This window comes from Sminthopsis crassicaudata, chromosome 3 (assembly GCF_048593235.1).
Source record: "Sminthopsis crassicaudata isolate SCR6 chromosome 3, ASM4859323v1, whole genome shotgun sequence".
Lineage (NCBI taxonomy): Eukaryota > Metazoa > Chordata > Mammalia > Dasyuromorphia > Dasyuridae > Sminthopsis > Sminthopsis crassicaudata.
In genome coordinates this window covers 36,396,286-36,518,181 of record NC_133619.1, presented here as the reverse complement: position 1 = coordinate 36,518,181, position 121,896 = coordinate 36,396,286, and the positions used below count along the sequence as shown (strand labels likewise).

Genomic DNA, 121,896 nt, shown 5'->3' with positions numbered 1-121,896 from the left:
AGGTATTTTACTCATTTAGTTATAAGGTATAGCTAGATGAGACACAGGCAAAAGTCTGCCTCAGTTTTTTCATCTGTAAAATGAGCTGGAAAAGGAAATGACAAAGCACTCTGGAAAAGCCCCAAATGAGGGTCCAACTGAAAAGGATTGAACAACTACAAAGCATTATTCATACATTTTATGCTCCAAATTATTTTACTGTGCTTTTCCTCATAAAAATGTGAGCTCCTCTGAAGGTAAGGAGCATCTTTTTTGCTTTTGTTTGGTTTCTTGACGCATAAGAACAACACTGAACATTTTTATAGCATTTTAAGATTTGTAAAGTATTTTAATCATCTTAACTTATTTGACTACTGTCAGTTCTTAAGTTTTTGGTGATCCTGAGGCAGTCAGACCCAGAAGTGACTTCTCAACTATTTATTACCACAGAGTAATCTGGTGAGGGTGCCATGTCCCTTCCCCCTTAACCTTGAGCTGAAAATATTCTTCACCAAGTACAAAGTGGTCCCTTGTGGTCACCTAACTTTCCACAAGAGTTTAGGTTTCCATGGTGATGCATCAGGTTGCTGAAGCAGAGACACAGGTGATAGAGAAGCAGCTTTTAATTAGCGAATAATTGGCTACAAGCTTTATGTCTCCAGAAATGACCATTCTCTTTTGAACATCTTTAAAAATGTCCAATTGGGATGAAGCAAGGACCTGTGGCATCCCAAGGGCCAGGCAGGAAGTTCATAATTCTCAGGGAGACCAAGAAACCCCAAATAGTAGGAAACCAAAAGAACTGGGAGAGGCTGTAGGAGCTTGTGATGGCTGCTTCGGAGACTGCTTCTGATGGCTTCCTCAGGGACCGCACTTCCGTTCAGTCTTCAACTTCACCCTCCCTTGCTCCCTTGGAGGCCAAGTGAGAGGAGTCCATTTTGCCCAGCCCCCTGGCCTCATGCAGCCGTTCAACGTCCCTGTTCAGATCACACTTCAGGGCAGCCGGAGGCGCCAGGGAAGGTAAGTGACACGAGATTCTCTCCCGGTATGGAAGGGCATTTAACTGAACAAGATCTGAGAATGAGAGGAAGGACTCACTGTATTAACTTCAGTTTTTCTCATTCTTTCTTTCTTATGTGGGATAGAAGGGGAAAGAAAGGAGGAAAAGTTGTGGTGTTCCACCTAGGGGCTGGAGTTTCAGTACCTAGGATTTTAGAAATTATTTTGAATTTACTTTGGGTAATTTCTGTGATTCCTTTTCTATTTAGAAATTGTTTTTCCCACAGTAAAGATCCTTGAGGGCAGAAACTACTTCATCTTGCCTTTTATCCCTAGTCCTTGCATTATGTTTTGAACATAGTAGGTTTTTCGAATGTGTGTTGATCAATTTTTATATAATAATATGTGTTTGTAATTATTTATGTTTTTGTGTGATTTCCTCCTGAAGATTTAAGTCTCCTGAAGTCAGGGACTATTTTATTGTTGACTCTGCATTCCCAGCTCTTACCACCATATTTGCCCCCAATAGCATGGATACTTAAAATGTTTATTGAATTCAATTAAACCAAGACTTCTTTCATCTGCTGCTGAGAACCTTGAGACATAGTCTGTCCTGGCACTTTGTACTCTCTTGGCCAATAATGGGGCTCACTGGAAAGGAGAAGAAGAATTGGGAGGATGGAAACGGCAGATGTTGGGCAGGGGCATGAAATGGATACAAACTTTGGCTCCTGGGATGTAACATTCTAATACTCACTTCACCTAAAAATTTATAAGATTTGCTCATTGTATCAATGTGTCAAGACCAAAGATGGAACTAGGATGGAGTCCCATCACAACCTGGAAGAACATTGAATTTGAATACAGAACTTCTAGGTTCAAATCCCAGCTCTAGAATTTGCCAACCATATAACCCTAGGCAAGTTATAACTTTTCAGGGCCTTAAGATTTTAGGTATAAAATGAAAGGCTTAAAATAGGAAGTATCTCATAAATAATATTCCTTGGATAGATGCATTAAGATTGACAAACCATTTTACATAAATTCATTCGATTTTTATGACAATCCTGTGAGATATATAGTGAAGGTATTATTATTATTCTCTTTTTTTTACAGATGAGGAAACTGAGGCTCAGAAAAATTCAGTTATTTGCCCAGGCTAACACAGCTTGGAAGTGGTGGGGGCAAAAGGATGCTTCCCCTCTTGTGACCGGCAGAGAGGAAGTGATGAATAAGATTCTGAAGCTCTTAGCTACCTCCCCAGTGTCACTTCCTTTATCCTTTAAATACAGACATAGATATATAGGAGTCGGGGAAGATAAAACTAGAGTTCAGTCAAGGGGGAGGAGGATGCAAGGCAAAGGGAAATTGGGGAAAAGGATAAGTAGAGGAAGGAGGAACCAGAGGCAGGACAGGGGAAGGAGTAAAAACAAATTCTAGAAAATAAGTGATCCTTATTGCTAGATATCATGAACTCTATTACACTTGGACATTAGAAGTTTTTGTAAAAAACAACAGGGAAGGGAAACAAGCCTGTTATTTTGCTCCCAGTTCTGATGGATGCTCTCAATATAATTAGTTGTAAGCTTGCCCCCAAAGCAAATGCTCTCCCATTCTCACTCCCCAAATGACTAATTAATCCACAACCCAGTTTTCCCATTCAGTTTGATGAATTGTGCTGCACTTTCCGAAGTTTGTTTAATAATTTCTTTCTAAACTAAGAAAACAAATGTGCAGAAATGATGAGTTGAGAAAGTCTCCGATGCCTTATAAACAATTAAAAAGGAAATATTATTAATTCAGTAGAGCATTTGTTTAGAAGTTCCCCTCTCCCACAGGGAGCTCAATGAAGAAATGATCACATTTTGGAGAAGTTCCGGATCTTTGTAAGACAAGTGAATGAAGTTAGGTCAACCAATGTTTATTAAACACTTGTTCTGTGCCAGGACTGTACTAAGCACTGACATTATGAGCACAAAAAGAAAGACATTTCCTGCTTCAAGGAGCTTACATTCTAATGGGGAAAGAGAACATAAAAAAGCCAAAAGGGGCAGGGAGAAAGTATGGGAAAATTCTCTTGTGCAAGGAAGAGTAAATACAGGATGACCTGGGCAGTTTAAAAAAAAATAAAGGTCAGACTAACCTCAATCTATCAAAAGAAGGGGTCAGAGTGATGGAGTGAATTTTCAGGGAAATAAGGCTGTCGTGGCAAGTAGGGCAAGTTCAGACGGTCAGTCAGGAGCAGACCTCTGAGAGGGATTTGTTCTTATTCTGTCTAATAATATCAAGCTTCAGGGTCCTATGAGAAGTATATCTACATCTTGAAGGACCCGGTTAAGATAAATAAGTTAGACAACTCGATTAAAATTTGTATTCATTCCATTACTTGCCCTGTTATAATGGAGGTTCCTTTGGGGTACGGCTTAGACTAGATCACCACCGAAGTCATTTTCTATTCTCAGATTTTGTGTTTCTGTGAAATTGAAAGCCATCTGGTTAGTCCCAATAACCATCTGGGACTCTCAGGTCTGGAATGGAAAATACAATCTGATCTGCTTTTTTGTTATGGGATCCCTTCTCTGTAGGCTTCCTTATATTCCTGATAGATTCTCTTTGAGAGGCAGTGAGTGGGGTGTGGTGTAGAGAATGTTGGATTGGAGTCACAGGAGCTGAGTTCAAATCCCACTTCTGCCACTTACTGTCTGTGTGACTTTTGGCAAGTGACAACCTTCATTTCTTTTTTTTTCTTTTTTTCCCCTGAGACAATTGGGGTTAAATGACTTGCCCAGGGTCACCCAGCTAGGAAGAGTTAAGTCTTGTCTGAGACTACATTTGAACTCTGGATCTCCTGACTTCAGGGCTGGTGCTCTATCTATTGTACCACCTAGCGGCCCCCAAACCTTAGCTTTCTTTTCTCTAAACTGAGGTAGTTTGATTTGGTGGCCTTGAAAGTCTCTTCTAATTCTAGACTTAGGATCCTATGATGATAGAGATAGCAAGTTCCAATTCTTCAGGGAGGCAGAGATGTAACCCACTGGGTGATCAGAGCTTTGATCCAGGATGATGACTTGATGGTGGTGGTGATACAATCACCTTTACACTGTGAGGCTGATGGAGGACTATAGAACATGGAGGTCTGCTGTGACCTTCTCAGGTCAGGATTTGGGATAGGAAGTACTCCCTTCTTCTCATCTGGCCTGAGTATCACCTTCTCCCTCAGGTGTCCTGTTACTATACCACATCCTTCCCAATTTGGGTTAGATCAGTGGTGACAATGACATTGATCAGTCTTGAGGAGTGTCCCATCTTCCTCTTCTTTATTTGCCCTAGTTTCTGACAGAATTCCCAGTTACATATCTGTAAGTAAGAGTTGTCAAGCTCAGAGAAAATTAAAGACAACATATTCTTTAGAAGTTTTGTCTGTGGATTAATCAAAAAGCATTAAGTACCTATAATATGTTAGACATTGACGATGGAAAGATGAAAGAAAAATAGTTCCTGTTCTCCTGAAGTTTACAATCTCCCTACGGCAGACATGTCTACATATGGACAGACACAAATTAGATACAGAGTGATTGGGAAAGTACTAGCAACTGAGGGAAGGGATCTGTCAAAAGAACATAAAAATATTCTTCCTCAGTCATTCTGATCTATGACCACTGAATCCAGATGGCTCTGGAGGAGAAAGTGAGGCAGGTGACCTTGCCCAGTCTGCCCTCACTTAAATCACTCACTTGCAAGTCATGGCGTCACCCCCTGGATGCCATGGTCTTCTTTGAGAATGAAGACCAAACACCAATTCTTCCCCTGTCTCACTCCAGAGAGTAAGCTATCATCTTTATGTCATGGTCTCCCTGGAACTCTCCTATGACTTTACAGTTTGTTTTGTAGGTCTCCAATGAGAGGTGGTTCCAAATTTCAAGTGTTACTAGCTCTCCCCGAAGAGTTAAGGGGCTAGAGATCTGACTATTCCTCAAAAGGCCTTTAGTTTAACATTTTAGAAAGGGGAACGTGATATCATAATAACTTCCCAAATGAGGTTATAAATCCTGCTGGTACCAGCATATGCCCTGAAAAAATGCTAAGAATCCCAGCAGGACCTTATTAGGAGATAATTCCTCCCAGAATTCTTTTTGGATGCTGAAGAACAGCCCCTGGAAGGCCTTGGCTTAATTCTGGAGCTGTCCACAGTACCAGAAGTCACCTCTGAAGCACATAATATCTTGACAAAAGGTCTCCTACTTTCAAATCTGGGACTTAAATCCAGAACTTTAGACTGGCCTCCTCACAGTTACTTCCTTCTCAGATCTATTCAGAGAGCGTTAATATTGGAATTTTGTTTTCTTCTTCTCTCTCTGTCCATTCTGCCCAGGTGAGATTAAGGAGAAAAACAAGGGAACTTTCAGATCTCAAAATTAGCTCACTGGCATGTGAGAAATAGATTGCCATGGATCCTGCCGACTTCTGAATCAGGGTTTCTTAGGTGGCCCCTTGGGGCTTTGCTGGGGTTGCCTGTGTTCCCTCAGGTAGTCTTTAGAGCCAATGGGTCTTGCCAAGGGAAGAAAAGGGAGAACACTAGAGGGAATATAGTAGAGGAAAAAGTGAAAGTGAGGTTGTTGTGGGGGCACAATGGGGAGTAACCTGATGTTTATCCTCTGTAAATATTCTATCCCAAGAGTTTCTGTCTCAGGAGCAGGGGGAGCCTAAAGTATACGGAAAGTACACTCATATGGCATGTGATGTTGTGAAAGGATGTTTGGGAGTGAGCATTGGAGAGAGGGAGGATCTGGCTTCTTACCACTAACACTTGCCACCTGGATTATCTGGGGCAATTCAGCCCTTGTAAAAAGGAGTGGCTTGGTCCATGCAGCCTGTTAGGTCTGCACATTGAAGCTCTAACATCATGGTCCCTACAAACTTCAGAAGCAGAACCTTAGCCTCTCCATCTCCCTCTGTCTGCTGACACTTGGGTTGTAAACTCTAGATTTCCTTCCAAATTTGGGTTTCTCTTTTAAAAGTTATTTTCTTTTTAATTTATAGAATAAAACAAGCATTCCTATAACAGTATAATAAAAAAGATAATTGCATGTGAAATTGTAGATCTACTGTGTACAACTTGCTATTCCTTTTAAATATACAACAGTTATCATGTAAAATTTTTTTCTTTTGTTTTCCTGAGTCAATTGGGGTTAAGAGACTTTCCCAGGGTCACGCAGCCAGGAAGTATTGTGTCTGAGGCTAGATTTGAACTCAGGTCCTCCTGACTTTAGGGCTGGTGCTCTATCCACTACACCAACTAGCTGCCCCTATTCCTTCTTTTTCTAGATGCAGACATCATCTTTCTGCATATCTCATTTATACTTAATTTGGGCATTTATAATAACCAGAATAGCCCTATTCACTCAAAGCTGTTCTTAAAACAATATTGCTGTTACTTTACAGTGTTCTCTTGGTTCTGCTCATTTCACTCTATTGTTTTATACCAGTCTTTTTATGATTTTCTAAAATAAGCGAGCTTGGGGGCAGCTAGATAGTGCAGTAGATAGAATATTAGCTCTGGTATCAGGAAGAGCTGAGTTCAAATCTGACCTCAGATACTTAATACTTACTAGCTCTGTGACACTGAGAAAGTCAGTTAACTACTTAAAAAAATAAGATTATTGAGCACATCCTTTCTTATTGCACAGTAATATTCCATCACAAATATAAGTTGTTTAGCCATCTTTCAATAGAGGGACATCCCTGCAATTTTCAGTTCTTTGACACCACAAAGATAGTTCCTATAAACATTTTAGAGCATATAAATTCTTTTCCTTTTTCCCTAATCATCTTTGGAAATAGATCTAGAAGTGGCCTTGTTGGGTCAACAAGTAAAGGAGCAGATTGCTCTTGAAAATGGCTGATCCATTCACAAAACAAACAACAATGAATTAGTGCATTTTGAGAGAAGAATGTCCTTTTGAAAATGAGTTTATAAAAGGCGTATCATTTGTTAGTCATGTGCACTGATGTGGAATTAGTGTAGTCGTTGGGAGGAATTTTTGAATCTTGATTTTCCTTTTATCCATTTTTATAATGTAGTTCTCAGGACCATTCCTTCTGCAAGTTTTGGTTAACTAAAAGCTGTCTTCTCTAATATTAAGCCAACCAAAATATGACTTCTGGAATAATAAGGTTAAGGATAGAATGTTTGCCATTCTTTTGGTAAAAACCAAAGGGGAATTCGAGCTCCCCAAAGTGACTTAGTTATTTGTTAGCTTCCCTAGCTAATTGTGTAAGGAAGGATTTCCCTGACACCAGTTTTCTTGTTTGTCTTAGTGACATGTAAATCTTCCCCTCAATCAGCCAATTGTGTGTGAACCTTCTAAATGTAGTTTAATCTGCAACCTCTTAGTTTACCAATGGAGTCTATTAAAGTAGATTTATTTCCCTAGAGGATGTAGGAGATTATGAATTTGCTTAACTGAGTTTGTTCAATTTTTATGACATTGAAGAGAGCATGGAATTATGAATCTGTCTTTTAGCTAACCTTTAGGATCTAGAGTAATGTACAAGATTTCAATAGATTATACATGTTCATATATTAGTATGTACAAAGTCAATTAATCAACATGTATTTGTGAAGTACCTACTGTGCGCCAAGTACAATGATAGGTGGTAAAAATACAAATACAATCTGTAAGAAATGACCAGCAGGAGGAATACAGAGAGGCTTGGAGAGACTTACATCAACTGATGCTGAGTGAAATGAGCAGAACTAAGGGATCATTATACACTTCAACAATGATACTGTATGAGGATGTATGCTGATGGAAGTGGATATCTTCAACATAGAGAAAAGCTAATCCAATTCCAATTGATCAATGATGGACAGAATCAGCCATACCCAGAAAAGGAACACTGGGAAATGAGTATAAACTGTGAGCATTTTTTTTGTTTGTTTGTTTTTCTTCCCAGATTATTTTTACCTTCTGAATCCAATTCTTCCTTTGCAACAACAACAACAAAATTCGGTTCTGCACATATATATTGTACCTAGGATATACTATAAGATATTTAATATGTATGGGAATGCCTGCCATCTAGGGGAGGGGGTGGAGGGAAAGAGGGGAAAAATTTGGAACAGAAGGGAGTACAAGGGATAATGTTGTAAAAAAAAATTACCTATGCATAAGTACTGTCAAATAATGTTATAATTATAAAATTAATTTTAAAAATACAAATACAAAATAGACACAAAGAAAAATTTTCAAGGAAGCTAGACTGGACACTTACATCTGTAGATTCTTTCTTTCTTTCTTTCTTTCTTTCTTTCTTTCTTTCTTTCTTTCTTTCTTTCTTTCTTTCTTTCTTTCTTTCTTTCTTTCTTTCTTTCTTTCTTTCTTTCTTTCTTTCTTTCTTTCTTTCTTTCTTTCTTTCTTTCTTTCTTTCTTTCTTTCTTTCTTTCTTTCTTTCCTTCTTTCCTGAGGCAATTGGGTTAACTGACTTGCCCAGGGTCACACAGCTAGAAATGTTAAGTGTCTGAGGTCAGATTTGAATTCAAGTCCTCCTGACTTCAGGGCTGGTGTTCTATCCACTGCACCACCTAGTTGCCCCTCTGTAGATGTTTTCTTTTCCCTCTCAGTAATATTTTATTTTTTCCAATTATATGTAATTTCCATATAAGCATGTTGTTAAAGAAAAATCAGCACAAAAGGGAAAAACCATGAGAAAGAAAAAGCAAACTAACAAAAAAGGTGAAAATAGCATGCTTCCACCCTCATTCAAGCTCCATTGCTCTCTCTATCTGGATGTGGATAGCATTTTCCATCCCAATACTTTTGGAATTGCCTTGAATCACCTCATTATTGAAAAGAACCAAATCCATCACAACTGATCTTCACATGATCTTATTACTGGTTACAATGTTCTCTGGGTTCTGCTCACTTCACTTAGCATCAGTCCAGGCTTTTCTGAAATCATCCTGCTCATCGTTTCTTATAGAACAATAACATTCCATTACATTATGTAGCATTACTTATATATGTTAGTATTTTCAAAACACATGCAAAAATAGAAACAAGGTGATGGGTTCAGAGGAGGGAGGAGTGTGTTAGTAGCTGAGAATACAATGAAAAGCTTCCTGAAGAAAGTCCTGAAGAAAATTGGGATTCTGGGAGATGGATCCTTTGAAATCGTCTCGTCAAACTACTTCATTTTACACATTGAGATATAATTGTTAAATGACTTAAGTAATAAGATGAAAGATCTGGGATTTGAACTAGACTCTTTGACTTTATATGCAGTGCTCTTCCTCTGTGCCACATTTAACAATCAGATGAGTTTATTTTTTGAAAGGGACAAAAATGCATTCATTAAAAAATTTTTCTGATGAAAACTTTTGATTAATTTGGACCAGTTCCCCGCCCCCATTAGTCTGAATTAGTGTAGATTTACTTTATTTTCATTTATAATCTTATCTGGGAATGACACCAAATGGGAATTTTTTTCTTTTGGGGAGCTGGTGAATTTTTTTTTTTGTACTTTTTATACTTATACGGGACTATAGTGAGAATTTTGAAATAATATATTTGTAATGAATCTTGTCAAAGGTCAGCCTTCTCTACTTCTGATGGGAGGAAAAACAAAGACTGTGGTGATGGAAAATCAATCCAAGATGTGCCAAAAAAGCTCCCCTCCACTGCAGGAGAAGATCGAGCTATTCTCTTGGGCTTTGCAATGATGGGTTTCTCTGTCCTTATGTTTTTTCTGCTCGGAGTCACCATTCTAAAACCTTTCATGCTCAGGTAAGGAACAAATAGCCAAAAGAAATGCTAATTTTATGCAACACTGCTCATGGGCTAGACAAACTCAATAGGAGCCAAATATGAGTTATGGCAGATAATTTTGCTAATAGCAAAAAAGCTTCCAGGTTTTATGAAAAAAGGCCTAGTGTCCAATGAAGTGAAGTTATACTATACTCTGTTCAGTACTTGGATAACCCACATCTGGCATATGGTGTTTAGGAATCACATTTTATTTTATTTAAAATTTTTATACATAATTGAACTCTGGTGTCAATACTGTTTTAATTACATTAATGTTCATTACATAACCTGAAACCACATTCATTCTTTTTTTTTTTTTTTTTTCCTTTTTTGGTAAGGCAATCAGGGTTAAATGACTTGCCCAAAGTCACACACCTATTAAAAGTCAAATGAGTCTAGATTTGAACTCAGATCTTTCTGACTCCAGGGCCAGTGTTCTATCCACTGTACTACCTACCATCCTCCTCTCCCCACTCCACATGAATCCTGTCTTAGATCAGACATAGACAAGTGGAACATATACAAAAGACCATAAATAGAGGGATGATTCCTTATAATAATAGCTAGCATTTATATAGTGACTTAAAATTTGCAGAGTACTTTACAGATGCTATTTCAATGGATCTTTGCAATAACTGCATGAGAAAAGTGCTTTTCTTATCTGAGGAAACTGAGGCTGAGAGCAGTTATGTGATCTGCCCAGGGACAGTCAGTGAATATCTGAAGCAGGATTTGAATTCAGCTCTTCCTGACCCTAAGTACAGCATTATTCAGCCAGACTATGGAGACTATTTCCTTCTTCAGGGTGTTGTTAGTTTTGTGTCTGATTCTTTTTTTTTTTTCAGCAAAATAACTGTATGGACATGTATACATAAATTGTATTTAAAATATATTTTAACCTATTTAACATGTATTAATTAAACTGCCATCTGGGGAAGGGACGGGAAGAAGGAGGGGAAAAATTGGAACAAAAGGTTTGGCAATTGTCAATGCTGAAAAATTAACTCATGCATATATCTTGTAAATAAAAAGCTATAATAATAATAAAAAAGTTAGTTTTGTTATTTGAAAAATGGGGGAATTGGATTACCTGGCCTCTGAGGCCCCTTCCACATTAGATACGTGATCTTGTGATCATACTGGGTCAAAATCTGCCGATTGGCTAATCTGAGTTCGGAGAAAATAACAGACCCTCTAAACCATGCACATTTTCAGTGACCTATAGTCATAGAATGCTAGTTTTAGAAGGGTCTCTGACCTTATTTAGTACAACCCCAACATTTAATTAAATAATAGCCTTTTGTTTTCAAAATACATGCAAAGATAGTTTTTGACATTCACCCTTTCACAACCTTGTGTTCCTAATCCAATATAGATTAAACATGTGTAATTCTTCTATACATATTTCCACATTTATTATGCTACACGGGAAAAGTCAGATCAAAAAGGAAAAAAAATGAGAAAGAAAAAAAAATCAAGCAAGCAACAACAAAAAAGGTGAAAATACTATGTTGTGATCCATATTCAGTCCCCATGGTCCTCTCTCTCTGGATACAAATGGCTCTCTCCATCATAAGTCTCTTGGGATGGTTTTGAATCACTTCATTGTTGAAAAGAGCCAAGTCTGTCAGAATTGATAGTCATATAATCTTGTTATTGTGTACGGTGTTCTCTTGGTCCTACTTGCCTCACTTAAAATCAATTCATGTGAGTCCCTCCAGCCTCTCTGAAATCATCCTGTTGGTCATTTCTTACAGAACAATAATATTCCATAATATTCATATATCACAATTTATTTAGCAATCTCCAATTGATGCGTATCCATTCAGATCCCAGTTTCTGGCCACTACAAAAGGGGCTGCTACAAGCGTTTTTGCATGTAAAGGTCCCTTTCCCTTCTTTAAAATCTCTTTGGGATATAAGCCCAGTAGAGACACTGCTGGATCAAAGGGAATGGACAGTTTGAGAGCCCTTTAAGCATAGTGTTCTCCAGAATGACAACCCCAATATTTGATAGTTAAAGAAACAAATCCAGTGAGAGAAAGTCATCCCTCCAAGGTCACACAATGAGTTAGGCCTTCTGGAGACAACACCCTGTCCTGTTTGTGCCCAACCTATTGAATGTTAACAGGAACAATTTCTAAGTCATTGAAGGAGTCTGATATTGGTGGGAATTTCTGAGTGATTTGGTCCTTCTCAAATCAAATTTATTGTCCGAAATAATATAAGCAGGAAATCTCAAGTTTCTTTAAAGAGATTGCCTAACAGTTTAATGTTTTAAGAGATTTAATGAGCCAAGGAGGTATTTGCCACTGAACAAGGAGGGTAAACGTATTTCAGAGCCCAGATCTATAACATCATAGAGCAGCCTGTTCTTTTTAGTGATGGTGAAATAGTATTGCACCCCCTTTCTCCTGACTTAATTCTTTCCTTGATGCTGTGTTTCAATAATTCTGTCCCCTGAAATTTATCAGACTGAAATGGTGCATTATTCAAGAAGGAATCTGTAGTCACTTTGACATTTCACGAGACATTGTGGAGATAATGGATGCTAAAGATGTTCCCATTGGCACTGTGGAAATGAATTTGGTGATCATCCATTCTATCCACACTTACTGAATTATTATACCAATTACTGCTATTTTGCCCATGAATTCTATTTGATTACTTGAAATCAGAGTCCCATTTATAGGCCTCATAAGTTCACACATAATTAAATATGAAATTCAGATGATTAAAGTTTTAAGTAATCGAGTATTTTAAAGTCATTATAAAATTACAAAAACAAAGCCAGACGAATGGGAGCAAAATAAATATTTCTGCTCAGAGTATAGTGAGTAACTGGGTGATGACAGAGAATAGGACCACAGATTTAGAGCAGAAAGGCATTTAAGAGATTTTCTGGTCTAACTGTTCTTTTTTACATGGAGAAGTAGGCCTAGAGAGACAAAATGACTTTGATCCAGTTGACCTAGCAAAGTAGCAGAGCTGGGAGCTAAACACAGCTCTTATCACTACAAAATCAGTCTTCTTTCCAATGTCCAGCACTGTCATGCTTTGCTTATTTAAATATTTCTGGACTTTAGAATTAATTCTGTGGCCATACTCCATCTAATGAGTGCTGTTGCTCTTAGAATTTTAGGTACCATTTTGGACTGTCTTCCTGGTATATCACTGCTACATATCCATGGGTAATTTTCAACATTGACCCTTGTAAAACCTTCTGTCCCAAATTTTCCCCTTCTTCCCCCAAACTCTCCCCTGGATGGCAGGGAGTTTAATACATGTTAAATATGTTACAATATATGTTAAATCCAATATACGTATACATATTCATACAGTTATCTTGCTGCACAAGAAAAATCAGATCAAGAAGGAAAAAAAACTGAGAAAGAAAACAAAATGCAAGCGAACAACAACAGAAAGAGTGAAAATGCTATGTTGACACTTCTTGTTTTCAGCGCTCTTAGGCACAGGGCTCTGGGTTGCCTCCACCAGGGTTTGAGGGAGGTAGTAGTTGAGACTTGATGTAATTTGCTTTTCTTGGTACACACTTCTGGCTTCCTTTCAGAGTATAAAACTACTTTAGCTAGGCTGACATACCTGCTGCTGGTGGCAATTGGTCAGTGGTTAACGCTGGTGAGGACGGCAGGACCAGTCTCCATAGAGGTTGCTCTCTGGATGATGGTTGTCTCATCTAGAGCTTTTCTCCTTCATTCTCTTTCCTCTCTGCTTCTCCTTCTTTTTCTTCAACTCGATAGAATCTGATCTCAACAAATATTTAAGTACCAGACACCGGGGATACAAAGATAAAGTAAAAATTCATCCCTACCCTCAAGGACTTTCCATTCCACTAGAGAACCAGACATGGAAACAGGGAGCATGCTTGTGTGTATGCTCATTTGAGGAGAGACCTTCCCTTTGAAATTAGCTCATGAGCTGAGCATTGAAGGAAGTGAAAATTGAATGCTAGCTGTAGAGGACTTATTGGTGTAAATATATGGAGGTAGAAGATGGAATGGAAAGATTGGGAAGTGGGCTAATTTAGCTGATGTAGACTATATGAAAGATTTGGAAACATAATGGCAAGGAGCTTTTAGATGCATAGTGTAGAAGTTTGTATTTTGTCCCGAGGAAATAGGAAGGTACTGAATTTTCTTGAGCAGGAGGTCACCTCTTCTTTTGCTTTCTGCTGATGTTGTTTTGCCATCTTTCTCCTCACTGACCCAAAATCTTTTATCTGTCCTTGCTCTGGGGCACCTAATTGCTTAGAGTTTTCTATATCTATGCAGGCTCAAACCCTACCCAGCTGATCTATAGTCATCTCCCTGGCATGTTGCCAATAATACAAATTATTTATTGTATAACTAAATAGCTGACAAAGTCAGTCTCCAGCACCCGGCACACAGATGCTTAATTTTGTTCGCTTTTCACTTTTTGATCTGGAAACAGCGATCAAATGAACTCTTCCATTCTTGGAAGGTCTATCAGTCATTCAAATGATTTTCCAAACTAAAGCACGCCTCTCCCCCACTCCTCTATGTCTTTCTCTATTGAAATCTAAGTTCTCCCCTCTTCCTGCTCCCAGAACAAGGTGAGCTCCTTGAAGGCATGGAATGCCTTGCTTTTTTGTTTGGGTATTCTTAATACTTAGCATAGTGCTTGGCGCATGGTAAGTGCTTAATAAAGGCTTTTTCTTTCTTTTGTTCAAGTTACTTCTCCATCTCCTCATCCACCTTCCGGCACCTTAAAGTGTTCTTCAAAGTCCTGTATTTTGGTCCTCTAACTCTCTTCTTTGGCAACTAACCTTATGCAGATGACTCCCAAGTTTATCTCTAGTGTTGAAGTATCTTGGGAGCACCTCTAAATTCCCCAATATTCAACGGCCTATAAAAAAAATCATCATTTCTTGAATGAACCTAATTGTTTGCATGTAGCTTCCCGTTCTAGACCATGAATTCCTTTGAGAGCAGGGACCTGACAGGCAAGAGCCACGTCCATCAGAATTGATCATCATATAGTATGGTTGAAGTGTATAATGATCTCCTGCTCCTGCTCAGTTCACTCAGCATATTTCATGTAAGTTTCTCTGGGTCTTTCTGAAATCCTCCTGCTGATAATTTCTTACAGAACAATAATATTTCATAACTTTCATACACCATAATTTATTTAGCCATTCTCCAACTGATGGGCAGCCATTCAGTTTCATGGAGATTTCCTTCACTGATTCCCACTATTGGTTAACAATCTACCTTCTTAGAGTACAAAATACAGGGCACTTTTTTGACTCCTCTTATTTTGCGTGTTATTATATTGTATCACAATTATCTCTGCTTAGGTCTGATGCTCCTTCTAGAAGGTAAACTCCATGAGGATTGTGGCTCAGCAGAACTTTGTATCTGCCCCCAGTGCCTAAGAGTGGACATGTCATGTAGATGTTTGGTGAATGCTTCTTTGACTTGAAGTTGATTGTGGAAGTTTCTCATATAGCCACTACTTCAGGAAGATAATTGTGCTTCTTCACCAGGGACAAAAAGGCAGAACAATTTGCTGGTGTGTTACTAGCCCCAGAATTGTACGAGAAAGTGATGGATGTGGGGACAGAGAGAAAAGGGGCTCATTGTGGCCGTGGTGGTCCGTGATTCTTAAGAGACTTTTCTTGCAAGTTTATTTCTTGCTGATTTGACACCTATTTGGAGATGGTGACTAAAGTAATTGTCTCATACACATTTCTATCACCTGATGCCATGTGAAATTGTGCTTGCACTGACACTCGGAATCCCAAGAGACAATCAGTTGATGAGCAGAATGCTGCCAGGTATAAACTGTTGCTGTCACATCCATAATATCCTAAGAGCTCATTTGTCCTCCTCTGAGGGAATGCCCATGGCAGAGATCAAAGATTCGACTTTGTGGTGAATCAGAATTAATTTTAATGTTAAAATGCTATAAAGGAGTCTAGCATACTGCTACCCACAATTCCCTCAATGCCCCTATTTAACTCAGGCAGATGATACCAACGCTTGGTGTAGAATTCAGATGAATCCCACAAGACCTTTTCCAGCAGAAAGCCTTCTTGAACACTATTGAGCCATTCTGCGAGGGAGCTTGTGCCCTTCTGGTTCTGGTTCAAACTTTTATTGCAATAAACAGAGTTCTGTGCCAGCCCTTGAGTGCCAGTCACTCTTGTCTCTGATGATGGGTATGAATAGAACTCAGCTGAGTTTAAGAAATCAGTGGCTAGAAATCTTCTCGAGAATGTCAACATCATGTTTCCTAATCTCCAAAGGTTGACAGAATAAAGGAAATGACTAAAGATGACCTAAGCAGGCTACTTTGCCAAGTGGTAGCATGGAAAAAGTTCCAGGGTTGAAATCAAATACCCACTTTGACATTTCCTAGTCAAGTGACCAAGGTTAGGTTAATTGAAACTCTCTCACTTTGGTTTTTCCACCTTTAAATTGGGCACAGTTATTCTGCCTACTTTATGGAGCTGTACAGAAAGGGCCCCAAGGACTTTTCACTTATACTTCCTGTGGACTTAATAGTTAAACGCTATTCAAATATCATTTCTGACACTGACAGGCTGTGTGATCGTGGGCAAATCACTAAACCTGTGAGCCTCAGTTTTCTAATCTATAAAACAGGGATAATATTTCTGTAACACTGGTAGGTAGTGGATCTATTTTTACCCTGCTTGCTTTTGAGGGGGAGATTTAATTAGCTTCATCTTCTTACAAGAACTAATTTACTTGTAGCCCAGGGACAACATAATGGTCCTTATTTCTACATATCTCTGCTATTTTATGGAATTTATATGAGATGAAAAATTATTAACATAATGAGTTCAAAGCCCCTAATTTGGAAAATTTGTAACACTCAAGCAGTTTGGCTTTCTGTCCTCATTTAAAATTTTAGATAGTCAAGTCTTTATTAGTGAAATTAATGAATCCCCTGAAGTAGCCACATTATTCAAATTTGCACTAAACATTTCCATTCTGCTGGAACTTGTAAAATCATAACTTCAAATAGTGCAAATTCAAATACATGCAACTTCTTCAAAGGATTGTACTAATTAGGGCCTGGCTATGTTTTTAGCTAACTTATGCCCTCTTCATATTTGATACAAAGTCAAGACAGGTAAATTAGGTAAAATAAAGTGAGCAAAGTATATTATAGTATTTGTTACTGGACAGGCATAGAGGGAATAGATTTTTTTTTTTTTAATTGGGGAAGGACCTTCCCTCATTTCTTGAGGAAGTGATGACAACTGATGGCTTTAGTCTGTTTTGTTGTTTCAGGTTGCTTTCGGGCTCAATAGCCTACTTAGAGCTCTCCCTTCTCTGCAGTATCTCAGCTCTCATTTCAGTTTCTCATGATTAATTTCTCTTTTCAGTTGTCTCTGCTCTGGCAATTCTTTCCCTAAGTGAGCCAGCTTAGCTTCTAGGTCCTGTGTGAGCCTAGGGATTCTGTGTCTACCTTGCTGCTATTGCTTTCCAGCTCTCTCTTACCCAATCCTTCCTCTTGGTTTGTCTCTTGAGCTTGGTTTACAGTCCACTACAAACAACCTCACATCATTCAAGTCTGTCTTTCCATTTAGAGATCAGGGCCGAGTGAGAATGCTTGTCTCTAGACTCCAAATCCTAGGATATCAGTCAGTTTTCAAACCATAAAGGTCGAGATTATCTATAAAATGCTTCACAAACCTCCAAACATTATAAAAATGTCACTTATTGTCATTACTGGACTAAGTTATCTTGAAAGTCCCTTCCAGTCCTAACTTCGCATAATTATTGGTTGAAGACCCATCTCACCCCTTGGCTGCTTGTCGATACCCAATATATAGTATGGTTTGGTAAACTAAAATTACATGTTAAATAAGGGAGCAATGTCTTGCCTCTTCATTGCAAAGCCAAAGATAGAGTCTATCACATGGGTTGGAAGGAAGCTCTGGGGGCAGGGACGTTTTGATTTTACATTCCCAAATCCCAAATGGTGATGTGGTTTGGTGGATATGAACCCTAGAATTAGGAAGATATAGCATGTGTTCCTGACACATACTGATTGTGTGAACTTGGGCAAGTCACTTAACCTCCCGGTGTCCCAGGCAACTAGGATCGAAAGTTACAGAACAGTTGCTGATTTGCATCAACAGAAGGCATTTCTGAAGAGGGAGTTAGGTACAAACAGGAAATCAAAGCTCCCGACTCATTCCAAGCATTCAGCACAATGCTTTGCTCATATAGTAAATGGTTAATCAATTCTTGTTGAATCAAACTGGCCCATGACTTCTCAGACTTTTGGGAATGTAAACCTCTCACTGATTTGCTCAGGGTAGTCAGGTCTTAGGGGGCAAAGGCAGAAATCAGGGTTCACAGTTTCTGTGTCCTGACTCAGCTTTGCCAAGAACGGTGGTGAGCAGAAAGAGCCTGCCAAACTCATTTGATTGACTGCATGTCAGATGCTGTCTACCAGAAGTTTGCTTCAGAGGAGAGGTAAATCATGGATATTTTTGAATTCAAGCACCCAGCGAGAAGAGGCAAACTGCACCATTATGGACACACATGTGAAGGATGAATGGCTGGATTGTTCGTTCACCTGTGGGGTTGACTGTCGGGGCCAGGGAAAGTACCCTTGTCTCCAGGTGTCCGTAAACCTCTCCCATTCGGGCCAAAAAGCTTTCCTGCACTATAATGAAGAAGCTGTTCAGATAAACCCAGAGGTAATGTATGTCCTGATGATATATTTAATGTGGATTGGGGCAGAACCTCCCCTCCTGAGGTTGAGGTCCAGAGCTCACTCTTAGGGAGCCTTTGGGAAATTATATTGTTTCCTTCTCCATGAAATGGAGACGAAAACAGATTAGAATGATCAAATAACTATAAAAAGAAAAAAGTCAAAATATGAAAGTGAGGACGAATACGATTATAAAATTATAGACATATCGGAAAGGGATCTCAAATAATGTGGTCCTTAACTCCTTTGGTAATCTGGCTAAGCCTATGGACATCATCTCAGAATCATTTAAATTAAAAGAATATATACAACTATAATGAAAATAAATTATATTAAAATCTAGTTATCAAAATATATTTTTTTTAAAATTCACAGACTCCAAGGTAAGAGCCTCTGATCCAATCTGATCCTTTAATTTTACAAATGAGGAAATTGAGGGTCAGGGAGGTTAACTGATTTGCCCAGGACTATACAGATAAATCAGATTTGAACCTCAATCCTCTGATTCTACTGTAGGAAGAGGATCTTATTTATGTGAACTTCAGGTGCTTAAAAAAAACCAAAAAAAAACAAAAAAAAACCCATCAGCTGACAGAGCCATGCCCTTCTTACCCAAGATTGTCTTCTGGAGTTGCTGCTCAGTATCAGAAAGTCAACCCTCTCAATCCTCTCATTATCCAATGTGGTATGCTTGGGAGATATTTCTGACCCGTATTTTAGTTGCTGGATACAAGACGGGTAAGTTGAGAAGTTGATAATTTCAAATAGAAAAATGAGGCAATAGAAGGGAGAAATAGCTCCAGTGGGAGTGCTATTGTGAAAGGAAGGCATAGAGAAACAACTCAAGACACCAGGTGGTGCCCTCCAAAGCTTCTTAGGAGCTGCAATAATAAAAACTGTGGAGGAAGGGGACAGAAAAAAACAATTTTTAAAAAATGGCAGCCCTGTTTAAAAAAACTGTGCTTATTTTAAAGTTTTCTTTTGATTCCGCAAGACTGCCTAACCACTGCTTTATGCTCTGGACCCTTGTCTCCACCGTGCCATGGTCATGAGACCGAGACCACAGCTGGGTTAAAGGTGTTCCAGCATTTTTTAGCTGTTGTCTTATGCCATGACCATATCTTTGTTCTCCCTTCCCCTTCCTAGTGCTTTTACACACCAAAGTGCCATCGAGACAGGAACGATCTACTCAATAGCGCTCTGGACATCAAGGAATTCTTTGATCACAAAAATGGGACCCCTTTCTCTTGCTTCTACAGCCCAGACAGCAAACCAGAGGATGTGGTCCTGATAAAAAAGTATGACCAAACGGTTATCTTCCACTGCTTGTTTTGGCCATCATTGACTCTGTTGGGCGGCATATTGATTGTGGGCATGGTAAAATTAACCCAACACTTGTCGGTGTTGTGTGAGGAGTACAACCATGTGAGGAGGGAGGATGTTGGCAACATAGCTTGCCAGAGAGAACTGCAACAATATAAATTCTGGAAGAAGGGGAGAGAGAAAGAAAGAAGTCAAAGGTTTTTAAGCTGGCAGCCCAGTTAAAAAAAAACCAACCAAACAAAAAAACATGTCTACTATTCCCTTTACATGATTTATTTAGGGGCAGCTAGGTGGTGCAGTGGTTAGAGCACCAGCCTTGAAGTCAGGAGGACCTGAGTTCAAATCTGGCCTCAGACACTTAACACTTCCTAGCTGTGTGACTCTGGGCAAGTCACTTAACCCCAATTGCCTCAGCAAAAACACCAAAAAAAAAAAAACAAAACAAAAAAAAAAAAAAACAAACACACATACATGATTTATTTAGTCACTGATTAAGTCTGCTTGCAAACTAACTCTGCAGAAGGTTATTCTGACATTATTACATGGTATTTCTCATGTGAAAAACAAAAAGGACCATGCTATTTTGTTAAATTTCTTTTAAATATTAAAATGCTAAATTTCTTTTAGCAATAAAAAATGCACCAGTTCTTTTCCCATGTCTTCTTTCCATCCTAAAGGACTAGCACAAAATCTAGATGTTTTTGGATTCTGATTTAGGCTTTAATTTGAATCTATCTATGATGTGGGAGGGAAGTGCATCACTTGTTGCCCAGAATTGTACCATCAGCGAGTCCCTTTCTCTCCATCCCCCCCCCCCCCCCCCCCGGTTTAGGCAGAAATCTAAATGTCAATTCATTCATTATAGAAAATTGAAAAGACAGTTTTCTAAATCCTACTCAGAAAGGAAAACATATCCTATATTCCAATGTTTATGTGATTTTGATTCATGTTGGCCCTTGATTACTCGTGTTAAGATGGGAGAACCTGAAAAATGCAGTGGCTAATCTGACAGCTATTTATATTAGTTACTTAATAAGCATGCCTTTTTTCTGTGTAAGTTTCCCTATATTGTCCAGTTCTAAATGTGTGACCACTGGGTCACTAGGGTCCACTAGTCTAAATTAACCATCCTATGAACTTATTACCATCATAGATCCATGAATCTAGCATTGTAAAGAACTTTAAAGGCTTCCAAAGAGAATTGTCAACCAGGAAACCTGAGCCCAAAGTAGAGGACTTGTTCAGGGTCACACAACTAGAAAAGGTCTGAAAGGGAGGACCGGAAGCCAGATTATCTTCCTTGCTCCAAATCTAGTGCCCTCTATGCTGTCATACTACTCACGACAATAAAAAATGAGGACCTTCCAAATGTCAGCAAGTCACAGTTTCTTGCTCTCCTGTAAAACTGAAATAAGTAGATTGAAATGTTAGTGTAATAATTACTTTCTAGACCCATTAGTAGATCTGGAGATTCTAATTCAGTAGTGATAGAAATGAACTTCAAGATTATAGGGTCACAGTAACTAAGTAGAAGACAGCAATAATGGTATTTGGGTTAGGACACTTTTTTTCTTTCACAAAGTTTCCTTAGAGTGAAAAATTTGCCCAAGCTTTGCTCCCTTTAGACAGTCTTATTTTTGCCCTGGACTTCCCAAAGTTATAAGTAAGACTGGAAGAGAAGGGTTGAGCTCCTGGAAGGGGCAAAAGAACCTACTATACTATTGCCATGTCTAATCTCAGAGCTTCGGATTGTAGGAGCACCAGGCTTCTCCATTTTAAAGGATCAGTTAAAAACTGGAATTAGCTTGGAATAAAAGATTTAGAAGGAACATCATAGCTGTCTTCTAGTATTTAAGGGGTATCAAGTGGAGAAGGAGAGGGGATTTAGTTTGTCGTCCCCAAACCAGGAGAAAAAGACAGAATTTACAAAGAAGCAAATTTAGACCCGATATCAGAAAACACTTCTTAACAACAAGCACTGTCCAAAAATGGGACGGGCTGTTTTAGAGATTGTGGTGCCTTCTTGGGGTTTTCAGTTCCCCCGAATGGCCACTTTTGAGTATTATAGTAGGGATTCTTTTTGTGCATGAGTTAGGCTGGATGGTTAAGGAGTTCTCATCCACCTCTCCAATTTGGTAATTCTGGGAATCTCATGGCAAATTCATATAAGAAAAGAATCCCTTTGAAATGTAACATAGTCAGTAACTAGTTTTATCCATTGAGATAAAATCATTTTCCCCTAGTTTGGAGAATACTTACCATAAGACTAATTTTTCTAGGAAAATTATTCCAATCTATCTTGTAGGCAATCCTAATATATTATACTGGATTATTATGAAAAGTATTTAAAAACAAAGTTAATTCAGGAAAAGACTTGATCCTTCACACATATGGGGAAATTGTGTAAGAAATAAATTAAATTTCAATGACTAATCTCTCAAGAAGTAATAAGAAAACATGCTATTTTCTAGCCTCAAGAATTGAATTTAATGACACTGGTCTGCAATACAGTCTGTTTCTTGACCTTTACTTAACATTGAACTTACCAGTGTCCTACTTTACTGAAAAGACCAAATTATTTAAATTCTGTAACTAAACTCACTGTCTGATGGACCCAAATTCCTTATTTGCCTTTTGCTGCCTAGGAGGATTAAATTGTCAACCAAGGAACCATCCAGAAACAATTAATTCTTAAAACTATCACAATTTTGCTTGTAAATACACAGGAGAAAATGAATATTTATACTTTACTGTGTCTTCTTTTTTAAGTACAAAGAACACCAAGGAATGTTCAAACACATAAGTACATTATTTTTTTTCTTTTTCTTTTTCTTTTTTTTTTTTTTTAATAAATAGCATGATGTTACAGACTGCAAAATTAAAAGAAAAAGCAGAGCCAGTTTCTGCTGAATACAACTACACTAATAGTGCAGTCACTGGCCAAAATCTTCTTGTCAGGACTAACAAGGCTGAGAAAGATGAATTAATTGAATGAATACTGCAATAATCTACATTTGCAATACAACAAACACATGCATCTTGCTGTGTCTTAAATACTTCTTGGCCTATAATCAAAAATAAAATTTAAAAAACTTTAAAAAAATAGGTATAATGCATTATACCACAATATTTCAATCTAGAGAATGACAAAATAATTATAGAGCAATACATTGATGATAGCAGATGAATCTGAAATGGGTGTCATATCTCCTTTCCAAATGTTTCAAAGTTAGGTCACAATTCTTCTGTTCCTGGTATTATTTTCCTGGCTATTAATGAGGTTTGTGGACACTTCAAAATAAGAAAATGCGCTTCGAGGTCCTATGGTGCATTACAGAGAACACTGAACTGGGAGCTGCCAGGCCTTGGTTCTAATCTAAGTCCCTTCCAATGTGACCCTCCTCAGGAAGTCTGGTGGCTCACCACATTGGTACAGGACTTTGTGCTGATGATGCCTTATTGGCCTTCGCCCTTGTGCAGTTCAGAACTCCCCAGCTGCAGAGATCCATAAGCATTAATTTCTCCAGCAGTAGGAACTCCAGGTAGGTCCAATCAGCCCCAGTTGTTATTTTTTATTTATTTAAAAAAACCTCAGCAGATAATGATCTTATTCCATAAAAATCACACTGGAATTGGGTACCTCGCTTAAAATATTTTGAGAAATTATTAAAAAATAATCCCTTCCAGGTTCCTTGCCAACCCAAGACAGCTACAAAATGACCTGGACACCACACAGGATAATTTTATCTTGTGACAATTTCAATCAAGATTGCATACCGCTTAAAAAACAAAACAAAACAAAAACGAACCCAACAATTAACAAGTATAAATGTGTGATTCCGGTGATGGTAGATTGTTAGCAGTAGCTGCCCAAGGCAGTGTAGCACCAGTATAACGGGGCAATTTTTTTTTTTTAAGTTTTATTTTACTAAAGATCAAAAATTAAAACTCTTGCCATAGCTGGGCTTTAAAGTTGAAAATTTTCTTTAAGTTCTAAACTAGCAACCTAGTTAACAGTAACTTGGTTAATTGGAACAAATATACTACTATTCCTAAAACCAAGTAGGAGGGATCAGCCTGATGATTATGAAGAGTAAAAATAAGGATCCCCAAAGCAGTGACAGGTGTGAAATGAAACACAAACCTATTTAAAAAGCTAACTCCTTGATTTGAAAATAGCAATGTATTCCCAATGCTTCTCAAAAGTCCAAATTTAGGTACTCTGAAAGCAATAATTAAAGCCTAACAGTATACATATGTGAATACACATGCATACAAATGACAAATAATATATCAAGGTACTTACATATGTGTTTGTGTGTATAAAGATAGCAAACCTACTATTAAGGAAGAAAATAAATTAAAAATTTAACCTTGTATTCCAATACTATCAAATCTATTGGCAGATTTTTTCCTCCCAAAGTGTAGCTGGCCCACTGATAGGAAAAACTGAAGTTTTTCTGTTGCTTTTAGTGAAGATCTGCCTTAAGTGCTATGAAAATAGCTAAAGTTAAAAATCTACAATACTTAGTTGGGCAAAACTTGGGTAGTATTAATACCTATCATACTCAAATTGTAAGTCATGTATATTTACTTCTGTGGGTTAATTCCTTGACACAGTGGGTCTCAAGAAGGAAAGTCTTTAATTAAATTTAGTTAGATCCATGGTCATCTCTTACACTGATCATCTCAAGTCCTAGATGTGAAACTGTTTGCTTTAAAAAAGTAATCAAAAGTAAATCGAGGCTTTGTGCACGTGCATTCCAAACAAAAACCAATCCATTGAGGTTAGTTTTTTTGAAAATCAGCTTTCCTCTCAGGTGATTATCTCAAGTATCTTTCACAGTTTTTGGACATAGGCCAGAATGCACCTTGGATTGCCACAAAGTTATAAATCAGAATTGAAACCACTGCTATAAGCATCTTATTCAAGATGGTCGGTCAGGCTACTTAGATAAACGGAATTGTACTTTAACAGTTTTTGGCACTCTGTGTAACATAGGATGTGCATCTGACAGCAGTGGTATAAAAAGACTATTCAAGTAAAAAAAAAAAAAAAAAAAAGCCAGAAATAAGAAAGTTGTGTTTGGAGAAGAGAAGTAGCAAATAATACTTCATTAACACCATATTAGTGTTTTTAAATCGAAATATTTTGGGGATATCTTAGGCATCTAAATGACCATTATTTAAAGGGGACTTTTTCAGGTGGTGAATGGGTCCAGCCCAGGTCTGCAGCCTGTACAGACAGGAAAATATAAGGAACAATACAGTTGCTTAAAACTGACATTAACATGCTGGTTACAGAATAATGAAGCAAAGGAAATGTCTTCAAAGAATTAGTAGGCATGAGTTATTGATCATGATAAGACTAAAATGGATTTACAAAATTATTCATATGACAAAAAAATAAAATAGTAAAGGGTAATCAGATACAAACTTATCTACAAGCTGTGAAATTGCTGGGGTGCCTTTAAAATCTTTTCTACAAGATCCCAAACCACTCAATTTTTAGTTAAAAAAAACAACAAAACAAAACAAACAAAAAAAAAACAAACCAACATATAGCCAGTCGGGTTTACCTTTAAGAAAACCTAGCAATACACTTTAAAAAAGGAAAAAGGGAAAAAAACCCAAGAGTGTACACACACTCTAATACATTATATTCTCATTTAGTAAAGACTACACTTTACAGAAAAAATACTTTATCAGCAGCCTGTTTTCATCAAAAACCAATAGTTTCACAGTTGAAAAAATTACATTAAAATATTTTACAAATCATTACATATTCACCAGTTCCCCATTTTCTTAATGGGCTTATAAACACAAATTGATTATGGGACAAATCTCAGGATTATTTTTGACACAATTTTACAGGTGACACTAAAAAACCAAGAAAAACAAGTTCTACGGTAAAATGTCAAATAAAATCTACTCTCTGATTTACAGACGCATTCTCAGTCTTCAAAATAGGTGTGTCCCTTTAAGGAGAGACTATGCTAAAAGGTCAAGCAGGCTTTTAAATTTCTTTGTAGGATGTACTAAATGTCAGGGCTTCTGCTCTTCAAAAATGTGCTCCATTTCTCCTCCAAATGATTAGGCAAGAAAATATTTCTTGGGAGAGCCAATGATCTCGAAAGTCAATGGTTATAATTGAAGTTCTGAGAGATGGTTTGGGGAATTTAAGTAATCCCAAATAGTTAAATCATTTTAGAGCCTGTTACATGACTTCTGACCTGAAATCAATTTGAATATCCAACAGTTTGCTTAATACAAGTTGCAATGGCTTGGCCTTTTGGAACCCTCCTTTTCCTCTTTCTCTTTTTCAACTTTTCTTTGCCTCAATTCTATTCTGCTTAGATCTGTTTACAATTCAGCTTGTTTTCAGGTCACTTAGTCAGGCTCCTAGTTAATTTTTTTTTTCTGAATTATTCTACACAGCTCAGATAAATTGAAACTAAATTAATTTATCTGCAGTAATTTATGCACAAATTTTCAGTGGGGCCCTCGAAAGTGATCTATACTGATGTAGGCAATGCAAGTATCTTAATTTTTGTGCAAGGAGACTCATAAAATTACTGCTTTAGAAACATCTGGGGAAAACAAAAAAACAAAATTCTGTTATAACTTTAAGAAATTTGATCAGGGTTTCAGATATTTATTATTTCACTGAGTTTCCTATCATCAATCCCTGATATTAAAAAAGGTAAAATGTTAGTACGTGTCAAATGCCAATCAGTAATGACACATCGTGGTTATGTGTCAAATGAGAAGATGGAATATGTTAGCTATGAAATCTTTCATAACTGCAAAGGAGAACAATTATCAAAGACTTAATAACAAAGGGTTTAAAATCTGCTGAACTGTTCTGACACAGTCAATTATAAATATGAAAAATGAATATTCCAATACTCCAAATTTATTTTTCTCAGTGGCTTTCACTAAGACAGTATTATTTACATGCTTTAATAAAGTACCTAAATCTTCAACAACTACCTCTAGGGAGCCTATATCCATATGCGTCCTAAAATAGCCAAATATGTCTTAGGAATCTTGGCATTACAGTCCCTGGTTTACTTGATCCAAGGCTCTAGGATAAGTAGCTAATTTCATTAAAGAACTGTTTTCTAAATGAAGTAAACCATTCAATAGCTCATTACCATTACAGAGAACACAATGTACAATTTTTATAAAGTTATATTCCAATATCATGCCTAATCTAGACACTTGCCAGCCCCTCTCCTTTATTGCACTTTTATTTTTTCCTGTGGCACAAAGACATCTGCAGAAGCTGTTTCCTAGTTCTGTGGGCATTTACTCCAAATACCATGTGGAATGCTGGTCTATAGTGAAGAAAGCTTCCTCACAGTCTAATCCCTTCCCTTGAAATTCCCAATCAAAAAAAAGGGGGGTGAATCACTTCTTCCAAATGTTTATGAATTTATCCTGGGCTTAAGTGCAACTTAAAAAACTTGGAAAATAGACCCTGGCCACTTTACAGTGGGAACCAATCTTAATGACTTTGGGTTCCATTTTTACTATTGAGATAGAGGCAAAGAGCCTGTAAACAGACAACATTCCTGGTTTTTTTTTCCCTGCTGCTTTGAAGGATCCTTTTTTTATAAGTGCTTCCACTTTAGGAGAAGATTAATGCAAACAGGACACAAAACTGTATGTTACTGAGCTGATTTAAACTGATTTAAGTTTTTTTGTTTGTTTGTTTGTTTTTTTGTTTTTTTGGTAGAAGAGAGAGAGTGGGGATAAAAATGAAAAGGAGGAAAGAGGTGGTCCTAAGCAGAATATTTCGCCAACTTTAACAGAGTATCCCTGGGCAATAGTGTACATTATGGAAGAGTGCCTGGGCTTCTCTCAAAGACCAAGAGAATGACTGATTATGTCACTACAGATGGCAGAGTCTTATACCAAAATATCTGAGGCTGTAAAATAAATGCATGACTATGGGACAGATAATCTAAATAAAGAGTATATATTAATGATAGTTTTTATAATATAAATAGCCTTTTATAAAAAATAATCTTTTAATAACATTAATACTTTCTTCTAGGTTCTGGAAAACATGCATGAAAAATGTATTCAGTTCAATTGCAAAAAGAGGGAAAAATGTCAAACTTAAGGTGAACACTGCACAATTCTGGTACATGACAGTTAGTCCTTCTCATTTCTTTTCTATGGCAGTTTTTTCCCACGGGAGCTCAGAATTTCCCTGGGAAATGAACAATCGGATCCTTGTAAATGCTTGTCCAGGAAAAGCACCTTCTAAAAGGTCTCATTTCTACTTGCTCCCCAAACTATGCAGATAAGGCCCAAAGTCATCAAAAGGCTTGATTTTTGAAAAAGGAAAAAGTAGTCCCTAATGAAATTTAAAGATTCTGTTCCACCCCAAGTGTTTTTCTTCATGAGAACTGGGAGTCAAAAAACTCACTTTAAATTATAAATTGAATACCATGGGAAAGTGATGGATTTTCATTCTTAGCAATTCTCATGCAGCTCAACACCACTCTCTGGTTTCCTTGAACTTGACAGACTTTGTCATTTTCACGGTTCAAAACATACAACATTTGCAACACAAAAAAGAACATTATTCTCTCTCCTTAACCATCAGTTTCTATATATTTTGTTTTGTTTTTTAAAAAATGATACAAACAATCTTCAAAGTTTACCTTTTTGGACTTAAGGCATAACATGAAATTGCGCATTAGACTAAAGCTTAATTTTGAAACGTACTAGTTTAGTGCTATCAAACCCTGTTTGCGTTTATGTTGTTTCAATGGTAGAAGAAAGAGTTGATCTCGGTTCTTGCTGTCGATTCTAATGCTGTTCATGGTTTGTGCGATTCCTATACAAGCAGCCTTGGCCTGCTGACAGTGAGAGCAGTGCGGAGCAGCCCCGAGGCTATTGTTTCAGTTCAAAGCGTGCTGCTTTATCGTATGGAAAATCCAATCCATTTTGGTTGTCCAGCCCCCATGATGAGCATCGTTCATCTGCTTCATGAAATACTCCAAAGCCTCCTGCTCAGTCTTATCCAAGGCCAGGGTCTTTCGAATATAGGCAATGTCATCAAAAGACTGAAGTTCGGGCATTCCGGAGCCAAGCATCATGGAGAAGAGATTGATGAAGAGATTGGCATGTTGCCGAATAGCTAAGTAAGCCTTATAGCACATTTCCTGAAACCTGTAAAGAGAAAATTACAGTTAGAGATCCATGGAGTAAATGGTATTAATATTTCACTTTAGCTGCAATTCTAATTTTAATAAGTAAGCCTTTTAATATAATTTTATAATTTTTTTAAAATAATAAGCTTTTTATAAGTTGGAATTGGGGGACTGCAGAGAGCAGTGGAATGTGAATTAGCAGTCAGAGGACCTCGTTTGGTTTTTAGCAGGGAGGTGCCAGGCCTGGGAAAAGGAAATCCAGTCCCCGTTACTTCCTAGCTGTGTGACTTCAGATACTTACTGAATCTCTGCTTTAGTGTCTGTAACTGTAAAATGAGAATAATAAATGCACTGACCTCCCAGAGTTGTGAGAATCAAGAAATACCTTTTGTAAAACAATGAGCACAGTGCCCGGCACACAGTAGGAGCTTATGAAACATATTCATATATTGATAATCAGTGGTAATTATCAATAATAAAAACATGTTAATTAATGTGCCTTCATTTTCTAGCTGCTACCTATTTATGTGTTCTTGGGAAGTCACACATTTTCTATGGCTCAACCTCTTCTGTAGAATGAGAAGAGCTCATTAAGGTGCCTAAAGCTCCTATGAGAAAAGCCAATCAGCTGGGGCCAAAATGATCAATGGGATATAAAGTTCTTCTGAGCAGATCTGTGGTCCTTCTGAAGAGTGAAGGCTTTCTAGCTTTCCTGGTCAGGCCTTTAAACCCAACTCTTTCTTCTACCCCTCTCTAATGAGCTTATCATGTATTGAATCTTACCTCTCAAACTCTCTTGTCTTTGTACATTCTTGGGCTCCTTTACTAATCACAATTAAGAAATCTTGCGTCAAGACGAAGGGCACACGCTCTCGTTTATAGCCAAATTTCTTCTTCTTGTGATCCAAAAAGTGTCCAAAGTCTATGTGGAATAGCTTTGAAAAAAGGAGAAATCATATATTTTTTTTTTGGCTCATGCAAACATGTAATATATCAATTCATGAAAAACTCATGTCAAAAGACTGTTTTAAAAAAAGAAGCTTATTACTTGTCCATCATCTTTCACCATGATATTGCTATTGTGTCGATCACCAATTCCCAAAATGAAGGTAGCCACACAGTATCCAGCACAGGAACGTGTAAACAAATCAATGGCTGCATCATATCTATAAGGACAAATCAAACAGTTCTCTTTAGTAGCAAATACAAATGGGGATCACTCTGCTATTCAATCAGGGAAGAGAGTAGTACATTCCATTTTCATTAGTACATAGCTATTGATACTAGATGTGGAAAACATGTGACCTTTCTAAGTCCACTCATTTTTGGCTTGCCTCTTCAAGCAACTTTGAGATTCTCAGGAGGGTGAATCAGTGGATTGAGGGAAGTTTCTAGAAGTTATCTAGAAAGACTAACTATATCTACATCTATAGCTATCTCCAAAAAGGATTATTGACACATTGTTTTTCAAGTCACTAGTATCTGCCTTTTTAAACAAACTTGTTCATCTCAAGAAGGGAAGAAAACAAGTATACACTCTGAAAGAGTATGTTTTGATAACAGAAACATTTTTAGGCAGAAAGATGTAAGGAGTCTACCTAAATTATAATACTTTGGATCCATTAGATTCATAAACACTAATAAATTGAAAATAAACTATCTTTCCTTGTTACCTAAGGAGTTTAAGGAATCCTATTTAAAAAGTCAATCAATTAGCAAACAAATTTAGATTAAACATAACTATATATTTTTTAGTATTTAATAGTTTATTCATTTGTTAATTCATTAAAAACACACAAAATAAATATGAAGATAATGCAGTAAAAATCATGAAAAAATGTACTATTATTTTTTAATTTTAATTTTCTTTTTATAGCTTTTTATTTTCAAAACATATGCATAGATAATTTTTCAACATTGACCCTTGCCAAAATCTTGTGTTCCAAATTTTCCCCTCTTTTCTTCTCCCCTAAATGGCAAGTAATCTGATAAATGTTAAACATGCAAACATAAATATATTTAAAATATCTCCACAAAAATTTTTCAAACATACAGAAAAACTTTGATTCTTTTAATCTTTACAGAATGTAAAGACTTAATCGAACACATATCTAGGTCACTTTTACCTAAACCCCCAAGGAAATAATATACATCCGATCTAAAGTAAAATTGTGAGGAACCAGACAACATGAAATGGGATGCAATCACTCACATTTCTCCTTTATTCTTGTCTTTGAGCCACTGATGTAATGTATGGCTGTTGAACTGCAAGGCCCCTTTCAGGCCCCCTTTACACTGAATCTGCATGATTGTATGGGAATTTCTGACCACTTCAATGAGGCCCACACAGTCCCCGATAGATAGACAACCATAAGGTAACATCCTGTAAAAAAGCATGAACTAATTTATAGGCAACTGGAAGAATGAAAAAACCCAAACCACACAGCAATGCACTATATGAACGCTGTATTTAAATAGCATTTGGAGACTCGTACAACACATTTCTCTTTCCTAGCCTTCAGGGTCAGGCAGAGACTTTGTAGATAATAAAGGGGAAGTTCTGAAGTGTGGCGACCGGCCCAAGGACACAAGGCAGGGGATCAGGGGCTCAGACTCCAAGACTTTCACTTGATTTCTTCACGCCTGCCTAACTCTCCCGGCACTGCTAAAAACTGTATTTCAACTGGCCTTTAATTGTAGCATAACTGGCGATATTCCTAAAAACATCCCTTTCCTTAATTCACAGGACACTTTCTCCCCTCCCTTCTCATAAGAAAAGATAACATAGCCCCATCACATTATGGAAATGGGAGAAGTCCCTTTCGTTCTGTGCCATCCTTGGGCTGCAAGAATGAAGTTTTTGCTCAACAAAGAAACTAATTTATGTCCGCAGAAACAACAAAAAAGCAGGATAATGTTTTTTAATAAGTACATTTGCAATCTTCTGCAAGTTCATGTGGAGGCTGTTGCCCCACAAACATGTATACCTTCACCTTTCACAAGCTAGAAAGAGACAAAATTTTGTAGATGTTTGTGTTTGAACCACACGAATAAGCTTCAGATAATGTTGAAAACCTGAAAAAGCAGACATCTTGAGAGTTGTAATTTGGTAATTTGGTACTTTTTACACAGCACCATCAATCTAGATTAGAGGTTTTAAAGGTTTTTTGTGACTAAATTGGCTTGACTTTGACAAATTGTGAAATTTTAAGGAAGAAAAATGAATCAAAGATTAAGTGGTCTACCAGAGCACACTTCACATTAAGCAAAGCAACAGACAAAAAACTAAGGAATTCTGAAACTAAGGCGCCTGAGTGTTAGCTCTGAGAATTATAAACAAGACAGAATAAGTACTAACAATACATTAAAAAACCAATACCAGTCCAGAATGAATCAGAAAAAAAGCTTCTGAAGTTGACTTCTATGAACTTTAAGAAAAGGTTAGGTCAAACTCTTTCCTAAGCCTCCCAGTCTTCTAAACTGTGTCCCACTTTAGGATTCTATTTGTCCTATGCTTTGATGTTAATACTGGCTCATACTTAAGAGGTTATAATACTTTCAAAGTTTGCAAAATACTTCACATAAATCAACTATTTCAAATATTTGCTAATGTTTCATCAAATGCTAATGATTCCAAGTTCAAGATGACTATGAATTTAATCTAACAATTAGCTTCCTACCTTTCTTTACCTCAAATGATTTCAGTAACTTCAACAATATTTGAAAAAGTAAAAAGGCAGAGAATGCCAAGTCCATAATTTCAGATTTCCCTTTCTCTCTTTGTCAATTCAGTTAATCCCTTGCACAGTCATTTGTTCTCCTTTTCCCTTTCTTTACTCACAAAACAGAGACATTATCATTTCTCAGGAATTGATATGACTTACTGATGTAGTGGTCCATAAGCATGTAAAAATTGATTTGTCTGTTTTGCCTGCTGCCCTCATTCTAATTATTCTTTCTATAGACATACCCATTACCTTTATCATTAGTCTTTTTTCTTTGTTTTGGGCATCTGAGGTAGGCTGAAGGGCCAGCACAGGGAGGAAGATGATTTTAGAGAGAGCAAGGGTTGCTACTACCTTAAGGGAAATCTAAGTTGGTTGGTACAAAGGGCAAACCAAATCTTGTTGTGTCTTAAAAAGAGACTGTTTCAGGAAGGGGGAAGGGAAGCGAAGTCAGAATTTGGAACTCAAACTTTAAATAAAATTGCTAAAAAAAAAATTTGGAAAAAAGAGTATTAGTTAAGTTGAATCTCAAATTTCTTCAGTCAGTACTCCCTCCAATAATTCAGATTACAACTCCACATCTTGGCAGACTCTTTATTATGGCCCAAACAAAATTAGAAGGATAACACATAAGTGAGTGAAAAAAAATTTTTGTGGCAAGTTTCTGATATGAATCTCATTTCTAAGACACATAAGCAACTGATTCCAATTTATAAAACTTAGAGGCATTTCCTAAATCATAAATAGTCAAAGGCAGTTTTCTAACATTCATTTTATTTCTTAAAAAAGTTTTCTAAGGAAGAAAGCCAAGCTACTCAAAAGTCATATGAAATGCTCCAATTCACTAATTAGAGAAATGCAAACCAAAACAAAAACAAGGGTTGTTAGATGACAGAATGGATAAAGTGCCAGGCTAGAGCCAGAAGACCTGAGTTCAAATCTGGCCGCTGTCACTAGTCATGTGACTCTGAGCAAGCCACTCAACTCCATCTGCCTCAGTTTCCTCATCTGTAAAATATACTGGAGAAGGAAATGGCAAACCACTCCAGAATCTTTGCCAAGAAAACCCCAAATGGGGTTATGGAGAATTGGACATAACTGAAGCAGCAGAATAACAACAAAATAACAAACTTAAATAAAAAATTCCGAGGTTTCATTTAATTGGATGGAGTTTCATCACCTCTCACCTGGTCTACTGCAATAGTTTAATTGGTCTCCCTGTGTCCAGTCTTGTCTCAATTCCAAACCATCTTCTATTGCCAAAGAGATTTTGCAATAGTGCAGGTAAAACCCTGTTTCTCTCACCCACCAACTCCCATGGCACCCTGCTGCTTTTAAGATCAACTATACAATCCATTGCCTGGCTCTTAAAGCTCCAAGCTACTTTGCCAACCTTGTTACATATTTCTCTTTTCCCCACCACCCCTGCAGTCCAACCAGACCAGCCTTCCTGCTACTTCTCACATACACTATCCTCCATCTCCCATCTCCCTGACTTTGCACTGGCTGTCCTCCACACATTCCATCTTTCCCTCTTCACCTTGGACTCTTAGAATCCTTACTTTGCTTCAAAACTCAAGTCAAGTGCCATTTTCTTCATGAAGCCCTCTCTGGTCCTTCCAGGTGTTGGGGTTCTTTTAATTGTATGTATGTATTAACATGTGTACATGTTGTTCCTGCTCCCCCTCTCCCCCCACCTATCCCCAGCCCCAAAGACTATAAACTCTTCAAGGGGCAGAAACTGTTTCAATTTTGTATTTGTACAAGGTTTTTAATAAATGCTTGGTGTTTTTTATATGGATGAGATTTTATGCTATCAGATGACCAGTGGAGAAAGATGTGTTGGAGATGGGGAGATGATTGGATTGCTAGAAGAAAAGCCTTGCCAGAAGGTTAAATAGGTCAGGATGTTAAGAACCATTCACCTAGGCATGATCCTTAACATAAGGAAACTAAGGTTGGCATTTGGTGACAAAATTGTGCTGCAAGAATGGCCTTTTATTTCAGCTTATAGTTTCTTAAAAAGTACAATGAAGATTATGACCTCACTGCTTTAAACTCCTAGTTATTGCAGAGAAAGGACAACTTTTCAAGAATGATGAAAGTTAGTGTTAAAACATGTGTCTTTTGTCTCCCTTTGAATGCCCTGTTTTCCATTCTGGAGCTCCAGAGTCAATTAAAAAATTCTGACAGTCTGATTGCTCTTCTTGGATATATACCTTATGCCAAATTTCATTCTTTTATTCTATGCAAAAGAAGGAAGAACAAACAAAAGAGCTGAACAACACTTATAAACTACTTCAAACATTACTTAAAAACCTATCTACACACACACACACACACACACACACACACACACACACACACACACACTATAACTCTCAGTACTGGAAAGGAACTGACTTAATCATGACTAGGTGGCTTTCTTAGACTAAGCCAATTTGCCATACATAATTTTAAAAATCCACTCTTTGTTATATTAGCTTTATTACTCACCGAAGATCAAGACCCTGATTTTGCCAGATATTTTCCATAATTCGAATGATCTGAAGGGTTAGCATATCCTGCCGTAAGTCTGAAATAGTTAAATACAATACATTATTCCATAATACCACAATGGAAATCTGGGTACCATGTGATTCCAACAAATTCAAGACAGGCAATATTCTAGATATATAAAACTTTATTCACACAAAAAGATTTTCCATAACAGTAAGTAATTGTGTTGCTATTATTTTAAAAGTTCAATTATAAGTTGCATAGTGGAAGAGGGGCAGTGTGTGGTACAGTGGATAGACCTATTTGATGGGGAAGTCAGCACTGACATATACTGTTTGTGTAACTTCTCATGTGATCGGTTTTGATGAAACAATTCTTAAGGGTTGGTGGGTTAGGATATGGGAGATGATAAGTTCTACAGTCAAGTGAAGGTACCTTCATAAGGGAAGGTATTCCATGATTATGTTAAATTAAATATCTAGACAAAATAAGAAATGAATGAACAATCACATTTATGAAACAAATTTAAGATTAGTTATCATATAATACATAAAGGGCTGTAACTTTTTAAAAAGGTTATGATTTTCATTTGCCCTTTCTTCTCCATTTCATCATCAAACTCCTGAGGATATGTAATTTATCTATTCTGTATCTTTCCTTCCCATCCATTTCACATGATGAATGATTATAGGTTAATTTATGTGGCTTTTATTATCGTCATTTCTCTAGGACATGTGATAGGACTAAGAGGCAATTAATCTATCCTTCCTCCCTCTCCCCCCCACATTTTACACATGAGGAAATTAAAGTCCAAGCAGGTGACAGGCCTTGTCCAAAGTCCCATAGGTTGAAAACTCTTAATGCGGAACAGATTTTTTTTGATTGATTATAGCATTCTTTGTCTAACAACAACACACTACTATACTGTTAGTTTCTCATTTGATTCCTTACTAGTGTATTCCTCTACAATTATTCTACTTTTCCAAATACTCAGAATCAGAAAATTCCAAAGGAGGAAGGGACTTCAGGACCATTTCTACACATGAAAAGAGTCCCCACCTGACAAATGCTTATCCAGGCTTTTCTTGAAGATCTTCAATGAAGAGGAACCTACTGTATAGGTGGTCTATACTTTTTCTTGGACAGCTCTATTTATTAGGCAGTTTTTCCTGACATTAGGCTTAAATTTACCTCTTTGCAACTCTCCCGTCAATCCACTGCTCTCTCCTGTCTTGAAGATCTCCATCATGCATTAGCTGGTCTTCCAGTTAAATGTATCAAGTTCCTTCAACCAATCTTATATGTCCTGGATCCAAAGTCAAGGCCCTTTACCATCCTGGGTGCCCTTTTCTAGATACTCTCTAGAATATTAATATCTCCTCTCTAACTGTCATACCCAGAACCAGATGAGGTCTGAGCAGGGCAGACAGAGTATAGGATATTATCACCTCTCTAACCTTAGAAGCCAAGCCCTTCTCAAGGAAGCCTAAGTTCATATTAGCTTTTTCAGCACCCATATCATACTACTGGCTGCAGTCCACCAAAACCCCAGATCTTTTCCAGAATGACTGCCACCCACTTCCATACCTCTTTTCTACGCTTATTTCATACTTGTGAAGTTAATTTATTTTTGTGTCCAAGTGATCCCCACTGATGTATCTTACTAGATTTAGTTCAAGGCTCTAGTCTGTCAGTATCCTTTAGGATCTTGCCTGTCATCTAATGTATTAAGTCTCTCTCTAGCTTTGCGTCAACTGCAAATTTCATGAATAACCTAGATGTGCTTTAATCCAAGTCACTGATACAGATATATTCCTAGAAGCCCAGGCTACGCTGTTAGAGACCTCTGTCACGCTGACATGAAGCAGTAACAGTAGTTCTTTTTAGTCCAGACATCGATACATTCTGAATTCATGTGTTTGGTTGTACTGCATCCACACCACATTTTTCCCTCTTCTTCACAAGACCAGTGTGAATTACTGAATCCGATTTTTGATTTTAGCAAAGCCAGACAAGTCACATCTTCAGCATTCCCCTCCTCTACAAACTCAGTAATCCTTCCTAAAAAGGAAATGAAGTCAATCTGGTCTGAGCTGTCCTTGACTAAGCCACGCTGACTCTTTCTAGATATTTGCCATCTCGTTAATTATACATTCTAGAATTTCCTGAGAATTTTAAGTTAAATCAGCAGCCTACAGTTTGAATATCTGGTTCATCTTCCTTTTTAGAAGCTGGGACATGTGCCCTTCTCCAGTCAGCAAACAAAGTTCAGTGATTGGCCCAGGGTCACACAGCTGGTAAGCACCTGAGACCAGACTGATCATCGTCCTGCCATCAGGCCTGACACTCCGTCCATCAGACTATCTAGCTGCCTCAGTCACATAGCGCCTTACAGGTTTTTCATATTCTTTCAAATCTCAATAAGAGCACCATGGCAGTTGCTCCTTCACCTCTTACTGCAATCTCAGAGGAATTCATGATTCACTCTTCCTTGTCCTTCTCCTTATACTGATCTCTAGGGCTCTCAAACCTATATCTACAACACCTCTCATAATGTTTTCCCTCTACTTCCATGGCTTCACTTTTCCATCACCTAACTGGTCTTTCCACCTCCAGTCTTCATCAACATTCTATCGTCCAGAAGGTGCCAAAGAAATCTTCCTAAAGTGCTTCATTATATTTATATGCACAAACTTTGATCACAACCTATTTACCTTCCACCTCTCCTTCTGCTTTGTAACCCCAAACCCTCTTCTTCATCCATACCATAATCTCCCATCCTGCAGTTCTCTCCCAGCCTACTATTCCTGCACCAGCTACACTTTTTTCCTTTCCTCATCTTGGCCTGCTGGTGAAGAAGACCAAGCCTATACTCTATCTTGCCCTATGAAGTCGTGGTCTTGGAATTTTCCCACCCTCTGTTGTTGAACAAAGCTAGAGGAAACCATGAAACTGTGCTGAGTCCACTGCAAATTTAAGTTCTGGGACCTTAACTGGCTCCTAAGTGCTAGATGGCAATCCTTTTTTACCTCCCTGATCATCTCTTCATCCTGCTTCAGACTCTTCTAAAACTTCTGCCTTCTTTCTGTCTGACAAAAATCTCTTGGCACTCTACTCTACCCCTTCACTCAGCTATCAGTGATCTTACTAAACTACAGGTTTGACCCCTAGTCAACAAACTCCAGTGGTTTCCTTTTACCTGCAAGATCAAATATAAAATCTCTGTTTTGAAATTAAAATTCTTTCCTAAACTCTCTTGCCCCTGCCCAATTTCCTCACTCTGTGACCTAGTGACACTGGCCTACTTGAGGTTCCTAAAACAAGACACTCCATCTCCTTACCCTGGGCATTAAGTGGCGGCCTTCCAGGCTGGAATGCTCTCCCTTTCACATCTCCACCTCTTGACTTCTTTGATTTCTTTCCCCCTTCTCCAAGAAGCCTTGCTGGATCCCTTTCTTCTGTGGATTCCTTCCAATTTCTCTTATATATAGCTTATTTGTGCATGGCTATTTGCAGGTTGTCTCCCCTATTTCCTTGTAGGCTCCTGTAGTCCTAGTGCTTAGGTCAGTACCTAAGCAATGTTTGCACACTGATTGAAGCACAGGTTTTACCAGAGTAATCCTTTGCTCGAGAAACTTCAGAATTCCCTGTGGCCTCTAGGTCTGACATTTAAAGTCCTGCAAAATCTGATTTGAACCTCTCTTTCTACATTGATTTTATATGATTTCCCCTTACTTTACATACCCAGGGCAAAGTAATATTTTATGTTGATTTCTCCATTTAACATTCTATATCTAATTTCTCCATTTAACAATCTATATCCAATTGTGTGTTTTCACAAGTTGTCTTCTCCATGCTCTCTTTCCTCCCCTTTAGGGATTTTGGAATCTCTAGTTTCCTTCTAACACTAAATGCTAGTGCTACAAGGAACTCTTCAGACTTCCCCAGATGATAGTGTTCCCCTTTCCTTCCTGAAATTAATTTGTATTTATTTTGCATATTATTTACATCCATGATTTTGTCCCCAGTCAAATCCCCTCTGTCTCTAATGCAGCATCTTATAGGGAGGCTCTTAGTAAGTTCTTGATGATTTAGATTTCCTATGACTCTTTAGTGATTTTCCTCTGGCTCTCTCTAGTTTCTGTGGCTCTCCTACCTGGAATGGATCTCCTATTCTCTCCCCCACCTTCAACTGCCATCTGTTGCTGTCCCTTCCTTCAAGATCTGATGCAGGGCCAACCCTCCTTGGCTTTTCCAAAGTCACATGATTTTTCTTTGCTCAAATTTCTCATAGTCCTTTTATTTTCCTTTATATCAGAGTTATTTATGTGTATTTTCTTCCCTGAATTAGACTCTACATACACTGAGAATTAGACTTTGCATTCACTGAGAGTGGAGTCATGTGTGGAATCACATCTATAGTTATGTCCTTATTACTTAAAAAGTTGAGGTTAACAAATAGTTGAATTTGCATGTTTACATGCCTGTGTTCATATCAGAACTTCATTCATTATAGGAAAAACTGTGATCCAATAGTTGTTGCTCTTGAAATTTAAATATCAAGCTTTTTTGGGCATCTTTTCTCAGTGGAGTACATCTTCATGAGTGTATTTTTAAAACAATTTGAAACAGTTTTATTTGCAAATCCTTACATAATAAAGACAGTTGCATATATCAATTTTATAAATTAATTAATATTTGTCTTACCATCCCCATTTTTAAAGATGATCTCATTGTTCTGAAATAGTAATTCTGACATGATATCTGGGTTCTCCCAATTCAACCACAGTGGTCTTTTTGCGGAAGACATAATCCGACACTCTTCAAGCCTTTAAAATGATTAAAAACATAAAAAAAAAAAAAATAAAAAAATAAAAAATAAAAAGAACCTTCATGTTAGACTAACCTATAAAGTTTGTTTTTTTTAAACAATACTTTTTAAAAAAAGTTTTTTTTACATTTTATGGATATGATAATGGACATTTTGAAAGTACTCTAGGTAAAAAAAAATTACTAAATATTAGCCTGTTTGCAATTTTCAACTCGTAGCTTAAACTTTAACTGAATATTATCACATGGCAATCACATAAAATTTAAAAAAAAAAAAATCACAGATTCTTCCAAAGAAAATATAGTATGTGCTAAGCTTGTATTTATTCAAAATCAGACTATTTTTGCTATTACTCTTTTGCTGGAATTATAGCATCAACTAATTTATTTAATCTATTTTAAAAATATATATATTTTTTCTAAAATGTTTTGTCTATCTAATAATAACTGACACTCTTTAAGTACTCTAAAAAGTTTTATACAATGTTTTCTGCATAATAATCTTGCAGCTAATTAGTATAGGTATGATACTTTTTATTTTTACAAATGGTGAAACTGATCACAGGAGTGATATGATCATCATGAATGAACTCTAAAATATCCATTCATTCATTCATGATGAGTTCTCTTTTTGCCCAGGTTGGAATGCAGGGGTTATTCACAAGATAATTCCTCTCTCAGTGGCAAGAAAACTCCCATGCTCAAAGAGGTTCATCAGACTGATACCCAAACTGAGGGCAGATCTGTAACTGACATTGCTGACTGCAGCTCAGAACTCTCAAGAGTCAACCTCCCTGCTAGCTAAGATTACAGAGGTGTCCTATCATGCTCATCTCTGAATGGATCTGCAAATTTCTTCATACAGTTTTGATACAGCACCATACCTGAGATTTCCTAGTTGATGAGCAGGGTTAAGGGGAGAGATAAAGCCTTGTAAAGCATCCATGTAATCAGGTCGTCTCATTTGCTCCACCAAGAACTTCATCTGTACCTGATACGATAATTAGAGTCAGTGTCTGAGAACTGCAATGGCAATGATTCCATGAAAAGTAAAGTAATCCTTACTCTTTCATAATCGAGAGTCTTTGAACTGGATCCTGACCCTGGATTGTGGTACACCTGGCTGAGTGCTAGATGAAGGCAGCTGTAAAAAAGGAGAGGAGCTGGGAGAGACAGCTCTGCATGCTTCCTTGGAAGGCATGGGGTGAGGAGCAGGCTAAGGAAACTGCCCTGTACCTGCCAACACAGGACTAAGTCCTGACTATGAGAGATGAAGCTGCATATGCCATAGGGCATTAGCCTAAAACTTTTTGATTTTTCAGACAATAGTATTGCCCTTTTTCCTATAGTGGGAAGAGGTAATCCTGAGAATTTTAAAAAGCAGAAAATTGGCAGTATGAATTCAGAAAGAATCTATGCTTAAATGGGTTCTGCATTTTATGTGGGGTCCAGTGTATGAATTATAAATAACTTATGGCTACTTCAAACCAGACTTAAGGAATATGCAAATTTATTTTAAAAACTTTTAATCACCAATGCAGGATTTCTTTCTTTTTTTTTGCTTAAGTTCAGTTACTTTAAGAAAAAAATTGCAATCTAAATATACAATTTTGATTTCTATGTAATAGGTTCTCTTCTCTGCTGTTCAATTAACACTTTAATATAATAGTATAATCACTTCCTAAAGAATGAATCATATACTCTAGTTGTCCCTTAGGTTAACAAAATGACTTTTGTTTACAGATTTATCTATTTTGGGGTGGTGTGTGTGTGTGTGTGTGTGTGTGTGTGTGTGTGTGTGTGTGTGTTTTTAAAGAAGTAGTACCAAAAGAATGTGATAATTCTAAGGCGACTTAAAAAAAAATTTTAGCTTGTATTCTGTACAGTGGTCTAAAATTGATCATGGGAAAAATCATACAGAGTCTGTGATTCAGAAGTCCAAGCAGTCATTTGTGTGTCAGTAGCTATGAAGCTATGGCCTCTGCTTTAAGTTTCCGTAAGAAAAACTGAGCTATTTTACCCATGTCTCAGGTGAAGAATCTAGTACAATAAGATACCTGATGATATCCACACACATCAGAATCTGTCATAACGCTTAATTTCAAAACTAAAGAAAATTCCTATCTGTAATCTATACGTGAAAATGCTACTACTTTGGGGAATGTAGCAGATAGAATTAAAAGGTGTGAGGGCAAGAAAGATGGAAATCACTGGAGTTCCATTTCTTATTCCTCACTATTATAAAAATTGGCTTGGTGAACTGTCACCCAACTAGGAACCTAGGGGCTGAGATTATAAGTAACCATCTGTCACAAATTCATGGTGTGAATATGTTTAAGGTATTCATGTCAGTAACTTCGCTTATTCCCAGCAAACCTTATGGAAACAACAATATTCTGGTATTTTCAGGAATACTGCCAAAAAGAATTTAATAATAGGCTGGCTTAAGGAAAGAAGTCTTAGACATCTAATGTCTGGAAGGGACATATAATGTCTTTTGTATAAAGAAAAATATACCTTTTGTGTCTCATCCTTCTTCTCCTGTTTGAGAATGTCGGTGAGGTTAATCAGTTTCTCCATGGCCTCTACCTGCCGATTCAGATGCTTTAGATACATCCCACATGCTCGACAGTATGACTCCAAAAGCAAACCAAATCTCTGGCTGACAGTTTTATTATGCATTTCAGACCTAAGATGACATTTTAAAACTTAAAAATAGTTCTAAGTACTGATTTTAACTATCATTTATAGGAACTACATATAGTATTCCATTTCTATTTATATCTATGGATACTTAAACACTTTTTTTTTTTTTTTTGGAGAAGTAGTTGGGGTTAAGTGACTTGCCCAGGATTATACAGCTAGTAAGTGTTAAGTGTCTGAGGCTGGATTTGAACTCAAGTTCACCTAACTCCTGGGCCAGTGCTCCATTCATTACGCCACATTAGCTGCTCCATTTAAGCGCTTATTAAAGTCCCGGTGGGGTAAGGTCTGGGAACTGGGCCTGTGACTTCACTGCTGAAATGAGTCTAGGCCCAGTATATGCCAGAACTTTGCCTGAAGGTATCAGGCAGGACTTGAACCTGAGTCTTCCTAGCTCCCCATCCAGTACCAGAGATACCAACAACTCAATTTTACACTCTTGGTGAGGACAAGTCTAATAAGGACAGATCAATCAGAATTGAAATCTTTAGCTACCCTTTGCAAATAGATACTTTTATGTACTACTTAATATTATCATCAGGCATTTCTTCAGTTAATTGTCATTGATTTATTTGTCATATGAATACTAATGATCAAAGTCAGGCAAACTCATAATGAAATAAAGAGGAAGAACCAAAGAGCTAATTGTACCTCCAGACATTCACGAAGCCCCTGCCCTATGCAGAGCCCTATGCTAGGGAGAGAGATAACAAAGGTGGGCCCTGCCCTTCTGGAGGTATGGGTATAGAGGAGAGGATCAGCACCTGCCCAAGTACAATGGCTATGATGCAGAATAGCATGAGAACACGTGAGCAATGCTTTAGGATATTCGAGGACTAAGGAAGTTCTGACAGGACAATTATAGTTCTCCAGCATAAGAATACCCCTACTGTTCAAAACTTACCCAGAATACAGTCTATTTTTATATTATTTCAATAATACAATGATAAAACTTCTTGGGTTGGGCAAGCAGGGCAGTGATGTGTTTCACTAGAGAGAGCAATACGCTTACACCTGACAAGATGCCAGATTTTTCAGGGTACTGAGATCTCATCAGACAAAAAGTCTTTACATTTAAAAAAAATAACAAAAGCTCAAGTCTGCTTATTATTGCACATGTCACCTGTAGCAAAATAGTATCTATTAGCTGAGAAAGCTGAGAAAGTGGCTCAATAACTAAAGTGCTAGACTTGGAGTACAAAAGAGGTCAGGAAGATCTGAGTTCAAATCCAGCCCCAGATGGTTACTAATTGTGGAACCCTGGGCAGGTCACTTCACCTTGTCTATCTCAGTTTCCTCAACTGTAAAATGGGGATAATAATAGCACCTGCCTCCCAGGTTGTTGTGAGAATCACATAAAGTAGTATTTATAAAAGCACTTAGCACAGTGCTGGCAAAAAAAGTCTCTTTGGTGCCTTCTGATTCACCTTTATAAATCTTCATCTGCCCCACCCCAGCAACCCTAGTAATACCCAGGAACAGGTTCATTGATTCGAAGCTCTAAAGGAGGAGAAAATCATAACTGAAAAATACCTAATGCTATACATGATATACAACTGTATGAACTGGATGAGGGAGAGAGGGGAATGTAACTTACTTTAAATGCCAAAAGAAAAAGTGCCCTATCCTTTGATTTGTTAGTGCTTTCTTGAGTAAAAATCTCACAAGCAGGTTATCCAAATATTGTTCATACTTCAGAACCTAATGAACAAAAAACCATTATATGAATTGGAGAAAATTTTGTAGATGGTTACACTTTTGAATACAAATGCTCAAAATCAAAGTTGCTTTCGTGCCTTTAATATAATAAATTGAATTTTTTATATTTTAGAAAGAATAAGTAGGTGAATCAAACATTATGTGGCTTTTGATTTTTTAGATTTTACATGTCTTAAGAGAAAACATTCACTATAAACATATAAAATCAAGCTAATGTTTTATGGGTGAAATCTTAATTGATAAAATACATGAGCATACCTGAACCAGTTGAATTAAGTACTGAGAAAGTTTGTCATCAGTTAAATATTTCTCCAAGCATCGAACAGCAAAAGCTCGAACCATAGGGTCTGGATAATTACAGTCCAAAAGTTCCATGGCCTGTTCTGGTTTGATTGGGGGCCAATCTTTTACCAGGCAATACATCTGTATATGAAAAATATAAACATGTCTCTTCCATATCCATACTTACTGAACTATGAATATATAATTTAAACTGTTTATTTTATTAGCTGAAGTAGCACCATTTCATATACTCAGTCCTACTAAATCTGCTTTTACCACTAATTACATTCTTTATATGTATGTTGCTTAGAAAAATATAAAATCCAGCAATTGATATATGCTCATTTTATATCATTTTTCTAATAAATGTGTGTGTGTGTGTGTGTGTGTGTGTATGTGTGTGTATGTGTGTGTGTGTATGTGTGTACATATTTACCTGGGCTACTTCATCTCTAGAATTCCACTTAACAGACAGAAGTAGTTTAGGTAGAATTTCTGGTATATTGACACAATAATGCCTGTTCAAAAAGAAACAAATAAGCAAATTAAACATGTATTTATATTGTTTGTACATTACTCAAAAGTTTTCATTGTCCAATTTTCAATAATTCAGTTATCGTTAGATTTTTTAAAAAGTTGATGGAGGGCACAAAGCATAGAGTGCTGGAGTCAGAGTTAGAAAGCCCTGAGTTTATATCCTGAATCACACACTTAGTAGCTATGTGACCCCAGACAAGTCACTTAACCCTGTTTGTCCCAGTTTCTTTAACAGTAAAATAGTGATCATAATAATTATAGTGTTCTAACTTCCAGGATTGTTGTGAGCAAATAAGAGTAATATATAAAGCACCTTAAAAACCTTAAAGTACTATATAAATGCTAGTTACTGTAAATAGGGAAAAAAGAGAGCAATGACAAAAATAAAGGCCCAAATACACAAATATGTTTACAGGCATTTGTAGTAAATTTTGCATGAAGTCAAAAACTGGAAAGAAAGCAGAGATAGTCATTGACTAAGGTGTGGCCAGTTAAGCTATGGTCTATGAATGGAATGGAATTTTGTTTAACTATAAGAAATATAGAATATGGAAAGCTTATGAGGTAAAGTGAAACAGGAAAATAACATACACAACAATAATGAGGTACATAGAAATAACAGAAATGACACTATGAATATTACGAACGTATTATGACTAATCTTGGCCCCCAATAATTGTGCTATGGAATTTTCCTCCTCCCTTATGGTTCTTTACAGAGGTAGGGGGCTACAGGTGTGGAATACTGCCTGTATGTCAGACTTTTTGACACATATACTAGTTTTACTGAACTACTTTCCCCCACCTCTTTTTTATTCTTTGTTATAAGAGGGATTCTCTGGAAGGGATAGGGAGAAGAATATATTGGAAAATGTAGGTGCTATGAAAAAGAAGATGTCAATAAAGTTTATTTTAAGAAACAATAAACAGGAAACTTATAATGGCACTAATCTAACAGGGGTATGAAATAGAAGGGTATGCCTGAAGAGAAGAAAGAAAGGGGTCTTTATTTGTGATCTTCTACCAATATAAGTCAGTGCCTTCTCTGTAACTTTGAGTCTTAGAAAATTGCTTGAATACTGTGAAGTTAAAATGACTGTCCATTCTGTCAGAGGCAGAATGTAAACCCAGCTCTCCTGGCCTTGAGGCTGGTTCTCTGGCTTTCTATCCATTATACTATGCTGCCTCTTCTGATAGAGCAGAATGATTCAGAAAGTTTTTTGAAGGTATCAGTCTTAAATTTATTTTTCCACTTATGCAAAGTACAACAGATTTAATATGTAGCAGTAGTTTCATTGAGGCACTGGACAAAATTTCAAACACGTTTAGAGTCTTGCAGAAAGGTCAGTAATACCTTTTAGTCAAATACACAAATTTGCATTATTCAAACTGTATTAGCTCACTCCTTTCATCACTGAAAACTAGACCTAAGTATAACTCCTAAGAAAGAAAAGAAAAAGAGATTTAAAATGAGAAATGAAAATAAGCTTTTTATTTAAAAAAAAAAAAAAAAGTAAAAGGAATGATCAATTCTCCATCATTAGCTTAAAAGAATGAAGTCCAGGGAGAGAATGCTGGAAGCCATAGCTGGGCTCCAATCCCAGTTAGTCACTATTTTTAGTTTCTTCATCCAATAAACCTTTTATTAGAGTCATTAACAATTACGGAAGAAAATAAAAATTTCAGGGTAGTAAGTGGAAGAAGGACAAGAAACAAGGATAATTTTTGAATGTTATAAGTGGAGTAGGAACTATCAATTACCTGGGATGGGGAAAGGAGGGAGTGAAAGGTGACAGACATGATCTCACTACTTCCTCTTCCCCAACCAATTTATAAGGTGAAGCACACTTAGTACGTGCACTGGGTATCAGTTCTCTCCTCAGAGAAAGAGACAGTATCTGTAGTACTTAACTCACAGGAAGAATGTGAGGATCAAGTTAAATTAAAACTGACATAAAGGACTTATAAATCATCAAGTGCTATTACATAAAATCTACCTAGAGGATAAACTTTGACCTTCAGAAGGACAAATGTGATTATGAAATTTACTATTGTAAAAGAGAGTAGACATAACTTTACAAAGGCCTTTGGCAGGGTTGAAACAGAAAGGTTTTCAGAGCTAATCAGAAAATGAAAAGTGCAACATTTACTGATCTAACTTTACATTATTCTGAGCTATGTGCACTATGCACATTTTCCCTTACAATAGATTAGATTTATAGAAAGGTCTTTTAAAAAGTAAATAATAAGTAAATAAATAAGAGTCAGTTAGCATCAATACTATACTTTACAAAAACAAACCCTATTTTGAAAATCTCTTTTAGTCCTGACCTATGACTCCACAGGAAGTCCTTTTCTTGCTCAGTGATCTCAGACAGAGGGTCTCGTGTACAAATCGCCCGGAGCTGTTCTTTGTCATTTTCTCTCAATTCATTATCTCGAGCTATCCTATTACTCTGTAAAACAAAGAAGCATCTTAGTTATGGTATCCCCTTGTAGTATTTCTTTCTGGATTCATTTGAATCTAATTATTAATCAAAAGATTTTCAATGCGTTTACAGTATTAACAAGGACTATCTAAATGGCAAGGTTACTGGAGATAAGCTGGAATGGCCAAAATTCAGTTTATTTCCATTTACTACTTACAACAAATTCTTAGTCTAAGTCTGGCTAAATTATCTAAAAGTCTGTATTTACTACTCTATATAACAATGGATGATAGGGGCTGAAAGAGGGCAGGGGGTAGGGGAAAATAACTAATGGGTAATTCATTTCTCTAGCTTTCAGTGTGGCCCCTTCCTATTTCACTGGAACCTAGTCTGTTTTCCTGGCTAGGAGACTGGCAGAGAAACAAATGAAAGCATTGAGGGGCCTCCAGAGGCTCATTCTTGATGGAGGCCAACTCTAAATCATTCTTGTGGCTTTTCCCACATTCCCTTTGTATATGGTATGGGTTGGACTAGATAGCCACAGAGGTCCTTTACAACTCTCAAATTCTGTCAGTTTATAGCAATATCTACTATTCAGACACATAAGAAACAAAGAAAAACACTAGTAAAATTCTACAAGTCAATAATAAAAAGTCAAGTAAAAAAGCCAATTGCATTTTCTTAGAAATATGCATTTACTTTTCATTTTGAATCAAAGATTCTTCAGCCATGACAAACTGAGCAGTGATTAATTAAGTACTTGTGGTAGAACCTGTGTTAAACACTGGGAAACATTTAGAAAAGTCAGATAGCCCCTGCTCTCAGGAGTACCCATTCTAATGGGTGTGCTCAGTTGCCAGTTAAATGGAGAGGGCCAATGGATCTTAGGATACAATTAGAGCAGAGTCAATACTTTTCTTGAATGCCATTTCTTCTGAAAAAAAATCATACCCATTTCTGATGTTAGACCAGTGGAAAGAGTCAAGGACAACAAAAACTTTCTTTGTCTAGGTTTTCAGTACCACCTGCAGCAGCAGGGTCAGGCTACACTTCCATAGAGGTTGCTTCTAGGAGGATGGTTGAGGGCACTGGGCTGAAAGCAGTATTCCTCTCAGGACCTTAGGTTTGGAGCTCTAGTCTACCTCTACCAGGGTCTGAGGGGAGACAGGTGGTTTGACTTTCTCTCAGGGTACTTTGCTGCTTCAGTTATGCTGGAGTGCCTGCCCTGTGGGTGGCAGTTGGGTGGCAGCTGGTGGGGTAGCTGGTCCCCTTTCTACAAGAGCCATTTCTCTGGATGACAGCTATGAGTGCTGGGCTAGAAGCCAGATCAATGGTCTTGAAGGTGCCACAACTCCCATTTGCCTAATTATGGCAGAGGATCAGTAATGGCTGACTAAGGTGATGAGGAAGGCGTGTCTTTTCTCTACAATGATTTCTCCCCTCGATGCTAGCTGCAGGGGATGGGTTAGAAGCAGGTCTGCTGGTCTGAATGGTACTGCCATTTCCAAAGCTTGGGTCCTAGGCTGTCACCATCAGGTCAAAGTGGGTAAGGATGCTAGCCTGATTTGCCAGGCATGTGCTACTCACAATTTCTCTCTCAGGGTGCCTTGCTGTTTCACTAGGCTGGCTTGCCTAGGTGTCCATGCCATTTCTACCATCCATATATGATAGACTCAATTGGGTTTTGATCCTGAGAACTACTTCTTTATCCAATATTAAGAAACTTTATTTATACACAAAGGATTCCATGAATACATGCTGAGTTTTATATTCTCTGATAATATGAATGCAAATTAATTTAATAAGGCTAATGGAGTGACATCCATAACAGTTAAAACTTATGATAGATAAGTAAATGTTTAACAGCCTCTAGTATTGCTATTTTATAGTATGTCTTTAATAGCTACAGTTGTATTTTCAGTGTTAAGTGCAAAGTCATATAGTTCATAATTGCAATATCCTGATATGTCTATAGATACCACTCTCCTGATATATCACTATTGTTTGGGGAATATTTTGTGAGTTTTTTCATGTAGGGTTACTGACTTTCCATGAAAGAAGACTAAAAAATCCATAGAGGTACAAGGAAACAAAGATATTTTCCTCTGAGAGAAACTTGGCTTGCTTGGAAAGAATAAATGACTCTCTCCTTGAGTTCAACTGGGCTATGATTCCAAAGTTATATTCAAGATAAGACACCTAACCATCTGATCCACTATAATTTTTTTCTTAGGACATATCAGTTCTTTTTCTAGTCTCAAAATGAAAATGAATTTGTGACAAGTTAGTGACAGAGTTTTGATTAAGCGTTATTTGTTCATTTTCCTTACCAAAACTAAAGTATAAAAATACTAATTTGTTTTAGGGAGGAGGTAGTTGTGATAAAATATAAAGATCATTTTCTGAACTAATAAACATGGTCACTTGTTATAATCATGACCATAATAATAATGATACTAGAAAAAGCAACAGGGGAAGCTTTAAAATGCTATTTAATGTGATTTATAAAATGGGGTCATAGATTTAGAGCCTCTAGGGCTTTAAAGACTGTCTAGTCTAACTTTTGTCATCTTAGAAATGAGGAACCTGAGGGGCCCAGCAAAGGGAAGTAATTTGCTCACTGTCACACAAATAATAAATGGCAGAGCAGAGATTTAAACTCAAGTCTTTGATGCCAAATCCACAACTTTTACCACAATCCAGGGGTACCTAAGCTCTCAAAGGCTAAGGAAGAAGAACATGACCTCAGATGACAGCTACCATGCAAGAATGTCCTGGATCGAGGGTGTTCACAACACACTGAACTGGACATAGAGAAGTTAATAACTAGCAGGTGGACAAGGTGATGTATTCTTTGAATCTAAGAAACAAAGAAGAATAAAAATTGGTCCTTAGTCTTGGACAATCCCCTTCTACTTCTGTAGAGATAGGTATAGAGTGATGGGAAAACAATGTAGACGTTACTAAGAATAGATTTAGAAATAATTAAGAAATTACCAAAAATGCTTTTTACACCATCTAAAATGGGAATTTAATAATACTATTATGGAGTATATAAATATCTATAGTTTTATGTGTTATATCTTATCTCACATGTCAGAATGAAGGTACTAGCAAACTTTTGAGAAAAGGAAATGCCTATCTATAATTCAGTATGGTAAGTCAGATGTAGGAGAAAATAAGAAAAATAGCTACATTATAAAAATAATCACAGTTAAGAGGCTATATCATGGAAGGCTAGACTATTAAGAAATATCACAAATGATCATTAATCAACTTCAGGATTGTCACTGACTAAAGGAATTGCAAAATTTCTTCTAAAAGACCAAAAGCTTTCTATACACATAATAATGGCAGTGTGGCCCAGAAGAGAGGACACTGGTCTTCAGGCCAAAAGATTTGGATTTGAGATATAGTTTCAAAACTTATGACATATATTCTTCCTAGGAAATCACATTTTATTTCTGAGTCTCTTTTGGTTCATCTGTAAAATAGGAATCATGATAGTACCCAAACTACCTCAAAGGGTTATTGTGAAGAAAATACTTTCTCCACCTGAATTGCTAAATAATCATGAATTATTATTATTGGTATGGGAAAATATTTTAATTCTATCATTTCCTCCTACTAAACCATATTAATACATCAAAAAGACATTTGTTATATAAAAAATGCTACCTTTTTCAGTGTCATCTGATAAGGGGTAGCCAAGTGAAACTTGGAACTCTTGCTACAACAAAATTCGTGTAGACAGAAAGTATCAGTTAATGGTTATGTATTTTTGGAAAAATCTAATGCTGCATTATTTTAAAAAGTAAATTTGTCTTACCAGCCCAGCATGGGAATAGTTGAATCCTAGTTCTCGAGATACAGTCCAATTCGCATGTTCTTCAATTACTGACATATCTGGGAACTTTACAGGATTGCTAAACCAGTCAAATTCCAGCTCTAAACATGGAGTTTCCTAGGAGAGAAATTTTATAGTCCTTTATAGTCTACTTGGCTACCATAAGTTAGCAAATTAAAAAAAAAAAAGTTTATATTTTCCCCAAAAAAGGTAAATGATTTAAAAAATAAACATGAAAGCAACATCTGACCTTATTGGGATTTGATCCAGTAACTCCAATAGGATTCAGCAAGTCTTCTAATCCATGAGGTACTGGCCACAGATTCAAAGCCATTTTTCCTGATACTAGAGTGTCTGTATAATCAAAGAGGTTAATATTTCCCCAAGCCAATGGGCAATGTTCCTTGAGAGAAGAGAAACAATGAATATTCTTTAATTATCTCTTTACATACCACATTTTATTGTAAAAATAAATTTTTTCAGTCAATTGCTCTCAATGACATTGTTTTATTGTAAAATGTTTGTATCTGTAAGATGCAATATTATTTTTCAAAGCTTAAATGTTGGCATATCTTTTGCTTTCTTTCATTTAAATCTTTTTTTTTTTTTCCCCCCCTGAGGCTGGGGTTAAGTGACTTGCCCAGGGTCACACAGCTAGGAAGTGTTAAATGTCTGAGACCATATTTGAACTCTGGTCTTCCTGAATTCAAGGCTTGTTCTCTATCCACTGCCCCACCTAGCTGCCCCTTCTCCCATTTAAATCTAATTTTTCTTTAATTTTATTTATATGTAAATTATGAAAGAAATGAGAAAGCTAAAATTTAGTCACTTAATGGATAGATAGGTGGTTCATATTTTTAATAAATGAATTTTAGGAAATATTTTCCATCTTAAACAGAATTCTAGACTATTCACAGATTTTCTTCTTCCTAAGGCTATGTGAAACATAATATTTTGCTTGAAGGGCATAGCATGGGGAGGAGGTTTTCTTGTGATTTAAAAAAAAAATCACATCTGAGATGAGATTTGAACATAGGTGTACCACAAATCAAACACAGACATAGCAGGCTCCAAACACTGCCTTTTATTCACCATGCCACTGTGATATAATAATTTCTATTAAGAAAATAAAATCAGGGCATGATAAAAATTTTAGAGGTAAACATGTTTTGTTTTGTTCCTCCAGTCCTTACCTCTTTTGCTCCTTTCCTGCCTTTAACAGAACAAATGGAAAGGCAAAGTCGAGCAGCACGTGGAAGATCGGGAATGTATATATCATACATTAGCCATTCATTCCACCTAGGAAATTTCAAAAAGGTTAAGCAGAATACAATTATTAGATAAAAAGAGCAAAAAACTTTTGCATGATAATCAAAGTTAAATTTTTATCAGAATGTCAATATGTGAATGAGATGAAAGATAATATGGAAAATTTATCTTAATTTCAGGAATTATTTCTGATTCAGGAATTCAGAATTTCAGAAAAAAATTCAGGAAGCATACTTTTTAAGAAGAAACACAAAACAGTTATGTCAAAAAAATGAGGAAAAGACACCACAAAACATCACAGAAAAATGAGTAAATCAGGTTTTTAAGCAATCAATGCCTTTTACTCTGCTAGCATATTAATTACAAAATTCTACCGATGATGTTTAAAAAACCCCTACATGAGCCTGTGGTCTGGAAGTACTATTTTTCCTTTGTCCCTACTTTGTTTTACCATTTTTAAAAAATCATTTACAACTTTAAAATTTAAAATTATCTATTTTTTTTTTAACTAGACACGATTATAGACACAAATATGACCTCAGGAATAGAAAATGGCATACTTCCTCTTTACCTGGGATTGGAACAAGGTACTCTTTGAGTATTCACATTGTCACATAATGGCTCTCCCCCATGGCAAATACCTGTTCGAACATAGATCTAAAAAAAAAAAAAGAATATAACATTAACTACAATAAAAGTAACATAATCAACATGGTTTTATTACTTGTAAGTGGAAATACCATCCATTTAGTTTCTAATACTCAAATAACAATCTGACATCAGACTATTTTTCTAGTTGGGTCTCCTTCACCTTCATTTCTTCATGATCTAATCAAATTGTAGTACTTGCTTCAAAACCCCATGGAACCTAAACTTTCTGTTTCTGTGCTTTTGCTCATGTGGTATTCATTATGAATTTCTCTCTCCATTCTATTCTTCTAACTACATCTGCTGTTGATAGCATATTGTCCCAGACGATGCTATATCTTCCATAAAGACTTCCCATGTTACTCCAGTTCATAAAGATCTCTTTGTTCCTTGCATATTACATCAAGTGCATAAGAGATGCAACTATGTATTATAGTTCCATGAGGAACTCCTCTTTGTATGTCTCCCAGCATCTATCATAGTTCTCAATACATGACTTATATGTATAATCTCAGAATTCAAATGATTAAAGTACCTCATTCTTAAAATAAATATCAGCAACATTCTTGTACTTTCTTTAATCAGCTACAAAATAAACTAATGTAGACCTATATTCAAAGTGATGTTTCTGCCTCCCCCAATGAAAATGAGTAAGGTAAGCAGAACTATTAAAACATGGAATTTCCAATGATGAAAATAAATTCAGAAACTAGAATAAATAAAACCTGATTTCCTTATTCTCATTCAGAGTTGGGTTATTTTCTAGATAGAAGAATGTTACACCGTGGCAGAAACAGAACTAGATTCAGAGTCTAAGCCAGAACTGAGCCACTTTTGAGCTGTTGAATCCTTCACAAATCATTTTCCAACTCTGAATTTCAATTTCCTTATCTAAAAATTGGTGAAAATCCACCTGCCCTTCCTACCCTTCAAGGACAATATGAGGATGAATCACATAACACAAGTATGACTACTCTAGGCTCTGGAATATATTCCATTGCAGGCAAATGCAATTTCAGTGTCACTACACAAAACTGATAGAAAGACAGACACTACAAAATTTATTTCTTCCTAGACTAAGAATCAGCTTTTGAATTTACCTTGTCAATGTCTCGAATATTTACATTTACATAAGTTGCACAAAGAATTCTTATGCGGAGTGCACTATTTACGCCCCAAAGGGATTTGGTTGAAGCTTCTCCATTCATGTATGGTGTGGCTGTGGAGATTCGCCTGGAATAAGATGGCATTGTAAAAGTATCCAGTGGTAGCTGGGTGTAAAGACTTTCTTTAGCCATCAGCATCAGATTGGGCATCCGACCAAGCATTATACAGCTTCTTATGTACTGTAACAAATTAGAGGAGGGAGGGGAGGAAGATTGGTGCCTGTATTTTTTTTTTCTTTAGAGACAATGCCTACAAATATCAAAAGGAAAATACTTATATAATGCTCAATGATAAAAACCAGCATTTAAAGAAACATAATCATTGTTATATTTATATTGTTTAAGACTGCTTTTAGCTGCAGTAAAATATTAACATTCTGAAGGAGCTTAGAGAGTAGGACTAACCATGCAATACTGAATACAAATTAGGAGAATTAAAAAAAAACCCTGCTTAGGTAAAGTAGTAGCATTGCATGGAATTTGCATGAGAAGACCGCTCATTGAGACATAATATAGTAATACACATTTTCAAAGCAAAGGGACATCATTCTAGCAACAGGTGGAGCACTTCACCTTTTCTGTCCATGTTTTTCCTGACAAAGTTAATAATCAGTAGTTAAAAAAAGACAAACAAAAATATTTAAAAAGGAAGGATAGAAGAAGATAAAACCATGGCTAGTTTAAAAAAATTATAACAAGTTTTGGCCTTCATTCTTTTGAAGTAGTGGGTACCTTTTACCTTCAGCAGAAAGTTCAGAAATATCACTATAAATGTTTTCTCTTTTAAAACTGGGAGATGTTGGTAGCATTTGACTGAACACTGAATTTGAGGGTTTTACAGCAAAGCTGTACAATACTAATAAAAATAATACCTTAAAGTTTTTTTTGTGGGGTGGGTTGTTCTAAGATGCTCTTTACGCAGGACACTAATATAACTATGCTATAACAAATACCATTAATTAGTTCTTCAAAAAAAAATTTATTTCCAAAGGAACAACATTAAGAATGGAAGAGATTTCCTGGGTAAATTCAATTGATGATAGTCTTAAGTGGACATGATTTGCTACCAAAGTTTAAAATATGAAGAGGTTTTGAAGAGAAGGAAAGTGAAAAGGTTAGCACAAAAGGCTTCCACCAGGCTAGAACCTCTCTTCCTCTCCATTATTACACGGAAAAGAAGATGCCTTTCTTTTATTAGCTCAGCAAACATTTTCTGCAGATTCAACTGAGCTGCTCCAAGACAAGTGTGAGTTCTACCTTTTTGGAGATTTTTGAGCAGAAGCTGGAGGTCCTTTGTGGAACATGGCAGAGTAAAGATACTTTCTGGGTGGGGATTGAACTCACAAATTCTGTGATTCTATAGCAATCTGAAGGTACATTGGTTTCTGGGAGACAAGAAGGAAATAGCTCCCTTCCAGGACAATGTCATAATAAACTTTACACTAAGACATCTAAGAATTTTTTTTTATTGTTAGATGGAAACCAAGAATGACTGAAGTGATGCTTTGTAAGTATGCCTTTCTATTATAATGACTTTTTATTTTCTATTAATAAAAATTTTAAAATTCAAAATCACTCACCTTATATTGGCTAAGAGGATATTTTTCTAGCAAATACTCATCACATCCACACACTTTTAAAATATATTTGCCCTGATACTCTAAAACACAGAGCTTCAGCTGTTCAGATGATAGCAACATACTCCGTGTTTTTTTCCGGATTGCTTCAGCGATCACATGTTCTGGTACACAGTCGTGATTGATTTTTAAAGTGTACTTCTGCTTGTCATTGTTTGGGGAAACTATCACCCAAATCACCACTATTATTTGCCCTAGAACAAAATGAAATAGCATTATGTGCCATCAACACGAATATTTTCAAGAGACAAGTTATTTTTCACTTTATGAGATATGTAAAGTAGAACTGTAGAAATGCACAAATAATGTAGTTTATTTCTGCTCAACAAGCTCAATCAAAATCTTGATGATCTCATAGGTAGTAGTTAAGCTTTCCAATGTCACTGCATACATTTACACAGCTCTCATTTTTGACTGATGTGTTGGCACTTCTTACACTAATAAGTTACAAGCTGATTCCTTGGCACCAAAAACATGGCTAGGGAGATGTTACCACACATTATGAGTATGTACTAGTCTGATCATGGGAGTGATTGATTTAAAACTGCAAGAAATACACACCCTATTAAAGTAGATCATTAGTGGAAGCAACTTCAACAATTTTATAACTGGGAGGCACATTTTAAAAGTGTGTAATGGTAGCTAAAATAGCTGATAAGTTAAAGTAACAGAAAAGTGTGAGAAAAGGTAAATTTTCTTAAGGCAATGAAGATTGAGAAAATCAAGAAGCATATAAAAGGATGGGAGAACATAAAAAGATCAAAAGTACATGCCAGAGGGAAAGAGAGCACTTATGTTGTATAAATTAGACCAAAGGTGATTAGTAAAATATCATTAGTAAGGTAATTTAGTAACTCTATAACTACATATTTTATATTCTAAAAATTAGGAATTGATATGTTTCAAAAAACAAAAACTGAAAATTAATCTGTCTTATGCAAAGAACTTTTTAAAATTTTGAAAAATCTTTTTATTTTTGATTAATAAAAATGTTTAAAAGCATAACAGCTATGACAAAGAGAAGCTTATTTTAACTAAACAGGGAAATTTCCATTTTAATGGTTAAAGAAAGTAAGTGCCTGACATGAGATTAAAAGCATAAAAGGCAAATAAAAGGTGGAGGCTTGAATGGAGTGAACCTGTAATATAGAATGATGACAATAAAATTTACTGGAAAGAAATTATTACTAATATGATGATGTTATTATTGATATTTTATTGTTATTCTTTTTTAAAAATTAATTTTATAATTATAATATTTTTTGACGGTACTAATTTCACTTTTCATAAGAACAGGGAAATGTGAATCTCAAATTGAAAATTAATGAATAATTCACTTCCACTGACAATAGTTTTGAGCCTCATGGGAACAACTTTCCCTAACTGATCAGCACCCTAAGTCAGGGGGGATCTGGCATCTGGCATTTAAGATGCTTCCTGAGCACTGACTATGGGTCACAGAGGCAGAAGAGTATAGTAGATGGCATACTGGACTTGGAAGAAACAATCCTGGGGTTAAAATCTCACCCAGACTATGACTGGTTGTGAGTCCCCAAGCAAACTGTTTGACAAAGCACTCTGTGCACTTAGCTACTTCCAGCTTTAAGGGAGGCTGTGAAAGAGGGACTGACTCTCTGAGGAAAAAAAAATTGTTTTCATTAATCATTTTCTCAAATACAGCCTTAAGTCAAAACAGTCAACAAAATAATACACCAAGTCCTGGTTTTAACTGTTTGCCAGTTTTTGAGGTCAAACTGAAAGTTTGACAGTGGCTTCTTGTGAAGGACTAAGTTGGTTTCAGCACATCCTTCCCCTGAATTATAGTGAAAATTAGGCTAGCTCTGGAGGCAGAGAACCTATATAGATATCCTGGCTCTGCCCTTTACCATTTATATGATGTAGGGCAAGTCATTTTCCTTCTTTGCCTCAGGTTCCTTATCTATAGAAGGGGGTTGAACTAGATGATATCTAATTTTCCTTCCAGCTCTAGAAATCAATGCTTCTATGATAAATTCAGCAACTTATCTACCAAGTCAGAAATAGATTATAATCTCTGTCTGAGGGAAGGTCCCACAAATATAATTTCCCTCACTGATAAAATATCATTTATTATACATGTGCATATTTATCTATAGCTCTAGCCTATCAAGAATTAATCATGTATAAGGCATAATCCTTACCCACAAAAAGTTTACAATCTAGATGTGGAAAAATTATTTTAAAAATATACATACAGGCAGAATTTACTATATGGAACACTGTAACTAAAGCAAAACTTTTAACATGTTTAGAGAAGGTAACTATTTAATACTTCATACCTTTATCTAATTTACTGTATATGTGCTTTGGCAATTCTGGTGAAGATTCTACATTTGGAGGATAAACATATAATGCTCTACTATGAGGTGCATGGACATCCCTCAGGTCCACAGCTTCTTTACAAACATTAAGAATATTTCTTCGGAAGTCTTGTACTTCTGGATCTTTAACCATGTCAAATTCACAAACAGGCATACCAATAGCAAAACCTTAAAAAAATACAAAATGATATTCTCAATAACGAAACCAATGTCATGGTATGAAAATATTTTATATAGCTTGTCATTTGCTTATTTTTGGTGATGGGAGTTATGTGACACTATTTCCTTTCTTTCTTGAAAGGATTAGAGATATCTGACCAATTAAAAAAAGAAGACTCTCTTTAAAACCATTTTAAAAACTGCTTGAAGTCACATTTGGCAAAATGCAACAATATTATTAATAGCCACTGCAAATAATCAAAGAATTCTATTTTATTAATTTCACTCTCCCCAAATTTTGGATAAATGTACTTTCCTCCAATCTTCCAAATTCAATCAGTAACCTAGTCATCAAAAATATTTAAAATCTGTCATGACTTTGGAGAGCAATTTTTAAAGTTAAAAGGGATTGAATTGGAAATATTAAGGTCCTTTAGTATTTTAAAATTTTAATTCATATGCAAAACTCAGTCTCCCTGCTTAATAATTAATCCTCATAAAAATCCTTATAAAAAAGAAAAGAAATGAAGAGGTCATAATGAAGATGACTAAATTATCTTACCAATTTCTCGATTGAGAATTTTTTCTTCTCGGTTTCCTACAGGTTCGATGACTTTTAGAAAAGGCTGAAAAAGCCGCAGGTCACAAAGTCGCCGTGTTTCATCAAAAAATTCTTCTCTTTCTGCTTCTTGAGTAACACTTACGAAAATGTAAGAAGTTTCATCCTGAAGGAGCTGGTGAAGAGGGTATTTCCTTGCTTCTTTAAATAGCTCATGTTTAATAGTTACTAATGTAGCCTCACGGAGGCATTCTAAAGTCACTATCATTCCATTAGGTAGTAGACATTCTACTAAGATTCTTGGGGGCATCAAATGGATGCCCCATAATTCACCGGATGATGGTCTTGGAGGCATGGTTCTAATATTTTGGTGGTTTTACAAAACTATTTCAAGCATTTAAGTATGTTGCTCATCCAGAGGCGAGACCTAAACAAACAAAAAGTATTTGTTGGGGGGGTAGCAGATACAGAAAGGTAAAATCAATGACAAATCTTGAGAAGCAGAGCTCTCTATAGTCCAAGATTAATGAAGTCATTTTGAAAAATATAATTACAAAGTAGAGGTGCTAAGGTAAATTTATCATACAACTACTAAGAATAAAGAAACACAATGAATAAACCTTAAAGCTTTAATGAAGCCCACAAATATTTTAAATTCTTTATATCTACAAAAATAAACAGCTCAAATTATGTACATTAGCCTTGCATTTTAAAAATGTCTCCTCCTTACTCCTCATATGTACATCTATCTCCTCCTATAATTACTTAATAGAGATTCTCAGACTTTTTCATGGATGCCAATCATGCAACTACTTTTCATAATTAATATCTAGGTAAGCAAAAGAAAAATATTAAAACAAAAGATTCACCTAAAAATAAAAAAAATAAAAAATCAAGGACGCATACTTTAAAGGGAAAAGGTTTTTTAGTGTAATATTCTCATGACTCACTAAAAGTTCAACTGAATCTTTCCTTTGCCAAAAATGGCCTAAGATGGATGTGAGGCTTAACAATGTGGCTGATCTCTGTACTTGGGACATGTCACTACCCATTTGTGTCTTCTCGTACTGTACAATTCTTGACTATCTTCTAATCCTAGATCCAGCTCATTGTCTACCTAAAATTTTTAATGCTTATATACTGATGGTCTGACCCAATGAGCTACCACCTATCACATGCAGGTCAACATAAATACTATACATTCTGTACTAGGGTATTTGATTTTGTCTATGTGTATTACTAGGTCATTATCTAATTGAGGACGGAGATGTAAAATTTTGGGACAATGCAATCAGCATGCCAGCTGCAAAGAGTTAATCTTGATAAGTTTTACATAAAACACATGAATGTGAACATATATGAACACACACATAACACATTTCTATCTGGATTCTGTGTGTAACTGCATCTTCCATGAAAATTTTCTCAAGTATCTGTCTTTTTTTTTTTTTATTTAGAATTTTTTTCCACAGTATATATGCATGAGTAATTTTTTTTATAATATTATCCCTTTTATTCATTTTTCCAAATTATCCCCCCCCTCCTTCCACTCCCTCCCCCCGATGACAGGCAATCCCATACGTTTTACAGGTGTTACAATATAACCTAGATACAATATATGTGTGTAAATACCATTTTCTTGTTGCACATTAAGTATTAGAAATATCTGTCTTTTTGCTCCTAACTTGCCACAAAGACTATTTGACAAAGTTAATTTTTGTTTTTTCTAATGGATAATTTTTTAATGATCCTGACAATGTTCATAGAAGGTACCTTATTCAAAGAGAGTGATTAGGTTGTGTTATACATGAAGTCAAATGATATTTTAAAACAAAGAGACTCACAGCAAGATCTTATATCACTTGTCTTTCAGTCTATTGTGTAAGTAAAAAAATGGATTATGTAATAGAAAGTCAATCATGAAAACCTGCTTATCTCTTCATGTTTTCATCAAGGATTTCCTCCAGACAAATATATATTATTTTCATTAGATTATAAATGACAATTATATGGTTTAGTTGTTGCTGATATATTTTGGATGTCTTTTTTGGAGTGGATACAACTATTTCTCTTTTGGCATCTTCTCTTGATATCTTTGAAATCAATCCTTGAATTCCTTTAAAACTGTGTCACTTTAAAACAATTGTTTCTGAATGCATGAATTCAAGTCTAGCTACTTTCTCCCAAGTACTATTATTACTACTTAGAAAAATGTAAGAAGGTGGTAAAATACAGTAATGATGGTACCATTGTCTTAATGATGATAACAAATCTCTACAGAAAAGTTGCCAGATGTGTTTGTTTCACTTCATATTTATTTGTTGTCCTACTCATCTCTAAGTATTCTCAGGCAATTCATTTTGGTTTCATCCAAGGTTTCTTTTTTCATCTCTATTCTTTATCTCCATTCCTCTATGTTATTTTATTAGTTGTTCAAAATCCTTCCTCAACATTTTTCAAAATGTTCTGCTATTGACCCTGGCTAGTATAACTAGCTATTTAGCAAGATCAAGTGTCTGTCAGTTAAAAGTTGTTTCTATGTTCTTTTAATAAATCCTCATTATGGGGACCAAATTCCTTTAAGAAATTATAATAATCAGAATCAATGTCTTGCTTCTATCCATTCCCCATTTTTTTGAGTTAATAGCTGGTTCCAAAAAAAAAAAAAATCAGCCCACATTTGCAATGTTCCTATCATCCCTATGTCTTTGGTTAATTTTACCTTTAAGTTAACAAATTAATGATCCGACTGTACATAGTTGATTCAGAAATGAGTGCCATATTCGCAGTAACTTTTCATCTGTTAAGATAGTTTTTTTGTTTGTTTTTTTTTTGTGTTGGGGTTTTTTGGGTTTTTTTTGGATATTCACTGCTTGTCATGAACAGGACTTACCAACTCTCTTATGACCAAAAAATAAATTAAAACAATGACATGGAAACTTGAGATCAGAGGATCATAACCAAAGGACCCCAGGAGAATATGGGCTCTAGCCAACTGTCACTTTTTGTTTTCAGTCTAACATTCCTGTTACCTCTTTTCAGATTCTCATTTCCACCCAGTTTAGTGCTAATCTTTTCCAGATACCTATCTTTTACCATTGCCTTTATTTACTATGCTCTCTGGATTCCTGATCTATAAAGTAACTTCATTCTGTCTTTCCTTTTTCTTTTTCCTTTTCCTCTCTCTTCCCTTTCTTTTCCTTTCTCCTCTCTCCTCCTTCTTCCCCTCCCTCCTTTCCCCCCCTCCCCCCCGCCTTTGGAAGGTATCTCTAGTCATCCTTTTCTTCAGTGTATTGTTCTTCTCAAATGCTCCCCCAGCACTGGTGTAAGCACACACAAGCTTAAATACACACACAAAGACAATTTGGTATATACCTTGCACCCTCCTGCTACTTCCAAACTTTCCCTCTGTTGAAATTTTGTAAGCTCTTTTTGTTATGAAGAATTAATTTATTTTGTCGATAGGCTAAGATACTTGTTGCTGAAATATACCAGGCTCTAAATCAGTCTCCTTGATTCAGCTTCAGCAACTGGCCAGCAAGCATCTCCCCACTTTATTGCATATACTGAGATTCTCTTGACTACTTGCTTCTTCCATGTAGCTAAACTCTGAAATTCTCTTTTCCATTCACATTCTTCTGTATTTCCACTTCTCCAGGTCCTGAAGTACTCTAAGAAACTATAAATATGAATAACCCAGGGAGACATAGAAAGATTTAAAAGTCTTGATAGGGAGTCAAGTAAGCAAAACCAGGCTTTCATCACCTATTTTACGGGTCTTATGATTGGTCTTTCTGCTGCAAGTTTCTCCCACTCCAGTCTATACTCCCACTAAGCTGTTAAGATGATCTTCCTAATGTATAGGCCTAATTATATGAAATCTCCTATCTCAAAACACCTGCCATGATTCCCTATTCCATCCAGGAACAAATAGAAATTTCCCTTTTTAGCCCTCTTCAGAACCTGGCCCTTTCCTATCATTTCTGGGTTCTTGTACTTTATTTCCTTCTTTGTATTCTATGGTCCAGTAATACTTGTCTCTGCTGTTCCTTAAGGACATTGCACAGGACTATTTTTGACTTTTCACTGTCTATTCCTCATTCCTGGAATTCTCTTCCTCTTTTCCTCTACCTTCCTTGAAGACTAGGTTTAAATTCTGTCTTCTGAAAGAGGCCGCCTTTCTCCTCCTGCTACCCTTTGGTAACTGCTCATTTAAACTATATATACCTGTATACAAAGTGCTAAATAAATACTTATTGACTGATTTTTGACAGAATACATACAATGACCACAACAATATCAGTGGAAAGAACAAAGTGAAAATGAAAATAATACAATTAAAAGACCAACTCTGGCTGTGGAGAAGAGTTGAAAAAAATAAATTTCTACCCCCTCAATGCAGAAATGGGGCCTATGGATGTGGAATAGTGCATACTGTCTGACTTGGTCAATCTGTTGACTAAAAAAAGTTTGTTGGTTTTTACTGAATCATTTCTTGCTGTAAAAGAGGGCCTGTTGAGAAGAAAGGAAGGATATGCAGGTAGTTCTGCTATAATGTGAAATCTGCATTCCTAAAAATCATTGCACAATGCAAAATAAAAATCACTGAGCTAATGGGGAAAGTGAGGCTAGAGGAACAAAATCATCATCAATGACACATTAAAAAAAAAAAAAAGATAAAAATCTGTTAAAAATGGTACCACAATTTTATACATGTTAAATGGTTTAAAAAAAATTACACAAATCTTATAAACAATGGTGGTAGCAGCAGTTTCAAGCTTTTACTCAGCTAGTTGCTACAGGGTCTGGGCTGGCAAAGTTGAGCTGATGAAGGTGAGAGAGTGGAGCCCTGATGGCCAATAATTAAGTCATGGGGCATAAGCCAAGGCTAAAGGTGAGAAAAGAGTAGCAGTGAACCAGGCTTCCTCAGTCCCCAGCTCCAACCACACCTTTGCCTTAAAACAAACAAACAAACAAAAACACCTCAAGTTTGCTTAAAGAAACAGAAGTGAATAGGGCTGCAGTTTGAGATTCTATGAAGTGATGTTACCTACACTAGCAGGACCTATAGACAGTGACCTGAGGAAGGAGATGGGAGATGTATGAGATGCTCAGTTCAGCTGGAAGCAGTTTTCTTTTACTGATTTGAAGCTGTACATTAGTAAACGTGGTTATATTAAAATTTGTCCCTAATATATCAAATTGCTTTGGGACAAATTTAGTGTAAAGTTAAAATAAAAGATAACAAAAAAACATTAAAAAAAGAAGTTTCCTCAGGACAGGAAGTGCTTTATTTTAATTTTATCCCTGAGGACCTAGCACAATACTTGGAACACAGTTGGTAATTAATAAATGATTGCCTGCTTGAGTCCTAAAATAAAGGTCTGACCAAGAAGCTCTGACCTTTTCCCACTATACACTGCAAACTTCTCTGCCTCACAATAAGGGCCTTCCACCATCTGGTTCCAACCCACCTTGACCAATCAATTTCATACTACTCTTCATATACTCTATGTTCTAGATAAAGTGCACATGAATTTCTTCCTTCTTTTCACTGCTTTTTAGCATCCTTATTTTCTTTCAAGGCGCAGTTTTAGATGCTGCCTCTTCCATGAAGCTCTCCTGGACAACCCAAGTTGCCAGGAATTTCTTCTTCCTAAAATTACCTTGTATTTACTTATTTGCAAACATGTAGCAACCAATCAAGTGATATTTATAAGAAAAAAGACCTTATGAATCATTCACTTTGTGCTAGCCAATGTGAAAGTGTTTGGGACACAATGGTAAAAGTGAAACAGTTGCTGCTCTCAAGGAGTTTACCTTCTCACAGAGAAGATACAATATGCTCATAGAACTATTAAGAAAACAGAACCAGAATGAATAGCAGGTAGTTTGGGGAGGAAGGACATATGTAGCTGTGGGAATCAAGACATGGTGGCATTTGAACTGAGTCTTGAAGGAATCCAGGGATCCTGGGAGGAGAAAAAGAAGAGGAAGGGTGTTCCAGGAAGATGAATAGCTAGTGCAAAGGCAGAGAAATGGGACATGAGTGTCAAGTTGGCAAAGCAGCAAGGAGATCAATATTGCTATTCTGTAGTGTGTGTGGAAAGGGTAATATCTAAGGAAAACAGAAAGCAAGGAGAAAGTCAACATATAGAAGCTTTAGATGCCAAATGCGAGAATTCATGATTGGTCTCAGAAGCAAAAGGGAGTTCACTATATCTTCAACTTAACAGAAGATTTTTGAGGGTAGAGATTGGTTATATTTTTACATAGTAGGTGACATTTAACAAGTGTTTGTTGAATTGGGCCCATTTTTCCCCTTTACAAGTATGTATGCTGCTTGCTTAGGGCCCAGCACCCAGTGGGTAATGATTGTATTAAATGGGTAATTGTTAAATTTAGTCAAAGTGGGGATCAATACAAGGCAGATTACCAGCAAAGTTATCAAAGACACAGTATGAAATAAAGTAACCCCTACCAAACTCTAATGTCTAGGTCCTAGGTAAAGAAATATACATAAGATGGCATTTCTGCTTTAAAATAAAGCTTTAGGGAGAACCTTAGCATAGTGAAGAAAGTGGAGGATTTGGAATCAGAGAGGCTTGTTTCAGTCCCAGCTCTGCTCTTCCCTTATACTTTATGTGAGCTTGGACAAATCCCTTTTGCTCTCTTACGTCTCAGTCAAATATAAAAAGAGAGAGTTAGCCAATGCCCTCATGTCCTGTTAGCTCTAGATCGAGGAGACTGTTCTAAGACAAATACCCTTTGCTGATTTCCCTAGTGATACACGGAAATTCTAAGCTGCTTCAAACTTCATGTAGCACTTCTGTCTTCCAAATTTCCAATCTGCACTTGGATTTCTGGTGGCCTCCTTCAAGGTTACAGTGTCAGGGAGGAGAAACCCAGAATGCAATGAAGAAACTTTCCCCCAGAGGAATTAATTTTATTGTAAGACCATTTCAAATCTAAAAGTATAAATGGAACTATTTAAGATAAAAGGATATAGGCTTTTCTTCATGCTTACAGAAGGAGTTCCCAAAGTCTTGGGACTTGAAAAATGAAGTCAATTTTTATTCCTATCTCTTTAGAAACAAAAGTTAAATTGTGTGTGAGGGGGAGGGGGGAGTAGAGTAAGTTTATTAAAGTTGCCACAGAAATAAGTGAAGGAGAGTCATAAAATGAATAGGAAAAGAGGTGACTAATTTTAAGCTTGACAAATTGCCTATTTTTAAGAAGTTCAAATAAAATCATAACCAAAACCACAAGCCATACCAAAACAACAGCTGTGTTTATGTTTTGGTTTATTGAATTTGAACACCCCTTGCAATGCAATGGTGGGGGGAATCATTGTATATAATAAACTAGGAGAAGGGCATTCAAATATTTGCTGCAAAGTATGTGCCACAGGGAAAAAGCAGTTTAGTTCAAAATGTTCTTTATTAGTAAAGGATGCTCTGATACCAAGGGCAAAAGCAGTTTAGCAGAAAGAACACTGGTTTCAGAGGGATCCCTGATTTAGCAGAGGGCTCTGTGGGCAGAATACTCATGTCTCACATGGAGAAGTTAGAAAGATGTACCTTTAAATCCTTAAAATACTACAGAAATGGGAGCTATGATTAGTAGTCAGCTCTTGTAGATACTAATAATTAAACCATATACATCCTTTCTGCTTATAAGGACAAGAGAGACACTGGAACAATGGGAATAGCATAGGTTTTGAGTTTCTTCTCAGATATTTACTTATTAATTATGGGACTGTGGGTAAGATCATTTTCTAGTACTTATTTATAAAATGAGGATAATGCTAACATACAGAGGTTATGAAAATGAAATATATAAAAATGGAATAATACCTTTAAAATTCTTTGTAATTATGAAGTGCTTTATCAATGTAAATTTTTTCTCACATAGTAGCTTAAAAATCTTGGAAGAAAGACACTATTTAATGCCATAATTTTGACATCTATAGTTATGACTGCAAAAGGCAGTTTGGGGTTCATTTCTTTTCTCAGTGTAGGCACCCTTCTGAATTACCCACCAACCCAGATTTTTGACATCAACTGTGGCCCACTCACATTCATGACTACGTTGAATCTTTAGAATAGATTGGACACTAACCCTGGTTGGATCACTCCTCCATGGTTGGCCCTGCATAGGGCTCGGCTACAAATGGAAATGTATAAGCAAGGGACTCCATGGGATGTCTTTCCAGGGAATCAATCCTGAAAGTGGGAGCTCTACTCTTCCTGGGTAGACCCTGGGACAGCAATGAAGGAGACCCAACTGTGGATGTTCCTGTAGTTCCCAAAACTCTTTGACTTCCAGGATAATGATATGGTCCAGGCTTACTCTTTGCCACATGGATAGGCTGAATCCCTTGCTGATCCTCTCCTTCTTGCTGATGGCATGAAAATGCCAATTCTCAATTTTGCATGTGGTTATTTTCTTATTCTTCCCTTTAGATTTCTATTGAGATGAAAATCTAGCAGAAGGAAAAACATACCAATTTGCCTTTTAAACATGTGCAACAGTCATCAATAAACTCAACTATAATCTTTTTAATGACATTCTTCCCAATTCCAAAATTAGATTTCTGAAATTGAACTTTAAAACCTGAGAATATAATAATGGGTAATAGATGATTTCAAATGTAAAAGAACCCCAAATCTCTGTGTTGAGAAACAGATTTTTAAAAAGATACCAAGAAACAAAGATAAAGAATGAGGAAATCATGACTTTAAAAACAATCCAACCAAGAATATTCCCCTTCCTACAAACTGGAAGATTTATCTGATCCTATTCCCTCGATATGTTTATTATATTAAAAAAAAAACACCCCAAAACCAGTACCAAAGCCAAAAAATTACATACTGGTGGCTTGGATTCAATATTTACATGGTTACAAATACAATAAAACCTCAGTTACTTGGAACCTCCGAGGATTGGATGATTTTGTGCATATTGCCAGAATTTCTGGATAAGTGAACGCTGTGCCCTTTAAGTAAGAAAATCTTTAAATTAGTAACTAATAGGAATGTAAAAATGCATGAAACAGATTATATGCTAAGCTGCCTTATATCAGAACATTAAAAATTTAGATTTTTCTTGAATCATCAACATAAACCATCATATCACTAGTTTCTATTGTGACAGTAATGTCCCTCTCTAGAGTTATGAAGTCCATAGGACTGTCTTGGCCACAAGAAAGTCTACAAAGTTCTATTTGAAAGTGTGTTTTCTTTGTGGCTTCCTGTTTCCTGCCTCATTATCAGTTATTACTTCTAATCTGTTCTCTTTGTACCTAATGGAACTTTAAGTCTCTATTTTAATTTCTGCTGCTTTAGCAACCAGACATCCAAGACATTTAGAGAAGTGTGTAAAATATAGGCTCTGGGTAAAAAGGTCCTTTATTTTGGATACTCAGAAACCCTTTACATTTATTTCCTGGTTCTCAACTATGTACCTGACAAGCAAAGCTGCTGGTTATTATGCTTAGCATAGTACTGAATATATATAGCAATTACTTAATAAATGCTTCTTCATTCATTGATTTAAATAAATGTTTAAATCAATGAGTGGATTAATAGAGCAATGGTATGACTGATTTGATTGCTCTACAGTAAGAAAGGAGGTATGGGGCATAGCATAGACATTACTGGAAAGCACCATTCAATATTTACATGGTTACAAATACAATAAAACCTCAGTTACTTGGAACCCCCGAGGATTGGATGATTTTGTGCATATTGCCAGAATTTCTGGATAAGTGAACGCTGTGCCCTTTAAGTAAGAAAATCTTTAAATTAGTAACTAATAGGAATGTAAAAATGCAGCTGAGAATAAGTAGGAGAAGGTGAACTGTTTACCCATCAAATCCTAGAGTTACAATTCTGGAGACTTCATAAAATCAGAACATATTGTATTTGAAAAACTCCTTATGGGCCTAACCCATACTCAAACAAGAATCCCTTCTGTGGCATACTCAGAAATTGGCCCTCCAGTCTTTGTTTGAAGACCCCTATTAATAAGGAAGCTATTACTTCCTCAAAGAAACCAATATACTTTTGAATATCTCTAATTAACAGGTAGTTTTTCCAGACATCAAGCCTAACTCTGCCTCTCTGAATCTTCCCCCCACTACTCCAAGTTATACTATTCTTTGGAGATTAGCAGAATAAGACTCATTTTCTTCCATAGCTCCTCAACCTCTTGAATATAGTTAACCTTTCCTAATCCAAGTTTTCTCTTCTCTAACCTACAGATCTCTACTTCCTTTAACTGATTCTTATATAGCATGAACAAGAGGCCCTTTACAATCATAATGGCATTCCTCTAAGGAATGCTCTTCAATTAAGTGGGATCTTAATAATCTATTCCATTTTCCCCATAAAATGGATGAGAAAATTGAGGTGCAAAGAAAATAATTTGCTTGAGTTATACAATTAGTTTAGTGGCTGATCAATATTATTTCCCATTAGCACCCTCCAATCTCCTCAGGGTCTCATTTTAAGGAATGAGGTACTACCCTAACAATTGTTCTTATTGAAAAGGATGAAATTAGGAAAACCAGTACTCTTTAAAAAAAAAAAAAAAAAAAGTGTATTTTGAAAGGGCTCGTGGATACATCTATATTATACTTACATATTAAGGAAATAGTTGAGAGACAGATAAACTTCTTGCACCAAGAGAACACAATAATCATTCATCCAGATATCTGAGTACCCAATATGTACAAGATATTGTGCTGTATTATTCTGGGGATAAAACTACAAATTCTACATGGTCCTCTCTACTTAAGGTGCTTATAACAGCTAGGGGTAGTAAGCATGGGACACACAACAACCACATTAAAAAATATCATGTGATATGTATCTGAAGAGAAGCACAGCTTCGATCAAGAAAGATGTCACAATGAGATATGATAAATAAGTACCTTGAAGGATGGATTAGGATCTCAACCAAATGAATAAGGCAGGAATATCTCCAGACAAAGGAATGAGATAAACAACGGAAGAAATTAACAAGTTTTGGGGAGATAGTAAGTAGACTATTTGATTAAAACATATAACAGGAATAGTGGGAAGTATCTTTTTTTTTTTTTAATTAAGTTTTACTTATACCTTTTGTTTTTATACCACACATATTCTTGGATATACCCCACTCTATACCTCTGGAGTCCTCCTTTATAAGAAAGTGTTACATAAAAACAACTGATACTGTATCCTGGTCTAATAAGATAGAAGTCCCTAGCTTCTATCTGGAAAGAAGGGAAGCACATTTCATCATATGTGTGAGGGAAAAAAATTTGGAGGACCATATTGAGGCCAGATTGTGATGATACTAAACACCAAGCTAAGGGGAACTGGATTTTAACTGAGGAAACAAGAGTTGGGGCAAAGAAATACAATTGAAAGCTCTGCTCTCAGAATATTGATGGGTGTTCTGAGAAGATGGTAAATAAATGGTTCTATCAAGAGCTTCAGGGCTTCAGATGATAGGGGCATAAACTAGGATATGATGGTGATGGTCATGAAAAAAAAAAAGGGATTGATTATCTCTTATAATGCACAGGAAACGTCAAAAGTGAAAACCTAGTGACTGACTAGATATTGGAGTAGAAAGGAATGAAATTTTAGATAATTTTCACAGATGTATATGTATATGTGCATGCACATTCGCACGTGCGCACACACACACATACACACTGCTCTTTTAAGAATTTGAGCAAAATTTTCAGTGCCTAGTGAGAGCCATGAAAATCTATTTTATTCTTTATCCAAATGGAATCATTAAATAACTGACTAGAATTCAAAGGAACAGTTGTAACATGCACTAGTTCTGGAAGGATGGTCATTAACCACTACATGAAAACTGGTATGCTTCCCTGAGCTTTGCATGTTAACCATGAAAATGCAGATTTAACTCATATATTCAATGAAAAGATGATTTTACTCATCTGAGTTACAAAATCCTTTAGACAGGGCCACAGAGTACTCGATCAAGGCACAAAGTTCAGTTCTTATGGCATTTATATCACTTTTATGTTTTACAATTTTAAAAAATATACTTTCAACTTACAAAAATTTTTTGACAAATATGAGTAAAATGTTCCTTGGAATTTTCAATAATGATTATAGGGTCCTTTTATAAATGATGGACTATGCAAAAACTGGATACTGAAACCAACATAAAGAAATGCCCAAATCCTAACTAGTGAATATCAGAAAGACTAATAAAAGATTCTTTTTCACTTCAGTCTTATTCTTGTCACATCATCTACTAATACATGGACAAATGCTTTGTGAAGGGAAAGAAAAAATGGTATGGAGAGAAGAATATAAGGAAGTGTTATGAATGAAATGCTACAAATAACTTAAAATTTAAAAGATAGCTAAAGTTGACCACATGCATATTGTTAATATTAATTTTCACTATTTTTCTTAGGCATTAAAAAAAAGACATGCTAAAACTCTTAAAGTCAATAATCCTCAAATCTTTTCTTAGTTCAAAAGACTTTAAAAATTCAAAATGTCTGATGAGAAACATTTATATTGTAACCAAAAGTCACCTTTGTCACAAATGTATTTGAGGGGTAGGCTATCAGGAAGTGAAAGTGGATTCATAACACAGAAGGCAATTGGATATCTCCTTGTACTATATATTTGATAGCATATAAGTAAATTTTACCTTCAGAGTAAGGACTGGTAAGATAAATATTTCATTTCCCACAAACCTGAAGGTGATAAAGTATAGTTTCAAGTGAGCACACAGAAGAAACTGGCTATGTATTAGACAACTCTAGAAACTTCAGTAACCCTTAGGACATTATGGTATTTTATTAGGTGATTGTTGCTTTATTCATAACTAATTATATTAAATGTTTATGGTTTAGTAGCTTAAAACTGAACCCAGACTTTCAGGATACCTTGTATTAAATTCCAATTTGATTACTAGAATAATAATTTAATGCTGTTTAAGATATTATTGCCCCATGATTAACAAGTTCACTTTGTCTTGCTTTTGTAATACTGGTAATGAAATAATTTTGATTCAGTATCAAATTTACAAACCACCTAATATATGGAAGACCCTGGCCTAAGCTCTGGTTATTTAAAAACAAAAACCCAGAGTCTGTGCCCTAAAATATTTAATACAGGAAATGATACAGGATGGAAATAATCACTTTAGGATATGAATATATTAAAAGTTCAAAGAGTAGCATAAGTGATTTGAGGAGGAAAGCTTAGGTTGCATTTAGGGAAAATTAGGAAAGACTTCCATGAAAATCCTTTCATGGAGAAGATTATCACCTCCTTTTTGTACTCCACATTCTAACCAATTTTGTCTGTTATTATCTTGCCTTGAGTCTTCTACATATTCTGCTTTCCAGTTAGAAAGAGTTTCCTAAGCCACCTTCCAGCCAGTATTTTCAAATAGGTCTTGAAGGGGAAGCTTTCAACAGATGAGAATATAGATTGTGACACAGTAAACTAGAAATCTCTGTTAGCATCAATCTATGAAGAGTCTTCGAGTACCATTCTAAAGAGATTGAACTTAGTTCTGCAGACATTAGGAAACCACTGATGGTTTTTGAACAGGTAAATGATTTATCATCTGATCTCTGAATTAGTCTACTTTTGTATCTGTACCAAAAACATGTTTCAAGAAGGGAAAGGCTGTACATAGAGAATCCAATTAGGAGGGATCTTTTAATAGATCAAAGAAGAGGAGATAAAGATGTTAAATAAGGTCTGCAGCAGCAGGGATAGAAAAGAAAACCAATAAGAGAGAATATAGAAGTACAATTAATAGGAATTGGCACCTGATTTGATATGGCAAGAGAGAAAGATGAGTTGGAGTCTAGCCTGGAGAACTAAGGGTGGAACCAAGAGCATTAATAAGGATTTGAGGAGGTGGCAAGTTTTAGAAGAGAGATGAGTTCTGAATTGTATCTGAAGTTAAGCAGTTGGCTTGATACCTAGGCAGGCAATTGGTGGGAAGGTGAGAAAAGTAAAGAATAGAAGAAAAGGGAGAGATAGATGAGGAGTAAGGAAGAAGGGAGTAGGGAGAGGGAGAAGGGGAAAGAGAAGAGAAAGCTTACTTAAAAAAAAAAAAAAAGTAGGAGAGCCAAGAGAAGGCAAAGTCATGGAAATAAGGGAAGAGAATTTCAAGGAAGAATTAAATCTATGATATTAAATTCTATATTCTAATAGTAAATTCACATATAGTATTTTACTGGTTCTCTTTGGAATTCAATAAAAAGACTACTATGAAGGATATCAACTTGGAAGGATGTCTCTAATGAAGTAACACAAGGCAGTGCAACCCAGTTCAACATCTTTTAAAATGTGATAAAAGTGTAGATGGCATATTATTAAATTTGTCATTTACACAAGGTTGCTTGGTATAGCTCATACATTGGATAAAGGTAACTTGATAAAGCATTTATTAAATGCTTACCATATTCCAGGTATTTGTTAAGCACTGGAGATATAAATAAAAGCAATCTAGACAGTTACTGATGTCAAGGAACTTAACATTCTAATGGAAATAGATAACAAAAAAAGGAGGTTGGAAAAAAGGGATGTATGAATTGTGGTGGTATGGACTGATAGAGAGGGAACTGACAGGGAGGCCTAGGTTCCTAACTAGCTGAAGAGAAAGCTTATCTATCATCTTTCAGAGAAAAAGAACCCAAAGGCAAAAGCCAACTTACCCAGGAGGAGGAAGATAATGTATAAATAGAGAAAGCATAGCATGGATCATGGAATGATTTGGAGGCCTGGGTCCCAATCAATTAAAAACTAACACACATTTATTAAATGTCTGTGATGGACAAGGTCCTGTCCTAAGCTCCAGAGATACAAAGACACACCTAAACTACTTCCTATTCTTAAGGTGCTTACTTTCCATTCAGAAGACATAATCACAATAAAGTATATTACAAAGAAAATGGAAGAAGAAAGCACTCATAGCTTGCAGGGCAGCCAAAAATATGTGAACTGAAAGCAATAAGATGAAATTATATATGGGAAACTGTAAAACTGTGTATTGGGTTTTAAAAAAAAAATTAAATAAGCACATGAAGTAGGAGAATTGGAGAGGTCCTCAGACTTTGCCACCAAGTCTAACCTAGGCAATAGAATCCTTTTTAGAACATTCCTATGGATGACATGTGGTCATCTAGGCTTTACTAGAAGACTTCTAATAATGAGGATGTTCTAGCTCCTAAGTAGTCCATTTCACAGCTTTTTTTTTTTTTAAGTTTTTTTTTTTCTTTTATTAACTCAAATTCTGCCTCTGCACCTTATCTCTTACTCCTGGTTTTGTCCTGTGGGACTAAGCAGACTTTGTTAGCCCTTCCAATACTTAGACATATAGCATCTCTGCCTGTTTCCTTTCCTTGATTCCCCATTCCCCAAGAATTCTCTTTTACAGGTGAATCACTGAAGTGGAGAATACTACACCTGGAGTCAGGAAGATCTAGATCTGAGTTTAAATTAGGCTCTGATTCTTCCTAGCTGCTGCTTCTGCACCAAGCTACTTAACCTCAGTTGTCTACCTGTTTCCCCAGAAATGAAATGCATACAATGATAGCCCTCCTTCCCAGGATTGCTGAGGAACAAATGCAATAAATTTTGTAAGCCACTTTTCAAACTTTAAAGAATTATACAAATACTCATTCTCTCCCTCTCCCCCCAACTCACTGGCATAGGGGAATGAGTTCAAGGTTCTACATTATCCTGGTAACCATCGCTAAAAGGGCCACAGTTTGACCCTTTATAATGACCTTCATAAAATGTGTGTTCTGTGCAAAATACTGCTCTTAACGTAGCCCAAGAGCTTTTGGGACTGCCATATAATAATAGTGAACATTTATATTGCATTTTAGAATGCTTTCCATGTAATCTCATTTGATCCTCACAGCAACCTTGTAAGTGCTATTATTATTTCCATTTTACAGATGAGGCTAAAAGAGATTAAGGCTAACTCAGGGGTCATCTAGCTGATAAATGTATGAGACAGGATATGAACTTATATCTTCCTGACTCCAAGTTTAACATTCTATCTACTATGTCACTTGACTACATCACTCACTCCATGACCTCATTCTGAGTTTTTGGCTCTCAAAATCCCACATTTTCTTCAGACCAATTGCTCTTTAGACATGCCTTACCAAACTTGTATTTGTGGAGTTGATCTTTTTTCTTTTCTTTCTTTCTTTCTTTTTTTTTTTTTTTTTAGCCTAAGTGGAACTTATATTTATTCAAATTCATTTATTAAATATAATCTAACCAAAAGAGTTGTAAAGATCTTTTGACATCTGATGTGTTGGCTGACCCGACCCACCTCATTTTTTGCCACCTGCAAAGGTCCAACCTGAAGATGTGTATCTTCTCTTTATCAAGGCAATACCCCCTTATGTGTGCAAGTGATATCACTCCATCATACCTTCTCCAGCAGATCACCCTATTATCTTTATTCTTTCTTTAATCTTTTACCATATCCTGGCTGCTTCCCTGCCACCTAAAAACATGCCTGTATCTTCTCTATTCTTAGCTGACATAATGGCATTCTTATAAGTAGATATGAAACATGATATCTATTCAAGTTGAAGGTTTATTTCATTTTAACCCATTCTCTTAACCATGCTTATTTTGTGTGCCAAATTCACTTTGCAGCACAAAAGATAGATGGGTTTTCCTCAACTTTTCTTAATCCCAATTAGGAACAAAACTATCAAGAGATAGCAGAACACTATCCTTACTTCAGAATGTTATAAATATTATCATAGATATTTTATTATGTGTTCATTTAATGCTCTTAAAGTCAATGCACAGATAAAGGGTTTATTTCAAAAAGGAATTCTGTGTTACTTGATAAAAGGCATTATGTATAACAGAAACTTGAAAACACTCATTTTGCTTTAACTATCTAAACCTTAGCAGCAACCTTTTATCTTGATGTTACTCTGCTCTCTGCATCATTTGCTGGAAATAAAAGAACACCCCACTACTTTATTAGCAATATCACAAGGAAATATTGCACTGTACACAATTCCAACTTGAAAAAATGGTCTCCAGGTACATGATTGGTTCATTCTTCAATATCTGCTCTTTGGCAAAAGAGATATTTAATTAAAATAGAAAGTAACTTGAAGCAATGTTTCATGGCCACTGATAGCTGACATGTAAGGGTTATAGATAAACCTTATGAGTATACCACTGGAAAGACTGGCTCAATCTTAGCCCAAGCATTTTTTGTGACCAAATAATGAGACTGCAGGTTAAAAGCAGTACCTGATAAAATAGCAAAAGAAGCAAGAGTTACATGAACATGTACAAATAATGGAAGAGACATTAATCTTTTCTGAAATGTAGAACTTCCAAAATGATTTAAAATATATGTATGTATGTATACATACATATACATCACGCAGAAGAATTATTGTTTTAATAAAAGTTCTTCATCCTCCTCAAAATGTACAGAATATTTATCTAAGAGAACAAAGTCCTTAATATATGTATTCAAAGTATGTCAAATGGAAATGTTTAACATATTTTTAGTGGACAAGCTTAATGAATCTGATAGAGGAAACAATAAACTATCAATTAAAATAAGTGACATATTTATATTTTAATAATATATCTAAGTCCACCAATCAAGCAAAAAATACTATGAAATAAAAATCAAATACATGAGTTATTATGGACAAATATGCCTAATGACTAACCTGTTAGTGATGTACTGCTCCAGATCTCATTAATCTGGTTTTTAGAGAATAGGTGCTTCTGTCCTTAGCACTGTACTCTATGTCTTACCAGCTTGAAAGAATCTGCTGCAGCTCTATATTCTGCTGATTTGTAAAGAACCCAGGGTTATCTCCCTGTTAAAGAAGTAGTAATTTGATCAGCCAATAACAGAACATAGTTAAAAGCATTTTTTCAAAGCTGTCTATTGAATCAGCAAAACAGACTTTTAACATGCTTATTAAGTTATTTGACTCATCAATTTTTGTAATAGTGGCATCTGTTAATGTCACAATTTATGATTCATCTACTATATTTTATTGATGTTAAATGGGAGGAGTAAAAGAAGATAAAGGAAGTTAGTTTCCAAAGGAGAATGCTTATAGTTATATACAATTCCAAGTTAATATATGTCCTGGTTAGAGGGAGGGAATATATTTGTGAAAAGTATATTTCAAGATAAAATATGATTCAAGAAGGAGTTTGAGGCTTTGAATTATGGGCTAGCCTGGGTTGGAGAGAGAGATTATAGCAGGAAGGCATGAGAAGTCTAAAGCAGAAGACTTCAAAGTGTTATATATACCCATTAAAATAATTAGAGGGATGGCAAAATTAGGCAGCGTCCATGATATTTTTAAAAAATACTGTTTTGTGTTGGGCATGGTGGCACATGCCTGTCTTTCAGTCTCAGCTGCTAAAGAATCTGAGATTGATGCATCCCTTGAGTTTGAGAGTTCTGATCTGCAGTCAGACAAAAGGCCATTTGGGTATTTACACTAAGTCCGGTACCAATAAGATGAATCCCTAGGAGTGGAAGGCCACCAGAAGTCTAAGGCCTAAGGCTTGACTAAGGAGAAGCCAAGTGACACACGCTAGATAAATGGAGAATATGAATACTTCCATGGTGGTCAATATTAGTAAGTGCCTGATCCATTTGTAGCCTGGACAAGAGAGACCCCATCTTTCAACTGACCCAATCCCCCAAAAGAACTATTAGTGAAGACAGACTAAATCCATTTGCAGGACCACATTTGAACCTTTAAGAGAACTGAAATGAAAACTTTAACTTTCATGTTTCTATATAAACCTAACAAACTCTAATAGTGTGTGGTTCTATTATTATGTAATAACTGTTTTATGGTCCATAAGAACAGTCTGATAACATGAGGTTTTAAAGACATGAAAAAAATTGCACATAGAAAACCACTCCCAGAGGCAACCTTAGACAGCAGGACAGGACTGAAGAGTCACTATAACAAATCTACTTTTCTGTTTTAATTCTACAAAAATGAAGTTCAAATCTGTAGGCAGAGTTATAAGGAGACGAACTGAAAAGTCAACAGCCCTTTTCTATTCCATGATGAAAGAACTATAATATCATAGGATTATTAGACTAAAAAAAAAAAAAAAAAAAAAAAAAAAAAAAAAAAAAAAACACCCACACACACACAAAACTACATTCACTTTTCTCCAAGAATCAATTAACTCATAATTAAAACAAGCTTTTGGTTCCTTTGTTACAGTGGGGTTCATTATACCACTGTTTTTATCCATCACTAAAATACTCAACAACGTCATCAGCATGGAGTTCCAAACAATCCAGCCGTATCTATGACTGCACTGGATTCCACAAAAGCAAAATTCCAAGAAGAACACGAGTCATTATCCCTAGGGCAAAAAATAATGTTTCTTTGGTCAGAATGTTAAGCTTATTACTGATGCCAGCAATTTAGCCTACAAATTCTTCTTTGAATAAAAGAACAGAATGTTTCTTTTCTCTATTCTAATATCTTCATCACTCCTAAACTAGCCGAATTGTCCATCTGTCTGCTCTTGCTATAATATAATCCAAATCTGGTGTGGTGACAGGAAAACAGCCTTCAGTCTCGATATTTTCAGGGCTCTTTTGTTTCTCTGTTCTGTCAGGCTGGCATTTTTCCAGGGCCCACAGACAAACAGAGAGCAGTGTCTACTACAAAGGCACTCCAAAATTGGTCTATACAGAAATAATGCCAATGAAACAACTTCAACAGTACTGTAGGTAAAAAGCTCTCACACTCATATGTAAGATATCAAGAAAACAAAGCAAATATATTTGATATTACTATGGGAAAATAGACAAATAATGGGGAATTTTTATTATTTAGGTTGCATTATAACAATCTTAACACCCCCCCCAGACTTCAATCTGAAAATTATCTCATTTTTTTGTCTTATTTTTATATGAAAATAGCACAGAATATGGCATAAAGACTATTAGTTTAGAACTTGTGGACTTTGGTTGAAATTCCAAGTCTGCCATTCTGTAATCATAGGTGTCTTACTGTGAGCACTAACATCACAGAAATCAGGAAATGCTACAAAGCTGGGTTTGATTTTATTGTTTTGTTGACTGTCTAGACTTAAGAAAGAATAGAGATGTTAGCAATGCAGATTAAACTGAAATTCTTGGAATGCACATACACACATACATACATATGCACACACATACATACACACATACACACATACCCCCCACATATATTTGTGTGTATATATAAACAATGAATTGTCTCCGTTTACATTTATCAGCACTCTGATCTTGCCTCTAACCTTGGAAAAGTTTCTTTGGGTCTCAGTTTCCTTTTCCGCAAAATAAAGTTGTTGGACTGAATGATCCCGAAAGTCTCTCTCAGTTTAAAATCTATGATCTGATTACTATTATCTCTTCTGAACTTTTTTAAAAAATCATACAAAATACATTTATACATTTTAAACTGCTGAAGTAATTTAAATATAAATTGTACATGCTTTAGTTTATACTAGGAATTTTCAACTCAGGTCTATATTTATTAAATGCTTATTAATTATATACAAATCAATGTCAGTATCCCAGTGATAGAAATCTCTTATCTCTGACAACAATTCTGTTTAAAGCATTAGGATAGAATCATCAAATTTAAGAGCTGGAAAAAATATCAATAGCCATCTCTAAAATACATCCCTTAATCTCAATGAAATACTTTCTACACCATATTAAGATAGGTGATCATTCTGATTAGGTTTCTGGTACTCCAGAGATGATCCTATCACTAACCAAAGCAGGCTGATCCACTTTCAACTGGCTCAACTACCTAACTCCCTGTTAGTTATTCCTCTCTGAATCTTCTTTTCTCAAGGTTAAATATTCAAAGTTCCTTCAACCAACTGTCATATGGTATGAACTCAAGACCCTCTATCCTTACTCTGCTCCTCAGAATGCTTTCCTTAGCCTTACTGAAGTCCACTGCATTTGAGAAATGTACTCAGAATTCCAGATGTGGGCTGCAAAACAGAGGATAGAGGGACTGCCCAGCCTGTCTTCATTCAGCCCCAGACTGCCTTAATTATCTTGGCTGCCATAACACTTTGTCTCTTCCCTATAAATCTGTAGTTTACTAAAACCTCAAGAGCTTTTCTTAGACTGCTGTCTAAATTCTTCTCCCCATCTTGTCTTTCTGAAACTGTTTTTCTGAATTCAAGTATGAAAGAAGAAAGGGGGGGGAGAGAGAAAATAAATGGGAATAGAAAAGAGGGAAAGAAGGAGAGGGAAAGAAGAAAGAGAAAGAACAATCAATCCTAGGAGATATCTGGATGAATGAAATATTTATCAAGTGCCCACTGAGTGCCAGACATCAAATACTCAAACGTAAAATTGAGATAGTCACTGCCCCTAACAATGTAAAATTCTGAAAGGGGGAAACAACACATCTAAGAGAGCAGGAGTTAGGGGAAGGAGTTTTGATTTGAAGAGTTACAGAGATGGTGAGAAGAACCAGAGAGCACAGCATTGATTTGATTACTGTTAGCAGAGCAACAAAAAGTGGAAAGAGGATGGTAACTAGTAACAACAGGAAATATAGCAAGATGACCCTGTTGTGTACCCTGGTTTGTGAATGGATATGAAGTATGGTCTGGAACTATGAAGGTACAGTGAGTTAAGGCGAATTTTTATTCATCTACTAGTCAGAATAGTTCAACATCAGAACAAAGGGCCCAAAATAAGTGGATTAAGAAACTATCCCAGAGAGTGGGGGAGATGGGGAAAAGGGGAAAGAAGTTTGCCTCTGCTGTTCCTGGATGAGAATAAAGGGGAAAACAAAAAAGATAGTAAATTGTCAAATAGGCAAGATGCCTGGAGTCCTCTTCACTGCTATTAGTAATATATCATGCCTTTGTTCAAGGATGATGGCTCCCAAATGCTACATCTGTGGTCTGTAGTGTATACCAAGGACAAAACCACTTTTGTCTCTCTCTCTCTTTTAGATCAAGTGTTCTACATTATGATTTCCCACTATAATTTCTGGATTTCCCTATATGAGTTTACTCTTTTAACATATTAATAATATTGTGTCGAAGTAATTTCCATATATTAGTTTTGAACATTTTCTTTAAAAATAAAAACACTGTTCTCCTGAACTTTTATAAATGGACAGTTTTATGAATCACTAGTTTAGGTTATTTGCCTTAACTTCTAATTTCTGATTATTAAAATGATTATATGAATTATATTGAATTGTATAATTCATTATATTAACGTATTGGAATATTATTGTTCTATAAGAAACAATCATCAGGACGATTTCAGAAAGATCTAGAGAGATTGCATGAACTGATGCTAAGTGAAATGAATGGAACCAAGAGAACATTGTACACAGCAACAAGATTATATGATGATCAACTGTAATGGACTTGGCTCTTTCCAACAATGAGGTGATTGAGGGCAATTCCAATAGACTTGTGATGGAGAAAATCATCTGCATCCAGAGAGAGGACTAAGGGGACTAAATGTGGATCACAATGTGTCATTTTCACCTCTGTTGTTCTTGTTTGCTTGCTTTTTTCTTTCTCATTTTTTCCCTTTTGATCTGACTTTTCTTGTTCAGCATGATAAATGAGGAAATATGTTTAGAAGAATTGTACATGTTTAACCTATTTTGGATTACTTGCTGTCTAAGGGAAGAGAGTGGTGGGGAGAGAGAAAAACAAAACCTTGTGTTCCAAATTATCATTATCTAAATTCTCCATTTTAACACTATTATATACAAGCTTACATAATACAGAAGTATACATGTACACATGTTATTATGTATGGGTATGTATGTATATATGTGTATCTGTGTGGTATAGTGATTTGAAAGAGAATTGTCCTTGGGGGATCTGGGATCAGGATCCACCTCTTTATATATATATATATATATATATATATATATATATATATATATATATACACACACTGAGTGATCCTGAACAATTCACAACCTCTTAGTGCTCTCTCTAAGATTATAAAAGTTGCAGAGAAGATGCTAAGCTACATATTAGTAGAATGAGTTTTCTTATCAGGGAGTTCTCTATATCAATGAAATCACAGGTCTATTCTCCCTCTTCCCTCTATCCCTCCTCTTCTCCCCCCCCCCAATATGTACTTAAGTTTAATCATATTTGGGAGTTATTATCTTCTTAGATTCACTGAAAGCCTTTATTTTGAAATTTATATAGGCCATAATAATACTCTCAAATCTTTAGCTTAATGTCTAACTGTGGTACCCTCATTTCCATTTCTCTGGTTTCCAACCCTAAAATGTTAGCTGAAGAAGTATAAAGCTGACAGCTGGATATGAGGATATTACAAATGACTACAATTTGCTAAAATGTGTCTTTTAAAAAAAAGCAGTTGCTACTAAATATTTTATTGGTAACATTTGGTTTAAACCACAGCTCCATGTATTCTATAACACACTAGGGTCTAAGTTGTGTTTCTGAGTTCCATCAGTGTATACTATACTAATAGCATGCATGTAAAACTTTAGAAATTAAGTTTTTATGGAATTAAAATATAAATGGACTAATATTTTAATGAACACTTAGTAACAACATACCATCTTTAAGACCGTGCTAGATGCTAGAGATACATAGACAAAAATGAATCTGCTCAAGTTCTCAAGGAACTTTAATTGAAGGAAAAACAGAATACTGATAATTGGGGGTGGGCTAAGGGAGAGAGAGAATCAGGAGAGAGTATTCCCATACCTGACTAAGCCTTGAAATAAAAGATGAAAATTTAAAATACACATATAACTTGTCATAATTTATGCAATGATTGCTGCTACCTGAAATAACTCTGTTACACTCAGGTCAGACCACTAAAGTCAAACCATTTCCCAAAAGTAGAGGTATTCTGAGAAAACATGGATTAGATGCTGACTTGATGTGATGAAAGCACAAATGGAGATCCCAGATCAACTCTAAGATCAATGCTAAGATAAAACTATACTAAATTTACATTTATTTGGTTTATAAGTCTTTCTATAAACACTTTCCTAGTAAAGACACTTCCCACAAATTCTGTAGCTACATCATTTGTTCCTAAAAATGTTCCCATCCATACTCATCCTTTCCTTAACATAGGAACTTCTTCAACTTACAAATATGCTGCATTTTGTAAGTTCCTTTCTAGGTCACTGTTTTTGGAATACAGAATGCCAAGAGTAACTCCCTTTGGCCATAGTAGCCAATGACTGTCCAACTTGCAGGGAACACAGTGCTGCACAAAACAAGTCTTGCCACTCCTCCCAAGGAAGACAGGCTCTCAGGGAACAACATATCTAGCTTTAGAACTTCAAGAAGAACAGGACTTACCATTCTTTAGGATGTTTGTTTGTAACTAAGGTAGTTTCAAAATTAGATGTTTTAAATTTAGAGGCAGGCTGTCTATATTTATTTGCTGCTATAAATCTTTTTTTTTTTTATCCACATAGGTCTTTTTCCTCCCCTCCCCCCTGACTTTAATCTCTTTTGGGATATATACCTAGTAGTGATACTATTAGTCCAAAGGGTATGTATAATTTTATAGCCCTTTGGGAATAGTTCCAAATTGCTCTACAGAATGGTTGAATCAGTTCACAATTGCACCAACAATATATTAATGTCTCATTTTCCTCCAAAATTTGTCATTTTTCTTTCCTGGCCCATTAGTCAGCCTATTAAGTATGAGGTAGTACCTCAGAACTGTTTTAATTTGCATTTTTCCAATCAAGAGTATTTTTTTTTCATATGGCTATAAATAGCTTGATTAATTCATCTGAAAATTATTCATATCATTTGATCATTTATTAACTAGGGAATGGCTCTTATTTTTTTATAAATCTGACTCAGTTTCTTATACATTTGAGAAATGAGGTCTTATGAGAGAAGCTTACTTGTTTCAAAATTCTTTCCACAATTACTATTGCTACTAGTATTTTCCCATTCTTATTCTATTCTCTCTTATTCCATCCTCTCCTTCCTCAAAAGTGTTTTGCTTCTGACTTATCCTCTCCTCCAATATGCCCTCTCTTTTATCACACCTTTCTCCTCCTTCCCCATTGTTGTATTCCCTTTCGTTCTCACTTTCTTACACGGTAAGATAGATTTCTATACCCATATTGAGTTTGTATAATATTTCCTCTTTGAGCTAATTCTGATAAAAGTAAGATTCACTTACTTTCCTTACCTTTATTCCTCACTCTTACTTTCTTGAGGCTGTCTATATTTAAAATGGAATGAAGATGGTCTATAGCTGTCACCTTTCAGTGTACCCATTTTCTAATTAGTTCCATACTACAGAAAATTAAAATCTTTTGAAACTTTCCCTTTCATTCAGAACTTCTAGTTACTCAGACATTCATCAGTGAGTAGGAAGGGAAGGGAGGTGAAATTAAGATTCTATCTCATTATTTGCCAAAACCTTTTTGGGAAAATGGAAATCATTCTGACAGAAACTAGATTTAGACCAACATCTTACACTAATATACTGACAGGCTCCAAGTGAGTGAGTACCTGATTTAGATATAAAGGGCGACATAAACAAATTAGAAAATCAAGGAAGAAACTGCCTGTCAGATCTATAGATTCAGAAAGAATTCATGACCAAACAAGAGGGAGAGATACATTCACAGGGAGTAAAATAGGCAATTTTGATCATATAGATTAAAAAGTTCTTGTGAAAATAAAACCAATGCAGCTAAAGTTAGAAGAAAATTGGGAAAACTGGGGCAGATTTTGAAGTTTCTGAGATAAAGATTTCATTTCTAGGGTGCAGAGGGAAGTGATTCAAATTTATAAAAATAAGAATTATTCCCCAATTGTAAAAGGTCAAGAGATATCAATAGGCAGTTTTCAGAAGACTTCTCAATAGCCATATGAAAAATATTCTAAATGACTAAGAAGTTCAGAAATGCATATTAAAATAACCCTCTGAGATTCCACACCAAAGCCATCATATTAGAATGGTGACAAAAAAAAGAAATTATAAATGGTACAGGGATTGCAAGAAAACATAAATGCACTTCTGGTGGAACTGTAAACTGGTCCAGCCATTCTGGAAAGCAATTTGCAAACTGTGTCCCAAAACTTATCAAATTATACATACACTAGCCTGAACAATACTAAGTCTATAGACCAAAGAGATCAAAAAAGAGGAAAAATACTCTTATATATAAAATATTTACAGAAGCTTTTTTATGAAGGCAAAGAATTGGAAATTGATGGATTGCCCATCAATTGAGAATAGCCAAACAAGTCATGGTATATGAATGTGATAGAATATTATTGTGCTGTAAAAAATTAAGGAGATGGTTTTAGGAGAACTCTGGAAAGATTTGTATGAAGTAATGCGAAGTCAAGTAAGCAGGAAAAAGAAAACAATTTATACCATAGTAATGTAAAGACAAAAACACTAAAAGACTTAGGATTTCTAATCAAAACAATAACCAACCACATTCCAAAGGACTCATGGTTAAACATGTGCCCACTCACTGATAGAGATATGAAAAAATCAGAGTAGAGAAGGAAAAAAAAATTTTTTTGACATGGTCAAAGTAGGAATTGTTGTTGCTAATATTTATCCTTCATTTTTGAAGAGAACCAATAAATGACGTGGAAAGATGTTTCAACTTTTAAGTGAACTGAATTTAAATGAGGCAGGGCTGTGCAAAGTTGTCAGTTTTACTCTCTCCTCCAGAGTTATCTGAGTTCAGTGGCAAGGCACAGATGAAGACAATTGGAGATGGCTTATAAATTGTAATAGCTTCCTTTTTTCTGAAAAGGGGACTAAGGGGTGGGAGAAAAATAAAGTGGACCTGGAAACATAATCAAATTTTAAAAAGAGAAAGAAAAGTAAAGCACCACAGGATGTATAACCCCCAAAGGAGAAATATGTGGTAATACTATTTTTAAAAATTACTTTTTGAAAATAATCATAGACAATTGTAAGAAAAGCAAGGTAAAAACAATGGCTGTCCAACGTTCCTATTAGAAGAGAAAATTATTTCATCAGGAACTTGACTGGAGAAATAAAGACTCATTCCAGGCCAATTAAAAGATTTGGTTATAGCTATAGAGGAAATGCAGGCAAGGCTGTAGCAGGAAATGGTTGACTTCAAGCAATAGGAACTAATTCTTTAATAACTTCTTGCTTCTCTCCTCTGACAGGGGAATGAAGCTGGCACCATCCAAAGTGATATTAGTGTACATATGGTCTTTTCTCAGAATCTTTGAGTATCAATTCCAGGCACCCACTGGCAACTGTGCATGCTCTCTCCCCTTACATGTATCAGAAGACCTCATGAAAACTTTCCATCAAAGTTAGGCAGCTATCATTCTTTTTCCCTCCTTCCCCCCCTGAGGCTGGGGTTAAGTGACTTGCCCAGGGTCACATAGCTAGGAAGTGTTAAGTGTCTGAGACCACATTTGAACTCCGGTATTCCTGAATTCAAAGCTGGTGCTCTATCCACTGCGCCACCTAGCTGCCCCCGCTATCATTCTTTATGATGCCACAAAAACAAAAGATTAATGGTGAATTAATTCACTAAGAACTATGCTAACTATAACCACACAGCACAATTCTAAGTTCTTGTTCAGCAAAGACACAATGTCATGCAAGAGACCTTAGAGATTATCTAATCCAATCTATTCATCAATCATATTTAACATTTGGGTGGTATAGTGATACAGTGGGATGACCACTAGACTAGGGTTTTATCGGCTCTGCTATATGCTAGCAATGATAATTTGGGCAAGCCATTTAACTTTTATAGTTCTGATTATATCATTTGTGAAATTGAGGCACTGTAAGTAAATGAACTGGTTTCCTCTAGTTCTAAAATTCTACAATTGTCAAGTATGGGAGTAAGATCTTAGCATGACTTATAAGAGTTCGTAATAACAAATTTTACATCAGGCCATAAAAGAGATGCTGGTAACTTAATTCAACAAAACATTTTTAAGGCCCTACCTTGAGCAAAGTATTGGACCAAGACTGAGGAAAGATAGACAAAAATAAAACAGTCCTTGCCCATAAAAGCACAGGATCAAAATATCACAGATTCAGTACCTGAAGGACATCAAATCTAATCCTTCTCATTCTAAAGATGAAGGAACTAAGGTACAAAAAGGCTAAGGAAGTGATACAGCTTCACTTAGAGAAGGTTTGAATCTAGGTCTTCCTGACTACAAATCTAGCACTCTCTCAAATTTAGGTCTCACCATAAGCACACAACACCAATTTATATAATTCAATATAACAGGGAATATAAAGAGAATTGAGTTGGAATCTCAGCTCTATTAAAATTTAAGGAAGGAAAGAATATGCTGTCTGGGGAAGGGGGAAATAGAGAAGAAACCTTGATTTGATCATTGAAGCTGATGTTAAAGAAGATAAGTTTGAAAGGCAGAGATAAAGAGGCAAGGCATTGGAAGCATGAGGCAAGGCACTGGAAGCATGAGTATTGTCTGTCCTTCATTGAAGAAGACCAGGACATCAGGAAGCAGATGTCATGACTTGCAAATGAAATGATTTAAGTGAGAGTGGGTTGTACAAAGTCACCAGCATCACTTTTTCCTCCAGAGCCATCTGAGTCTACTGGCAAGATATAGATCAGGATAGCCTGATTGCAGTAGGAGGCCTTAGCCTTTTTAAACAAAGTCTTTACCAGTTCTCAGTTTGTTCATTTGGTGATTAAAGTTAGGTAAAAATGAGATAAAGAATGGCCTCTTTTACCTATCTATTAAAAAAACAAAATAAAATCAGTCTGGGAGGGGAAGCTACTCAAGGTTTCTGGTCATAGCAGCAAATGACATAGGGACAAACTGATACTCTAATTTGGCTGTACCACTGAGTGTGGGATAATGTGAAAAGATGGATGGAAGTTATGATGCAAAAGACTAGAGTTTGTGATGAGGTTAGGGCATATAGCATATAGATTACTTGAGATATATGTTTTTTCCAACAAAAGTCAGGAGGCAATAAGTTTATTGAATACCATGTAGCATCATAATAAATTAAATCAATTACATTTAAATAAAGAGGAAATGATTGGTTGCCACTGGAGGAATCATTTATGAATGATTATTAATATTAGCCCAACAATAAAAGAGGTTCATGCTTACCAAAAGCATAATATTCCCATCACATAAATATCTAATCTTCCATGGAAGTACCATGTCCAAAAGGAAAAGAAATTTCCAATAGTTGCTGCAGTTCTCCAAATGCTCCTGTTTGAAGATGACATTGTGCTGATTGCAAAATGCTAAAGGCTTCTTAAATGAGATTCATAATCATTAGTTTGGCCCTCCATATAGGAAAAATTAAGTGGGTAAAAAACCACCTCTGGTTCAGATTATGATATTCAGTTAGATACAAAAGCCATAGTTCATGTGTATATATAGCCTGGAAACCACAGCAGATAAATAATGCAGTATAGTGGCATGTATAAGGATAAAGAGGTATAGACAAGAATAATTACAGATGAGAAGCTAGTTACTAATCCTTGAGACAAGAAGGAGCCATAGGAACTCACTGAGCAGGACTGTAGGATGGTTAGCCGAACACTTGGGCAGCTCTGTGGAGGTTGGAGGCTAATAAGAAGGCTGTTTCTGTAGTACAGGTGAGTGGTGATGAAGATTATTACTAAGCATAGGGGATAAATAAAAAGATAAAAACAAAAGTCTTTCTCTCTTCCGTGAATTTACATTATACTGGGAGGAGGGGAATATGCTATATACAGAAGTAAATATTAATCTACATACACACACAAGACAGACTGAGACAGAGATAATGCACTAATAACTGGAGGTGGAAGAGAGAGTATGTAGAAAGGAAAGGAAGTTTCACATAAAATTTGCTTGAGGGAAATTACACATAATTGAATCCATCAACTATAAAGAGAAAAATAAATCAAGAGCAGTGCTGATAGACTGGAAGACAAAAAGGAACAGGGGCCAGAGAGAAAAAAAAAAAAAAAAGTTTTGGTGGAATGGCCTGCCCTGGAAAGAGTGACCAGGGAAGCTATATCTTCTGGAGAGAAATAAGGTTCTTTTGAGTATCAGTTGGAAGACTATGAAATGAAGATATTTAGGATGAAGGGGAGTATGTTAACACTAAATCAAATTTTCTGGTGAACAGAAGAGGGTATGGACTGTGGAGAGATAGATAGATAAGCATGAGAGAACACAGAGAAACAGCAGGGGGAAAAGATTTTTGACTCGGCTGAATTGACAGGGATGAAGCTGCATGGAAAAAAATTATCACCATGTAGATAACAATTCTGTAATGACAAGCAATGGCTAACTCCTCTGATTCTATTGATTTGATGGAAATGATAGAAGCACAGTTAATTATAAATGACATGTGCAGTGGACACCTTATCTGGGTCAGTGATAAACAATGTAACAAAAAGTTGGAATATAAATGAGCTAATCAGGTTGTTCAAATGAGACTTCAAGGCTGTAAAGACCCCAAGATGAGTAAAACTAAGCTTTGGAAAGTTGCAAAAAGGAACAAAAAATTCTACTAGCTTGAAAACACTCTCATGCACTATGGTTATGTGAAGAATATTGAATGAATAAAATTGTGATTAGTAAAGAAGAGTAGAATGCAGACACTACATGGATGGCAGAGTTCCAGAAGACATCTGCTGATGGCTTGGTAGTTCCAAGATTAGACTGTTCTCACACTGAAAAGGCTTTTCATAAGTTAGTTCATATACCAAAGTCACATTCATTTATTTCCCATCTTAAATTTCATTCCTCCTTCACTGATGATCCAAATCTATAATCCTATATCTATAGAATAGGGACCAAATGACAATTGTCACTTAGTTTGCAAATCTAGTAGCCATAGTAATGTGATATAGAAAAAAAATTAAGTTTTAAAGAAGATGTGGTTCACATCCCAGCTCTGACACTTATTAGGTGAGTGATTATGGGCTAACTGCATTCACATCTCTGTGTCTTAGTTTCTACATCTGACAAAAGCGGATAATAATGTTTATATTGCCTACCTTACAGAGCTATATCTGAGGAAAGTGCTTTGTAAACATTAAAAGGATATGTAACTTTTCAGACTGTACTCTAGTTTTTTCCATTGTTGAGAGCTAATTTTTAATGTCTATGAAAAGCTACGTTTTTGTGAATAACTACAACAGAAACAGCTTAGCCATGCCAGAAGATATTGGTTATGAGGGTAGCTATAATGAAAGGTTTGGCTGTGCTGAATTTTACACATCAAATGTTCAAAAAATAATGTTAAAGGAACTTGGAGTCTCATAAAAAAATAAGCAGATTGCAATGTAATCTTCGTGAAATCAAGCATTTAATTTCCAATGAAGAAGACAAAGCCTCTAGCATCTGATTGTCTTAAAAGGACTAATGGCATTTGAAACTACTTTGAATTTTCTACTGATATTACAATTACTAAAGGGTACAGAACCTGCTTAGAAAATGCTATGTTCAACCTTTTAACTGTAACTACTGTGAAGGAAGGGCCAAAGCTTTCTGATACTCTTAAAAGGAGGAGTAAGTAGCAAACACTAGGTTTCTTATACTCCTTACAAAGTATAAGTATTTACAGGAGAGTCATCATTAAATATGAAAACCTTAAGAAGTAGATGCCAATATTTCAGTCACACATCCAATAGCTAGCTGATTTTCAGGTAATACTATGAGAGAAAATAAAGCATTAAGGATGGCTGTTTGCTGTCCTCACTGTTATGTATAGTTTGATTTCACATGTTGTTAATTTCAATTTGTCTCTCATGATTTCCTGGTAATGCTCGATTATAGCTGACAATGCATTCTAGAATGTTATTACACAGAATAGGAATCACAGCTGCAAGATTTACAAGATGTTTGAAAGTATATTTAATCAAATAATTAACAAGCATTTACTAATATCCATTATGTGACAGCATTGTACTAAGTGCTGGAGATATCAAACAGTCCTTGCTCTCAAGAAGCCTATACTCTAATTGAGAAGACACCACACCGCACCATACAGAATAAACACAGAATTGATGGAAGATAAACTTAGAGCGGACATCACTGACAGCTGGGGAGAAGAGGTTATGTTCTACAAAGTATACTTGTTATCCAGCCCACGAGAATGTACATTCTTTGAGGGCAAGCCTTAATTTGTTTTTGTCCTGGTATCTTCAGAGCCAAGCATAGAAGCTTGCCATAATAAGTAGAACCATTAATGTTAACTGAATTTAGTGGGTTCATAGATATTTCCCCAATCCCCAAAGAACACCAAAAGTTAGACAACATCTGTAAGCATAAAGAATAATTTGAAAATATTCCTTCTCATAGGGAAGTTAAACCATTAAATTTATTTTTGTATTTTTTGAAAGGCAATAATATATCAGTTTACTAATACATCACTATGCAACAAAAATATCATTTTCTTCACAAATATTTGCGTGTCATCCTTGTATAAGGGCCATGCTAATATCTGTATCATTCCAATTTTAGTTTATGTGCTGAAGTGCAAGCACTTATCTTTGTATTTATTGCTAAATTACTACACATTCAAAATAGTCCTGAACATTGTCCACTTGACAAAATTGGTGGTTTAAAGTGTCCAAAAGAGAAAGCTGAATTATGTTCTTGTAAAGATTGAACATAAACAGGAAAAATAAACCAGGAATAAAAACAATATACAAAGTAATGTTTTCACATTTATTAAGTATGTAAGTGTAGCATACTTTTCTCAAATATGATTTTTATCTTAAACGACAAGTTGAGTTAAGCTTCTAACAAGGAAAAATACACCTGTTTTCTGGATAAAAGCAAATAACTTGACAAAGAAAGTTCTGACATATACTTTTCTGAGAGTCTTTGGATCCTCAGGATCTAGCAGAGTATCTAGTACCTTAGAGGTATTTAAATGATACTGTGAAGGGTCTACTGCTTCTGACAATATTAAATTGGTTTGCATGATTCCTTTACTCTGTGCAGGCAGCTGAACTATTTTCAAGGATTATAAGTGAAAAAGGCCAGAAGTTGCAGTCGCTGGCACTTCTAATAGAAAGGCATTCAATTTCACTGCTTTTTGGATGTTGCCAACTTTTCTTTCTATAAAATTTCATGCAAGGGCTCTCAAGCATATGAGAACATTTCTGGGAAGTTCCTGAAACCACTAGCTTAGGGATCCTTGGAGTTCAGCTCTTTGCTAATGGCAGAGAGATGCTTTTTAAAGGGAAGCTTCTCTTTAAAGAAGAAGTCTCACAGGCTCAATCAACTTCATCTCCTAGCTACTTGACTTTGTTTTCACCATTATCATACCCCATGCCTGGGACCTTCCCCAATCCACCCTTTTCAGCTTCCTTTTGTATTTTGTCTTCCTTCATTAAACTATAAGATCTTTGAGGGTAAGAACTCTATTTCTCTTATTTGTATCCTCAGCACTTAGCACAGTATCTGGCACATAGTATGAACTTATTGTGTTGCATTATTGTATTATAAATGCTTGAAGGATCCTTAGAAATTTATAATAGTCATTTTATGGATAAGGGCTTAGAATGGTTAAACTATCCAATTTTACACTGGTAATTAGTGATAGGTCTTCAAATGCATCATTCCACCACTCTGTAACTGATAATGTCTTTCTGTGTTCTAGAAGTCTGTTTTTTTTTTAAACTCTAAATATCTACAAAACATGTCAATCAAACACAGAAGCTATATTTAAAGCTTTAATCTATGGATGATATAACATTAGTAGGATGGCCAAAAAAAAATCAATTAAAGGGCATTTTCCAGTTTCTGAAAATATTTTTTTTACAATGAACTAAATTATAATTTAGCAAGAAGACAATAATTTCTATAATGACAACATTGTAAAGAAAATGAATTTTGAAAGGTTTAATTTTGAACAATACGATGATCAACTACAATATCAAAAGACTGGTGATGAAATGTGCTATACATCTCACAACAGAGAGGCATTGAACTCAAGGTTCAGAATGAGACACAATCATTTTCTGACATGGATTTTTTTGCTGGACTATGCTTATTTGTAACAAAGAAGGTTTTTTTTTTGTTTTTTTTTAATGAGGAGGATAGCTGGAGATATATGTACATCTATATTATAGATATATATCTGTTTATTTTTCTACATACACCTGTAAATATATCTATATACATTATATATACATGTAGATATACTTGTAAATGTATTAGCTTTTAATAGTAAAACTAAAAATAATTATAGAACTTGACCCAATACAAAGGAATTCTCATTAGGGGGGAAAAAAAAACTCAGTGAGGTCAAAACCAGAAAAGTCCTATCTATATATACCAAAATATTTATAGCAATACTCTTTGTGGTAGCAAAGAACTAACATTTAAATAGAGGAATGGTTAAGCACATTGTGGTAAACTAATGTAATGGAATATCATTTATACTATAAGACATGATGAATATGAAGAATTCAGAAAAGCATAGAGAGAAACTGAATTGAGAAAACTAATCTCTCTGCTTCATTTTCCTCAACTGTAAAATGGAAATAATAAAACCCAACTCATAGAATTGTGAAGATGATATAAGATAAATAATATGTAAAGTACTGTGAAAATTTTAAAGTGTTCTATAAATGCCATTCTTATTTTATTACTTATGGGCATATAATTGTTTATAACATACTACAGCTTATATTCACCATGTATTATTTTAAAAGCACGTCAGAACATAGTTAAAACTACCACATCAAATAATTTCATTCAAACATTCATAGGAATATAGCTCTGAATGCTTTGTATCTCAAAGCAGAGGTCCAAAGTGAAAAAAAAAAAGATACATTTATAATACCTCACCCAAATAACACACAATTTGAGAAAATGAAACTAAAGGAATCCAACATTTAGGTCTGAAGTTATAGAGGATTAAAATTTCAGGCATTCAAACGGGATACTCTGGGACTTGTCTGTGTGTCCTTTCACATTTCACTTTCTTCTGTCAGTCAACAAAAATTAGTCAACTAGCATTTATTAAGCACTTACTATATGCCTGGGCTCTGAGCCAAGAACTGAGAATAGAAGGGCAAATTCCATCATTGTCCACAAGAACCTCTTATCTCATGGGAGAGACAATATGTAAATAACTCTGCTTATATAAGATATTTCATTAGAGTAATAATTTCCTCATTAAAGCTATTGCTAATAAGACTATGAAAAATTAAATTTTCCTGTAGCAGTTGTCGTTATACAAAACCATGTCACACTGTCCTAGAGGTGAATAACATCAACATTTTCCCCCTGATAAAGCCTTGTTACAAGGCTGGTCTATCACAGATAATTTGTTCTTAGAATTCTTCTTTCTTGAATTCTAGCTATTCTTCAGGTCTTCCCCCTAAATCAGTCTTTTGGTCTAGTCTATGGGTAACCAGTGATCTTTAAGATTTTATTTTGTTGACTATGTATAAGGCCTTTAAATTAAGAAAAGGTATAAAACTAGATTTATTTCATTAATATATGGAATTTCTATGAGAAAACTTCCTCTCCCAATGCAAATTAGTACTTTTTCCTACAACATATAGGCTTAGAGAGATGCTTAGATCTGTGGGGTCAAGATCAAATAGAAACAGGGCCATTAAAATATATAAAAGGATTCCTCTGAGCTACCTATTGACTTAGAAAACTATATATTGACATTATCTATGGGTTGGAGTTTGGTTTTTTAAAATATTTTTACTTATTTTGTTAAGTATATCTCAATTACATTTTAATCTGTTTTCTCTGTTTGAGGGCCATGTTTGTCTTTATGGCTTTGAGGAGTAAGAAATTAAGGGACTTGTCCAGGATCACAAAGTAGAACTCAGATTTTTCTGGCATCAAGGCCAGCTTTCTATTTACTACTCTAAGTCTATCTCTTGTAAAAAAGAATGCTCAAATCTGAATTTTTCTCTTCTTTTGATCAAGAAATCTGATTTTACTGATGTGGGGGGCCCAGTGAAACACCTATCTATGTAATCTTTTACACATTTCTGAACCTATCCAGGAAGAAAAATAATAAAGCTGATGCTCTGAAATTTGCTCCAGTAGTATGGTTTATGTTTAGTCAGTCAATAAGCATTTATTAAGTGCTTGCTGTGTAAGAGCCCCTATGCAAAGCACTGGAGATAAAAGAAAGCTGAAGAACAACCCCAATCTCCAGGAACTCACCATCTAATGGGAAAACAATAAGCGAACAACTATGTTCAAACAAGCTGTAAACAGAACACCCAGAGATAAATCAATAGAGGCAATTAAGGGACATCAGGAATGATGGGATTTAGTGGGACTGGACGGAAACAAAGAAAGCCAGGAGGTGGCACTAGAGAAGGAAAGTAATCTGGGCAAAGGGAATGGCTACTGCAAATACCCAAAATCTGGAGATGAAGTATAGTGTGAGTTACTGCAAGGAGACCAGTGTCATTAGCCTGCAGAGCATGTGAGAGGGGAGTAAAGCATAAAACTGGAAAGGTGGAGGTGTCCAGGCTATAAAGGGTTTTGAACGGCAAATAGAGGATGTTATATTTGATCCTAGATGTGATAAGGAGGCACGGAATTTATTGAATGGGGGAATACAGGAGTTAACATGTTCAGATCTGTGCCTTAGGTAGATTAACTTGACATTTGAGTGGAGTATGGTCTGCAGTGAGGAGAGACTTGAGACAGGGAAACCAATGAGCAAGTTATGGCAAAAGTCCAGGAAATAATGAAAGCTTGCACCAGGACAGTGGCAATGTCAGAGAGAAGAGGATACATAAAAGAGATGTTAGGATGGTAACATTGATAGGATTTCCAACAGATTAGATATGGAGGGTGAGAATGAGAGTCCAGCATTGTGAGCTAGAAAACCAGATGGTGGTTCCCTCTAACAGTGTGAGGGAAGTTCAGAAGAGGGAAAAGATTTTGGGGAGAAAGATAATGAGTTCAATTCTGGATAAGCTACGATTAAAATTTCTACAGAATTTGAGATGTCTAAAAGGTAACTGAAGACAAGAGTCCAGGGGTTAAGGGAGTGGAAAAGTAAATCTAGGAATCATTAAACTAGAGATGATAATTGAAAGTATGGGAGAAAAGGAGGGTGGTGTGATCTGACTTTCAAGGATTTGAGCTGAATCATCATCCAGCAAAGGAAACTCTGAAAAAGTAATCAAATAGGTAGAAAACTATGATACAGTAGTCACAGAAATCTAAAGAGGATATCAAGGAAAAGAAGGTGATTGACAATATTAAAGGTTAAAGGCTAAAGAGAAGTCAAGAAGGATGAGGGTTGATTAAAAGCTACTGACTATCAAATAAGAGATATAACTTCAGAGAAAGCAATTTCAATTAAATGGTCACATTGAACTACAGACTCAAATGAAAGGAAAGGCTGTGGAGGCATTGATTATTAGTGGCCTTCTCAAGGAATTTAGTCACAAAAAGGAGAACTATAAGATGATAATTAGTAGGGATGAATCAAGTGTGGGTTTTGGGAGAATGAAAGATGCTTAAATATTTGAACTTGTTTGTAGACAGTAAGGAAGCAGTCAATAGATAAGAGCATGAAGATAATCAAGAGTGAGGAAGAGAGGGAATAATCTACTGAGAACACAGCATGGAATGGGACCACATTTTCATTTTGAAGATTTTCTCCTAGTTGTAAAGATTAGGGCTATCTCGCTATATGAGAAAAGTCAAGGAGGACAAAATGGTAGAATGCTTCTAGGTGAAGGAAACAAAAGGAGGAAAAGAGGCAACTCTTGCTGAATGGCTTTATTATTATTATTATTATGTAAAACATGAGGTAAGGTTCTCCGTAGAGAGGATGAGGAAGGGAAAGACATGGTAGGTTTGAAGAGGGATAAAAAAGTTTATAAGGGTCATCAATATGATGGAGATTGTGAAGTAAGACTACAGAAAGAATATCTTATTCACCGACTTTCATTAGCAGAGTTCCTCCTCTGCCTGGACTCACTCTCCAATAATTAACAAAAACTTATCCTTTGTTACTTTCACAAAAGACAAACCTGTGACTTCAGAATTCTCATCTAAATCCCTGTTGTATACTCTCTTTCCTCCATGAACAATATTACTACTTTAATGATTAATTCTATATCTCCATGTCCCTTCCACTGTGCCTTTGGAATTTCCACTCTCTAATTATGACATTTTCCCTTCATCTTGAAAATCTTCACTTTTTGGCATTCACTGAGATTTAGCTTCTTCCTGATGATACTTCATCCTATGTCTAGCATTTCTTTTCTAGCACTGAAAAATTGGTCACACCTTTTCTCCGTCCCAAGTCACTAGTTTTGGTGGAGGTCAGAATTCTCTTTGTTCCCCCACTACCACCATTATTTTAGCAACTTTACCTACTTGAAGGTTCATGCAATCTAAATTTATCACTCCATCCAGATCCAGATGACTATTATCAAACATTCCTCAAAGTACTTTCACTCTTTTTTCAACGAGGTCAGTACCTAGCTCACAGCACCTCCTCCATTCTGGTATCTGTGTTCATGTCAAAGGACTGCAGCATGCATATAGTCTTTTCCTCCAATATCCTCATTTGTACTTCAATCTGTTTTACTTTCATGACCTCCTCATTTTTCTATTTTCCTATATCAACTATACATAGGAATAGGAACATTCTTGGTCTTGTCAACTACAACAAGCACATTACTGACATGCCCTTAAACTGGAAAATCCCTTTACCTTTTCACTATCTTAAAACACTTATCTTTCCAATGCTTTACTCTTGCAAAATCTGTTTTTCTTCGGCACTTGTGATTTCTCCACCTCCCAGTATTCTCCACCTCCTTAATAAGCCAATTTACACCTATACATTCATCTACTCAATTTCCCTGATCCCTACTCTTATAACCACTCCAACATCACCAAATTCCAACCATCTGCCTCCTCTACTCTTACCAATGCTACTATCAACATGTTTCTGTACAGAGCTAGAAGCAGTAACAACATCATGCTGACTAAGCATACTATGAATTTATATGTTAAAATTGCATCAGCAGCATTCCTTTTATTTCTTCCTAATTGTTTCTCTCTCTATCTCTCTTTCTCTTTTAGCTGAGACAATTGGGGTTAAGTGAGTTGCCCAGGGTCACACAGCTAGGAAGTCTTAAGTTTGAACTCAGGTCCTCCTGACTTTAGGACTGGTGCTCTATCCACCACACCACCTAGCTCCCCCCACCAATTGTTTCTCTACCTCACTCTCCAGATAATTGTTTTAAACCTTGTCATCTCTGTTCAAGTCTCCAACTGCACCCTGTATCCCCACTCATTAACTAAGGTTTTGCTTCACATTATACTGACAAAATTAAGGTTATCTAACAAGTATTCTCTCATCTTTCTTCATCTCATTTTACCACCTCTTTCCAGCACCCCCTCAAAGTTTCTCCTTTGCTCGAGTCTTTAATGAGATGTCCCTTCTCCTTTCCAGGGTCAATCACTCTTCCTGTACCCTTTATCCTAAACTCCTTTCATCTCTCTATTAGATTAACTCTAGGATTATCCCCCCCTCTTTTATATTCAATCTCTATAAACTAGTTCCTTCAACTGTGCCTATATATACATCCTAAGTCTTTTTCTTAAAAATTTTCACTTGATTTGACCATTGCTTCCCCCAAGCTATTCTCCAATATTTTTCCTCTCTTATTTTAAAACACTACTTGAAAAAAAGCTATCTATACGCTTAGCCTTCATCTGTTTTCTTTTCATTCTTTTTTTTTAATCCACATAAATTTGATTTTTCAACCCCCTCACTCAAGCAAAACTGTTTTCACCACCATTCCCAATAATCTCCATCTTTATATTCCTTGACCTCTCTGCAACACTTAACTCCACTGACAAAGTACCTTCTCCTCTTGCATAATTTTTCCTCCGGGTCTTTTCTGGTTCTCCTCCTGCTTCTCTATCTCACTACTCCCTGCCAGTTCTCATCCAGATCATGCTTACTAACCATAAGTGTACCCTAGTTCTGTCCTAAATGTTCTTCTGTCTAGATTTTCTCTTGGTGAAAACACTGGCTTCACTATACAGATAACCCCCACATTTATATATCCAGGTCTAGTATCTCTCCTGAGTTCTGCTCTTGTATTACTTAATGCTCATTATGCATTTCTAACTGGATGAGAAAAGGTATGTCTAAAAAGAATTCTATTTTCTCTTCCCCATAATTTATCCCTCTTCTAAACTTTCCTTGTTGAGGTATTAAGGGCACCACCATCCTTTCAGTTACCCAGGTTCACAATTTTGATGCCATCCTCAACTCTCTAATATTTACTCTCTATACTAAGTCACCTGCCAAAACTGTTGTTTCTATCTCCTCACTGTTGAGAGAGAGATGACAGGGAGCTCCTATCCTAGCTCAGGTCTCTTCTCCTCTTACCTGGACCAAACGATAGCTTATTTGAAAAGGGAGAATGTTGTAGTAGATAGGGCATTGGAATTAGTGCCAGGAAGGCATGAGTTCAAATCCTGCTTTAACCACTTCTGAGTCATGTGACCTCCAGCAAGTAATTTTTCCCCCTGAGGCTAGGGTTAAGTGACTTGCCCAGGGTAACACGGCTAAGACGTGTTAAGTGTTTGAGACCAGATTTGAACTCAGGTCCTCCTGAATTCAAGGCTGGTGCTCTATCCACTGTGCCCCCCAGCAAGTAATTTTACTTCTCTACACCTCACTGTAAAAGGAAGGGTTTGGGCTCAATTTTCCTCTTGGAGCTTCCTCTCTTCCAAAGCTATACTGTGCTGCCTTTCTTAGAAAGCCCATGTAGTCATATTAAGCCCCTGCTCTTATTACCAAGGGAAAAGCTTCAATATGTACTCCTTTGCAACTGAAATTTCTTCCCAACCTGGCCTCCTCTCACATTGCCAGTCTCCTTACACTTTATTCCTTGCATTCTGTGATCCAGTCATATTGACCCACTCTTCATTCTGTACAGAGGACATTCCCTGTCCTGTCTCCATTTTTTTGCACTAGCTGTCTCCCCAATCTGTATTCCATCCACACTTCTGCCTCTTAGAATCCCTCTTTTCCATTAAGTTCAAGTACTATCTTTTTAAAGAAGGAAGCCTTTCCTGGTCTCTCTGGTTTTGACTGACCCTCTCCACAAACTACATCCTATTTATACATAGTCTATATGTACTTCTAGGTATATCTAGCCTCTTGAAGGCAGAGAACTTGTCACTTTTATCATTAGCACTTAACCCAGCACTTGGTACCTAGTAAGCACTTAATATGAGGAATATATATAGGAATATAATAGAAGGAAATTAAAATTTTAACTTTTAACTGAAGTTACATGAGCAGTAATGACCAGAATGACTCTTCTGTGAAATGAATAAATCATTCCAGTAATTCCAAACTGTAATGCAATTGGCATTTATGAACAATTTCTCAACAGAAGTATATAAGGAGTTGGCCTTTGCCAAGTCCATTTTTCTGGTCTCAATGACCTCATCTCAAAAGCAAAAGGTTTGATTTAGATGATAGTCAGATTTCTCTCCCACATTCCCATTCAAAAGCAAAGAGAAAGTGAGAAAGTACAATAAGGTGAAAGTGAAAAGGCTCTTGAGTCATGGGGTTTCTATGTCTTGATAGGAGAGCAAAAGAGGGGACAGAGGCATCTATTCCTGCAAGAGCGGGCTCCTCTGGGAGAATATATTTCCTCAAGAGAATATATTTTTTGCTTAGGATTTTCAGTTATATCTGACTCTTAGTAAGCCCCATTTGGAGTTTTCTTAGCAGAGATTCTGGATTAGTTTGTCATTTTCTTCTCCAGCCTATTTTACAGATGAGGCAAACAGGGTTAAGCCTAACTTATTGGTGCCTGCATGGAGGGGAGGGGTAAGAGGGCTGATGTGAATAGAGAGAAGGGGATGATAGAGGTTAGAGGTGGAAAGTGGGTAAGACTTGGCAAATGATTGGATATGTAGAGTGAGAGAGATGGAGGAGTCAAGGCTGACTCCATGAAGGCACAAGTGAAATAGGAAAGTTGGGAATGGGGATAGCATGCTCCCTTTTGAACATGCTGAGTTTGAGATGTCTGTTAGACACCAGAAGTCTTATATGAAAGTGTTTTTTTTTTTTTTAAGGTTTTTATTATAGCTTTTTATTTACAAAGCATATGCATGGGTAATTTTTCAACATTGACTCTTGCAAAACCTTCTGTTCCAAATTTTCTCCTCCTTCCCCCCTATCCTTTTCCCCTAGGAGGCAGGGTTTTTTTTTCAAGGTTTTTTAAACCTAGGTTTTATTCCATCACATTGCTGTAGAGAATTATAATAACAAAATCACAAACAAGATATTAGAAATGAGTCTTGAAATACATCAAAAAATATAGAGGTGGATGTACCTTAGTGATGATTTGTCACCTCTACCTCTTGGAACCTTTAGCTCCAATCAAGAGACCTCTCCTGATTCTCCAACTTCAGAGGCTCTTAAGCAGGAGATTATAAACTTGTCTTTAATTGGATAATTGTATTCCAATATAATTGCTTTCATTTATATTCCTATGTATTTTATCTTATGCACTTAAAAATATTATCCTGAGAAGGAATCCAAGAGCTAGGTCAGATTGACAAAGGGAGTGGTTTATAACACACAAAACCAGTTAAGAATCCCTGTCATAGTTATTAGTAATTCCCCTTCCCCTAATCACTGTAAATTTTTAAAAAATAAAAACAGGAACTAGGCATAATTTAATTGATATATGAAACTCTCAGATGCAGAAACATCTGCTTCCATTCATGTTGGCAATTTTTCTGCAATTTATATTCTTAGAGAATTGCCTGGAATACTGAGAAATAAAATGACTTGTCCAGGGTCACACCATGAATAAGGGTCTTACAACCAAGTCTTCCTGGCCCTGAAGTCAGCTCTCTATACACTAAGCCTTGTATACCTCCAGTATTTACTTACTTATTAACATGTTAGAATCTCATAGCAGAATATAGACTCCTTTTAGGGGGAGTGGCCTGTCTTTTCTTTTTTGATTCCTAAGACTAGCACAATGCATGGCACACCAGAGACACAGTAAGTACTTCTTGATTTACTTGTTCATGATTGAAGCTCAAATTTTACAGACCTTCCTGGCCCCTTGAAATATTAGCACTCCCCCAACCTTCCATGTATATATTCCATACACCCTTCTTTATGTAAATGTTTAACTGTTATCTCCCCATTGGAATGTAAGCTCCTTGAGAGTAGGAGCAGGGACTGGCTTTGCTTTTTTACTTTGTTTTTCCAGGGCTTAAGATCTCATTTGGGGTTTTCTTGGTAAAGATACTGAAATGGTTTGCTTTTTTCTTCTCCAACTTATTTTACAGATAAGGAAACTGAGGCAAACAGGTTTGAATGACTTGCCTAGAGTCACACATCTATCTAATTAGTGTTTTGAGGTCAGATGTGAATTCAGGAAGATGAATCTTTCTGATTCTAGATCCAGCAATTTATCCATTTGGACTCTAGCTGCTCCGAGACTGTCCTTGGTATTTAGTAAATACTTAATGAATATTTGGTGATTGATTAATGTATACTGCCTACACACATGCTGTGTGTTTGTGTATACACACACACATATACATACATGTGTAGAAACTATACACAAAAAATACTACCTATCTAAAATCCACCACTAAATGTTCCAGCTTAACAAAAACTTCCAAAATTTCAATATAAAATATGAACTATATATGTCTTAGTTTCTAAAAGCACTCTGTCTTGCACATAGTACCCTCTTAAAGGCTTGCTGGATTCCTAGTTGGATCCGTAGTCACTCTAACAAATATACACCAGCTTTTGGTTTTTCTTATTTAAGGTAGTAATTATCTGTATTTCTTTAAACCTTTACCACCCTTGACACGGAAACTAACAAATTAATAAAACGCCTTCTGGCACTTTCCAAGCAATAAAAGTGGTCTACTACCATTCCTAGCTGCTTCAAATGTAGCAACTGGCGTGAGTTACACCGAATCGATAATAATTTGTTTCTTTTTCATAGAATCATCATCCCTCATCCTGATTTCCTGCATACACCAAAACACACTGCTGGAATGAGGAAGCTTCAGCTGAGAGAATTAATCACTGTAGTTTATTTAAAAAAAAAAAAAAATCAGAGAACTTTAAACAGCATCTTCTCAATCACCCACCGCACCCCACCCCACCCCTTTTTACCGGAACTACACAAACAGTTCCAAATTCTAGAAACCAATGAGAACGGAATGGGGTTCCCGAGCCCACAAGCCCGAGTCAATCGCTCGCTCCCTCCTTAAGGACCAGTGTCATCCTAAAACAATCCCCGGGTCGGGCTCCGAGCCCGAGCGCCGAACGCTTCGCCCTCCCCGGGCCGGCGCCGGGCAGGGTTAACCTTCCTAAGCTCGGTCACTCGGGAGCTACACTGTGACACAGGCGCGATAACAAGTATCCAAACACACGCCGCCCGAGACAATGTTGCCCCGAGTTTGGCCAGCAGAGACGGTTCCGTGCTCTAGTTAAAGAGCAGCAGCCCCGGAGGGGGCACACCGGAGTTTGACTCCTGCCAGCCCGCGGGCCCCCTGGGCTGCCCCCTCCGAGCGCGCCCCCCACCCCTAGAACATGACACAGCACCGGGGCGCGGGGAGCATCTCAGCCCCGCGGCCAGGCCCGGGGGTGGGTGCGAGGGGCGCGCACAGCAGGGAGTGCTGGGAGGAAGAGGAGAAGCGAGGGAAAAACAAGGGAAAGGGAAGGGAGGAGGGGAGGAAGGAGAGGGAAGGGGAGACGAAAACAAGGAGCTAGGGTCACGGGGGAGGGAGAGACAAAAACAAGGAGCGGGGGGGCCACGGGGAGGGGGGAAGGGGAACCAGGAGAGGGGAGAGAGGGGGACGCTGCCCCCCAGACCGGGCCCTGTCACTCGCCGCTCTCCCCTTCAGGGTCGCCGGACTCCGGCCCCAGCCCGTCCCGTCCCGTCCCGCAGCCCTCATTACTCACGCTCCGCTCGGGCTCGGGCTGCTCCAGGCTCGGCGGCTCCGCCCGCCCGCCCGCATCGGGCCCGGCTTCCGAGGCCCGCTGGCTGCCCCGCGCCCCGGCCCCGGCCCGGCCCGCTCGGCTCCCCGCTCCGCTCCGCTCCGGGCGCGCCTCTCCCTCGCGCCCGCGTCTCTCTCGCGGCGCCCCCGCCCCGGCTTCTCCCTCGGCCTCCGGCTCCCCCCCCACCCCGCTTTTTTTTCCCTTTTGTCTCCAGAATAAACTTTATTGGTCTCTTTTTCCGCTCACATCATGTAAACAAACAACGAGCTCCTCGCCCCCGCCCCCCGCGGGCTCCGGGAGGGGAAGAGCGAGCGAGCCAGCAGCCTCCCAGGGGCTGAGCCAGCCATGCCCCGGAAGCACAGGCCCAGCGGGGCGGAAGTGAAGCCGAGGCGCCCGGCGCGGAGGGGGGAAGCTACGGCAGAGGGGGGAGGGAGAAGAAGGGGCGCGAGGAGGGAGCCCGAAAGGAGAGGAGGGAGCTGCGCGGCGTCTCAGTGCGCCTGCGCGCGCGCTTCGGCTTCCTCTCCCTTCCCTTCTCCTCCTTCCTCTCTGTCTCTCTCTCTCTGTGTCTCTGTCTCTGTCCCTCTCTCTAACTCTGACTGTCTCTCTATCTTTCTCTCTGTCTTTGTGTGTGTGTGTGTCTTTCAGCTTCTCTCCCCCCATCCTTAACCTCTCCAATCTAACCCAACCCTAACCCTGGCCCTTTCTGTCTCTCCCGTTTCCGTGGTCTCTCACTTCTCCAGCGTCTCCCTCTCCTCGGTCTCGGTCTTTATCTCGTTTCTCCGTCAGTTTCTGTCTCCATTTCGTCTCTCTGTATCTCCTCTCTGTCTCTATCTCCCTGCGACTGTCTTATGTCTCTGGTCTCTGTCTCTATCCCATCTCTGTCTGTTTGTCTCCGTGTCTTTCTCTGGTTTATCTGCTCTCCTTTTCTCTCTCAGTCCCCTTTCTGTCTCGTTCACATTCTCGTTGCCTCTCAGCTTTTCCAGTATCTCCCTTTTTGTCTGTTTCTCTCTTCTGTCTTTTGTCTTTCTCTGTTTGTCTTTGCCTCTGTCTCTCGGTCTCTATCTTTCTTTGCCTGTTTCGCTCACTCTCTTTCTCACATTCTCTTTGTGCATCTCTTTGTCTCTCATTCTCCCTCCCTCTCTTTTCTTCTCTCACACATTCTCTCTGTGGGTCTCTTTCTCTCTGTCTATCTCCTCTCCCTCTACACACACACTCTCTCTCTTCCCCCTCTCCTTTCTGTCTCTCGCTCCCTCCCTCCCCCCTCTTTACCTCCTTCTCCCCCCTCCCTCTCTCTTCCTCTCTCTGTCTCTGTCTCTCTTTCTCAGTCTCTCTTCCTCCCTCTCTCTCTCTCTCTCTTTCTTTCTCTCTAAATCTCAGTCTTTCTCCCTTCCTCCCCTCTCTCTTTTCTTTCTCTCTAAAACTCAGTCTCTCTCTCTCTCTCTCTCTCTCTCTCTCTCTCTCTCTCTCTCTCTCTCTCTCTCTCTCTCTCTTTCTCTCTCTCCCCTCTCTTTTCTGTCTCTCTCCCTCCCTCCCCCCTCTTTACCTCCTCCCCCTCCCTCCCTCTCTCTTCCTCTCTCTCTCTGTCTCTCTTTCTCTCTCTCTGTCTCTTTCTCTGTCTCCTTTCTCTCCTCTCCTCTCTCTGTCTCTGTCCTCTTCTCTCAGTCTCTCTTCCTCTCTCCCTCCTTCCCTCTCTCTTTTTTTCTTTCTCTCTAAATCTCAGTCCTCTCTCCCTCTCTCCCTCCCCTCCCTCTCTCTCTTTATCTCTTTCTCTTTCCTCTTTTCCTTTCACTAAAACTCGATAGACTTTGATCTCCAGATGCAAAGCTCTGTGCTAAGGGAAACAGTTTATATCAAACTTGGCCTTTAGCCACCTTTAACTTATTGTCTGGGAAAGGATATGACCCCCAACAAAGGAGGGTTACAAGTAGATCAATAACCCACCAACTCAGTCCAAATATCAGGGGTGGGTTTGGAAAGATGAGATTTCTGCAAGACGAAGGTATAAAGGGTATAGGGGGTGATATATGTGGCTGGGTTCTCTTACAGTTTGGGGGTTGTCTTTGTAAAGGGTAGTGGAGTTGATTTCATGTAGGTGAATCTCATTTTCGAATGTAGCAGAATGGATAGCTTCCTGGACTTGGTAATTGGGATAACCAAATTGAAATCCTGCATCAGATACTTACAAGGCCAAGTCACTTAATCTCTCTTTTAGTCAATTTCCTTAATGGTGAAATGTGGATAACAATAGCACCTATTTCTCAGAGTTGTTGATAGGATAGCATGAAATATCATTTTCTTTTTTTTTTTTTTTTAAGTTTTTTTTATTATATATATATATATTTTTTATAATATTATCCCTTGTATTCATTTTTCCAAATTACTCCCCCTCCCTCTATTCCCTCCCCCCGATGACAGGCAATCCCATACATTTTACATGTGTTACAATATAGTCTAGGTACAATACATGTGTGTGAATATCATTTTCTTGTTGCACAATAAACATTAGAATCCGAAGGTACATGCAACCTGGGCAGACAGATATTAGTGCTAACAATTTACATTCACTTCCCAGTGTTTCTTCTCTGGGTGTAGCTACCTCTGTCCATCATTGATCAACTGGAGGTGAGTTGGATCTTCTTTATGTTGAAGATTTCCACTTCCATCAGAATACATCCTCATACAGTATTGTTGTTGAAGTGTACAGTGATCTTCTGGTTCTGCTCATTTCACTCAGCATCAGTTGATTTAAGTCTCTCCAGGCCTCTCTGTATTCCTCCTGCTGGTCATTTCTTACAGAGCAATAATATTCCATAACCTTCATATACCACAATTTACCCAACCATTCTCCAACTGATGGACATCCATTCATCTTCCAGTTTCTAGCTACAACAAAAAGAGCTGCCACAAACATTTTGGCACATACAGGTCCCTTTCCACTCTTTAGTATTTCTTTGGGATATAATCCCAATAACAGCAATGCTGGGTCAAAGGGTATGCACAGTTTGATAACTTTTTGGGCATAATTCCAGATTGGAAATATCATTTTCTAAAAAAAAAAAAAAAAAAAAAAAAAGAGCCTTGCAAACATGAAAATACTACGTTAGTAGTTTTGTTTGTATGCAGTGGGCTTAGCACAGAGCCTGGCAACAGTAGTAGATAACTTAGTAAATACTTGCCGATTGACTAAACACTGGGTAAGTTCTATGACTCAGACTTACCATCTATAATAACCAGAACCTGCTGTGTGCCTTAGATTAAAAACAACAACAGTTTGGTCTAAGATGTCCTGCCCAGAGTTAGGAGGACCATTAAATTAACCTTTACACATCCTTTCCATCCTGTGTTGGGTTGGGGGGGGGGGGGGGAGAATAATTTACTGCTTTCTTCCAGTTTTATCCCAGCCAGTGAGCTTGGAGGAATTACTTCACTACAGCTTGGTATTTTTTTTTAAGGCATCATTTTCTACTCTATAAAATAAGAAGCTTGAACTAAATGGTGCCTTATGGCTCTAAATCTAAGATGAGAAGCAGTGTAAGGTAAAAGAAATACTGATTCTGGAATCAGAGATCCTGATTTCAAACCTTGCCTCTGACGCTTAACTATGGGACTTTGGGCAAGATACTTTGTCATTATGGCCTTCAGGTTCCTCATGTGTAACATGATGAAGGGGTGATGTATGTATGTAGACCAAATAATCTCTGAAGTATTTTCTAGCTTTTAATCTATGATCTAATCATCTCATAATTTTTTTTTTCCCCCTAAGCTTCTGGGTTGTAGTGCTAGAAAACAGAAAAAGCACCAGCTTAGGAATAGAAGACCTGATGTCTCACTACAGTGAAGGGAAGGCCATTTACTGTGGCCTTCTCTGGACCTGTTTCTTTATCTGTAGAAAATCAAGAGAGACTAGATAACTTCTAAAGTCCCTTCCAGCTCTGTATTTATGATCCTGTGATGTATTTAGGTGATTTGCAAACTCTCAAACATCATATTAACTTGGACTTTTTCACCTCTCCAGGCTTTAGTCTCCTCATCTGTAAAATATAGATCATTTCTAATGTTTCCTTTCCACACTTCATTTGAGAGAGCACACAAATCTATTTGTTAGCTAAAGATTAAATTCAGGACTTTGGCTGTAGTGAAGATCTGTCTATTAGTAAAGTGATATGATATGGGATGGCTCCTATTTTAAATATTGCCAAATGGATGGACAGGATTTTACCAGCTTCCTTGGAGAACATTATTGGGAAGGGTTTTACTCCAGGTTTTACTCCAGGTTTTACTCCCCCTAGTGGCCTTTTTTTATTTAGTGGGTGTAATTTTATAATACCCACCTCATAAATTTGTAGGCTCATAGGACTGAAAAGAACTTCAGAAGTCATCTAATTCAGCAGCCTGATGGTAGTGGAGAATCGGAAGCCTGGATTTGAACTCCAGATTTTCCTTATAACCAGGGTATTTTGGGCAAGTCACATAAATTCTCTGGATGTCCACTTCTACTTAATTTGCAAGACAAACTAGATAAACTAAGATCCCCAGGATGTCCCATTTAGTTCTAATTTCTGCAAATTGAAGTTCCAACCCAGTGTAGGGATCTCTTTTTTGCATCCCTGACATACCTATTTTACATTTAAAATGATAATTCCATATGCATGTGTAAGATTGCAATTTTGCTGTTAATAGACCTGCCTTTCCTGATTGATTTCCTTGCTCTCAATGCTTTTCATCCCCTTTTCTTTTTCTTCTGTCATATTAATCCAATGCTTATTTCATTCTCTAGCAACAAGCCACAATTTTACTTCTTGTTAGGAAAAGGTTTTAGATTAATTTCATTTGAAAGTGGCCTCATCTAGTGGGCACCTAGTCCAACCCAAAGCAGAAATCTCTTCTACATCACAATAGTTGACAACTATTTAGTGTTGTAAGACTTTACATATGTTGGGTTTTCTTCCCCCATCCTCCATTACTATCCTGTCATGGTGAAGGGGATCGATGAAACTATGCCATGTAGGGTTACCCAAGATAAACAGGTCACAGTGGAGAGCTCTGACAAAAGGTAATCCACTGGAGAAACAACTGGCAAACCAGATCAGCATCTTTGCCAAGAAAATCCCATAGACAGTACTAACATAGAATAAATGATTGGTTTAAGATTGAACAAGGCTAGACATTGTCACCATATTTATTTAACAAATTCAGAGTACATGATGTTAAATGCCAGGCTAGATTAATCAAAAACCAGAATTAAGATTACTGGGAGAAACATCAATAATCTCAATTATGTAAATGATGCAACTCTGATGGCAGAAAGTTAAGAGGAATTAAAAACTTTCTTGATGAATGTAAGAGTGGAAAAGCTGGCTTGAAGCTTTACATAAAACAACAACAAAAACCAAAACTAAGATCTTGGCAATTGGTCCCATCACTTCTTGGCAAACAGAAGAAGAAATGGAAGCAGTGTCAGATTTTATATTCTTAGGCTCAAAAATCTCTGCAGACAAGGACTACAGCCATGAAATAAAAAGATGATTGCTTCTTGGAAGAAATGCTGTGGAAATCTGGAAATCTGGACAAGGTACTAAAAAGCAGAGATATTACCTTGCTGACAAAGGTCCCATGGTCAACATAGTCAAATGAACGGTTTTTCCAGGAATAGTATATGACTGTGAGAATTGAATTATAAGGAAAACTAAACATTGTAAAATCAATGCCTTTGAAATTGTGATGGTCGAGAAGACTTTTGAAAATCCCTTGTACAATAAGGAGATCAAATCAATCAGTACTTAACTTAATTCAGGCTATTCACTGAAGATAAAACTGAAATGTTTTGGCCACATAAGAACGTGGGACTCATTGGAAAAGACCCTGATGTTGGGAAAGATTGAAGGCAAAGGGAAAAAGGTCTCTAGCATATCCTAGAGACAACACTCATGAATTTAGGCAGACTTAGAGAGTGGAGGATAGAAGGGCCTGGTGTACTGTGGTCCATGAGGCCATTAAGAGTCAGCTGTTATTGAATAGCTTATCAGCAATAGCTACAATGAATCCTCATAACAAACCAGAGAGGTAAGTAGGATGGATGAAGAAATCGAGGATCAGAGTTAAGGTCCAAATATCTGAGTAGGATTTGAACTCAGATCTTTTCATAAGGTAGAGCTGAAAGGGAGGTAATAAGAAATTTTGGCTAACATCACAGTTGAAGACAATGAGGCCCAAGGTTAAATTGGAATAGCTAGGTGGTAGAATCTAGAGTGCTAGATTTGGATCTGAGTTCAAACTTTTCAGCAGTATGACTTTGACAAGTTCTTTAACTTTTGTTTATTTTGATTTCCTCTTTGGTAAAATAGAGGCAATGATAATACCTACCCTTCAGAGATGTGAGGATCAAATGAGATATTTATAAAGCCCTATGCAACCTTAAGACATTATATAAATGGAAGCTATAATTAAATGACTTGCTCAAAATCACACAGGTAGTAAGTATCAGAGTCAGAATTTGAAACAAGGGTCTCTGGCTCCAGAATTAAAGTCTTTCTACTATATTACACCTATATCACTTTCTAGTCACATTGGAGTTCTGCCTTCTTTAGTAGACAATTCTGTTTCTCCATAGTATTTATATTCAAACAAATCCTTGTTTATTGTGATTTCCAACTCCTTCAATATACTGATCATTTTATCAACTGGCTCTACCACATTAATATTCTTCTGAAAGCGTGAGAATCTTAGATTACCACAATACACCAAGTGTGATCTAAACAGGGCAAAGTACAGTGAGTTATAACCTCCTGTTTAGGAATCTCTATTTCTATTCATGAACCTAAAGTAATATTATGGTATTATATAACACTATTAATTAGTGTTGACCCTCCAGTTTGCTAAAATAAACAGACATTTCCCCCCAAGAACTATATTGTCTTGCTGCTTAGCCTCCATTCTGTACTTTTGAATCACTGACAGGGGTCTGCCTTAAAGCATAATGTCATAGGTCACAGAATCCATCCTTGGATCTTTGACTAGAATTCTATAAACAGGCGAATGAGTATTTTTTTTTTGGGGGGGGGTTGTTCTGTTTTATTTTTGAGCCTTTTCTCTTGTCAAAGTGTAGGATAGGGCCAGAGATCAATACTGATTTTCACAGAAGCCTTGACTTTTCCCACTTAGGCTGCTTCATTTTTCTTAGGCTGTCTGGTGATCCTCACTCACCAAAGTAGTCCCAGACATAGAACACTCAATGGAACTCAACTTTATTGTAGTTCAGAATTCCTGAGTTCAAGCAATCCCCCAATCTCAACCCACCCAATATTCTATGTATTCCATTTGTGAACAACCATATCCAGAATTAGTTTTTCAAAGACTTCTAAGGGAGAATATTTCATAGATTCCCTTATAAACCCATAGAAGTTGCTTTTTTTTTTCTTTTCTTTTTTTTTTTTTAACAGATCTCAATGTCAGGAAATTTCCTTGCATCCAAGTCCCTCATGCTGCAGTTTAAGGCATTTCCTCTGATTCTCTCTTTACTGGACATAGAAAACAGCTGGTCACTATCTTCTGAATACAAGTTTTCAAAAGATGTAAAATGTAGTGGGTTATATAGATTTTTGTTCAATGTATGTTATAGAGACTTGCCCTTCCAGCTTCCATGATCCCTTCTTTAAAATCAGGACAGCTCTGTCCTCTAGAAAATGGCAGAAGAAGGTAGTTATCTTGGTACCACAATCCTTTTCCTTCCAATGCTTAATCTTTCTGTGGATATAACTCAGTTCTCAAAGGTAGTACCAATTGTATAAGTGTCCTTTCTCCATACAATGAAATACGAGATTTAATTGCTTCTAGCAAGCTGGAAAGGCTTTAAGTACAGGCCTCGGGATCAACTAACCTGACTAAATCTGAAGGCTCAGCCTCAGGTTTGTTGTGGGGGTAACTTGATTATTCTTCAGGCAATATAATTGTGATTCACACTGACAAAATTATAGCTCCATGGAATATCAGAGGTACACCAAACAGACAAACTTTTTGTCTTTAGAAAAATGATTTAATGAATATCTGTCTTCATTTTCTACAACTAGTACAGCGAAAAGATCACTAACCTTGGAATCAGAGGGATCCCGTGTTCAACTAGTCAGTCAGTTAGTTGGTGGGTTGGTCTTTATCCTTTGTTCTTGAAGAGGAACAAAATGACCAAGATGACATCATTGTATTAGAATTCAAGTTGGTGTATCTGACTGTGGCTGATCAGACCATTGTGAGTTAGGAATACTCAGAATGCCACAGGTTGGTCACAAATAGTCCCCCTGATCATTTGGGGTCGATTCTCTAACTTTGTGCATATTATGTTTCTTCTGAGCTAATTCAATTCTGCTTTGCTCATAGAGCACAGCACCTTATCTGATGAGGGTACACCATGCTGGGCAGTCTGTGCTAGAGTCCCTTATGTCATATAATCAATTATGAAGTTCTTGAGACCTTGAGAGTGTGCTTGTATTGATTTTTCTGACCATCTTTTAAGTGTTTGCCCTGTGTGAGTTCTCCATAAAATGGACTTTTTGGCAAATGTACATTTGGCATTTGGACAATGTAGCAGCCCAGTGGAACTGCATTCTCTGCAGTAGAATTGAAATGCTTGGCAATTTAGTTGGAGAAAGGATCTCAGTGTCTGATACTTTATCCTACCAGATGATCTTCAGAATCTTCTTAAAACAGTTCAGATGGAAGTGGCTCAGTTTCTTGGTATGGCGCTGATATATTGTCCAGGTTTCATAGGCATACAGCAATGAAGTCAGCACAACGGCTCTGTAGATCTTCAGTTTTGTAGTCAGTCTAATATCTGTCCTCTCCCATACTTTCCTTCAGAACCTCCCAAACACTGAGCTAGCTCTAGCAACATGTGTCAACCTCATTGTCAATGTGTACATTCCTGGAAAGTATACTGCCAATGTGAGTGAACTTATTCACAGAGTTCAAAGCTTCTTCATTTGTTGCAACCAATGGTTTCACATATGGATGGTACAGCACAGGTTGGTGGAGTACCTGTTTTCTTGGTGCTGATTGTTAGGCCTAAATTAGCACAAGCAACAGAGAATCAATCCATACTTTGTTGCATCTCAGCTTCAGAGGCTTCATTGAATGCACCATCATCTGTAAACAAAAAATCATGTACCAACACTACCTCCACTTTAGTTTTGGCCTATAGCCTTTTCAGCTTGAAGAACTTGCCATTAGCAGTAGCTGACTTTGATGTCATGTTTGTTCTCATAGAAGGCATTTGACAACATGACTGAAAATATCATGCTAAAAAACATGGGAATAAGCACACAGCCTTATTTCATTTCACCGGAAACTGGGAAAGTTTGAGAGCATTGTGCATCATCCAGAACATGGGCAAGCCACAGTGGAATAGAAAAGGAGTGGGCAGCTTTCAGAGATTTGATGTACAGCTCATTTGGGTCAGAACACTCACAAACATCAAGACTGATTTTATGAAAATGATGGAGAAATTCAGAAGCTGCTAAATGAAAAATGAGAACTCCATAGGGTATGCCAGCAGGTTAGTTCATTCATGTCTAAGAAGGTAGCATTCAATTCCATCAAAAGTAAAGTACAATAAAAACTTAGAGAGTTGCAGGGTTCTTGGCTCAGTAAGAAGGCAGATAGAATTCAGTTTTATGCTGATAGTAACAATCCAAAGTTCTTTTATGAGGTACTGAAGGCTATTTCACCAATCTATAGTGATCCGCTCAGTGCTGATGGAGCCACATTGATTAGAGATAAAGACATGATTCTGGAGAGACGAGCTGAATACTTCCATAATGTTCTCAACAAACTATCAACAATTAATGCTAAAATCACTGTTTACTCCAGATCAAAATTATTCACTCCCTAGCTGAAGTTTCAAAAGTTTTGAAGGCCACTAGGCTACTTTTGTGAGACAAAGAACCTGGTGCTGATTCTGTTCCAGCTGAGATTTACAAGTTGGGGGGAGGGGGGAAGGAGTCCATTTCTCATACAAAAGTTGATTGAAAATTTCCAGATTATAATGCAAGAAGAGGTTATGCCTGAGAAGTTCAAGGATGTCTCCATTATCCGTCTCTATAAAGGTAAAGGGAATATCACAATGATGTCTTTCTCTTAGTGACTTCTGGCAAGACTCTTTCCAGTCAGTTAATAAGATCTATTAAGTACCTGATATGTGCCAAGCACTGGGGTTGGGGTGGAGTAATACTAAAGGCAAAAGATATTCACTCCTGTCCTCAGGAGCTCACATTCTAATGGGAAAGACAATAACTACATATGCATAAATAAGCTATAAAATATAGAAAATAATTAAAAGATAGAAGATTCTAGAATTAAAGATGTTTTTCCTGTGAAAGATAGGATTTAATTATGACTTGAAGGACCAGGAAAAGCCTGAGGTAGAAATGAGAAATGAGAATATTCCAAGCATGGGGATAGTTAGAGAAAATGCTCAGTTGCCCAAAAGCAGAATGTCTTATTGGTAGAATATCTGGGAGGTCAGTGTCATTGGATTGAAGAGTTTATAGTGGGAAATAGGGTATAAGAAGACTGGAAAGGAGATGGGGATAGCTGATGAAGGGCATGGGATGCCAAAAAGAGAATTTTCCATTTGATCCGGAAAGCAGTAGGGAATCATTAGAGTTTATTATTCAGATCCTACTTGTGATGTTTACTGTTTGAGTGACCTCCTGGATTTCAGTTCCTTTCTTTTTAAAATGAGGGAGTTGAACCAGATAGTTTCAGAGATGTCCTCTAGTTCAAAATGTATAAGGCAACGATCCTATGAAAGTCAGGATGATATAAGGTTCTGTTTTAAGAAGTGGAGAAAGTACTAGACTTAGAGTCAGGAAGATCTGAGTTTAAATTCTGTCTTACTAGCGATGTGATTCTGGGCAAATAATTTAACCTCTGCCTTAGTTTTCTCATCTAATAAAATGGAGATAATAATGGCACTTTCAACAGTAGCAATAAGCACCTTTTGAGAGTCACTTTCTATCAGTAAGAAGCATCCCTAACTTGGCCAACTTTCTACAGACATTCCTCCATTTGGCATTTAATGCTTGATATAATCTGTCTCCACCTTTTCCCCTCGGGGTTATTATACATTCCTCTTGCTCCTAAGCTTATGTTCTGGTCAAACTGGCTCTCTCACTGTTTGCTGCTGACAGCATTCCATCTCCTGCCTCCAGGCTTTTGCCTAGTCTGGCTCTTCTTACAGGAATCCTTTCTTTCTTCACTTCAGTCTGTCTTTCTTTCACCTTCAAGAATCAGTCAAGTACTCCCTTCTAGAGGAAGGCTTTCCAGATTTCTGAAGCACTAGAGTGCCCCCCTCCATCCCCACCCCTGTTCTTTAATATCTTTGTATATACAGCTAAATGTAAGACCCTTGAGAGCAGAAGCTGTTTAATTTTGATCTTTGTAGTGGTAGGTAGTTGATATAGTGGATGGAATGCTGAATTTGGAGTTAGGAAGACCAGAGTTTAAATTATGCCTCATAATAATTATATGTCCTTAGATATGCCACTTAAACTCCTCCCAGCCTCAGTTTCCTAATCTGTAAAATGGAGGAAAATTATAAAGCCCATTGCACCAAGTGGTTATAAAGATCAAGTGAAATAACATATGTAAAATTTGCAAACCTTTAAGTGCAATATAAAGATATTATTATTGCCAAGTCCTAGCACAGTGCTTGGCCAGATAGACATTTTATAAAAGCTGAATTCAAATGCTACTTATGACATTTTGATAGTGAAATGGGAATAAATCACTATACCTGGAAAGACTGAATCACTTACTTGAATATGGTATATCCAATGAAACTATACACAAGACTGAGGAGGCAGTAATGCTATTTGATGAGGTTCAATTCCTCAAAAGTCCTATTTAATGGTATACTCCCAAACTGAGACAGTGGTTAGAAAAGAAACTATAGTGTCATGTAACTAAAACAAAGTAATTTTGCAGAAGATCCAAAGCAATGTCTACATTGCATAACAGAATTACATTTCTAAGATTTTTTTAAAATTAATTTTATAATTATAAAATTTTTTTGACAGTATATATGCATGAGTAATTTTTTTTTATAACATTATCCCCTGTATTCATTTTTCCAAATTTTCCCCTCCCTTCCTCTATTCCCTCCCCTAGATGACAGGCAATCCCATACATTTTACATGTGTTACAGTATAACATAGATACAATATATGTGTGTAAATCCAATTTTCTTGTTGCCTGTTAAGTATTGGATTCCGAAGGTATAAGTAACCTGGGTAGATAGTAGTGCTAACAGTTTACATTTAATTCCTAGTGTTCCTTCTCTGGGTGTAGTTGTTTCTGTCCATCATTGATCAAATGGAAGTGAGTTGGATTTTCTTTATGTTGAAGATATCCACTTCAGTCAGAATACATCTTTATACAGTATCGTTGTTGAAGTGTACAACGATCTTCTGATTCTGCTCATTTCACTCAGAATCAGTTCATGTAAGTCTCTACAAACCTTTCTGAATTCATCCTGCTGGTCATTTCTTACAGAGCAATAAGATGCCATAGCTTTCATATGCCATAATTTACTCAACCATTCTCCAATTGATGGACAACCATTCATCTTCCAGTTTCTAGCCACTACAAAAGAGCTGCCATAAACATTTCGGCACATACAGGTCTCTTTCCCCTCTTTAGTATTTCTTTGGGATATAAGCCCAGTAACAACACTACTGGGTCAAAGGGTATGCACAGTTTGATAACTTTTTGGGCATAGTTCCAAATTGCTCTCCAGAATGGCCGGATTCTTTCACAACTCCACCAACAATGTATCAGTGTCCCAGTTTTCCCACATCCCCTCCAACATTCATCATTATTTGTTCCTGTCATCTAAGATTTTTTTTTTGACAGGCAAAAGTGATCTGCTAAATCTAATATGATGAAGTTGAATAGGAATAAATATAAATATAAAATGTTTACAGTTGGATTAATAAGTTATTTCACAAACACAACATAGCTTTTTGTTGTTCCGATTCTTCATGACCCCATTTGGGATTTTCTTGGCAGAGATAATGGAGTGGTTTGCCATTTACTTTTCCAGATCATTTTATAAATGTGGAAACTGAGGCAAAGAGGATTTAATAACTTACCCAGGGTCACACAGCTAGTATCTGAAGGAAGATTTGAACTCTGGAAGTTGAGTTTTCCTGCCTCTAGGCCCAATACTCTATCCGCAATGCCACCTAGTGGCCTTCTTAAAAGCATGACTATGTAACAATTGGAAAAAGATATTTTAGTAGTAGCAAGGCAGAGAGATATGCTGGCATAAAAAACAAGAGACCCTTAACTTAATCCTATACTGTGGCAATTAGAGAGACAGTGTCCAGAGGGAGGGAGAAAATAAAGAATTCATTAGATTATAAACTCTTTGAGGGGAGGGACTATGTTTTGCCTTTTTATCCCTAGACCTCAGCACAGTGCCTGAGACACAGCAGGTACTTTTTGACTTATTGACTCAATTTCATTGTACTTTCTTCTGGTCAGAGCAAGCCTGGATTACTGTTTTTAGTTCATTTTTGGGAGGACACTGAGAAATTGGAGCAGATCAAGAAGGCACCAGAATGAGATAGGATAGGAAATCTCAATTTATAAGGATTAAAAAAAAGAAAATATAATGGAGGATTGATAAGTTTCTATAAGTACTTGAGGAGCTCATGTGAAACATGGAATTAATAGATTTAGATCTGGAAGGAATCTTTTAAAAATCTTTTTAATAGTATTTTATTTTTTCCCATTTATTTGTAAAGATAATTTTTAGCTTTTTTTTTTTTTTTTTTTACAAAATCTTGAATTCTAAATTCTTCTTCTTTCCTTCTCCTCTTGATATGGAAGGATTCTTAAAGGCTATCCAGTTCAATTCCCCAGATCAAATAGATAAAGAAAACCATACTTAGAAAGGTTAAGTCCAAGTTCATATAAGTCATAAATATGATGACAGGATTTGAATCCAGGATCTTAGACTACAAATTCTATTTCTATTCTATCAGGCTATGTAAGTGATATTAGATTTTTATTGCTTATTCCAGAGGACAGAACTAATGAAAGTTGCAGACAAATATACTTGGATTTGATAGAAGGATAACTTTTCTAACAATAAGAACTGTTTCAAGGATGGAATGGATTATATCATGAATAATAAGTTCATTACCCTTCATTAGAATTCTTCAAATTCAATCTGGATCAGGGATGCGGGTTAGCTGGTGCCAGTTTAAACTGGTTGCCCAAACTCTATTATTAAATTTTCATTATGAACATTTATACTTTGGAAATTAGCAAAGACTATAAATCAGAACTTAATTTCTTTTCTTGATTGTCTAGACTTAAGAAAGTGATGAAAAATAATAATTCAGATAAAACTTAAAAGTATATCTTGCCTATTTTTTTTTTTTTTTTGAAAGCACCATCAGTAAATCTTTAAACTGAGTGACCACTTTTCAGGGTTAATTTAATAGGAAGCCAGAGGTTAGTGGGAACTACAATTTAAGGATGAGACTTCAGCTCCCTTCTCCTCCACTATAGTTGAGCTATAATGCTGGAAGGTCTATGTGTCCTGTCAGGATAGGAAAACTCTGGAACATTCCTTTAGTTGTAAATATATAAAGCCCATGACAGAAAAGTGTTTTCTTTGGAAAAGAGTTCGAAGGCCATATGCTTCCTGCTGAAAACTATGATAAACTATAAGAGGAGCTGTGTGCTCTGAGGAAGGATTGATTATTGTTGATTGTTGTCATTTTCCATGAGCTCTTCAGTGAATTTTGCTTTCTTGAACCTGCATGTAGGGGCAATAAAATCCAAAGAATGGAAGAGTATGTTTACTTTTGGTAATTATGTCTCCCAGAAGCCTTTGCACAAGTCAACAGTTTTAAATGCACTCAATTAAAAAGGATGATGAAAATATTGGCGGAAGGAGGAAGGAGGAAAGACTCATGAAAAGAAGCTGCCTAGAAACAAGCAATTTGTGGTCAAAATCACTGTTATAGAAACTAAGGCAAGAAGTATAACTGAAGAAAGAGCAGAAACAGAAACTAGAAGTTAGAAAGAGAGAGAGAGAGAGAGAGAGAGAGAGAGAGAGAGAGAGAGAGAGAGAGAGAGAGAGAGAGAGAGAGAGAGATAGGTATAGATAAAGCTGGCAAACAGGTGAGTCAGTGAGGATCCAGATCTACAAAAGGCCTGTTGCACTAGTTAAGAATGGCTAATGTGTTCATACTGTGTTGGAGACACCAAGGTGTTAAGTGAAAGCGAGATTAGTACTCTTCTGAAAATAGGTGTGTGAGTTTGGGACTTTTGTCAATGACTGCCAAGAAGCTTTAAAATCTGATCTAATTCCATTTGCTTTGAATTTGAAGGCATTTGGTTTGGTTTACCAAGAAGAATATCAGTGGGGGCTAATTAATTCTTAAGTTATTAATGACTACCCCTAAAATGAGAACCTGAGGGTAGATGATAGTCACAACTGAGATGGAGCCTCAGGGATACATATAAAAGTTTTCTGTTTTGAGTTTCATGAACTGAATGGTTTCAATAGGCGTTTCAGTGACTACAAACTAGGTGGTGTCACATAGGGTGTGTCTTAGATATTCTGGGTGGAGGCAGGAATCTTGAGAAATGCAAGATTCCCAAAAATATACCCAAGTCCTTGTTATGGGACAACTTCTGAAAAGAAGGGTTGAATTTTTTAATTATAAGACTACAGTATGGGGCAGCTAGGGTGGTGCAGTAAATAGAGCAGTAGTCCTTAAGTCAGGAAGACCTAAGTTCAAATCTGGTCTCAGACACTTAACACTTCCTAGCTCTATGATCCTGGACAAGTCATTTAACCCCAATTGCCTCAGCAAAATAATAATAATAATAAGTAGTAGTAGTAGTTCTCCTGCTCAACAAATGTGCTAAGCACCAGCTCATAAAAGTGCACAAAAAAAGCTTTGATCTTTTAAATGAAAGGAAGACATTAAAAAGAAAACTAACAAAATTTTAATCAATCCAATATATATTTAATAATTTGTAAGATGTCTTAGTGATTAAAAATTTAAAAAGAAGTGTATGTGTGTAGTTCCTGTCTTCATGAAGCTTTGAGTCTAATTTGCAAAAAGGACATGTATACAAATGATTACAATTTAGGGAAGGATGTGATAAGAACTGAGAAGAGACCCAGACAATATACCATAAGAAATCTAAGGAGGGAGGGACAAACATTATCTTGGGGAACCAAAGAAACTTTCATACAAGAGATGGCATCTGAATTGGAGCTTGGGGTAGGGAAATATTGCAACAGATAAAGATGGAGGATATGAACAGAGGCATGGAGCTGAGAGAGAATAGAACCAGAAAGAAAAATGGGGAGTATTTCACTCTGATTGCTATCTGAAAATGTTTGCATTCATACTTGTTAAAAGTATGTTATTCATACCTGTTAAAGTTAAAAATGATCCTATATTAGCACTTGCCATTATCAGAAATGTTGTATTCTTGATTATATATTTGAATGAAGTGACTGAAAAGAGACCATCAAGAAGGACTTTTGTGGTATGACAGAAGACCTTATCTTTAATCCTCAAAGTGAAAAGTTAGAAAACTAAAACCATTTTTAAAATAATATATGTGAAAGTGTTCTGCAAACTCTAATATTAAACAACTGCAGATTCTATAAGACATGGATGTTAGTATTGTTTGATGAAAATGACTCTAAGTTTCTAGAGCTATTTGTACTAAACTGAAAATAGGAATATGTATGTATGTAAGCTGGTTGTTAAATATTTAACCAGCACGCTCCTGGGTCTTACCAATTCACCAAAATTCTAGAATCACATTTCTTCCCCAGTTTTGTCCGCTTAGTCTATGTATCCCTTTCAATATCTGTAGAGGGGAGAACTCTGGAGAAGTATACTTAAAACAAGGTGTTAACTCAGTAGAATTGATGAGGTGATTGTTTTCTAGATCACATATATACGTAGTACTTAGCATGGCGATTTAATGGTTTTCTAAATTCACACATAATCAGTATGCTGTAATGATGTAATTACAATAAAATATATAAAGGCCAAGGAAGACTGGAGGAGAGACATTCTATCTTTGATCAGCCTCACGGTGGCTCTCCTGCCTTCTGCACTATTCGGGAGACTGAAGGAAACTGAATGTGGATTAAAGAATAATATTTTTACCTTTTGTTCTTTGCTATTTCCTTCTCATTGTTTCCTCCCCTTTGGTCTGATTTTTCTTGTACAATATGACAAATAATGGAAAAAATGTTTAAAATGATTGCACATGCTTGTCTTGGGAGATTGGCCACGTGATTTTTCCCTTTCTAAGAAATACAGAGAAAGTTAAAAGTTAGAATGTGATACCCTTGGTCAGAGCCCACAAGCACCAAGATGTGCAGTGGTGGGCATC

General features: G+C 36.6%; 2 protein-coding genes and 1 non-coding gene across 6 annotated transcripts; 1 reads left to right on the top strand and 2 right to left on the bottom strand.

Annotated features, from left to right (window-relative positions):
* The first annotated feature begins 547 nt into the window (after positions 1-547).
* On the top strand, positions 548-20,306 carry KCNMB3 (potassium calcium-activated channel subfamily M regulatory beta subunit 3). The gene is made up of 5 exons (XM_074301952.1): positions 548-583; positions 845-999; positions 9,570-9,764; positions 18,309-18,507; positions 19,668-20,306. Exons 1-5 carry the CDS (start codon positions 548-550, stop codon positions 20,064-20,066), a joined length of 984 nt encoding a protein of 327 aa, XP_074158053.1. The 3' UTR covers positions 20,067-20,306.
* Positions 20,307-25,529: 5,223 nt separating this feature from the next.
* PIK3CA (phosphatidylinositol-4,5-bisphosphate 3-kinase catalytic subunit alpha) lies at positions 25,530-104,565 on the bottom strand. 4 transcript variants are annotated; one of them, XM_074298237.1, is made up of 22 exons: positions 104,422-104,548; positions 67,504-67,867; positions 59,386-59,809; positions 58,623-58,832; positions 56,248-56,498; positions 54,602-54,847; positions 53,425-53,510; positions 52,778-52,883; positions 51,835-51,987; positions 51,567-51,701; positions 47,640-47,764; positions 45,209-45,290; positions 44,749-44,913; positions 44,369-44,472; positions 42,586-42,757; positions 40,953-41,059; positions 39,946-40,067; positions 35,236-35,314; positions 31,227-31,397; positions 30,063-30,180; positions 29,798-29,949; positions 25,530-29,033 (listed from the first exon to the last, which is right to left on the bottom strand). In XM_074298237.1, the coding sequence occupies exons 3-22, from the start codon at positions 59,735-59,737 to the stop codon at positions 28,763-28,765; spliced, it is 3,207 nt and encodes a 1,068-aa protein (XP_074154338.1). In that variant the 5' UTR covers positions 59,738-59,809; positions 67,504-67,867; positions 104,422-104,548; the 3' UTR covers positions 25,530-28,762. The 4 variants fall into 4 exon arrangements, with proteins under 4 accessions (XP_074154338.1, XP_074154340.1, XP_074154339.1 ...); XM_074298239.1 differs by having other exon boundaries at positions 67,735-67,867; XM_074298238.1 differs by lacking the exon at positions 67,504-67,867 and having other exon boundaries at positions 104,422-104,565.
* On the bottom strand, positions 91,859-91,963 carry LOC141565169 (U6 spliceosomal RNA). Its single transcript, XR_012488868.1, has one exon. It is a non-coding gene; the product is annotated as a U6 spliceosomal RNA (small nuclear RNA).
* Positions 104,566-121,896: the final 17,331 nt, after the last annotated feature.

Coding starts and splice junctions, on each gene's coding strand:
- KCNMB3 (XM_074301952.1), top strand. CDS start 548: ATGGTGATGCATCAGGTTGCTGAAGCAGAGACACAG. Junction 1,000..9,569: donor AGCCGGAGGCGCCAGGGAAG/GTAAGTGACACG, acceptor ATCTTGTCAAAG/GTCAGCCTTCTCTACTTCTG. Junction 18,508..19,667: donor CTGTTCAGATAAACCCAGAG/GTAATGTATGTC, acceptor TCCCCTTCCTAG/TGCTTTTACACACCAAAGTG.
- PIK3CA (XM_074298238.1), bottom strand. CDS start 59,737: ATGCCTCCAAGACCATCATCCGGTGAATTATGGGGCATCCATTTGATG. Junction 44,914..45,208: donor CTAGAGATGAAGTAGCCCAG/GTAAATATGTAC, acceptor TTTCATATACAG/ATGTATTGCCTGGTAAAAGA. Junction 29,950..30,062: donor TGGTGAAAGATGATGGACAA/GTAATAAGCTTC, acceptor CTTTTTTCAAAG/CTATTCCACATAGACTTTGG.